Consider the following 144,179-nt stretch of genomic DNA (forward strand, 5'->3'; position numbering starts at 1 on the left):
TACTTCCTCGTTGATACTTGCATTGTGCATGACCCTACCTTCTTATGAGGGTTATGCCGGTGGGAGTAGATAGGATGCTAAAGTAGTGCTACGCAAAAAGGGACGGGAATATGCATGGTGATGGAGACAAAGTATTTTCAAAAGACTTTTCGAAAACCCCGTCGGGTGCCACTTATGCCCGAGGGAGATGATGAGATGGGTAACCACTTGATGACGAAGTGGTGTACCGAGGCAAGTGTGTGTGTTGTTTTCGAAAACGGATTAGATTTAAGATTTGCGACTGTTCCAACCTTACATGCGCAACCACTCTACCCTTATATGGGAAAGGGCATTATTGATTACCTAGACCGATACTAGCTTGGAGCCCGCATTACTAGTGACGGGGAGAGTTTGGTGCTCTCTCTCGGGACGGGGTCGTGCCAGGTAGGGCGGCCATGACTGTTTTCACAGGGCACCGGACACACCGTTGGTACCCCGTGCTTGTGGTATGTGATGAATATGGGAGCGAGGCTCCACAACTTTATGATGTGAAATGTTGGGCACGGGGGTTACTACCAATCGAGTGGACTCCATGTTAGTGTCGTCTAGGGAAAGGTAGTGATCGGGTGCTTACCCCGGGTACTTGAGGTATCGCGGGTCGTGGATGACACGGAAGTTCCCCGGATCTTGTGGGTAAAGTGTGCAACCTTTGCAGAGTGTAAAACTATTCGAATAGCCGTGTCCACGGTCAAGGACGGTTGGGCGATGCTGCTTAAACTATGTCCAGAGTTTACAAACCAGTGTGTGTGGGATAACTACTTGGGTCAAGTCAAAGGACTTGACATGATTGAGATGGTTTGGTGCCCACTCTATTTATGTTGATATCTGTAACCTGTCCTCATGGTTACTTGAATTCTCCTGATGCATGTCTTATAAGTTGTTGAACATGTCATTGCACTCAAAACTAGCTTTCTGCAAAAATTTACCTATATCATGCATTGTTGTATCTTGAACCAAACATGGGTTGCTTGCGAGTACATTCAAAGTACTCATTGGCTTGCCACTGGTTATTTTATTGGCCAGGCATGAAAGAACAGGATATGATGAAGAATACTTCGATGACGAACATGCGAGCTAGGACGCTTCCCAGTCAGAATGCCTGTAGGGTTAAGGCAGATGGCATGGGTCCAAGTTGTCGATGAAGATTTCCGCTGCGATGATATACTCAAGACTTGACCATAATGGTCCTACTTGTGTAAAACGGTATGTATGGATGTAAGACTCTTGTTATTCAGCTTCTGTGTGTTCAGTGAGCATTGATCTCTGGGATCACTGTACACGTGCATTCGGTGATCATCGACTTATGAGTCGGGGTCCCCACAGAGCTGGTATCAGAGCCATCCTGACTGTAGGAAGCCTTAGTTAGCATGGTCGTTAGTTAGGGTAAAACTATTTCCAAAACTACTACTAGTTTTCAAAACTATCTGTACTTCTCTTCCCTTCTCAGTTTTTCGAAAACTAAGGTATACTTTCCTTATTAATCTCTTCCCCTTCAAAACCTTTGGTCGCTAGAACCCTTATGCCCCTGACCACTGGATTCCTTGTAATCCTCGTGGATAATCTAGAAGGAAGATGCCTTGCCAGACATTCACCCACATCTCCTGAACACAAGATTGGCGACATCACAACAAGACGATACCAACAGAAGATACATCCTCGAGGAATGAGGACCTGAAGACCCAGGAGATGGTGACACCCTTGACACTGCCCCAAGATGATGCAACCTTAGCCTACGATGATCAGGGCATAGAATATGCAAGATCATGATATACATCGCTAATAGAGTAACCCTGTCACTACCGTTGTTGTATCGGCAACCACCGATGGATGAGAACCTAGCCATTTGGTCCGCCTCACCATAGTGAGCAGGAAAACGGTTCTCCTCATCCCCCGCTCTTGGTGTCGATGTTGTCATCAACGTAACCGACATGATGGACCTCTATTACGCCTTGATAATGTCATTGCATAAAGGATTACCTACCTGGTACCATCGACGGCTTAGAAGACAAAAAGGGATCGTCGTGATTAAGAAGACAATAGAAGACCAAGTCAATGCCAGTTACGAGGAGCCACCTTCACCCCATCACTTCAACAGGCGAGAAGTTGTTGAAGAATCTTCAGGCTCAACCCGGATTGTTTCATCGAACAACTACAAGAGACGTAGCAACACCTGAGGAAAACTCAGAAGACTGCATGAGGCACAAGGCACGACTACTGAGTCCGAGAACCCCTAGGGTAGGATGAGTCGTGTACCCCCTATGCGCAGTCGAGTCCGTATGATAGTTCGAATAGAACCATGATTGTGTGTTGCTTGTTTTTATTTGTTTGTGTTTTGATATCAGGTCGCACTTTTGCCCTAGGCGACAAGTATGCGACTATATCACCTTCCTTACCTTGTTTCTTTGTTTGGCCCTCTTTGCACCTGTTTGTTTGCACTAGCACTATAGAAGCCCCTTTAGGCATTCCCCTCGTCTATGCTACCTCTCCCTCTCATCACTCTCCTCAACTGAAGGCTAGCAAGACAAGATACACCAAGGATTCTACTTTGGCAACCAACCAGCACTGAAGACTTTTGCTACAACCTCCTCGACCAAGTGCAACCCCTTAGAGTTATGGTTGCCCCTCAAGATTAGAGACCCATTCCTAGACCCTTGGAGACTCCACGAGATACCCCAGCTCAAATCCTTAACCATGTGCTTAACCCACAGAATTGCAAAAGCATCAGTTAAGCCTCCGTAACCTTGCACAACCATGGGTCCATCATGGGACTAGTGGACATAGTGAACTAGCACATTATCATCCTGAGATAGCACCAAACTAACGATGCCATATGGAAGACCAGCTTGAGGATATAGGAATAAATGTCTAATGACTTGATGAGTTTGTGTCAGTGACTTTGAGAAATTATCTGATACTTTTGGTGGATTATGAGGCTTTCATGTTGGTAGATGAACTTGGTGGGATCATGATTATAGAGTAGCATAGCTTTTGTTAGCCCTGAGTAAATTGGATTTATAGGACAATTGTGATCGCAAGCTGGAATTCTTGGAAGTATTTGGATTTGTCTTAGGCAGGGGATATTGATAGGTGATAGTTGATATTACGATAATGACTTGAGGGAAAAGTGTGGGAATTCTCGTTGGACACAAGATTTGGATTTAAGTAGGTGATCCTAGTTGAGTATAGATGCTGAGTAAGTCTACATGGTTCGGAGTAAATTGGAATTGGACCGATAATCTTGATCATGATACCATGTTTCTCGGTGGACAATGAACTAGGAGATTGGATTGATTGCCGGAGTTGATATAAACTTGACCTTGGAGGTTACTTGATCATGATAATTGAAATTGGTGGACTTACTATAGTAGAGATAGCCCTTTCATGTATCTGGGGATTACAGGACTTTAGAAGATCATGTGGAACACCATAAACATTGGATTTGTAGAATTAATGGATTGTGTAGTGATTGATGGAAGTTAACGGGTTGTCGGGTTGATTCATAGAAAAGGAAACAAGATTTTGGAGTGGCATACGACGTGTTTCCTTAGGATAGAGATGCACTAGCATGGACCTTGGAAGAGTAGGATGAGCACTTGGATTGTCCTGTTTTTATTCCAGCTTGGAAGCTTGTATGCTCTACCCATGGATTTTTAGGGGTAGACATACATATGGGTTTGGGGATTGTAGACATATATGATTTTGTTAGACCTCCTCCTGGGGAGTCATGAGGATATGAATCACATGAGTGATGATTGGAGTTGACCTATACGAAATGATGCTATCAGTGATATGATGTGATTTGTTTAAAGGACTAGATAGCACAATTGGCATCTCGGAAACTGTGCTCAAGGATGGGATGATAAACATTCACTCGCACACTAGAATCCTTAAAACCCTTACACCCTACCAAGCCACAACATAGTCGGATCCTGACCTTGGGCTTTGGCTCTAGATCGATAAGACCTTGGCCAATACTCAACCGTGACCATCACCAATGCCTCAGCTCACTTTATGTACCCCAGCGTCTTCATGGAGTACTTAGACAAGATAGTTTTCATCATTATTTGGTGACCTACTTGTCTACCAAAGACGGAAGAAGAGTCGTTCAGCTGGTCAAGGAACATTTCAAGATCGGCATGTCAAGGAGGAAGTACACTTCTACGTCGAAGGCCATGTGTATTTGCAAGCCACTCCTCTCTAAGGAACCAAGCATTTCCATGACAAGGAGACCCACACCAAGATTCATCAGACCCCTTCGAGATCACTCCAAGATGTAACAACCCCCTCTAAGATCACTACGAGACGAAGAGAAAACAGTTACCAGCTGGAGTTGCCACCTGAGCTACCTGATGTGCACAATGCTTTCCATGCATCACAACCCCGGAAGTGTTTCCAACTTCCTAACTTGCCCGATCTCTGCGAGGGCATTGACCACCGAGCCATCGACCCCTAGCCCAATCTAACCTACCACGAGCTACCCATTAGCAACCTAGATCAAGAAGAATGTCATATACGAAGCCACACCATCAAATACTTCAAGCTCAATGGAGCACTACACGGAAGCAGAAGCAACATGAGGACTTGAAGACTACCCCAGATCCAAGTTTCTGTATCCCTTTCCGCGCCTAGTTTGGGAATCTCGGGGATGAGATTCTTGTAAGGGGGTAGGTCTGTCACACCCTGATTTTCATGGCACAACACTTAAGTTAACAATCATAATAAAATGTGGTTTGACAAAAACTTTTGAGTGTTTTGGAGCTTGCCTTAATTGGTTTTTGTCTGTTGTTTGCAAGTGCTCTAAATATCAAATAAATCGTCCAACTTCGATACTTCATTTCCTTGCCCCAAACTTCTGCCCAATGATCATGCCATGTGTATAGAGCAATATAGTATTTTCTTATAAAAATAATTTGGCCAAAAAGTATTTTCTAAAATTAGTTTTTCAAAAAACCCCTGAATTGAGGTTTGCACTGCAAGTACTTAATTAAGGGCAGTAAAAATCTTTCCAAAAATATATTTGACTCCTATTAGATATAGGATACCCAGAAACCACAAAAATATAATTTTAAAGTTATTTTCCTATTTTATTTAAAAGCTTTTTCTTAAGGCCAGAAATGGTCTTTAATAGGGAAAAATTATTTTATTGTTTCAAAAATATTTGACAAAAATCTAGGGAAACTCAGTGGACATATATTGTCCATATATAAGAGTTTCAACACATGGTCATGTTCAAAATATTGGTCAAATCCCTCAAAAACTCTTTCTGGATATTTCAAGCTTTTGAAATATTTACAAAGGAAATATTCTCCAAATATTCCAAGAAAATTCTATCATGTCACATATGACATATCTGATGATCTTGCCAAGTCTCATGACTTGGAGAACAATATAACATCATCAAATCCCCTCAAAACCATTTCTGTCCATTTTGAAGTTTGAGCAACTTTACATTGCCAAACATGTCCAAATGCTCTCAAACCTTGTGAACATGCTCAAATGGTCTAATAACTCATCTAGACCAAATGGCACAAGTTGGAGAACAAGTTAACTTGATCAAAGTGCCCCAAAACCCTTCCTGTCCAGAACCAAATTTGAACAACTCTACATTGGAAACTTTCTCCTTTTGATCTCAACTTTTGTGGGCATGTTCAGAACCTCAAATGATGACACTACACCAAGTGGTGCATCAAGGAGAATTGATTTGCATGACTAAATCTTGGTAAAGCCATTTCTGCTAATTTCTAGAGTTTACCAAAGTTGCATTGTCAACTTCCTCCAAATGAGCTCCAACTTGGTGATCAACCCCATTTCTACATGACACTTGATCCTGTTAATCTTCATATCATTTGGAATCCATTTGCTTGCCCAAACCACCATCAAACACCTTCTGGCAGAAATTTAAAATGCATGTTTTGGCCATTTTCACTAATCATCATGAGCTAAGCTTTTTCCCACAGCCCCATCTGGTCCTCCTCTAAACCCTGCATCTTTCCCTGCCCGACAAGCCATGATGAAGGGGGTGACAAGCCCTTTTTCCCCCTCTGGATAGCAGCTTTCCTCCTATTTTCTCACCTCTCTCTCACTCCAGTGGATCCCCAGGGCATCCAAAGCCATTGTCACATTGTTTACTCCCCCTGCAGCTTCCAGACACAAGTGGGCACGTGAGGACGCGAGGAAAAGCCGCGGGTGCCGGCCATTTGCAAGCTCTGGAGCATGTCAGCGTGCTCCCGACCGTTGACGCCGCGTCCCCTGACCACCTCGAGCCTCCCCCTTGCGCCAGTCGAGGTGCCTCGATGTCCGCAACACGCCACCAGGCTGGCCTCCTCCTTCCCCTCTCTGTCCCGCCCATGCCGCGCATGCCCAGAGCCGCCCGAGCCCGCCAATGCGTGTGCGAGCTCGTGTCTCCACCCGGAGCTCGCCCCGCTCCCTCTCTCCCTTCCCGGCGCCCTACACCACCCCCACGAGCACCGAAGACAACACCTCGCTCTCTCCCCTCGCCGCCCGAGCCGTTGCCGTGGCCACCCGTGCGCCACGTCCACAGTGAGCCACGGGTTGGCTACATAAGGCCACCCCCGAGCCCTCCCTCTACTCCTTTGGCTCTCTCTCCTTCCCATGCACCCCCTGGACCGACCCACTCCCCTCCTCGCGCCCTCCAACCTCGTCCATGGCCAGAGCCGAGCCGCTGGCCATCGCTTAAATCCTCGTCGTCCGAGCCCCCTCCTCTCCACCTATGGGGGTAATTGCATCACCGCAACCACCTCGAAGCTCTCCCGCTCTCCATTTACACACCCCGGAGGCCGTGGTGTCAAGTCCATCCTCGACGACGCCCCGGTCCCCCGCACCCGAAGCTCCTTCTCTTCCCGGGCTCCCCCGCGGGCGTGAAGCACCTAGATGGGTGCGCCGTGGCGTGCTGAGTCCGCCGGTGTGCCGGGCACCGCCGGTGGTGGCCTGTGCCGCCCGGGGGAAGCGCCGGCGCCCGCTCGGCCTCGCCTCCCCTGCCTCTGCTCTGTTTGAGCGGGAGGTAGGAGACGGCCTGAGCACCGGGCCCCGCTCGCCAGCGACCCGATGGGCGGGCCGCGTCCGTTTAAGTGGAAACGGCTTCGGCCGAGTCCGCCTCCCCTGCGTGAACGCGCACCCCCGCGAAGCCGCCTTCGACGTGGCCTCCCTACAGGCGCGCGCGAGAGGCTGGGCCAGGCCCAGTGCGCTGCCCCACTAAGTCTCGCCCATTGCGCGCCCTCGCCGCCCAGATCCAGCCGTTTCGGTAAATCCTTTAACTTTTTCTTTTTCCAGTCAACTTCAAAAATCCATAAATAAATCAACAGAGCTCCAAATTTGATGATTCAAATTTGTAGTAGTTCATAAATTCACGATCTATCACATGGTGCTATTTGCACATTATTCTAGAGACCTTTTCTTCACAAATATTTATCAAATCCTATCTTTCCTATTTCTGTGATGAACTTTAGAAAATCACAGAGAGCCCATTTTTGATCCAAATTCCATGATTCAAATTCCTAGATGTTTACAAGTTCAAAACTTAGTTTTTGAGCATCTTTACTAATACTTTCTTTATCACCTCAAATAATGGTCTATTTCTTTATATATAGCCAACTTTGCAAATTCATAGGAAAATCATCTCAACTCCAAATCCAATGAAACCAATTCCTAGATGCTTCTAAAATCATCCTTTGTAAATGGGTGCCTTTGCTCATTTTTCAAAAAGATATTTCTGTACACCTCTTGCAAATCCATAAACCCCTTGATTCCATCATATCAAAATGTTTAGAAATATCCATTGACCCACTTCCAATGAAATCACCTTGGTCATTCCTCATATGACCAAAGGTATCCAAGAAAAGTCCAAATCATATTTTTTAGAGCACTTTTATTTCCTGCCTTGTTGTGTTGCTTATTATGGTTGCTTTCGACGATAGTTGACGAAGTAGACGAAATGCTCAGAGTTGGACCAGAGATAATTGAAGACCTCGAAGACTGTTAAAACAGGCAAGCAACCCTTTGACCATGTCTATGAAACCCTCTTTATGCATGTCATATAGCACCATATTGTTGTTGCAACGGAATCATGATGGGGTGGTAACCACTTTGATGGTTTGCCACCGTACTTCCTCGTTGATACTTGCATTGTGCATGACCCTACCTTCTTATGAGGGTTATGCCGGTGGGAGTAGATAGTATGCTAAAGTAGATGCTACGCAAAAAGGGACGGGTATATGCATGATGAAGGAGATAGGGTATTTTCAAAAGACTTTTTGAAAACCTCATCGGGTGCCACTTATGCCCGAGAGAGATGATGAGATGGGTAACCACTTGATGACGAAGGGGTGTACCGAGGCAAGTGTGTTTGTGTTGTTTTCAAAAACGGATTAGATTTAAGATTTGTCGACTGTCCCAACATTACATGCGCAACCACTCTACCCTTATATGGGAAAGGGCATTATTGATTGCCTAGACCGATACTAGCTTGGAGCCCGCATTACTAGTGACGGGAGAGTTGTTGGCGCACTCTCTCGGGACCGGGTCGTGTCAGGTAGGGCGGCCATGACTGTTTTCACAGGGCACCGGACACACCGTTGGTACCCCGTGCTTGTGGTATGTGATGAATATGGGAGCGAGGCTCCACGACTATATGATGTGAGATATTAGGCACGGGGGTTACTACCAATCGAGTGGACTCCATGTTAGTGTCGTCTAGGGAAAGGTAGTGATCGGGTGCTTACCCCGGGTACTTGAGGTATCGCGGGTCGTGGATGACACAGAAGTTCCCTGGATCTTGTGGGTAAAGTGTGCAACCTCTGCAGAGTGTAAAACTATTCGAATAGCCGTGTCCACGGTCAAGGATAGTTGGGTGGTGCTGCTTAGACTATATCCAGAGTTTTACAACCGTGTGTGTGTGAGATGATAAAACTACCCGGGTCAAGTCAAAGGGCTTGACATGATTGAGTTGGGTTGGTGCCCACTCTATTTATGTTGATATCTGTGACCTGTCCTCATGGTTACTTGAATTCTCCTGATGCATGTCTTACAAGTTGTTGAACATGTCATTGCACTCAAAACTAGCTTTCTGCAAAAATTTACCTATATCATGCATTGATGTATCTTGGACCAAAACATGGATTGCTTGCGAGTATATTCAAAGTACTCATAGGCTTGCCACTAGTTATTTTATTGACCAGGCATGAAAGAACAGGATATGATGAAGAATACTTCGATGACGAACATGCGAGCTAGGACACTTCCCAGTCAGAATGCCTGTAGGGTTAAGGCAGATGGCATGGGTCCAAGTTGTCGTTGAGGATTTCCGCTGCGATGATATACTCAAGACTTGACCATAATGGTCCTACTTGTGTAAAACCGTATGTATGGATGTAAGACTCTTGTTATTCAGCTTCTGTGTGTTCAGTGAGCATTGATCTCTGGGATCACTGTACACGTGCATTCGGTGATCATGACTTATGAGTCGGGGTCCCCACACGTCCTATACAATAAAGAGCACATATTTCCTCATATGCGTCTGGATTCTGAAGCCATTGCTGGCCTGCCCTGCTTAGAAGAAGCACTTGAATATTTCTGAGATGCAGGCCTGCTCCAGTTTGTTACTGATAAGGAGCATTGGAATGAAGAGCTTCTGCTACAATTTTATGCATCTCCCCACATTCGCGGCTACAACAGGGATCCAACGACATGGGTCCTTGAGTGGATGACAGGAAATGTCCATCATGAAGCCAAAAACTTTGATCTCATTGAGCTTACTAGCCTTTCCACTCCGGGCAAACTGTACGAACCTGGTTGTCAGCTTCACCGTGATGCATTGGAGAGCATCTTTCAGAAGCCAGAGCCCAACATGAGCCAAATGCTAAGTATGATGAAGCCACTGCCGCAGGATGCCGAATATCCCAAGGTATTCTTTGTTGAAGACCTAGAGTATCTGCCCCGCACCATCTATCACATCATTAGGAGAACTCTATGGCCCATCAAAGGGCATTCCTCCTCAGCAAAGCTTGAAGGTGCAATGACATTGGTCTTCTATATTCTCAATGGCAAAAGCTTCAATATCCTATGATTTCTTCATTCGCCAATTTTCTGCCTCTAGATCTGACATATTTGGTCTAAAGTATTATGCTCCTTGGATTATGCGTCTGATCAAGCTTCACTCTGCCATTGAGTATCAGCCCTCTACGCGTAACCATCTCATATTTCTACCAGAGGTTGACATGTCCATTGAAGCCATTTATCCAGAGCCTGCCAAGGAAGCACTATATCTTCACAATGCAGATCGTCAGAGCTTTTCCCAGCATGTTGAAGGTGTTCAGGTTGCTTCTCGCATTTATCCTCTGGACGGCAACACTCGCCGTGCACGCACTGAAGCCACAGAAAGCACTATTGCTCCAAGGCCTCGGAAGCGATCTCGTGTGCTCAATGACTGAGAGATTCTCGCGGCCTTGCATCAGAAACATGACAAGCATCACTACTAGATGAAGCATCAAATGCAAAGCCTCTTGGTGGATGTCAATCGCATCTGCAATCTTGCCACCAAGAATGCCTTTGTCACTCATGAAACCTGTTGGAGGTCCTAGAAGAGTTTGACATTGCTAAGTGCTGAAGCAGATCTTCAAGACGATGGCTTCACTGAGACATTCAAGTTCGACTCCACTCCTCCCAGGAATGTTGTCTGACGTTGAACCCCGTCTCTTGAAGATTCAGAGTACTCCTCCTCCGCAGCAACTGTAAATGCCAGAGTCTTGGATGACGCAGATGATGCTACCTCACCACCTCCAACCTCAGTGCGTGTCGACACTGCACCAAGTTCTTCTGCACCACCAAACCTCAACGACGACCCTGCTGCTTCACCTACTCCTCATGGAAACGAGTAGAGACTATGTCTTCAAACCTTTTTGGTCCTTACTGACAAAAGGGGGAGAAGCATATGTTGATAGTCTTCAAGTGGGTCCAGATGGGTGGTTGATATACTTTTTGCCTAGTGCTTACAACTATCGCTTTTGATACATTTGGTTCTTTTAGTTGTAACACTTAAACTTGATGGTCATCTGCTATTTTTTCTGCTATTCTGTGATGCGATGATAAATTCCGCATTTGTGATGATAAATCCCGCATGAAGTCATTTCGCAGACGTCCATTTTTCATTATGCATGTCATTATCCTTGTATATCTGTTCATGCATGATGTATTGTCTTCATATGGTGAAGAGGATCTCCACAAGTACAACCTGCCATGTGCATTTGCATTCCAACGCAAAACATTTATATGCACATCTTCAAGGGGAGCCTTTCTGCCATCTATGAAGACAATATCTTAATCCTTTACAATTTCACATACTTTCATCCCCGTTGAAAACTTCAACCAGTTTGTCATCAATCACCAAAAAGGGGGAGATTGTAAGTGCATCCAGTGCCACCCCTAGTTGGTTTTGGAGTATTGACGACAAACCTGGTTGAGGGACTAATGTGTTTGTGAGAATTGCAGGATAACACAGGTAGTAGTCCCTCATTGATTCGGTTTACCTACCTTAGATGACCCCTAAAAATGTGTGAAGACATTGAAGACAATGGTGGTCTGTGAAGCCATTCATGTTGAAGACTATGACACAAGAAGACATTGAGTGAAGACTATGGAGCACGAAGACTTAGTTGTTTTGTTGTTTCCTTTTCTTCTTTGTTGAGTCATAGGAACCACCGCACTGTTCAGTGGGGTCCAAGTGAACAAAGTCAGAGTGACTGAAGTGATGCTCAACCAAATCCTATGTCTTCGAGTGAAGACAATGAGAGCAAATCTTATCCCGAGTTGGATGAGTCAGCTTTACTTGTGGCCCAAGTCAAGCTGCTGCGTGTGTTTGAAATCTAACCGTTGTGACACATGTCAGTTCCTTAGTGACCCAGGGTCATTTCGGACAAATCAGGTCAGGTTGCCCAGTGGCTATAAATAGCCCACCCCCTACACCATAAATTGGTGGCTGCTTAGAGTTAGTACACGCCTTTTGTCGTTTGAGAGCAACCCACCGCCGGAGCTTTCGAGAGAGAATCCTTGCGAGGACAAAGCCCAAACCACCCAGAGCCCAAAGAGTGTTTGGCATCACTGAAGTCTTTCTGTCTGCGTGATCTGAAGACTTGTTACACTTGAGGACTGTGAATCCTCCAGCCGGTTAGGAATCGCGTTCTCAGCATCCAAGAGACATTGTGGATTGCTGGTGAACAAAGTCTGTGAAGGTTCGGAAGTCTACCTTGAAGACTTACCAGAGTGATTGGGCCGGGACTAGGTGTCCTTAGCTCAAGGGGAATAAGGTGAAGACGCGGTCTTCTAAGTTGAATCTCAGCCTCCCTAACCAGATGTACAGTTGTCACAGAAACTGGAACTGGTTGAACAAATCCCTGTCCTTCTAAAGCCACTAGTTCTATCTCTTACTTCTCTTTACTTACAGTTTGTCTTCGTGAAGTCATTGCCTGCTTGCATTATCTGTTTGACTTCACTGTGTGACTACCTCTTCTGATTGGCTTCATACTATCTTCCATCCTGATCTTTACTACCTAGCTGCTATTAGTCCTCGTGCTTTCACTTCATTGAATAATTGACTATGGCTTGTCTAGTGTAGTCTACCTTCCGCTGCATTCAAATAGTGTTATTTATATTGTTTGTCTTCGAAACTCCCACGTTTTGAAGACTTTCATAAAAATCGCCTATTCACCCCCCTCTAGTCGATAACTTGCCCTTTCACATATACATGATTGTTTATTTAATTTAGATCCCATATTACTTTGTCTTCTCTCTTGAATTGAATGCTTGCAGATTCCAGCTTAGTCCAATGCACGTGCACTATTATTATTATACACACCGTTCGGTTGTGCAAGTGAAAGGCAATAATGACGATATATGATGGACTAATTGAGATGAGAAAAGCTGGTATGAACTCAACCTCTTTTGTTTTTGTAAATATGATGAGTTCATCGTTCCTGATTGAGCCTATTACGAAGTAAACATATTTGCAATGACATTCAGAGATTATATTTACTTATGCCATGCTTAATTAGCTATGAGTTATAATGGTTTACCTAGCGTGCCAACATGCTAGTAAAATGATTGTGATGTGGTATGATGGGATGGTATCCTCCTTTGAATGAATTGAGTGACTCGACTTGGCACATGTTCACGCATGAAGTTGAAACAAATCAACATAGCCTTCATGATATTTATGTTCATGGTGGATTATATCCTACTCATGCTTGTACTTGGTGTAAATTAATTTTAATGCATGTTCATGACTATTGTCGCTCTCTCAGTTGGTCGCTTCCCAGTCTTTTGCTAGCCTTCACCTGTACTAGGCGGGAATACTGCTTGTGCATCCAAACTCCATGAACCCCAAAGTTATTCCATATGAGTCCACCATACCTTCCTATATGCGGTATCTACCTGCCGTTCCAAGTAAATTTGTATGTGCCAAACTACAAACCTTCAAATAAAATTCTGTTTTGTATGCTCAAGTAGCTCATGTTTCAACTAGGGCTGTCTGTATCTTCCATGCTAGGTGGGTTATTCTCAAGAGGAGTGGACTCCGCTCCTCATTCACGAGAAAATGGCTGGTAACCGGGATGCCCAGTCCAATGATCTAAAAGATCAATGCAAATCAAAATAACTAAAACAAAACTCCCCCAGGGCCGTTGTTAGTTGGAGGCACTCGTTGTTTCGAGCAAGCCATGGATTGATGCTTGTTGGTGGTGGGGGAGTATAAACTTTTACCATTCTATTTGGGAACCGCCTATAATGTATGTAGCATGGAAGATATTGCCATCTCATAGTTGTTGCGTTGACATTGAAAGTATTCCGCTCAAAATGTTATTCATATCTATTTTAAAATCGAGCTCTGGCACCTCTACAAATCCCTGCTTCCCTCTGCGAAGGGCCTATCTATTTACTTTTATGATGAGTCATCACCTTCTTACTAAAAGGAACCCGCTGGAGAGCACACTGTCATTTGCATTCATGACTACTAGTTTATATTGGGTATGACTTGAATGGATCTCTTTTATCATGAATTACAATGTTTAGTCAGTCCTTGATCTTTAAAGGTGCTCTGCATTTATGTTTTGCGGTCTCAGAAAGGGCTAGCGAGATACCGTCTTGTTATATCATATTATGATTCTTTTGAGAAAGTGTTGTCATCCGAATTTTATTATTATTGCTCGCTAGCTGATTATGCCATTGATATGAGTAAATATGAGACCTAAGTGTTATCGTGAATATGGTTAGTTCATAATCTTTGCTGAAAACTTGAATGCTGGCTTTACATATTTACAACAACAAGAGAAAAGAGAGTTTGTAAAAAATTTTCTTTATCACTTTCATTTTATCAACTGAATTGCTTGAGGACAAGCAAAGGTTTAAGCTTGGGGGAGTTGATACGTCTCCAACGTATCTACTTTTCCAAACACTTTTGCCCTTGTTTTGGACTCTAACTTGCATGATTTGAATGAAACTAACCCGGACTAACGCTGTTTTCAGCAGAACTGCCATGGTGTTGTTTATTGTGCAGAAAACAAAAGTACTCGGAATGACCTGAAAATCCACGGAGATAACTTTTGGAAAAATATAAAAAATACTAGCGAAAGAATCAAGGCCAGGGGGCCCACACCCTGTCCATGAGGGTGGGAGGCGTGCCCCCTCCCCCTGGGCGCGCCCCCTATCTCATGGGCCCCCTGATGCTCCACCAACCTCAACTCCAACTCTATATATTCCGTTTCACGGAGAAACAAATCAGAGAGAAAGTTTCATCGCGTTTTACGATACGGAGCCGCCGCCAAGCCCTAATGTCTCTCGGGAGGGCTGATCTGGAGTCCGTTCGAGGCTCCAGAGAGGGGGATTCGTCGCCATCGTCATCATCAACCATCCTCCATCACCAATTTCATGATGCTCACCGTCGTGCGTGAGTAATTCCATCGTAGGCTTGCTGGACGGTGATGGGTTGGATGAGATTTACCATGTAATCAAGTTAGTTTTGTTAGGATTTGATCCCTCGTATCCACTATGTTCTGAGATTGATGTTGCTATGACTTTCCTATGCTTAATGCTTGTCACTAGGGCACGAGTGCCATGATTTCAGATCTGAACCTATTATTTTTTCATGAATATATGTGAGTTATTGATCCTATCTTGCAAGTCTATAGTCACGTATTATGTGTTATGATCCGACAACCCCGAAGTGACAATAATCGGGAGACTTCTTGGTGATGACCGTAGTTTGAGGAGTTCATGTATTCACTATGTCTTAATGCTTTGGTCCGGTACTCTATTAAAAGGAGGTCTTAATATCCCTTAGTTTCCACTAGGACCCCGCTGCCACGGGAGGGTAGGACAAAAGATGTCATGCAAGTTCTTTTCCATAAGCATGTATGACTATATTCGAAATACATGCCTACATTACATTGATGAACTGGAGCTAGTTCTGTGTCACCCTATGTTATAACTATTACATGAGGAAACACATCTAACATAATTATCCATCACTGATCCAATGCCTACGAGCTTTTCACATATTGTGCTTCGCTTATTTACTTTTCTGTTGATATGTTTACAATTACTACAAAACTGCTACCATTACCTTTGCTATTGTTACCATTACTGTCATACTACTTTGCTTCTAAATACTTTGCCGCAGATACTAAGTTATCCAGGTGTGGTTGAATTGACAACTCAACTGCTAATACTTACGAATATTCTTTGGCTCCCCTTGTGTCGAATCAATAAATTTGGGTTGAGTACTATATCCTCAAAAACTGTTGCGATCCCCTACACTTGTGGGTTATCAACAGTGGAGGCCATCCACCGGCCTTGAAGGTTGGATCTGGACATGGTTGAAGGTCCGAAGCGCTTAGCCTAAGCCTTGGGTGTTGGAACTCGAGGTGGGGGAAGGGAAGGATCGAGCATGGGAAGAAAAGGACAGGCCTTGGCCCCTTTATAAAGGGGGTGAATATCAAGCATCCTCCGCGTGGCCATTTGGAACTTGCCTAAAATCGAGGGGTCATACTAACAAGCATGGTTGGGTTACCCACACCCGTATTGATGAGAATCTCGTGATAAGGGGAACACGATCTCTGCTTCGACAAGACGTGCCAATAAACCGCCTCGCAACGCATGTAGTGGCAGGCTGGGAAAAACGGTTCATAATGACTGGGCCGCGGCGTGATGTCACGCTATGAAAAGTTGTCAGCAGATTAGATTTGTGGAATATTGTGCTGTCTACGGTGGTAAGTGGAAATTATTTTGCAGAGCCGGACACGATCCTCATATTCAAGACCTTCTATGGAGTATTCGGAGAAGGAACTAGACTTGCAATGCCGAAGACAATCTGTGCGCCGGACTCATCGTCATTGAAGCCTAGTTCAGGGGCTACCGAGGGAGTCTTGGATTAGGGGGTCCTCGGACAGCCGTACTATATACCTTGGCCGAATTGTTGGACAATGAAGATACAAGATCGAAGACTTCGTCCCGTGTCCGGATGGGACTCTCCTTTGCGTGGAAGGCAAGCTTGGCAATTCAAATATGTAGATCTCCTTCTCTGTAACTGACTCTATGTAACCCTAGCCCCCTCCGGTGCCTATATAAACCGGAGGGTTTAGTCCGTAGGACAACAACAATCGTAATCATAGGCTAGCTTCTAGGGTTTAGCCTCTACGATCTCGTGGTAGATCAACACTTGTAATACTCATATCATCAAGATCAATCAAGCAGGAAGTAGGGTATTACCTCCATCGAGAGTGCCCAAATCTAGGTAAACATCATGTCTCCCGCCTCCTGTTACCATTAGCCTTGGACGCACAGTTCGGGACCCCCGACCCGAGATCCGTCAGTTTTGACACCGACATTGGTGCTTTCATTGAGAGTTCCACTGTGCCGTCATGATAAGGTGTTATTATCTCCGGTGCCGGTATTGTTGTCTTTTTCGCGACGCGATTTTGTTTGGTGCTGCTGACGTCGATGCTTCGTAGGTACTTCAGCAGGTTCATCCTCAAGAATCTTCTCATCGTCGGCTTCATTCTCTTTGGGTGTGTCCACCATGTATACGTCGTATGAAGAAGTGGCCGTCCAGCATCCGGTAAACGGCGGGTTCTGGCCCTGCTCTTCTCCGGCATCGTCGTCCATGCTGTTGATGTCTTCGAAGGCGTAATCAAGCATGTCGGTTAAATCCTCGATAGTGGCTATGAAGTGAGTGGCGGGTGGGACACGAAATTCCCTGCTCTCAGCCCCTAGTGCGGGTTGGGCATAGTTCGGCAGCGATTCTTTTGTAATGGCGAGAGATCGCATGTAGTCCAGAGCCTCGTTTAGGGGCGAGTAAAGGAAGGCGAGAATCCGTGGAGCGGGGCGGGCAGGAGTTTCTCGGCCGAGCTTGTATAACATAGATCTCGAGAGTTTGGAGCTGGTGCATGGAGGCGAGTCCGGCTCGGTGAGGATAGAGGGAGCCAGGAGTGATTCCGGGCTGGCCGGTGAAATGATGCCCTCCGTGTCTTTGATGTTTTGCTCTATGGCTGCAAAGAGTCCAGCGGGCTCTAAGCTCCCGTCCTCAGACTCAGCGAGGAGTTCCGGATCTAAGGCCGGAGCTGTGGTTGAGGCTGCGAACCCTTGGAAGATCAAGTCTCCCCGGATATCAACGATGTAGTTTAGGTTTCCGAAACTGATCTGATGACTAGGGGCGTAGCTGTCGATCTTCTCCAGATGGCCAGTCGAATTGGCACGCAGTGCGAAGCCGTCGAATACAAAGGTTTGGCCGGGGAGAAAAGTATCCCTCAGTGCAGTATTGTTGTGGATGGTTCACGGAGCCATCGAGCCTTCTGGTGACGACACAGTGGAACTCTCAATGGAAGCACCAATGTCGGTGTCAAAACCTGCAGATCTCAGGTAGGGGGTCCCGAACTGTGCCTCTAAGGATCGAATGTAACAAGGAGGCAGGGGACACAATGTTTACCAGGTTCGGGCCCTCTTAATGGAGGTAATACCCTACTTCCTGCTTAATTGACTTTGATGAGCACAAGGGTTACAAGAGTTGATCTACCTCAAGATCATAATGGCTAAACCCTAGATGTCTACCCTATATGATTGTGTTCTTCCCTATGAATTAAACCCTCCGGTTTATATAGGCATCGGAGGGATCTAGGGTTATACAAAGTCGGTTATAGAGAACGGAAGGTACATGATCCGAATGCCAAGCTTGCCATCCACACAAAGGGGAGTCTCACCCGGACACGGGGAAGGTTCTTCTATGTTGTATATTCATGGCCCATCAGTCCGGCCCATACCACATAGCCCGGCCGCCCAAGGACCCCTTAGTCCAGGACTCCCTCAGTCGTCGACAATGATGGCTTGACACGGGTTATGTCACAGCTTAAGTTGTGCACCCCCAAACCTTTGGGTTCGACAGCCGTCTATCTCATCCATGGCCCTGCCGCTGATCTCCTGCGGCTAGTTATGAACAATTTTCCATCCTTCATCGCCATGGAGCCCATTTTGTCATTTCTGAAGGACACGTTCTGCGACGTTGGCTTGGGATCCTCAGCTGGCAAGTCAGACCTCATCAACGACGACCACGAGGAGGAGCCAATCTATGACAAATGAGGAAACCCATGATTTGTTTTCTCGAACCCCTTTTGTAGTGAGAACATGTCCAATATTTATTGCTATATTTGGTTGTTTGCATCATGCCTTGTTTATTTCTACGGTTTATGGTTGTTCGATTGTTTGTAGTTAGCATATGTCCAGTTTCAATTGCCATCTTTGGTTGTGCATAGTATGCCTTGTTTATTTCAGCTATTAATAGTGTGATGTTCTATATGTGCTAGTATGAGCTGTGCTGTTCAATTTCATCAATACCGATTTTAATAATAGCTCTATGAATGACTATATTTGGTTGCTGTTAAGCATGTTGAACTCCCTCCGAATCTTTTTAATTCGCATACAAGATTTGTCTGAAGTCAAGCCTCGTAAAGTTTGACCAACTTTATAGAAAAAAATACCAACATTCACATTATGAAATCAATATCAGTACATGTGTCATGACAATTCTTATATGCAGAGTAAAAAGGACTGGAGGGAGTATTTACCATGCCTTTCCATTTGATTTAACAATGGCACTATTTGGATACTCTAACTTAGCTAGAGGTTAGAGTTAGTTTCTAGCTCATGACAGTTAAAAGGGAGAGAGAGAGAGAGAGAGAGAGAGAGATTGGTGGAATAGTTGATTGTATTGCTTGAGCCTCGTGGGCATATATATAGGAGTACATGGTCATCTTGGAGTACAAGTCAAGGAAGAATAAATCCTACGCTATCATACATTTCCTAAATAACAATGATACTCAACAATGACTAACCTTGAACTAACTCTAGTCAAAGAGGTGTTTGGATGACAGTGTTAGATTGATAATAAATTCACTAGGAGAACTAGCCCCAATCAACACCTCTTGGGTGGGATAGTTGTTTTGGGTGGGTTAGACGCAATTAGATCAAACTAGCCCTCATGTTTGGATACTTTAGGGCTATTTGAGACCATACTAGCTCAAACTAACTCTAACCCATGGATCAATAACTAGTGTACTTGGACCTGCACAATACAAGTTTGAATGACTATGATTGCTTGTTTTAAATATTAGGCCTGTTGTAGTTAATAACAAACCTTTCCACTTCTTGTTTTTAAATATTAGGTTTTTAACAATTTGGTCTTGCACATGTAGGTCCTGCTGTGAGAGGTTTTGACCCACTGTTTGACCCTTTTTGCATATGTGGAAATGAATTGTCCATGAATATCAGTCAAGTCAAGAAACTCAACAAGATTGTTACGATAAAGAAATTAGCGACAAAAAACAACAAGATCTTTGTCTGCACAATGAAGAAGACATCAGTTCACTACATGATGGTACTAACTGTTATACCTTATCTTTTTAATTCCTCTGCGCCATTTCAAATCTAGAGAAGATATTTATGCATATCCTTGTTTTCAGGCCTTTCTGAAGTAGTTCACTGATGATGACCTCTCAAAAACCTGTATGGTCAGGAGGCGAGGAAGGTATTCATACAACACCCACGGTTCAATATTGAAGTGTTCCTGAAGAGGATGAAGGATGGTCCGGCACTGGCCTAAAGTTGCAAAGACCTTCAATATCAATGAAGGCTCAATATTTGTCTTCCGCTTTAGCAGTTTTCCAGATGAGATCCATCTGTCCATGTACTGTCTATGATGCTAATTTCGAAAGGTTATAGGCACTACAAAAAAATAGACTTCTGTGATGACATGTGTTTGTCACAGTAGGTCACGTTTTCTGTCATGCATGTACATCCATGATGATTTTATGACAGAATCAAGATAGTCATACTTGTGCTGTCGTAGAAGTGTTCCATGATATTACCAAAATTATCATCACGGAAGTGTCCACTTCCATGATGATAAATTGGCGCGTCATGGAAGTGTTTTCATCAAGGGTAACCGACACATGGCATCCACCGTAATAGGTCGCCGTTAAGCTATCGGTCCCGGTTTTGGATCCGATAACTCGTTAACAGCCCGGACCAATGGGGATTTTCCACGTGTAAAATTCTCATTGGCTGGAGGAAACATGTGTTGGCTCACCATTGGGACAGATGTCATCCACTCATTGTACATTAGGCGCCTATGATACGTTGACACGTGGCACGACCCAACAGAGGCACATTCTGGTGAAAAGGTCGACCCATTTGACATGGTCAAAGAGGTAGCGGGTCGGCCCACGGAAAGCCTATTAACGGAATGTTAGCATATAGCCCATTTATAGACTGCTAGGTCACGACCCGTTACAGCTTATCCGAATTAGGCCCAGTAGCATCATATGGGCCGTCCAGTATGATTCCAGCCCGTTGTAACTTCCGACCCATGCCCGTGATGACTTTCTGCCCATATGAGGCCCTTTGTAACTCTTGGCCCATTAACGGCCCGTGGTGAAACTGGCCCGTAATGAAATGGCACATTAATCCGTAGGCCGTTTCCAGCCCGTGTTAACTTTCGGCCTTCTAAGGGCCCATTTATTCTTGGGCTCATTTCTAGAATTCGATTACTTACGGTCTGTTACTGGCCTGTTCAGCTTGTGGGCCAAATTCAGCCCGTGGTTATAGTCGGCCTGCTTGTGGCCCGTTTACAGTTGGGCTATTTTCGTAGCATTATCAATTACGGCCTATTAACGGCCCGTTATGGTCGGGCCATAAAACAGATGATTTCCACTCTAGCCCGTTTATGGCCCATTTTGCGGTCCATCATTTGTCCACGAATAGTATGACCCATGTTTGGCAAAATGATTATACGGCCCGTAGAAGACCCCTAGATGAGACCGCCCGTAGAAGGCCCATGGATCCTACGGCCCATAGAAGGCCCATGGATCCTAAGCCCGTGGAAGGCCCATGGATCGTACAGCCCATGGAGGGCCATGGTCACTACAGCAGGTAGCAGGACCATGGTCACAACAGTCCGTGTGTTGCCATGGTTATTTTGGCCTAGTTTATTGTGGCCACTAGAAAAACGCGAAAAAAGAACTATAGTGACTACAAGCAAACAACTAAACAAGACCATAAGGAAATAAATAAGCAAGGAACTAACGCTAGGCTATTATGGCTATTACACATATTACATCCACTAGGCATCAAAGTTCACCACCAGTGCAAATATAGTGAACAAAGCAGCATATTACATACACTGGCCGTCTAAATTGGCCACCAGTGCAAATAAACGCGGCAGCAAAACAAGTCCATCACTAAAACAACTTCAGAATAGATGAAGAAACATTATCCTGGGTATCCACCATGCTGGCAATAAGCTTAGCAATCTTATTAGCTTTGTCTTGTTTGGCACTAAAATCCTCCAACACTTGTTGTTGCACTAGAAAGTATCCATCTGAATGCTCCAGGGACTTCTGCAGTCCTTCCGCTTCTTGTCGCAACACAACTGATTGATGTCTTTCAGCTTGTAGTTGAGACTAAAGAAACCAAACTGATTCAGACAGTGAGTTTGAATAGCTTGTGCAAGCGCTAGTGGCTAGTAACTCGAACACTAAACCAAGACAGGACTTTGGGGTTGTCTCACTGTCTTCAAGATAGTTTTCCTTAGCTGTTTTATCATCTTTGTTGGATACCAACAAGGATGCCTCACTATCCTGAATCTTATCTGCATTACTTCCTTTATCATTGCTTAATAAGGCACTCTTCCCCAATATTCTGTCAGCATTCTAAAAGAAGAAACAAGCAGACACATAATAGGTTTAGCATGTACGAGTATATGAAACTCATTTCGCTAAACCAGTTCATTAGTAAGGTGCACAACATTAAACTACCAAGTCTTCTATTGCCAAGTAGTACATAATAAAAGCATCAAACAAATATATATCTATGTCCTATGGTCACTGCATTGTCTTGCCAAATCAAAATAGAGACACAGTTCAAATCATATCAGTTCAAGACAAAGCAGCACTGAAAGAATACAAAGCGTGGGAAACTAAACGGCACACCAAGATTTCAGATGGGTACCACGGGTCTACATGTACAACAACATTGGCTCTGTTGTGATGCTAGTAATGTGCATGATATGAGAAGTCAACTCTACACACAATTGAAATTGAAATCAACAGAGCTATTGATAAAAGCAAACCTGTTAAAGAAACATGCGTAATTATACCTATTGTGCCATTGGAGTTTCTATTGGATTCATCAATTTAAAATAAGTTTGTATGAGTAAATGAAGTGATACAAGAGCAAAGAAGTATGCACGATAGCAATGGAATCCTAAATGAGAATAGTTGTTCTTCAGGTTTAAGCACTTGTTCTACATGAACAAAGTACAGTAAGACACAGGAATATAGTACTTAAAAATAGAAAATGAGCTCATAAACCTTACCAAATTCTTGGTTCGGGACCAGTACAGACCAAGGCGTTCCCAGTCATCGTCCAGTAAATGTGTCTCAGGAGAACGTAAGGGAATTTGATGAGTTTCTTTGCCAGTGAAGTATGTTTTCTTCAGGTAATTCTGATACTGCCACCAAGCATTCTTGAAGATAGTAGAGGGATTAGCATAGGTTACCTCATCCTGAGTTTCCAAATCGGTCCTTCTCTATAGAGAAAAATGGAAAATATTGTTGTATTATAACCATCATGGAGGTAGAATGTATGGGACAAAGCAAAGTAATTGCCATGAATAACATTAGTTACACATAACTCCTGGATAAACACCTGCAACTGGCATTTTCCTTCATCTTCAGTATAATATTTCCATGATGGGAAGATACACACATAGGATTTAACAACATCAAATGAGATAGATGCTAAACTACGACTGGTTGGTTGTGCTTCCTCCACAGGAATAGGTGCATTTTCCTTCATCTTCAGTATAATATTTCCATGATGGGAAGATACACACATAGGATTTAACAACATCAAATGCGATAGATGCTAAACTACGACTTGCTGGTTGTGCTTCCTCCACAGGAATAGGTGTACTAACTGGTGGAGTTGGGGTTCGCCATGGTAGTACTGGTGCTTTGGGCACTGCAGCTGCCTTACTAACTACTCTTGTTTGGGAGCTCTGTGGTGGAGATGGTGCTGTGTCAACAGGAACTGGGTTACTATCTGTTGGGGTTGGGGTTAGATTGGGCGAAGCTGGTGAAAGCACAAGTGCTCCCTAGGTGGTTTTGGTAATTAATGTCAACATATCTCCTGTTGGACTAACACTTTTATCTAGTATGTTTTAGATAAGTTCAACAATGGAGTGGCATGGACTAAAGGATGTGGGAACTCCTTCAAGATGCTAAGAACAAAGGATTGGCTCAAGCTTCAAGCTCAAGACTCTTCATTTTACATTTAGTGATCCAAGATCACATTGAGTCTATAGGAAAAGCCAATACTATCAAGAAGGGATGAGGTGTTGCTTAATGAGTTTCTTGCTCCAAAGTGCTTAGTGATATGCTCCAAAACCCTCAACTACTTTCCCACTTCCACACATATGACCTAAACCTAAAGTCAAAATCGGTCCCACCGATTCTTTCTATCCGGCGCCACCGGGTTCAGATGTCATAGCCACTGCCACAAACCCTAGGAAAATCGGTCTCACCGATAGGGATCTCGGTCTCACCGAGATGGGATTGTAATCTCTCTGTGTATGTCCATTACCAAAATCAGTCTCACCGAATTTGAGCAATCGGTACTACCGAGATTACAATGCAAACTTCCTGGTTAACTCATTACCAAAATCTGTCCTATCGAGTTTGTGTAATCGGTCCAACCGAGTTTGCCTGACCAACTCTCTGGAAGGCTTATTACCAAAATCGGTCTCACCAAGTTTATGTAATCGGTCTCACCGAGATTACGTTATGCCCTAACCCTAACCATATCGGTCCTACCGAGTTGCATACCGGTCCCACCGAAAATCCTAACGGTCACTAGGTTTATCAAATCGGTCTGACCGAGTGTGTTGAATCGGTCCCACCGAGTTTGGTAAATTGTGTGTAACGGTTAGATTTTGTGTGGAGGCTATATATACCCCTCCACCTCCTCTTCATTTGTGGAGAGAGCCATCAGACTGAACCTACACTTCCAGCATACATTTTCTGAGAGAGAACTACCTACTCATGTGTTGAGGCCAAGATATTCCATTCCTACCATATGAATCTTGATCTCTAGCCTTCCCCAAGTTGCTTTCCACTCAAATCTTCTTTCCACCAGATCCAAATCCTATGAGAGAGAGTTGAGTGTTGGGGAGACTATCATTTGAAGCACAAGAGCAAGGAGTTCATCATCAACGCACCATTTGTTACTTCTTGGAGAGTGGTGTCTCCTAGATTGGCTAGGTGTCACTTGGGAGCCTCCGACAAGATTGTGGAGTTGAACCAAGGAGTTTGTAAGGGCAAGGATATCGCCTACCTCGTGAAGATCTACCGCTAGTGAGGCAAGTCCTTCGTGGGCGACGACCATGGTGGGATAGACAAGGTTGCTTCTTCGTGGACCCTTCGTGGGTGGAGCCCTCCATGGACTCGCGCAACTGTTACCCTTCGTGGGTTGAAGTCTCCATCAACATGGATGTATGATAGCACCACCTATCGGAACCACGCCAAAAATATCCGTGTCTCCAATTGCGTTTGAATCCTCCAAAACCCTTCCCTTTACATTCTTGCAAGTTTCATGCTTTACTTTCCGCTGCTCATATACTCTTTGCATGCTTGCTTGATATGTATTGTGAATGTTAAACTTGTGCCTAAACTTCACTTAAACTTAAAGATTTTAAAAACTGCAACTTTGGTACTCAGTGTCTAATCACCCCCCTCGAGACACCTCTTCTCAAGGTCCTACAGCTGGTTCTCTGTCCATCACAGTAGGGGTACAATCTGCGAGAGTCTGGGTTATGTATGGTAGGCCTAGTGTGGCACCCCGGCTCAGACAAAACCGAAACGCCCCGTATTCGAGCCCAGAGATCGAGGAGAAGTCTTCTGGAATAGGACACTGCTTAGCATAGAACAAACCAGCTTTCTATTATTGCACCAATACGAATACAAGCTCTCCGATATTACAATGAATAACATCGGTACGATGACACTACGCCATCCTCAGTTGCTCTATGCAAGCAGCAGAACAACTCAAAGCAGCGGAATAACTCTAGCAGCGGAACAACGGCGACGGTGGTGAACTCCACTCCGTAGGGACTCTGGTAGGAATGCTTATCCTAGCTCGCATGAATGGAAACCACGACAAGCAAGCAATCACATCCGGCATGACCTGCAAACTGGCATGACACGCCAGGTCAGTACATTGAATGTACTTGCAAGCTCACAATAAAACAGAAGCATTCAAGGCAGACAACAGCATGGTAATTACAGGTTAAACAGGAATTAACATGATATCATCAGAATAACATGGCATGACCAACATAAACATGATATAGTTATCTCAACATGAACATATTAATCCGACAATACTAGCATGCAACATAATAACACTATATGCACCACTTACTCTGCTCTGGCTACCTCGTAACCAACTCATGCATCACTTACCAACCTCGGATATCACATGATTATCTCAATCATATCAATCAAAGCATGGCATGGCATAAACAAACTACCAATCATATCAAATGCAGACATAGCATGTTAACTGTGTGCAACCATCTCATGATCTACCATGGTTCTTTAAATGCAAACATATTACTCATGCAATGCAACCAAACTTGTGCACTGAGTCCCAAGGACTCTCTTACCAACGGTGATCATCTCATTTCCTGATCCCCAATAGGGACAAACTTGTGATCCTTACGGCGATCACAACCCGACCACTAAATGGCCCGTGATCCTTACGGCGATCACAACCCGACCAACACTTGGCCCATGACCCTTATGGCGATCACAACCCGACCAACACATGGCCCGTCTCCTTGTTATTAAACACATTATTTTTATTACTGTTGACTCATGGTGTGACCTTCTCTCGACCTGGGCCCTTATCCGCGGGCGCGGCTATCGATAGATTTAATATACACTCTGCAGAGGTTAGTACACTGTACCCACACTACGGAACCCATGGCCTCGCCCTCCCATTCGGGTGGTCCAACGGCGTTCCGACAAAACCGATCTACTGCCATGACACTCTCCCGGCCATTCCGACTCACTCCTCACTGAGCTAAGTCATGGGTGGCCCCGTGTCTACCTCCAGACACAACGACCACCGTTGTGGCCCGATCCACTCTGGGACCCTTGCGCAAAATCAAATCAAACCCGGGCACACAAGGTTATGCTCCGCCTACCTGATTAGGGTAGCACGCGCCCATAACCTTCCCTCGTTGGAGGCATCGGCGAGAGGAACGACAATAGACCTAGTTAGGACCGTCCCATACCGGTAAGCGTGGTTGCACTGGTCAGCATCGATTCAGCGGCACCATGACTCAGCCAACAGGTGTTCAGGTTCAATTTAATCCGGTTAAACTTGAATACAAATATGCTGAGCCATGATAAAATAACATGATGCCAACTATATTACATGAACATGATATCAACATCACCATGAGAGTATCACATAACTTTCCACCATATCAACAATAACTCATATCCACTGAACATCGCATACCGACTAGCATCACCATCTCCAACATCAACATGTACTACTAACAAGCATAAACATACGAACATAAATACTAGCAGGTATAACATGATCACAGCGTATAAGACAACATAGCACAAAAGTGAACATGCAAAAATGAACATCACCGGAACAACGATAACCATCTAACAAGCAAACATTCATTAAATATTCAAGTTGAAAACCATGGCTACTGTATGACTATCATGCAAGTGGTTATTGTGGCTTGCCTGGGGATGAAGAAGGCACTGGGGAGAAGTGCGGTGAAGCCACGGAAAGATTCGCCGAAAAACGTACTTTCTCGGAGGGGGCTGATTAAGGGCAAGGGCATAAAGGTCATTTTCACAGAGTCAAACCATAGTGAAAACATGACCAACAGAACGGGCTCGACGAAACAAAGAAGTAGGCTTTGGAATCACCTCAAACGGAGTTATAGATAAGAAGATATGGCAGGTTGAAGTTCAGAGACTTTTCTGTAAAAAGAATATTCACAGTCGGGTCCCTGAGTGGATAAGGCATAGGCGCAAAGTTAGAAATACGCTTTCAATCAGTGAAAACGTAAACTGGAAATGCGTCTTCACTTATCTGATGTGGCGTGGACTGGTCTAAAGGGGCAGAGGCGGGGCCGGGCGTCAGGGTCGCCGACTGGTGGGGCCGCGGGGCCCACGCGTAGGGTCAACGCCCACCTGGCTCCTGTCTTCTTCTTCGAGTGTGCCCGACGGAGTAGAGCAGGGGCACGGCTCCAGCGACGAGCCCCGGCGACTCGGGCCACCATTGTCGGTGCTCCGGGCACCGACGAGCTCGGGGAAGAGTGCCGCGTCCATCTAGGCTGGACACGGATGCCGAGGAGGACCGAAGCGACGAGGACATGGACTCCGACGGAGATGGCTTCGGGTGGGGTTGGGCATCGTGGCCAGGGTGGCTCCGGCGAGAGGGTGACGGCAGGGGAAGGATCGCCGGAGTGAGGGGGTCTCACTGGTGGTGGAAAGAACGATGAGGGAGGGCTCGGGTCGGCTAGAATCGAGGTGGACAGGGGCGGCGGCAATGAGGGGCACAGAGGGCTCCTCGAGCTCGAGCGATGGGCTGGGGAGGGCTAGCGGAGTGTGGGGAGGCTGGTGGTGAGCTCAGACGGCTCGGGGAAGGCTATATATAGCTGGGGCGAGGGGGATGCCGACCTGGCGCCACCGGTGACGCGTGCCCGGAGCCGTGGACACGTGCCCGCGCGCATGGACTCGGAGCAAACGACAGCGGAGGATCAGTGGGGACTCTCACGGGGCAGAGGAGTCCAAGGGGGGTGCTGAGAGAAAGACGACGGCGACAAAAGATCCAAGACGTCACTATTCTCTCGTGTTCACGCGGCGACGAGCGTCGGTGAGGAAGCTGCCGGAGGGGAAGAGGGGTCCAGGGGAACAACGACGACACAGGGAACGCACTGGACATGATCATGGGCGCAAAGACAACGAGAGGGGGAGGGGCCCGAGCACAAACAGTATGCCACAGCGCACAGAGCGCGCCAACTGACATGCCAGCTGCATGGTCACCACGAGACATGGCGCATTAAATGCTCTACAACACCCAAAATGGTGTCTAGTGGTAAGTCCTTCGAAGATAGGTTTGAAATGAGGTGGTAACTTGGTGAAAACGTCTCTGGTTAAAAAGAAATAACCCTCTAAAGTTTACTGCAGTAAACTTCATCAGCTCAACGATGTCAACTGGGAATTATTGGAAGCCAAATAGGTTGTCTGGGGTGTTTAGGATAGGAAGGACTACAGTCCTGGGGAGTTTGAGGGTAAAAGGATCAAGATTTACTGCAGTTGCTTCACAAATGCATACTTGGTCCAGAAATGAAGATCATGATGGTGCACTCACATGGAGTGTCCACTTGAGCTCAGACAGAGCAAAGCTTAGTCATTTGGTCACATGATGATGCTGTAAAAAGCTCATGCCAAATGGCCAAGGCAAAATGGCTCTTGCTTCACAAACACCTCTGCTGACCAGAAACTTGAAATAATTATGGTGGTCAAATGGATCAGTGAAATGATGCCAAAATGGGTGGAGGAATGTTTTATGGGTATAAGAATGATCTGGTAATTTATCAGGATTTTTGAAGCAATATAAAATATACTTGCTTCACAACCTAGGGCAATTGGAGTTATTCCTTTAATAGAAAAGGAATATTCCCAATGAAACGAATATTGGGATTTGGGCTAGGATGGAAATGACAGGGTCTAGGGAAAGATTTGGGAATGACAAGCCACTCTAGAAACAAAGAAGAGGGCATCTTCTTCAGTTTCCAGACCACAAAGCCATGGAAAAAGAAAACTCAGGCAAAAACCTCGGAAAAACAAAAGAAAAAGAAAGGGCCAAAAATCAGGCTGTGACAAACCTTACTCCCTTAAAGAAATCTCGTCCTAGAGATTTGGTTGCTCAGGGAACAAGTATGAATATTCTGACTTAAGGAAACCGTTTCCAACTCGGGTATCCTTTTTCCTTTATTGTTGTTCCAACTAAATTTGTATCCGACTGGCCCTGGGGTAGTTTGATTCACTATATCCTCCTTCTGACAGATCTTACCTGGCTTTGCTCATGCTTATATAGGCTCCAATTTCTTTTTAGATCTGCTGACTAGCTGAGTGTGATTTGATTATCATGACTGAAATATATGTCTGTCTCACAAATCCAAAAGTGATTTCCGCTGGGTGTGCCACCCGGCACTGACAACCTTTCATGTAATGATGATCAGAATTTTCTGATGAAAAATCAAGCTCTGACTCATTGCATTTGGTTTCTCCACTAAATGCAAGTCATTTGGGTTCCAAACAGTGAGTTAAAACATAACCATTTCCTGACAGATTCGGATTCATCGTAGAAGTTTCTGGATCATCTTAACTGGTTCCACTTTCATGAGTATCGGATCCGTACCAAATATTTGATCATCTCCTGATGCGGCCAACAAAAAGGGTTTGGCCTGTATGATAATATTTGCAGACTTGGCTGACAGTGGTTCTGACAGACGAAATTTTTTGTTCACGACAGGCTGTCCATGATGATTCATATAAGTGAGGACTCAGACTTCCAGACTGTTATTCCTCATGTCAATTACTCATGTTGTAGGCATATCCATGTGGATCAATACTGACTTGGACTGTCCGGGGGATCTGCACCATGGGGGTCGTGCAACAATTTTCATACCTACATCATGGGTCTTGCTCCTTCATTATTATTTTCTTGGTCTAGATCCTTGGCTGAAAGAGCTAGGTCATATTGCTTCTTCGTGTGACCATAGGCAATGTCGGTGCAATTTTTCGGCAGTCGTAGCTTATCCTCATTTTTCTGATAAGGTAACCCATTAAATGGCGGGTTCAACACCTCTCAAGTTTTGATTGTTGGGAAATGATCATCCGAAACCCTTGCAAGAAATTGACAAATAAATCAGTAGCCACCAGAACGGTCTTTACAACTCAAATCTGGGACATTACTGAAATAACTCAACCACGGCTCAAGACGGCCGGAAAACAGCTCAGAGCATGAGACCGGTTGATAAGAAGGTGGCAGCTCCCTAAAATAGCCAAAAAGTAGCTATAGGGCTACTGTCACAAAAAGAAACTCAATAGTTGTACGAGATGGTCGAAAAGCAGCTCAGACTCTCGACAGTCGTTGAAGAGAGAAACAAAAATCGGCATCCACCCCAGATAGGTAGAAATAGCTCAGATCACAGGCGTGGTGCCGTCATTGGAGAAAAGGGGACAAGGGCTCATCAGGATCATTTTCCAGGTCCACAGGTACTTGTACTGAGCTCACTGAGGTCGTCAATCCTCATAATCCTTCATCACACTGCGGTGTATACAGACTTTTTTCTCTTAATCATCATCACGTGGTTATCAGATCCTCATCCGAGTGACTTGTAAGATCTTGCTGGTATGCTCATTGCATATATGCGGACCTGATTCTGAGACAAATGTGTATTTTGACTGATTCTTGATTCTGACCAGAATGTTGCGGATCTGATTCTTGGGATCCACTGCCATATGCTGTCCATTCACAGTGTACTATCTTGTACCAATGTCTTACTGAGGAATATTTGCTGGCTTGTGCTCGACTTTCATCGGACAGCTTGCTGAAGAAGACTAAATATCGTGCTTCAAAAGCTTACCCCCTTAAAGACTTTGCTGGGGAAAGACTCAGTACCTTATGTTGGAAGCTTTTGCAGTTGCTTACTGAAGAAAACAGGGTACCTTGCGCGAGAAATCATCCATGTATCGTACTGAGGAAGATAGATCAATCTTGCCTTGGAAGCTTCTCTGGTTTTTTGCGAGGGAAAATTGGGTTGCTTACACCAAAAACTTCTTATTGTGATATGCGGACCGATTTCCACATATACAACCATCTGAATATTTTTGCTATTGATTTCTTGCATGATACGGGGTTTTGCAGGACTATACTCCTTTCTGAGTATATGCCATATTTTTGCTTGCTTCTAGGTACATCGAGTTCCAAAATCATCCTCAACAAAAAATTAAACTTGTATCTGAGTCATACCTTTGATAATATTTTGTCAACCTTGCACACACTTTATCTTCTGGCTGATTTAATCATTTTGTTGTGATGAGTGCACGCTAAAGCAAACTTGATACTGACGGCCCATCCAGGATTTCTTTTGCATCCAGTCAAGATATTCCCAATTTCACTACAGCCAGCTGATAATTCCATTCTGTTTAGCTGAGTTTCCAAATATATGCATTTCTTGCTGATTCTTCGGGTCTGGTGTCGGCTGACGAGCAACTTTAATAGGGGAAAAATTTGTAACACCGAAGGCCCAAAGAAAGGAACAACAAAAACGACAAAAGCACACAAGCATTCTACTAATATAATTAATCAAGCGATCACCACATATTACTGCTACTCACACAATAATATGCATGCACACCTAAGCACACAAATCTCGCGGAAACTCCGGTATTGCGGTCTAATATGCTGTGACGATGTGCACAAGGACGAATAAATGTGTGGAAGAGTCGGTGTAAACAGCGCTACACCAAGGGCTAGCTTAGCCAGGTGGCAATCTGAACTAGCTCGGAGGCGAGGACGTACTTGGTAATCATGCAGTAGGACATGAAGGTCGCAACCACATCATTATCAAGCGGACGGAAAAAGATCCGTACTCATCCAGGAAATAGGATAGCAGGGAAAAACTGAGGCTGCTGACATTGTCCTTCCTTGATAACTATGATCATTAAGGGTTGCCAACACGTCAAAAAGAACGATCCGGGATAGAAACATGTCCATCATCGAAACGATAGACGAGACTGAAGGAAAGACATCGGTGCGATACCTGAGCACCATTTTTGCAAACAGTGTCGGGATCACTTGGCATCACTCTGCTGGGACAGAAATGACACCAAACACCGAAAGAAAAAGGGAACTGGAGAAATGCAACCGTTGAACTGTAGTGGATCCGAATCGATGCCAGCTACACTCACCAGATAAACCGTTAGCGACTAAATAATAATCTATATGCATGCTATGCGAGAAACAAATGCAGCAATCAAGTGCAACAAACCAACTGGGGTCTATACTACCACTTTCTAACGTTCGCGCGGTCTAGGGCGTCCTACTACCAGACCTGCTCTGGTACCAAGCCTGTGGCACCCCGGCTCTGAGAAAACCGGAACGCCCGTATTCCAGCCCATAGATCGAGGAGAAGTCTTCTGGAATACGACACTGCTTAGCATAGAACAAACCATCTTTCTATTATTACATGAATACGAATACAAGGTCTCTGATATTACAATGAATAACATCGGTACAACGACACTACGCCATCCTCAGTTGCTCTATGCAAGCAGCAGAACAACTCGAAGCAGCGGAATAACTCTAGCAGCGGAACAACGGCGACGGTGGTGAACTCCACTCCACAGGGACTCTGGCTAGAACGCTTATCTTAGCTCGCACGAACAGAAACCACGACAAGCAAGCTATCACATCCGGCATGACCTGCAAACTAGCATGACACGCCAGGTCAGTACATTGAATGTACTTGCAAGCTCACAATAAACCAGAAGCATTCAAGGCAGACAACAGCATGGTAATTACAGGTTAAACACGAATTAACATGATATCATCAGAATAACATGGCATGACCAACATAAACATGATACAGTTATCTCAACACGAACATATTAATCTGACAATACTAGCATGCAACAAATAACACTATATGCACCACTTACTCTGCTCTGGCTACCTCGTAAGCAACTCACGCATCACTTACCAACCTCGGATATCACACGATTATCTCAATCATATCAATCAAAGCATGGCATGGCATAAACAAACTACCAATCATATCAAATGCAGACATAGCATGTTAACTATATGCAACCATCTCATGACCTACCATTGTTCTTTAAATGCAAACATATTACTCATACAATGCAACCTAACTTGTGCACTGAGTCCTAAGGACTCTCTTACCAACGGTGATCATCTCATTTCCTGATCCCCAACAGGGACAAACTTGTGATCCTTACGGTGATCACAACCCGACCACTAAATGGCCCGTGATCCTTACGGCGATCACAACCCGACCAACACTTGGCCCGTGACCCTTACGGCGATCACAATCCGACCAACACATGGCCCGTCTCGTTGTTATTAAACACATTATTTTTATTACTGTTGACTCATGGTGTGACCTTCTCTCCACCTAGTCCCTTATCCGCGGGCGCGGCTGTCGGTAGATTTAATATACATTCTGTAGAGGTTAGTACATTGTACCCACACTACGGAACCCATGGGCTCGCCCTCCTATTCGGGTGGACCAACGGCGTTCCGACAAAACCGATCTACTGCCATGACACTCTCCCGGCCATTCTGACTCACTCCTCACTGAGCTAAGTCATGGGTGGCCCCGTGTCTACCTCGAGACACAACGACCACCGTCGTGGCCCGATCCACTCTGGGACCCTTGCGCAAAATCAAATCAAACCCGGGCACACAAGGTTATGCTCCGCCTACCTGATCAGGGTTGCACGCGCCCATAACCTTCCCTCGTTGGAGGCTTCGGCGAGAGGCACAACAATAGACCCAGTTAGGACCATCCCATACCGGTAAGCGTGGTTGCACTGGTCAGCATCGATTCAGCGGCACCATGACTCAGCCAACAGGTGTTCAAGTTCAATTTAATCCGGTTAAACTTGAATGCAAATATGCTGAGCCATGATAAAATAACATGATGCCAACTATATTACGTGAACATGATATCAACATCACCATGAGAGTATCACATAACTTTCCACCATATCAACAATAACTCATATCCACTGAACATCGCATACCGACTAGCATGACCATATCCAACATCAACATGTACTACTAACAAGCATAAACATATGAACGTAAATACTAGCAGGTATAACATGATCATAGAGTATAATACAACATAGCACAAAAGTGAACATGCAAAACTGAACATCACCGGAACAAGGATAACCATCCTTTTAACAAGCAAACATTCATTAAATATTCAAGTTGAAAACCATGGCTACTGCATGACTATCATGCAAGTGGGTATTGTGGCTTGCCTGGGGATGAAGAAGGCACCGGGGAGAAGTGCGGTGAAGTCGCGGAAAGATTCGCTGGAAAACGTACTCTCTCGGAGGGGGCTGATTAAGGGCAAGGGCATAATGGTCATTTTCACAGTGTCAAACCATAGTGAAAACATGACCAACAGAACGGGCTCGACGAAACAAAGAAGTAGGCTTTGGAATCACCTCAAACGGAGTTACGGATAAAAAGATATGGCAGGTTGAAGTTCAGGGACTTTTCTGTAAAAAGAATATTCACAATCGGCTCCCTGAGTGGACAAGGCAGAGGCGCAAAGTTAAAAATACACTTTCAATCAGTGAAAAACATAAACTGGAAACGCGTCTTCACTTATCTGACGTGGCGTGGATTGGTCAAAAGGGGTAGAGGCGGGGCCGGGCGTCAGGGTCGCCGACAGGTGGGGCCGCGGGGGCCACGCACAGGGTCAACGCCCACCTGGCTCCTGTCTTCTTCTTTGCATGTTCCCGATAGAGCAGAGCAAGGGCGCGGCTCCGGCGACGAGCCCCGGCGACTCCGGCCACCATTGCCGGCGCTCCGGGCACCGACGAGCTCGGGGAAGAGTGTTGCATCCATCTAGGCTGGACACGGATGCCGAGGAGGACCGAAGCCACGAGGACATGGACTCAGGCGGAGATGGCTTCGGGTGGGGTTGGGCATCGTGGCCAGGGTGGCTCCGGCGAGAGGGCGAGGGCAGGGGGAGGATCGCCAGAGTGAGGGGGTCTCACTGGTGGTGGAAGAACGATGAGGGAGGGCTCGGGTCGGCCGGAATCGAGGTGGACAGGGGCGGCGGCCATGGCGGCAATGAGGGGCGCAAAGAGCTCCTCGAGCTCGAGCGAAAGGGCTGGGGAGGGCTAGAGGAGAGTGGGGAGGCTGGTGGTGAGCTCAAACGGCTCGGTGGAAGGCTATATATAGCCGGGGCGAGGGGGATGCCGAGCTGGCGCCGCCGGCGACGCGTGTCCGGCGCCGTGGACGCGTGCCCGCGCACCTGGACTCGGAGCAAACGACGGCGGAGGATCAGTGGGGACTCTCACGGGGCAGAGAAGGCCAAGGGGGGTGCAGGGAGGAAGACGACGGCGACAAAAGATCCAAGACGCCACTATTCTCTCGTGTTCATGCGGCAGCGAGCATCGATGAGGAAGATGCCGGAGGGGAAGAGGGGTCCAGGGGAACGGCGACAACGCGGGGAACACGCTGGACACGATCACGGGCGCGAAGACAGCGAGAGGGGGAGGAGCCCGAGCACAAATAGTATGCCACAGCGCACAGAGCGCACCAACTGACATGCCAGCTGCGTGGTCACCACGAGACATGGCGCATTAAATGCTCTACAGCACCCAAAACTGTGTCTAGTGGTAAGTCCTTCGAATATAGGTTTGAAATGAGGTGGTAACTTGGTGAAAACGTCTCTGGTTAAAAAGAAATAACCTTCTGAAGTTTACTGAAGTAAACTTCATCAGCTCAACGATGTCAACTGGGAATTATTGGAAGCCAAATAGGTTGTCTGGGGTGTTTAGGATAGGAAGGACTACAGTCCTGGGGAGTCTCAGGGTAAAAGGATCAAGATTTACTGCAGTTGCTTCACAAATGCATACTTGGTCCAGAAATGAAGATCATGATGGTGCACTCACATGGAGTGTCCACTTGAGCTCAGATTGGGCAAAGCTTAGTCATTTGTTCACATGATGATGCTGTAAAAAGCTCATGCCAAATGGCCAATGCAAAATGGCTCTTGCTTCACAAACACCTCTGCTGACCAGAAACTTGAAATAATTATGGTGGTGAAATGGATCAGTGAAATGATGCCAAAATGGGTGGAGGAATGTTTTATGGGTATAAGAATGATCTGGTAATTTATCAGGATTTTTGAAGCAATATAAAATATACTTGCTTCACAACCTAGGGCAATTGGAGTTATTCCTTTAATAGAAAAGGAATATTCCCAATGAAAAGTATATTGGGTTTTGGGCTAGGATGGAAATGACAGGGTCTAGGGAAAGATTTGGGAATGACAAGCCACTCTGGAAACAAAGAAGAGGGCATCTTCTTCAGTTTCCAGACCACAAAGCCACGAAAAAAGAAAACTCAGGCAAAAACCTTGGAAAAACAAAAGAAAAAGAAAGGGCCAAAAATAAGGCTGTGACAGCTGGTTCTCGTGCATGGACAACCGGGGTGCTATCTCCACCAAGCGGTAGCACTGTTTTGTTTGAAGACTGTGTTTTTACTCCGCTAGATACTGGCATCACCCACTCCAATTCAAATGGCTGATAAACAGGAAACATAGTTGAATGTACAGACATTGTATGAGAGATAGATGCAATAGATAGTGTGGAAAAGGAGGGCATGAAATAGTTGGCATGTATATTGTTTAACTAAAACGGATAGCATGACATAATTTCACATATATGATGTCTATCTAAACTGGATAGCATAGCATAACATAATTCAAAGATATGATGAATAACTAAACATGATCGCATGACATAATTCACATACATGTTATCTAAGTAATCAGGATCGCATGATTTAATTCACATATGTGATTTATGTGCTAAGCAGAGGGCATTCACATATATGATGTCTGAACTAAGAACATAGTGTTGAATATTGTGTATAGGATGTCTAAACTATGCAATGCAAGACACCATATACATGATATGAGCAGTATAACCATGCCAAGTTAGAGCATACACCTCGGTGGGGGAATATGACTGGTCATCTGTCTCTGAATCCATCTCTGAGGAGCTATCGGGACCCAACAAGAGATCTGCTTCAACAGGTAGCACTATATGCTCTGAAGGCCTTGTTTTCACTCCGGAGTTTTCCATCTCACTACAAGAAATATGTCAACTAGTGACCTTCTGTCAGTGACCCTGGAAGAATTGGTCATAGATCTATGACCATTTCAGACCAATTGGACAAAAGCTGTTCGAGGGGCTCCAAACCCTAAACCATTGCGACCATTTTGGTCAGAAAGGTCATAATTTCCTTACACGAAAAGGTCATAAAGCAAACAGCGCTAGTCCGCTGCCTTATTTCTAGTTGTTAACGACCAATATAGATGGTCATAGCCTTGTAAATTGTGGTGGGTTGCTATGACTAGGCGCCACCTCATCAGTTTTGCCTATGTGTCATGTCCATGTGGCAGTTTTTGCCCTAGGTTGTGAAGCAACCTATATTTCTGTCATTCCCAAAATTCCCAAAAAAATCTCATAAATTCTTTGGGTCATATCTTCTTCAAATATGTAAAAACATTCCTTGCCTAGTTCAAAAATAATTTGAAAATATTCATTTTCCTATTCTCTTCAGAGCAACACTTTGTGAAGGAAGTACCACTTTGGCATGTCCAAATGGTATCCATTTTCTATAGTGCTTTCCTATGCCCAAACAACCATCCTCCACCAAATGCTAGCTCAATCCATTCATTATTTTGAGCCCAGCTTCAACATTCGTATTTATGTCCAGTGTGGTAGTTTGTAAAGCAAGTACCACCTAGGATCCTCTTTTTGAGGTGAAAATTTGTGAAGACGGTCTTCTTAGTCACTGATCATCCTCAGCCAAAACTCACGCCCATTACCCATGTGCATTTCCCGTACCGCAAATCAAACACTTGGCTGCTTATTCATGTTTGAGCATCGAACGGTCTCCTTGTGAGAATCTTATGTTATGATTTTCTTCCTAGCACCTACCTGGGGAGTGCCCAACCCACTAGACATGCCTAGGCCGCCCAGAACACATGGCAACGCCACGGTCACGCGGTGACCACGCGGCGGGCATACGAGCTTAGGCGCTCTAGAGTTGGGGCACTCGGCCACCGTCCAAACCTCGATGTCTTGCCATCAAACCATGTATTTCTGATTAAATAGATACTTATTTACCTAGAAATTATTTTTGGAAAAAATAAAGAGCAAACTATGAGGCAGCTGCAGTTCAAATTTGACCCGCTTCCAACTGAATCGACGGCAATTTGTCTTTTTCACCAGAGGTGGATCAAAAATTTTGACACCCAACCATTTTGTCAATTGTGCATTATATATGGCCTAGTATTTTATAAAATTTATTTGGTCCATTACTGCAACAATTATTTGGTAGTTACTTCATAAAAAACCTCCTTTTGGGCACTCGGAAAATGAAAAATGAATTTTCCGTGCAAAAAAAAATGAAAACTTCCTTAGGCAACATTGTTTGGAATTCCAAGTTGTACCATTGTGCACAATATGAGATCATTTAAACAAACTATGCCATGAATGTGGCCATAAGATTGATCATTTGGCTTGAAAGCCATGAATCTTCATGCATGATAGCTCATTTGTGAGAACACTTTTTTAAAATAATTACTGTATTACAAGTTTATTATTTTTTCTGGAAACTTGGTCACATATAATGACACAATGCGAAGGTTTTCCAATTTTTTGATTTTTTTTGAATTTTTTATGCCCGTTTCAAAATGCGGTCTAAACGGCGGGCTTGACCGTTCCTACCTAGTGCTTGAATCCTGGAATTTTTTTGATGTTTCTCTGATTAAATAGGTACTTATGTAACTAGAAATGATTTTTGGAAAAAATAAATAGCAAACTACGAGGCAGCTCCAGTTCAAATTTGACCCGCTTCTAGCTGAATCGACGGGAATTTATCTTTTTCACCAGAGGTGGATCAAAACTTTTTACACCCAACCATTTGGTAAATTGTGCATTAAATATGGCCTAGTATTTTAGAAAAATGATTTGGTCCAATTTTTTGACAATTATATGGTAGGTCCTTCACAAAAAAACCTCATTTGGGGCACTCGAAAAATGGAAAATGAATTTTTCGTGCAAAGAAAATGAAAACTTCCTTAGGCAACATTGTTTGGAATTCCAAGATGCACCCTTGTGCACAATATGAGATCATTTGAACAAACTATTCCATGAGTGTGGCCATAAGATTGATCATTTGGCTTGAAAGCCATGAATCTTCACGCATGATAGCTCATTTCTGAGAACACTTTTTAAAAATCATTTTCGTATTACAAGTTTATTATTTCTCCTGGAAACTTGGTCACATATAATGACACAATGCGAAGGTTTTCCAATTTTTAGATTTTTTTTGAATTTTTTATGCCCGTTTCAAAATGCGGTCAAAACAGCGGGCTTGACCGTTCCTACCTAGTGGTTGAATCTTGGAAATTTTTTAATGTTTCTCTGATTAAATAGATACTTATGTACCTAGAAATGATTTTTTGGAAAAAAATAAAGAGCAAACTATGAGGTAGCTGCAGTTCAAATTTGACCCACTTCCAACTGAATCGGCGGAAATTTGTCTTTTTCATCAGAGGTGGATCAAAACTTTTTACACCCAACCATTTGGTCAATTGTGCATCAAATATGGCCTAGTATTTTAGAAAAATAATTTGGTCCAATTTTTCAATAATTATTTGGTAGATTCTTCACAAAAAAAACCTCATTTCGGGCACTCGAAAAATGGAAAATGGCTCTTTTGTGCAATGAGAGTGAAAACTCCCCAAATCAACATTGTTTGCCATTCCAATATGCACCCTTTTGCACAATGTGAGATCATTTGAACAAACTATGCCATGAATGTGGCCATAAGATTGATCATTTGGCTTGAAAACCATGAATCTTCACGCATGATAGCTCATTTCTGAGAACACTTTTTCAAAATAATTGTCGTATTACAAGTTTATTATTTTTCCTGGAAACTTCGTCATATATAATGACACAATGCGAAGGTTTTCCAATTTTTTAATTTTTTTTAATTTTTTATGCCCATTTCAAAATGCGGTCAAAACGGCGGGAATGACTGTTCCTAGCTAGTGGCTGAATCTTGTAATTTTTTTGGCGTTTCTCTGATTAAATAGATACTTAGGTACCTAGAAATGATTTTTGGAAAAAATAAAGAGCAAACTATGAGGTAGCTGCAGTTCAAATTTGACCCGCTTCCAGCTGAAACGGCGGAAATTTGTCTTTTTTATCAGAGGTGGATCAAAACTTTTGACACCCAACAATTTGGTCAATTATGCATTAAATATGACCTAGTATTTGAGAAAATTGATTTGGTCCAATTTTACAACAAATATTTAGTAGGTTATTTACAAAAAACCATTTTTGCCACAAGAAAATGATTAAAATATCTAGAAAGATAAAAAATGCATGCAAATAGATGATCATCCATAAAAATGGGGTCTAACTTGAGTGAAAAAATTAGTTCTGCCGTTTTGCAAAATATTTTTATAGTTGCTTCAAAAAATTCCCCTATTTTTAGTACTTAGAAACTATTTTAAATCACTGATTTTCCGAACCAATCAGGGCTCTTCGCACGGATCGATGACATGGCGTCCATCCATCCATCCATCCATCTCTCCATCCCACATCCATCCATCCATCCATCCATCTACAGAAAGAAAGAAACAAAAAAGAAAAAGAGATACCCCACGCACCCCCAACCCTAGATCAAACCCCTCCCCCCATCGCACCCCTCCTCCCTCCTCCCAGTCTCCTCGCCGCCGCCGCCACCTCCTCCTCTCCGTCCCCGGCCCCTCCCGATCCACCTCCTCCCACCCACCGCCGACCTCGTCGTCCTCCTTACCCACCGACACCGACCTCGTCCCTCCCTCCCGTACCCTAGTGCCGCGCCCTCCCCGCCAGCCCCATAGCTTGCCGCCGGGCCTCCCTCTCCCCTCCTCGCGGCTCCATAGCAGCCAAATCTGCCGCTTTCCGACCCCTCCGTCCTCGTGGTCGACTGGATCCGCCCCTCCCGCTATACGAAGCTCGCCGCGACCCCTAGCCCGTGGCTAGGGTTTCGGCTTCGGCGCTACGTCCATCGACGGCGCGTCTCAGGCGGCTCCTCTCCGTCGCCCACCGTGCCCCCTGGTGCCCTTTGCGCCTCTTGGATGGCGCCCCCATAGCTTGGTGCGCTCGCGCATGTTGGCTGGACAACGGCGACACCGAACTCCTCCGCCGCCCTCTGCACCAAGTACGATGACGACAGCCGCCCCGACTGCGACTGCCTCCTCTTCGGTACCACGTCTCTCTGCCCTCTGCTCTCTTGTCTCTGTTGCGGCCGAAACACAAGCTACCTCCTCTTTTAGTGTGGAACTAGGGGAAGCAGAGAAAGGAAGATTCAATTACTATTCAGTTTATTTGCCCAAATTTGATTGCATCAGCCATGTGTGCCATGAAATTAGCTCGATCTGAAGATAGTATTAGTAGGCATACTCTGTAGCTCCTAGTGTAGCTAGCTGGAGTATGCAGCTATCATGTTGGAATTCAGAACTAGCGATTTCGTAGTTCCAGCAAATCAGGGATTCAATATAAAGCTTAAAGGTGTTCTTATGCATTTGAGCTAGCTTGCTCTCCTTAGTACAGGGACAACCTTGCCTCCAAAATATATAGTGATAGCTCTACAAACTTGAGAAAAAATAGTTCTCTCAAAGTTCTTCCGTTGTCTTTCTGATTTGAAGGATTACAAGGAGTATAGAAAAAATAGATTTGCCTCCAAAATATGTATTTGAGCTTTCTGATTTTAATATCTAGATGACATGAATCCTAATCTAAGAATTCGGTTTCTAATTTTAAGGAGTATAGAAAAAACTCAAATAAACAAATGATCATCATGGTATTCACTTTGATTTGGTTTCAGCAAACCTGACCTCTCCACGGAAATATTGAGTTAGCTCTGACTGAAACAACTTGTTGGTTCAGTTTCTTGTATGAAGAACACCTTTTCTTTTCCTTTTTGTTCAAGATTCATTTCTAATTCTAAACCAAACTGAAATTGCAAATAGTCTAGAATGAATGAAGCAGAGAGTCCTTTCTTCTTTGGCAGCTGGCACAATTCCTTGTACAATTCCTTCTCAAGGTGCTGCTCTTTGTGGAGGTGATTGACCTCTTTTTTTCACTCTGTGTATCAAGGTGCAGCTGCTAAGCATTGATAGGTGTTGTTCGGTGTACCTCGACATGATTTCCAGGACATGAAATGTGAGCTATCTAAGCTGCTCCTTTGTTCCTGGACATGATATATCCTTTGATTTGATTGTAAGGACCCCGACTCAATGCCACATCGATCTAGCATGTAACACCTCATATCACTTTGCGGCCTCACGCATGGTATTCCCATGGGTGTCGCCTTACCTTTGCCCGGGACCGTTTACGCCTTTTGGCACACGTATATGATAGTGTCACTAGCATCCATATGATAAGGAGCCTGGGCTGACATGGCTAGTCGTAAACCCAAAGTGGCACAAACTTACAGGGACAGGCATCCATGACCCACCATCGAACGTGTCGGTCATCAGCAAGTGAATCCAGGCTGTAGCACTGGGCTAGCAGGACTCCGGTGAACCGGGCTGTAGCGGGCTAACAGGACTCTGGTATTCATCGCGTGACATTTCCCCGAAGGGACAGACACAGGAACGAAGAAGTGTTGGAAATATGCCCTAGAGGCAATAATAAATTGATTATTATTATATTTCTTTGTTCATCATAATAGTCTTTTATTCATGCTATAACTGTATTATCCGGAATCGTAATACACGTGTGAATACATAGACAACACCATGTCCCTAGTAAGCCTCTAGTTGACTAGCTCGTTGATCAACATATGGTTACGGTTTCCTGACCATGGACATTGGATGTCGTTGATAACGGGATCACATCATTAGGAGAATCATGTGATGGACAAGACCCAATCCTAAGCCTAGCACAAAGATCGTGTAGTTCGTATGCTAAAGCTTTGCTAATGTCAAGTATCTCTTCCTTCGACCATGAGAGCGTGTAACTCCTGGATACCGTAGGAGTGCTTTGGGTGTATCAAACGTCACAACGTAACTGGGTGACTATAAAGGTGCACTACAGGTATCTCCGAAAGTATCTATTGTTTTATGCGGATCGAGACTGGGATTTGTCACTCCGTGTAAACGGAGAGGTATCTCTGGGCCCACTCGGTAGGACATCATCATATGCGCAATGTGACCAAGGAGTTTATCACGGGATGATGTGTTACGGAACGAGTAAAGTGACTTGCCGGTAACGAGATTGAACAAGGTATTGGATACCGACGATCGAGTCTCGGGCAAGTAACATACCGATAGACAAAGGGAATTGAATACGGGATTGATTAAGTCCCTGACATTGTGGTTCATCCGATGAGATCATCGTGGAGCATGTGGGAGCCATCATGGGTATCCAGATCCCGCTGTTGGTTATTGACCAGAGAACGTCTCGGTCATGTCTGCATGTCTCCCGAACCCGTAGGGTCTACACACTTAAGGTTCGATGACGCTAGGGTTATAAAGGAAGCTTGTATGTGGTTACCGAATGTTGTTCGGAGTCCCGGATGAGATCCCGGACGTCACGAGGAGTTCCGGAATGGTCCGGAGGTAAAGATTTATATATGGGAAGTCCTATTTTGGCCACCGGAAAATGTTCGGGATTTTTCGGTATTGTACCGAGAAGGTTCTAGAAGGTTCCGGAGTGGGGCCCACCTGCATGGGGGGACCCACATGAACGTGGGTAGTGGGGGCAAGGCCCCACACCCCTGGTCAAGGCGCACCAAGATCCCCCCTTAGAAGGAATAAGATCATATCCCGAAGGGATAAGATTAAGATCCCTAAAAAAAGGGGATAACAATCGGTGGGGAAAGGAAAGGATGGGATTTCTTTCCGCCCACCTTTTCCAACGCCCCAATGGACTTGGAGGGCAAGAAATAATCCCCCTCCACCCCTATATATAGTGGGGAGGCGCATGGGAGCTAGACCCTTGCCCCTGGCGCAGCCCTCCCCCTCTCCAACTCCACCTCCTCCTGAGTAGTGCTTGGCGAAGCCCTGCAGGATTGCCACGCTCCTCCACCACCACCACGCCGTCGTGCTGCTGCTGGACGGAGTCTTCCCAACCTCTCCCTCTCTCCTTGCTGGATCAAGGCATGGGAGACGTCACCGGGCTGTACGTGTGTTGAACGCGGAGGTGCCGTCCGTTCGGCACTAGGATCTCCGGTGATTTGGATCACAACGAGTACGACTCCTTCAACCCCGTTCTCTTGAACGCTTCCACTTAGCGATCTACAAGGGTATGTAGATGCACTCTCCTTCCCCTCGTTGCTGGTCTCTCCATAGATAGATCTTGGTGACACGTAGGAAAATTTTGAATTTCTGCTATGTTCCCCAACAGTGGCATCATGAGCTAGGTCTATTGCGTTGATTCTTTGCACGAGTAGAACACAAAGTAGTTGTGGGCATTGATGTTGTTCAATATGCTTACCGTTACTAGTCCAATCTTGTTTCGACGGTATTGTGGGATGAAGCGGCCCGGACCGACCTTACACATATTCTTACGTGAGACAGGTTCCACCGATTGACATGCACTTGGTGCATAAGGTGGCTAGCGGGTGCCAGTCTCTCCCACTTTAGTCAGAACGGATTCGATGAAAAGGGTCCTTATGAAGGGTAAATAGCAATTGGCATATCACGTTGTGGTTTTGCGTAGGTAAGAAACGTTCTTGCTAGAAACCCATAGCAGCCACGTAAAACATGCAAACAACAATTAGAGGACGTCTAACTTGTTTTGCAGGGTATGCTTTGTGATGTGATATGGCCAACAAGAATGTGGTGAATAATATGTGATGTATGAGATTGATCATGTTCTTGTAATAGGATTCACGACTTGCATGTCGATGAGGTATGACAACCGGCAGGAGCCATAGGAGTTGTCTTTATTTATTGTATGACCTGCGTGTCATTGAACAACGCCATGTAAATTACTTTACTTTATTGCTAAACACGTTAGCCATAGAAGTAGAAGTAGTCGTTGGCGTGACAACTTCATGAATACACGATGATGGAGATCATGATGATGGAGATCATGGTGTCATGCCGGTGACGATGATGATCATGGAGCCCCGAAGATGAAGATCAAAAGGAGCAAAATGATATTGTCCATATCATGTCACTATTTGATTGCATGTGATGTTTATCATGTTTATGCATCTTGTTTACTTAGGACGACGGTAGTAAATAAGATGATCCCTTACAAAATTTCAAGAAGTGTTCTCCCCTAACTGTGCACCGTTGCTACAGTTCGTCGCTTCTAAGCACCACGTGATGATCGGGTGTGATGGATTCTTACGTTCACATACAACGGGTGTAAGACAGTTTTACACAGCGAAAACACTTAGGGTTAACTTGACGAGCCTAGCATGTACAGACATGGCCTCGGAATACGGAGACCGAAAGGTCGAGCATGAGTCGTATAGCAGATACGATCAACATGAAGATGTTCACCGATGATGACTAGTCCGTCTCACGTGATGATCGGACACGGCCTAGTTGACTCGGATCATGTGATCACTTAGATGACCAGAGGGATGTCTATCTGAGTGGGAGTTCATAAGATGAACTTAATTATCCTGAACATAGTCAAAAGATTTTTGCAAATTATGTCGTAAGCTTGCGCTTTAGTTCCACTTTTTAGATATGTTCCTAGAGAAAATATAGTTGAAAGTTGATAGTAGCGATTATGCGGACAGTAGAAAGCTTATGTCCTCAATGCACCGCTCAGTGTGCTGAACCCCAAACGTCGTTTGTGGATGTTGCGAACATCGGACATACACGTCTTGATAACTACGTGATAGTTCAGCTAAACGGTTTAGAGTTGAGGCACGAAAGACGTTTTCTAAATGTCGCGGAACATATGAGATGTTTCGAGGGCTGAAATTAGGATTTCAGGCTTGTGCCCACGTCAAGAGGTATAAGACCTCCGATGATTTTCTTAGCCTGCAAACTCAGGGAGAAAAGCTCAATCATTGAGCTTGTGCTCAGATTGTCTGAGTGCAACAATCACTTGAATCAAGTGGGAGTTAATCTTCCAGATGAGATAGTGATGTTCCTCCAAAGTCATTGCCACCAAGCTGCTAGAGCTTTGTGATGAACTATAACATATCAGGGATAGATATGATGATCCTTGAGGTATTTGCGATGTTTGACACCGCGAAAGTAGAAATCAAGAAGGAGCATCAATTATTGATAGTTGGTGAAACCACTAGTTTCAAGAAGGGCAAGGGCAGGAAGGGATATTTCATGAAACGGCAAATCAGTTGCTGCTCCAGTGAAGAAACCCAAGGTTGAACCCAAACCCGAGACTAAGTGCTTCTGTAATAAGGGGAACAGCTACTGGAGCAGAATTACCCTATATACTTGGTAGATAAGAAGGCTGGCAAGGTCGATAGAAGTATATTGGATATACATTATGTTAATGTGTACTTTACTAGCACTCCTAGTAGCACCAGGGTATTAGATACCGGTTCGGTTGCTAAGCATTAGTAACTCGAAATAAAAGGCTACGGAATAAACGGAGACTAGCTAAAGGAGAGCTGACGATATGTGTTGGAAGTGTTTCCAAGTTTGATGTAATCAAACATCGCACGCTCCCTCTACCATCAAGATTAGTATTAAACCTGAATAATTGTCATTTGGTGTTTGCGTTGAGCATAGACATGATTGGACTATGTCTATCGCAATACGGTTATTCATTTAAGGAGAGTAATGGTCACTCTGTTTATTTGAATAATACCTTCAATGGTCTTGCACCTGAAACGAATGGTTTATTGAATCTCGATCGTAGTGATACACATTTTCATGCCAAAAGATATAAGATAGTAATGATAGTACCACTTACTTGTGGCACTGCCATGTAAGTCATAATGGTATAAAATGCATGAAGAAGCTCCATGTTGATGGATCTTTGGACTCACTCGTTTTAGAAAAGTTTGAGACATGCGAACCATGTCTATTGGTGTATACGCATGAAGAAACTCCATGCAGATGGATCGTTTGGACTCACTTGATTTTGAATCACTTGAGATATGCAAATCATACCACATGGGCAAGATGACTGAAAAGCCTCGTTTTCAGTAAGATGGAACAAGATAGCAACTTGTTGGAAGTAACACATTTTGATGTGTGCAGTCCAATGAGTGCTGAGGCATGCAGTGAATATCGTTATGTTCTTACTTCACAGATGATTCGAGTAGATGTTGAGAATATTTACTTGATGAAACACAAGTCTGAATTATTGAATGGTTCAAATAATTTCAGAGTGAAGTAGAAGATCATTGTGACAAGAGGATAAAATGTCTATGATATGATCATAGAGATGAATATCTGAGTTACGAGTTTTGGCACACAATTAAGACATTGTGGAAATTGTTTCGCAATTAATACCGCCTGGAACACCATAGTGTGATGGTGTGTCCAAACATCATAGTTGCACCCTATTGGATGTGGTGCGTACCATGATGTCTCTTATCGAATTACCACTATTGTCCATGGGTTAGGCATTAGAGACAACCACATTCACTTTAAATAGGGCACCACGTAATTCCGTTGAGATGACACCGTATGAATTATGGTTTAGAGAAACCTAAGTTGTCGTTTCTTAAAGGTTTGGGGCTGCGACGCTTATGTGAAAAAGTTTCAGGATTGATAAGCTCGAACCCAAAGTGGATAAAATGCATCTTCATAGGACACCCAAAACAGTTGGGTATACCTCCTGTCTCAGATCCGAAAGCAATAAGGGATTGTTTCTAGAATCAGGTCCTTTCTCGAGGAAAAGTTTCTCTCGAAAAAATTGAGTGGGAGGATGGTGGAGACTTGATGAGGTTATTGAACCGTCTCTTCAACTAGTGTGTGGCAGGGCACAGGAAGTTGTTCCTGTGGCACCTACACCAATTGAAGTGGAAGCTTATGATATTGATCATGAAACTTCGGATCAAGTCACTACCAAACCTCGTGGGATGACAAGGATGCGTACTACTTCAGAGTGGTACGTAATCCTGTCTTGGAAGTCATGTTGCTGGACAACAATGAACCTACGAGCTATGGAAAAGCGATGGTGGGCCCGGATTCCGATGAATGGCTCGAGGCCATAAAATCCAAGAACGGATCCATGACTTTGGAAGAAATACTTGATGGTCGTAAGGCCATTGGGTACAGATGGATTTATAAAAGGAAGACAGACAATGATGGTAAGAATTACCATTAAGAAAGCTCGACTTGTCGTTAAGATATTTTCCGACAAGTTCAAGGAGTTGATTACGGTGAGGTTTTCTCACTCGTAGCGATGCTAAGAGTCTGTTGGAATTGGATTAGCAGTTACTGCATGATTGATGAAATCTTGCAGATAGGATGTCAAAAACATTGTTTCCTCGATGTTATACTTGAGGAAAGGTTGTATGTGATACAACCGGAAGGTTTTGTCAATCCCGAAAGATGCTAATAAATATGCAAAGCTCCACCAATCCTTCTAAGGACTGGAGTAAGCATCTCGGAGTTGGAATGTATGCTTTGATGAGATGATCAAAGATTTTGGGTTTATACAAAGTTTATGAGAAACTTGTATTTCCAAAGAAGTGAGTGGGAGCACTATAGAATTTCTGATAAGTATATGTTGTTGACATATTGTTATGGATCAGAAATGACGTAGAATTTCTAGAAAGCATATAGGGTTATTTGGAAAGTGTTTTTCAATAGAAAACCTGGATTAAGCTACTTGAACATTGAGCATCATGATCTATAAGGATAGATCAAAATGCTTAATAATACTTTCAAATGAGCACATACCTTGACATGATCTTGAAGGTGTTCAAGATGGATCAGTCAAAGAAGAAGTTCTTGCCTGAGTTGTAAGGTACGAAGTTAAGACTTAAAGCTCGACCACGGTAGAAAAGAGAGAAAGGACGAAGGTCGTCCCCTATGCTTTAGACGTAGGCTCTACAGTATGCTATGCTGTGTACCGCACCGAAAGTGTGGCTTGCCATGAGTCAGTCAAGGGGTACAAGAGTGATCCATGAATGGATCATAGGACAGCGGTCAAAGTTATCCTTAGTAACTAGTGGACTAAGGAATTTTCTCGATTATGGAGGTGGTAAAAGAGTTCGTCGTAAAGATTACGTCGATGCAAGCTTAACACCTATCCGGATAGCTCTAAGTAGAGATACCGGATACGTATAATGGAGCAACAATTTAGAATAGCTCCAAGTAGAACAGTTATTTGGAATAGCTCCAAATAGAGCGTGGTAGCTGCATCTAGGAGATGACATAAAGATTTGTAAAGCACACACGGATCTGAAAGGTTCAGACCCGTTGACTAAAACCTCTCTCACAAGCAACATGATCAAACCTAGAACTTATTGAGTGTTAATCACATAGTGATGTAAACTAGATTATTGACTCTAGTAAACTCTTTGGATGTTGGTTACATGGTGATGTGACCTGTGAGTGTTAATCACATGGCGATGTGAATTGGATTATTGACTCTAGTGCAAGTGGGAGACTGTTGGAAATATGCCCTAGAGGCAATAATAAATTGATTATTATTATATTTCTTTGTTCATGATAATAGTCTTTTATTCATGCTATAACTGTATTATCCGGAAATCGTAATACACGTGTGAATACATAGACAACACCATGTCCCTAGTAAGCCTCTAGTTGACTAGCTCGTTGATCAACATATGGTTACGGTTTCCTGACCATGGACACTGGATGTCGTTGATAACGGGATCACATCATTAGGAGAATCATGTGATGGACAAGACCCAATCCTAAGCCTAGCACAAAGATCGTGTAGTTCGTATGCTAAAGCTTTGCTAATGTCAAGTATCTCTTCCTTCGACCATGAGAGCGTGTAACTCCTGGATACCGTAGGAGTGCTTTGGGTGTATCAAACGTCACAACGTAACTGGGTGACTATAAAGGTGCACTACAGGTATCTCCGAAAGTATCTATTGTTTTATGCGGATCGAGACTGGGATTTGTCACTCCGTGTAAACGGAGAGGTATCTCTGGGCCCACTCGGTAGGACATCATCATATGCGCAATGTGACCAAGGAGTTGATCACGGGATGATGTGTTACGGAACGAGTAAAGTGACTTGCCGGTAACGAGATTGAACAAGGTATTGGATACCGACGATCGAGTCTCGGGCAAGTAACATACCGATAGACAAAGGGAATTGAATACGGGATTGATTAAGTCCTTGACATCGTGGTTCATCCGATGAGATCATCGTGGAGCATGTGGGAGCCATCATGGGTATCCAGATCCCGCTGTTGGTTATTGACCAGAGAATGTCTCGGTCATGTCTGCATGTCTCCCGAACCCGTAGGGTCTACACACTTAAGGTTCGATGACGCTAGGGTTATAAAGGAAGCTTGTATGTGGTTACCGAATGTTGCTCGGAGTCCCGGATGAGATCCCGGACGTCACGAGGAGTTCCGGAATGGTCCGGAGGTAAAGATTTATATATGGGAAGTCCTATTTTGGCCACCGGAAAATGTTCGGGATTTTTCGGTATTGTACCGAGAAGGTTCTAGAAGGTTCCGGAGTGGGGCCCACCTGCATGGGGGGACCCACATGAACGTGGGTAGTGGGGGCAAGGCCCCACACCCCTGGTCAAGGCGCACCAAGATCCCCCCTTAGAAGGAATAAGATCATATCCCGAAGGGATAAGATCAAGATCCCTAAAAAAGGGGGATAACAATCGGTGGGGAAAGGAAAGGATGGGATTTCTTTCCTCCCACCTTTTCCAACGCCCCAATGGACTTGGAGGGCAAGAAATAATCCCCCTCCACCCCTATATATAGTGGGGAGGCGCATGGGAGCTAGACCCTTGCCCCTGGCGCAGCCCTCCCCCTCTCCAACTCCACCTCCTCCTGAGTAGTGCTTGGCGAAGCCCTGCAGGATTGCCACGCTCCTCCACCACCACCACGCCGTCGTGCTGCTGCTGGACGGAGTCTTCCCAACCTCTCCCTCTCTCCTTGCTGGATCAAGGCATGGGAGACGTCACCGGGCTGTACGTGTGTTGAACGCGGAGGTGCCGTCCGTTCGGCACTAGGATCTCCGGTGATTTGGATCACGACGAGTATGACTCCTTCAACCCCGTTCTCTTGAACGCTTCCGCTTAGCGATCTACAAGGGTATGTAGATGCACTCTCCTTCCCCTCGTTGCTGGTTTCTCCATAGATAGATGCCGGCCAGCCCAAGTGTTCCGGAGTAGTAGCAAGCTACCATGGCTCAGTGGAAACACTAGGAGACTTTTCCCGGTAAGAGAGGCTACTAAGGATAAACAACTAGATAGTCAGATCCCACACATACCAAGCATTTTAGTAACATACACACAATATGCTCGATATGTGCAAATACAACATTGCATCACAACATGACTCTACAACTCAAGTAATTTATTCAATAGGCTCCGAGGAGCGATATATTACAAACATGGGTCTCATGACCCAACACTCAGAGCATACAAGTCAAAGCATAAGCGGAAGCTCAACATGTCTGGGTACATACGACTATAAATGAAAAAGGCTGGAAAGCCTAACTACCTACCAGATCTTGTCGAGGGCACAAGATCGTAGCTGAGGTAATAAGCTAAACGTCGAAGTCCAAGCGAAACTACTAATGAGACTAAAGTCTCTCTGCAAAAACATAAAATAGGCAAACGTGAGTAAAAATGTACCCAGCAAGACTTACATCAGAACTATCTACATATGCATCATTACCAACAATGGGGATGGTGGGGTTTAACTGCAGCAAGCCAGATTTGACTCGGTGGCTATCCTGATCTACGACTGCATGTAATTCTTTTAAGGTGGCGCACACGAGTCCACATATTCACCATATCAATACACCACTATGGATCCGCTCCCGTCTCCCTACGAGAACGCCATCCATAGCACTCACGCTTATCTTGTGTATTTTAGAGTATCCACTTTCACTTGTCTATGAACTGTACAGGCAACCCAGAAGTCCTTTATCGCGAACACGGCTATTCGAATAGATAATGTTAACCCTGCAGGGGTGTACTTCTTCACACACGCTCTCGCCACTTACCGCCATGTACACGTCATGTATCTCGGCAACCTTGAAGTGGAAGCCTGGCGAGGGTGTCGACCACGACCTGACTAACCACACAAGTCTCTAGTCGAGGTCTATTGCCTATTCGGGTTCCATCCGCAAGGAGATCCGGCCAGGGTGTCGCTCACGGCCCCAAACAATGTGTGCAGGGTTCCCAAGCCCACCTCGATGGGTGGATCTACGCTTGGTACACCGTGCCACGGTGCCTAGTCTGTCCCAAGCCCACCTGTACCAGGTGCCACTTGGTAGACTACTAACACTACCTACAAACACCAGAAACTAGTTGCAACTCCTGGACAGAGATCATGTTGATTAATAAGTCGAGAGGGGTCGAGTTACCGGAACCCAATGCGTGGTAGTAACTGTTCATGGATCACAAACACAGAACTCAGTTCCCGAGGACGGCTGCAATGAGATAACCCACCATGTACTCCTACATGGCCTCTCACCGCTACCTTTACCAAATCGTGTTCACACACTTAGCTCTCAACAATAGGACATGTTCACCACACCTCCAATTCATCCCTGATGAATCAGACCTGACACAACTCTAAGCAATAGCAGGCATGACAAACAAGCATGAATGAGTAGGCACATCAGGGCTCAAACAACTCCTACTCATGCTAGTGGGTTTCATCTATTTACTATGGCAATGACAGGTCATGCAGAGGATAAGGGGTTCAACTACCGCAACAAGTAACAGATGAATCGTTGTTGTCCTAATGCAGTAAAAGAGAGCAGGAGCGAGAGAGTGGGATTGTATCGGAATGAACAAGGGGGTTTTTCTTGCCTTGCACTTCTGAAGATAATATAGTTCTTCATCGGTGTCATCGAACTCATCGTCGGAACCAAGTCTATCAAGAGGGGACAAATACCGGCAACACAGAGAAAACACAATTAATGTAATGCAACAATATGATGCATGAATATGACATGGCAAAATGAGTGTGTTTTGGCTAATGCAACTTAGAACAGATTAAATGAAGTTGGTTTGAATACAAGATTCAAATTCAAACTCCATATGTGATTATTCAAATGCCATTTAGTTGATTTGACCTAAACCGTGAACAAAAGTTGTTCTAACATGCATGAAAATGGTACAGATGGATAGACTGGATTTTTCTGATCATTTTTCATATATAATTTATCTCATTTGGAGTTACGGTTGAATTTATATGAATTTTATAAGTTTTGCGCATTTCTGGAATTTTCTGAATTATTTTAAATCCAGAAAATTATTAACTGCGTCAGCATGACATCAGCACTACGTCAGCAGGTCAACGTGGCTAGTCCAGGTCAAACCTGACGTGTGGGGTCTACACATCAGTGACACATGAACTAATCCCGGTCAAACCCAGCGCTGACTGGGGTTTGACCAGGGGTAGGGCCCACAGTCAGTGTCATTTGGGGGCTTAGCTGGCAGGGTTAGCACCTAATAGCATCCATGTCGACAGTCGCCGGAGATCCTCCAGCGACGACCTAAACTGCGACGGCAACTCGCCGGACTTGAGCTGCGGGCGACGGATGGATGCGCGAAGGTCACCAGGGGGTAGCCCGCGCTCGACCGCATCTAGCAGAGCGATCGGAAGGCCTTGGAGTCGCCGGAGATGACGACGGCGAGCACAGAAGCGGCGGCCGAAGCTCGGGCGAGCTCAGGATCGAGGCCACAACGGCCTTGGCGATGCGGGGTTAACACCTACGGTGTCTACGCGGTGCGGCGAGAACGTTGGACGCATGCCCAGGACCGAATGGTCACCGGAGCGTCATCGCCGGTGAGCTTTGGCGGCGGTGCTTGTCGGGTGAGAGAGGCACGGCGGCTATGGCATGCTAGAGAGAAAACGGAGAGGGGGAGGATGATCAGGGGCTTACGGCGGTTCCAGTAGGCTTCGAAGCGGGCTCGGGGAAGGCCGGAGCTGAGCGGGGCGGTGAGGCCAATCTCCGGTGGCCGAGGAGGGAAACGGCAGCGGTGGCGGCGTTGCGGCGCGTCTGTGGCATCGTAGCTCGTTGAGGAGGTCGGGGACGTCGAGAGGGAGCTCGTAGGCACGACGAGGGGTCGAGGGGGAGACGGTGGCCGCGGCAGCAGCAAGCGGTGGCGACGGCAGCGTTCGGTGGCGCGAGAGAGAGATCCAGGAAGGGGGTGAGAGCGCGGGAGAGTGAGAGAGAGAGGCAGGGAGGTGCGTGGCGACGCGGGAGAGATCCAGGCGACGGGGACACAGGCAGGCAGGGTGGAGGTGGCCGGGGCGCGTGCCAGCGTGCGGCGGCCATGTGCTCGTCCTCCTGGCAAGGAGAAAGACGACAGGGGAGGGGCCAGGTGGGCTGGGCTGGCTTTGCCCAGCTGGCTGCTACAGTGCCAGGCCACGTGGGCCTAGCCAGGTAAGTTCCTTTCTTTTCATTAATTCATGTTTTCTATTATTTCTGTAACTTCAGGGCTTTATTAAAAATGTCAGTGAATTTCCAAAAATCATGAAACTAATCATGACTACTGTTTGGAATATATCCAACAGTAAACATTTTAGTTTATGATTATTTGAGCATTTAAAATATTTAATAGCATTTAAATGCCCAAATGCAAATACTATAAGATTTAATTCAGAGCCCAAATATGTCATGGAAAAATGTGCAACACCTCTGGTTATTGCTTCTAGCATTTTCCAGAAATGATGAACATTTTTGAAAGCCATTTGGATTCACTGAAATTATTTCAGTTGAACCTAGTGAATTCCTTTGATGCTAGGGTTTAGGCAATCCCCATTTCAAGTTCATTTCAAAACTTAAACATGATGCACACATGAAGGGCTAGCCTACTGCATACCAGGACTAGGGATGTGACAACTTGCCCCCACTAAATAAGAATCTCATCCCGAGATTCAAGACGTAGGGTAAGCAGACAGAAGGGAACACGAAGCTAGCACAATCTTCACGATCCAACTGTCTCCTCAAGGTTGTTGATTTGTTGTCTCCAATTGATCTTGACGTCTTTGCTTTCGAGATCTTCATCCAACACGAGGACAAAAAGCGAGACATGCCTACATAGATGGATCATCTTAATGATCACAAGATCAACTCGCGGAGCGAGACATAGAAACATCTCTCGAGCTGAGATACGAAGCATTCATCCAAAGGGATGGAGTGATACAGATGTCGAAGGTTCACTCGGTAGACAACAATTCCACACTTAAGCAGGTGGTAATCGGTTGTCAACGTAGCGAGGAGTTGAGTTGCCATGATACCACAACGAGACACCTTAGGGATGGTGACTCATAGATATACCCCCTTAAATGGTAAAAAGAATTACCTTGTTGAAGACAAAGCAATGGATGATTTTGCTTATTGTCGGAGATGGGTGGGACCCAAGGTAGAATGGCACAATGACGATGCGAGCTGGAAACAAAATGCAAATAATGGGAATGATTCTAGTAACTGGGGAGAATCTCAACAGTAGAGAGTGAGTCCACTGTTTCAAAAGTTTAGCATAACCGAGGAAACTGAGAGCAATCCCAATTAGTGCCAATGATAACACCTAGCGCTTGTGCGTGCTCTCAAGAACTTGAGCATTTCCATATTCATCAACGTTTTACCAACATCCGTGTCGAGGATCCTGGCAACACATCATACTACCATGATGAATAACGGTGGAGGATGCAGGTGCAGAGAAGGACATCACTTTCTCAGATTTTACCTTGACGACGCCAAGGAAACAAAATCTGGAGGATCGACCGAGAGACATTTAGCACTCCGCTTTTAATGTTCTCCTTGATGTGCTAGTGCAACCCATTTATTAAAATGGTTTGATACGTAGAACATCAAGTAAAGGTCGGACTTCAGGAGCACAAGAATCCATAAGGAATAACTATGGAGGTAGTATCCTACGAAATCCCTATGGGGAGGTGGCCAACTTCCTCAATCAAGATACTACAGTAATAGGTCTTCCAGCTGGACGTGTTGGCCACGACATCCTCTTTACCGGTTATAGAGAGACCAATATTATAGTTCTTGGAAAATGCTCCAACCATTATATCTTCCTGAGATTCAGATCTTGTTGGTATCAGAACAATCCAGACTCATCGATTCTAGAAAGAAAAATGAAAGTTTGCAACACAAATCGATGAGATGGCGTTGCGAGATTCTCGGGGAATGAACTACGGTAGTAAGCTCCAAAATATGAGCTGGTTCTGCTAAAACATGTGATCACGTTGTCCGAGACAAGCATGACCACATAGTAGTCTTATAATAAAATACTACCGAGTTCAGGTGGGGGAACCATCAAAAGGGGTATCGAGGTCTTTATGCAAGTCCATGGATTAGATCCCAAGCATAGACTTCTCTTTCTTGAACAAGTCAATCAGTGGCTTGGTGTGCTAGGGATACATATAGAATGAAGATGATCAGTCTATCAAACCATATAATACTTCACACATACATGACTGACTTGGGATGATTCCAGAGAAAACAAAACAATCTTTCTCGAACTCATGGTGGCAACTTGCACCAAATGCACGTGAATCAGAGGAAGTCACTTCTTTCATCCAACATATGCTTCATGTACGGAACATGAAGGTAATGCTTATCAAAGTTTCCAACACTAGCTGGATGTTCAACACGGATCATGGAGAAGATAACAATGTTGTTGATGGGCTCAACAACAATTCAACTATGTTTCCAAGTAAGTGGAGTTCCACAATTATGTGAACAATGTGATAGCATTGGTCATACCAAAAGATGTAATGGCGTATGCTCGAGGAATCAACCACGAGTAAGACAACATTACGAGTATTGTTGGTTCTAACTTGATTTGACGATGGCCCACACTCAAATCAAGGTTTGGGCAAGATGATAGGTTCAACAACTGATCACGAGGACCAATCAATGAAGACATCATCTTTCTACAACAAACACACATACACAAAAACATCCCTTTGGGATGAGCTAAGTCAGACAAGCTTTTATCTTCCAACTCTCCAAGTTGTTGTTTAGCTTAACCAACTACCTCAGGGTATCCGACACAGATGCTTGGAGAAAGGGTGGTTTATAGGAAACCGACTTGATCACGAGCTCAACATAGCGGTCAAGTAACAACCTGGTGATACTTCCGAGAAGATAATCGGAAAATCACGAACCACCAATATGCTATTAAGTTCGAGAACAATCTTGCTTTTCAGGGCAAGATGAGATGATCAAATAAGCAAGGGATTGGCATAGCCCTAACTCATTGATCGAAAGGTGCACTGAAAATAAGGACTAGGTAGCACAATCTATCTTAGGATGATGATTCAAGAACCAACACACTAAGAATGAAATTATTGTCCTTTAACTACCAAACAACAAGGCTGCTAGGAGTATTGATTTCACACATCACGATTCACTTGTCGACATTCCGGTTGCAACAACACAGGAACCGAGAAATGAATAATGATGGAGAGAGTATCACTACGTCAAGAATTCATGAGAGATGCTGCAATTCCTATGACAATCCTGACATAAAGGGGGTAATACTCCGAGGTAGAACAGAACAAAAGCTGGATTGGCTTTTTGATTTGCGGAATACAACTACTTTGACTAGTCCAAGAAATGGATGAGGTGCTGGAGTTTGTTTATCCTAGTCATTCCCGAATAGAATGGCTCAATGGACCACAAGAATATTACGCATCGAAGAACACGAATGCATAACTACTCCTTACTATCAATTGATAGACGGGGTCACAATACAACTAAAGAGGGACAACTCAAAAGAACATATGATCTTCTGAGTTGTGGATGCATAGATTAGTATGTCGAACCAAGTTCAACATTTCTTCCGGATAACCCATGCGGAAAGGTAGGACTGGCAGATTCACAATGCAGAATGGAGAACTCACCAAGAGCACTCTGGTTGTGATCTTTTGGTTCAAAGAACTTCTGCCATAATGGTTCATGGTATTTGGAAGAGGGAAATACCACGGACCTCGAAGACTATCGCAAAGGTTACTAATATCCTAAAGGAACTAGCAAACACTATCAACACGAGGTAAGTAGGGTGAATCTCGGGTTCAAAACCCAAGGAGTAGAATACCTACTACTAAGTGGCATCACGAGATGCTTTCGAGAATAAAGACCAGAATCATCACACTGGGAACACAAATCATGGCTAGCTTACTAGGTGGTACTCTAAGACACCTAGGGTCATAATACTAGCTCCAACATATATACCGAGGCAATGAAGTACCTCAACACACTAGTTGGTGTGGTTAATCTGGCCAAAGGAACATCGGAACGGTAAGAAGGGATTTGCAAATGCATCAGACTATTTATAAACCTGGGATGACTTGGACAGCATAACGGCTGTAAATGCTCAAAAGAATTTAGACATGCTACAAAAATGGTGGCATCGCCACTCAGAAGCACAATATCAAGGTTTCGAGATCAACAATTAACATACGGAAGTAGTAGGAACTTAACTGAGGCTTGAAACCAACAATCCTATAAGTCTACGGATTAGTAACACGTGATCCTGATAGAAAGAAGAAAAGGCCTAGTTCTTAACCCCATAGAGAAGAAGAGGGTGACTCAGATCAGAAGGACATAAGGTAAAGGAGTAAAAGAGCCTTACGTTCCATCCCACAATCAATTCCCTTATATAACTAAAGAATTTCTAGACTCAACTTCGACCAGTTTGGCTTGGTAATCCTACAGGAAGTCAAGCTCTGATACCAAAGCTGTCAGGACCCCGACTCAATGCCACATCGATCTAGCATGTAACACCTCATATCACTTTGCGGCCTCACGCACGGTATTCCCACGGGTGTCGCCTTACCTTTGCCCAGGACCGTTTGCGCCTTTTGGCACACGTATATGATAGTGTTGCTAGCATCCATATGATAAGGAGCCCGGGCTGACATGGCTAGTCGTAAACCCAAAGTGGCACAAACTTACAGGGACAGGCATCCATGACCCAGCATCAAATGTGTCGGTCATCAGCAAGTGAATCCAGGCTGTAGCACTGGGCTAGCAGGACTCCGGTGAACCGGGCTGTAGCGGGCTAACAGGACTCCGGTATTCATCGCGTGACATTTCCTCGAAGGGAAAGACACAGCAACGAAGAAGGACACATGCCGACCAGCCCAAGTGTTCTAGAGCAGTAGCAAGCTACCATGGCTCAGTGGAAACACTAGGAGACATTTCCCGGTAAGAGAGGCTACTAAGGATAAACAACTAGATAGTCAGATCCCACACATACCAAGCATTTCGGTAACATACACACAATATGCTTGATATGTGCAAATACAACATGGCATCACAACATGACTCTACAACTCAAGTAGTTTATTCAATAGGCTCCGAGGAGCGAGATATTACAAACATGGGTCTCATGACCCAATACTCAGAGCATACAAGTCAAAGCATAAGCGGAAGCTCAACATGTCTGGGTACAGACAACTATAAATGAAAAAGTCTGGAAAGCCTGACTATCTACCAGATCCTGCCGAGGGTACAAGATCGTAGCTGAGGTAACAAGCTAAACGTCGAAGTCCAAGCGGAACTACTAAAGAGACTGAAGTCTCTCTGCAAAAACATAAAATAGGCAAACATGAGTACAAATGTACCCAGCAAGACTTACATTAGAACTATCTACATATGCATCATTACCAACAAAGGGGATGGTGGGGTTTAACTGCAGCAAGCCAGCTTTGACTCGGTAGCTATCCTGATCTACGACTGCATGTAACTCTTTTAAGGTGGCGCACACGAGTCCACATATTCACCATATCAATACACCACTATGGATCCGCTCCCGTCTCCCTACGAGAACGCCATCCATAGCACTCACGGTTATCTTGTGTATTTTAGAGTATCCACTTTCACTTGTCTATGAACTGTACAGGCAACCGAGAAGTCCTTTACCGCGGACACGGCTATTCGAATAGATAATGTTAACCCTGCAGGGGTGTACTTCTTCACACACACTCTCGCCACTTACCGCCATGTACACGTCATGTATCTTGGCAAGCTTCAAGCAGAAGCCTGGCGAGGGTGTCGGCCACGACCTGACTAACCACACAAGTCTCTAGTCCAGGTTTATCGCCTATTCGGGTTCCATCCGCAAGGAGATCCGGCCGGGGTGTCGCTCATGGCCCCAAATGATGTGTGCAGGGTTCCCAAGCCCACCTTGACGGGTGGATCTACGCTTGGTACACCGTGCCATGGTGCCTAGTCTGTCCCAAGCCCACCTGTACCGGGTGCCACTTGGTAGACTACTAACACTACCTACAAACACCAGAAACTAGTTGCAACTCCTGGACAGAGATCATGTTGATTAATAAGTTGAGAGGGGTCGAGTTACCGGAACCCAATGTGTGGTAGTAATTGTTCATGGATCACAAACACAGAACTCAGTTCCTGAGGACGGCTGCAATGAGACAACCCACCATGTACTCCTACATGGCCTCTCACCACTACCTTTACCAAATCGTGTTCACACACTTAGCTCTCAACAATAGGACATGTTCACCACACCTCCAATTCATCCGTGATGAATCGGACCTGACACAACTCTAAGCAATAGCAGGCATGACAAACAAGCATGAATGAGTAGGCAATCAGGGCTCAAACAACTCCTACTCATGCTAGTGGGTTTCATCTATTTACTGTGGCAATGATAGGTCATGCAGAGGATAAATGGTTCAACTACCGCAACAAGTAACAGATGAATCGTTGTTGTCGTAATGCAGTAAAAGAGAGCAGGAGCGAGAGAGTGGGATTGTATCGTAATGAACAAGGGGGTTTTGCTTGCCTGGCACTTCTGAAGATAATATAGTTCTTCATCGGTGTCATCGAACTCATCGTCGGAACCAAGTCTATCGAGAGGGGACAAATACCGGCAACACAGAGAAAACACAATCAATGCAATGCAACAATATGATGCATGAATATGACATGGCAAAATGAGTGTGTTTTGGCTAATGCAACTTAGAACAGATTAAATGAAGTTCGTTTGAATACAAGATTCAAATTCAAACTCCATATGTGATTATTCAAATGCCATTTAGTTCATTTGACCTAAACAGTGAACAAAAGTTGTTCTAACATGCATGAAAATGGTACAGATGGATAGATTGGATTTTTCTGATCATTTTTCATACATAATTTATCTCATTTGGAGTTACGGTTGAATTTATATGAATTTTAGAAGTTTTGCGCATTTCTGGAATTTTCTGAATTATTTTAAATCCAGAAAATTATTAACTGCGTCAGCATGACATCAGCACTACGTCAGCAGGTCAACGGGGCTAGTCCAGGTCAAACCTGACGTGTGGGGTCCACACATCAGTGACACATGAACTAATCCTGGTCAAACCCAGCGCTGACTAGGGTTTGACCAGGGGTAGGGCCCACAGTCAGTGTCATTTGGGGGCTTAGCTGGCAGGGTTAGCACCTAATAGCGTCCACGTCGACAGTCGCCGGAGATCCGCCAGCGATGACCTAAACTGCGGCGGCAACTCGCCGGACTTGAGCTGCGGGCGACGGATGGATGCGCGAAGGCCACCAGGGGGAGCCCGCGCTCGACCGCGTCTAGCAGAGCAATCGGAAGGCCTTGGAGTCGCCGGAGATGACGACGGCGAGAACAGAAGCGGCGGCCGGAGCTCGGGCGAGCTTGGGGTCGAGGCCACAGCGGCCTTGGCGATGCAGGGTTAACACCTACGGTGTCTACGCGATGCGGCGAGAATGTTGGACGCATGCCCGGGACCGAATGGTCACCAGAGCGTCATCGCCGGCGAGCTTTGGCGGCGGTGCTTGTCGGGTGAGAGAGGCACGGCGGCTACGGCATGCTAGAGAGAAAATGGAGAGGGGGAGGATGATCAGGGGCTTACGCCGGTTCCAGTAGGCTTCGAAGCGGGCTCGGGGAAGGCCGGAGCTGCTCGGGGCGGCGAAGGCCGATCTCCGGCGGCCGAGGAGGGAAACGGCAGTGGTGGCGGCGTTGCGGCGCGTCTGTGGCATCGTAGCTCGTCGAGGAGGTCGGGGACGTCGAGACGGAGCTCGCAGGCACGGCGAGGGGTCGAGGGCGAGATGGTGGCCGTGGCAGCAGCAAGCGGCGGCGATGGTCGGTGGCGCGAGAGAGAGATCCAGGAAGGGGGTGAGAGCGCGGGAGAGTGAGAGAGAGAGAGAGGCAGGGAGGTGCGTGGCGACGCGGGAGAGATCCAGGCGACGGGGACACAGGCAGGCACGGTGGAGGTGGCCGGGGCGCGTGCCGGCGAGCTGCGGCCATGCGCTCGTCCTCCTGGCAAGGAGGAAGACGACAGGGGAGGGGCCAGGTGGGCTGGGCGGGCTTTGCCCAGCTGGCTGCTATAGTGCCAAGCCAGGTGGGCCTGGCCAAGTAAGTTCCTTTCTTTTCATTAATTCATGTTTTCTATTATTTCTGTAACTTCAGGGCTTATTAAAAATGTCAGGGAATTCCCAAAAATCATGAAACTAATCATGACTACTGTTTGGAATATATCCAACAGTAAACATTTTAGTTTATGATTATTTGAGCATTTAAAATATTTAATAGCATTTAAATGCCCAAATGCAAATACTATAAGATTTAATTCAGAGCCCAAATATGTCATGGAAAAATGTGCAACACCTCTGGTTATTGCGTCTAGCATTTTCCAGAAATGATGAACATTTTTGAAAGCCATTTGGATTCACTGAAATTATTTCAGTTGAACCTAGTGAATTCCTTTGATGCTAGGGTTTAGGCAATCCCCATTTCAAGTTCATTTCAAAAGTTAAACATGATGCACACATGAAGGGCTAGCCTACTGCATACCAGGACTAGGGATGTGACATTGATGAACATTATCTTGTTATGTCTCTTGTCCGTCATGTGCAGCGGCAACAGGATTTCCAAAGTACAAGGGTGGGCTCATCGAGGTGTGCCGTGGTAGGCTAGCTCGGCCCCAGCATCTTCTGTTGAACGGACATGCCGCCTCTTCGGCGTCGGCTACATGAGAGCCATTGTGAGATCTCTTCTCCCTGCCCCCGTTTGCTTGCTCTGAGCTTGTGCTTGTGAGAAACTACATGTCACCTCGCTTTAACTCCCTAGCTACACCACACCTTGTTGAATACACTAGTCATGCTCTTGCATACATGTTTTGTTGGACAAAAAAAGTACAATGATCTACTCCTTGGGATATTAATTCTTATGATATATCTTGTAATTTACTTTATTGTAAAAGTTAAACCCACTACACTTGTTGAGCAGAAATTGTTTTAGTTTGTCATACATAATTGCCTATGCTTGTTGGTAGCTATTAAGTGTATAATTCATCATGAAAGCATAGGAATATGATGGACATCATCAGATTACATTTATGTTCTAAACTTAAATATTTAAACTCAATGTTTAGATTTTGTATCTGTAATCATAAGCTTCACCTGTAGTCTGGTCGTTCTTAGACATATTATTGTTTGAGTTAACTTCACCAAACAATACTTAAAATTTCAGGATCAATGATGCCGACCTCCTTGCAGAGTTGTGCCAGATTCCAAATGATGACCTACTCGTGCAGTTGTGATAGGTAGAGATGACCTCCTCAGTCAAGTGCTTGATAGATAGCTGTCTCATATGCATTTTCCATTCCTAATGGTGCTTTTTAATTTCCTTGCCAGGCCAAATAAAAGATGTTGTTCTCGGTGGAGTTGCACTTGAGGATTAGCACAGAGAGAAATTTAATCAAATCCAAAAGTTAGGTTCTTTGTTCTTATCAGATGTTGGCAGATTCTATTTGTTGTGCATATGCCAAGTGTGTCTACCTGATTGTAAACATAATTGCAATACTGTATATATGTTGACAGTCTAGTAAAAACAAACTTGTTGTGCCTGGGTTTGTGGATCTTAAAAAAAATCATCTATGCTTTCCTTACTCATACAAAACGCCCAGTTGTTGTTCTTGTTAATACAAGCGTGCATACCATCGGCACCTTCACCAAACAGAAAAGGCTCTAGCCACATATTCCTCTTTACTGAAAACTCATTGTTCTTTTCTAAACTATTGCAAAAATCGAGCAGTGGTACTGATTATATTGTCTTGGTACTAAACATCACTCGTGTTTGCCACTGATTGGTTTTTGCTTAACCCATGTGTAGAGGGAGTACTAAACAGCAGGATTTCAATCACCTTGTATACACTAGCAGCTTGCTTACACAGTTGTCACTTTTGCTTGTGGTAGCCATTATGTGGCTGAATCATGTTTGTGTCTACTAATCATCAGTTAATAGTATTTAGCTTCTTTGTGATGGTCTGGGACTATTTTACGGTGATGAGGATATGCTTTTTGATTTATAGTTACTAATCTGTGGTCTGGTGTCATATTATGCTCTAATATTTTTTGTTTTGACTCTTTTTCTGGTGCGAGGAAAGCTGTGAGTAGACGTCAACGATGATTACTTGTTTGGCTGCTACAGTGATGCATGCGCCGGTCAAGCAAGCACACATGCATATACGTTCCTACTATATTCCTGCTATATACGTACATGTGTAAATGTATTTCTGAGAGATGTGTTATGTAAACCTGGGAGATGTGTTATGTGATGTGATATGATGGATGATTTGAATTCGACATGGAGTTTTCCTGATTTGAATATGAAACAACTTTGTCCAAACATTTCTTTCAAAATCTGAGATCTAATATTGGACAAATAATTGGGCTGGAAAAGGCAACAACCGAACAAGCATTGGACTGTTTAAAAAGCGAAACAAAAAAACCTTAGAAAATTAAAAAAAGAAATATACTGCAAAAAAGGCCGAGGCCCCCTAGTATGGAAAAACCTAACAAAAGGCCGAATTGTAGGGTATGGCCCATGCTGAAATTAATAGGAAAAAATACATTAAAAAGGCCGAATTGTTGGGCTAGGCCCATGTAGAAAATCGAATTGGACCGGGCTAAATCTTGTGCCACATCAGCTTGCCACGCTGGATGCCTACGTGGCCTGGGGAGGTTGCTAGTGACCAAAACGCCACAGTGGACATATTTTGGTCATAAACGTCTTCGACCATTCCAGAAGAAAGGTCGCTATAGTCAGTTAACGACCGCCAACTTTTGACCTTCTGTTTTTGGTCAAAAAAGGTCGCAAATGAAAAACAATGACCTTTTAGTGACCAATAGTCAAGTTCACAAGTTGACATATTTCTTGTAGTGTCTCCCACTCAAATGGCTGATTCACAGGAAGAGTAGTTTAATGTACAAACATTGTCGACAAATGGAAATGTAATGAAGAAAAGGATGGGCAAGATATCATTGAAATATATGATGCCTGGTTAAACAGGATGGCATTGCACATTTCACATATATTATGGCTAGCTAAAAGACATGAGAGTGCATAATTCCCGTATATGATGTAGAAACTAAACAGGTGGCATTATAGAACATGTTTAAACTAAGCAGAGGACATATATGTCATCGAAAGTAGGCACTTCAAGGCAACATATGCATGAAATGACTGACATCATCATGCCAAGGTAGAGCAAACACCTTGGGGGGTAAATAGGAGTGGTCAGCTGCGTCTGAATCCGCCTCAGAACAGATATTTTCCTTATTCTTGCCACGCAAAACTCTTCTCTTTTTCTCTACATGGTCAGCATGACTGTGTACAATATCTAGCTGTCACATCACTAGCTTCTGGCCATGCACAAGGCTAGCTTCATGTGTGCATCATGTATAACTTTGGAAGAAACTTGAAATGGGGATTGCTTAAGCCCTAGCATCAAAGGAATTCACTAGGTTCAACCAAAATATTTCCAGTAAATCCAAATGGCTTTCAAAAATGTTCATCATTCTTGGAAAATGCTGGAAATAGTAACCAGAGGTGATGCACATTTTTTCATGACATATTTGGGCTCTGGATTAAAGCATACTTTTTTTTGCATTTGGGCATTTAAATGCTATAAAATATTTAAAATGCCCAAATAAACATAAGCTAAAATGTTTACTGTTGGATATATTCTAAACAGTAGCCATGATTAGTTAAAGGCCTTTTGGATCTGTTTAAGTATTTTTAATAAAGCCCTAAAGACTACAGAATAATAGAAAACAGAAACTAAAATAGGAAAAGCAGAGAGAGAGAAGAAACCTACCTGGTACCCACCAAAGCCCACCTGGCCGGCCCAGTTGGCCAGCCCAGCCCACCTATCCCCCTCCCCTGTCGTCTTCCTCCTTGCCAGGAGGACGAGCGCGTGGTCGGCGCACGCCGGTGCATGCCCGGCCACCTCCTGCTTGCCGCTTCGCCCTGGCCTCTTCGGGTGACGCCATGCAGCCCCCGACCTCTCTCTCACTCTCCCCGAGCTTCCCCCCTCCTTTGCTCTCTTTCCTCCCGTGCCCGAGTGCCGTCGTCGCCGCCGCTTTCTATTGTCGTGGCCATAGCCACTGCCTTGCCTCGCCGAAGTGCTCAAAAGATCCGCCTCGACCCCCTCTTCCTCCCTACCGAGCCACGCCCCGCCGGAAGCCCTATAGTATCGTCCCCGACCTCGTCTTCAACCTCCGACCACCGGCGAACTCACCAGGGATTCGCGAGCTCTAGCCCCTCCCCAGTCTCGTCGTTGCCTCTCCTGGATTCACCGTGAGCCCCTGCCCCTTTCCCCTCTCTCCCTGTGCTCGTCCGCGCCTTCTGTCGGCGCCAAAACCGGCGGATCTCGGGTAGGGGGTCCCGAACTGGGCGTCTAAGGCTAATGGTAACAGGAGGCGGGGGACGCGATGTTTACCCAGGTTCGGCACTCTCGATGGAGGTAATACCCTACTTCCTGCTTGATTGATCTTGATGATATGAGTATTACAACAGTTGATCTACCACGAGATAGTAGTGGCTAAATCCTAGAAGCTAGCCTATGATTATGATTGTTGTTTTCCTACGGACTAAACCCTCCAGTTGATATAGACATCTGAGGGGGCTAGGGTTACATAGAGTCGGTTACAGAGAAGGAGATCTACATATCCGAATTGCTTGGCTTGCCTTCCACACAAAGGAGAGTCCCATCCAAACACGGGGCGAAGTCTTCAATCTTGTATCTTCATAGTCCAGCTGTCCGGCCAAAGTATATAGTCCCGCTGTCGGAGGACCCCTTAATCCAGGACTTCCTCAGTAGCCCCTGAACCAGGCTTCAATGACGATGAGTCCGGCGCGCAAATTGTCTTCGGCATTGCAAGGCGGGTTCCCTCTCCGAATACTTCATAGAAGATTTTGAACACAAGAATCGTGTCCGCTCTGCAAAACAAATTCCACATACCACCGTAGGGAGCACAATATGCCACAAATCTAATCTGCTGACAGCTTTTTATAGCATGACATCACGCCATGGTCCGGTCATTTTTCGAACTGTTTTTCACAACCAGCTGCTGCACGTAACGTGAGGCGGTTTCCTTGACACGTCTTGTCGAAGCAGAGATCGTGTCCCCTTATTGCGGGATTCTCATCAATACGGGCATGGGTAACCCAACCGTGCCATCAATCATGGCGCTTGGGGAATAAGCGATTTTAACGGGCAAGTGGGGAAGCGCACAGTTTCTACCGCCTATATAAAGAGATAGGGATTCTCGTTTTTCACCCACGCCTTCTTCTTCCTTCGCTTATCCATTCTCGCATGCTCGAGCTCCAGCACCCCAGTTCTCACCTTATCCGTACAGCCATTCCAAACATGTCCAGAGCAGGAGGCAAGTGGATGGCCTCCTCCATCACGGAGGAGGACATTACGAAGCTCCGGGAGGCTGGATACTTGGCTCCAGACATCGCGTACTGGCTCCCGGACATAGGGCAGATTGTTCCGACTCCGGAACCCTATGAGAGGGTTGCATTCCTCGCCCACTTCGTCCGCGGACTGGGATTCCCCCTCCACCCATTTGTCCATGGGCTCATGTTTTACTATGGGCTAGATTTTCATGATCTGGCCCCTAATTTCATCCTCAACATCTCGGTGTTTATCGTCGTGTGCGAGGCCTTCATCCGCATCAAGCCTCACTTCGGCCAGTGGCTGAAGATCTTCAACGTGAAGCCGAAGATAGTGGTTGGCCAGCAGGCACAGTGCGGAGGCGCTATGGAGGGCAAGATGCCCAACGTCACCTGGCTCGAAGGCTCCTATGTGGAGATCATGAACGGGTGGCAGTCGGGGTGGTTATACATCACCGAGCCGCGCGATGCCAACTTGGCGATGGCCCCCGAATTCCGATCTGGCATCCCCATGCGGCTCACCTCCTGGAAGAAGAAGGGCTTAGCCTGGGGTGCGCCTGTGGAGGTGATGTAATGCCTCGGTTTCGATGCACCAGGTGTCTGCCAGTTATTCATCGTTGTTGCCATGTCATTTGCTTGCGTGTTGCATTTTTTCATGTCATCATGTGCATTTCATTTTGCATACGTGTTCGTTTCATGCATCCGAGCCTTTTCCCCGTTGTCCATTTTGCAATCCGGCGCTCCTATGCCCTCCGGAGTCCCCCTCTTCTCTCTTTTCATGTGTGGGTATTAAACTTTCTCGGAATGGACCGAGCCTTGCCAAGCGGCCTTGGTATACCACCGGTAGACCGCCTGTCAAGTTTCGTGCCATTTGGAGGTCGTTTGGTACTCGGTTAACCGGGTAACCGTAAAGCCCCTTCTCTTTGCAGCCCAATACCCCTTCCAAAGTGTCCCAAAACCCATCTAACCCCCCTCCATGCTCTCGGTCGTTCGATCACGATCGTGTGGGAGAAAACCGCTCCTCATTTGGACTCTCCTAGCTCCCAGAAATCTATAAATAGCCCCTCCCCCGAAATTCCGCAGTCCAAACCCCCGAAACCCTAGCAGTTTTCCTCCTCGCGCCGCCGGACATGTCCATCCGCGCTGGACATGTCCGCCGGACACGTCGCCCCGGCCAATCCGGCCTCTCCACGTCAGCGCCGCCGCCCCCGCACCCAATCCGCCGTCGCCACGTGTCGCGCCGCCGCCCTCCTTTCTCTCCTCGCGCCGCGCCGGCCCGCTCGGCCCGCCCCCGGCCCCCGCGGGCCCGGCCGCCGCTGCCGCCAGGCCCGAGGCCCCCGCGCGCCGCCCCGCCGCTCCGCCGCCGCCTGGGACGAAGGCCGCCGCCGCCCCGCACCGGGAGCCGCGCCGCCCCGCCCCGCTCCGCCGCCGCCCGGCGCCGCCCCCCCCCCCCCGCCACCAGCCCGCGCCTCCGACGACCGGAGCCACCGCGCCCGCGCCCGGCCGGCCCCGGATCCGCGCCGCCCGTCCGCGCCCGATGCCTCCTCCGGCCGCCCTCCGCCGCCGCCGCGCCGGATCCGGCCGGTCCGGCCCGTCTCCGCCCCCCCCCCCCGAGCTCCCTCGACCCCGCCGGCGTCCTCCCCGTCCACGCCGACCGCCATCTCCCTCCTCTCAAGTGGCAACTCCGGCGAGCCGCCTCGCCTCGGAATCTGTGCCAAGAGGTTGACCCCTGATATTTCTCTAAGTCCCCGTAGTTTTTGTAATTTTCATGCCATGTTCATGCCATCATATCTCTGCATCCGTAGCTCCGTTTTGGGCGTGTAATATGTCAAATTGTTCGCCTCGACGAGTACATCATTCCATTCCATTGCATCATATTCATTTGAGCTCATATTGATGCATGAATCATCATTGTAAGAGTGCTTCATGATATTTTCTGCTGTCTGTTATCAGAACGAGCTCATTTGTCATTTTTGCCATGATTGATGTGTGCATCCTATGAGGTTGATGTCTTCATGTGTTTTGAACTATGCCATGTCTTCTTTATAGAGGTGCTTACCATGTATTTTTGTGATCAATATGGTAACTAGCACAAGCATGCAAACTAGGCATCATGATGTTGCTGATTTTAGTCCCTGTTATGCTGTTATTTTGATGCCATGTAAACTGGATGCTACAAAGAGATCCATGCATATTTAGAGATACTTCAGTAAGGGTGTTTTGAACATGTGGTTATTAGCTATCCATTCATGCCCTTTGTTGCAATTATGGAGTAGTCTAGCATGTCATTTTCGTGCTCTACTTTTGCTTCAAAATGTTTCCTGGCAGATTGTTTACATGTTATTCAATTTGGCCAAGCTTGTTGTAGTTGATCCTTACATACTATGGACTTGTTCTAGACTTCGTTTGTTTCACAAACATGTCTTCTTGATGATGCTATGCTTATCTTGTCAGGCAATGACTTGTGGTGAGTGAATCGAGCTTGTTAAGTAGGGTTCATGATGTTGCTGTTTTGCTAGGCTGAATCTGTTATTTCGTGATGCTATATAAACATGTTGGTACTAATCATTCTATGCATAATCTGGAGATGTTCTATAAACATGTTTTGATCTACATGTCATCCTCTAACCATTAATGCCCCTAGTAGCATTTATAGCTTGCTGTACCTTGTTCATATCTTGCTCCAAAGTTGCTTCATAATGTTGCTGTCAGCCTGTTAACATTATGATCAGTTGTTTCCATGTGTTTTTCTAGTGATCCATGCACCCTATGAACTTGCTATTTCCATGCTTAACTTCACAAATATGCCTTCTTACTATTGGTTGCCTTGCCATGCCATTTATTGCTCTGTAGTGAGTTGCACAAGCTCATCTACATGCCTTCATAATTATGTTCCTGCCATGTATGAATCTGTTTAATAACTTGCTATGTTTACGTGGGTGCCATCATATTTTCTGTTCCCTTTTGGCTTATGGTCAGTAAGGGACTTTTGATCTATACAATTAGAAGATCCATGCCATGCCTTTGTTTGCCATGGTAAGTTCCTGTAACATGTTGTTTGATAGCTCTAAACATTGCATCGTGATGTTATTTTCTGCAAAGTCTGTAATTGTTATAACTTGCAATCTTACCATGTGTGTTTGAGCATGTTCTAGTGATTTCTGGAGTTAGCTCAGTGTTCATGTTTTGTAATGTTTTACTAGTACATCATGCCCATGCCTTTTGTTATTATGTTGGGGTGCTGTAGCATGTTGTTTTGATGCCTGCAATATGCCTAGTTGCTGTTTTGGACAGCTTGTCCTTTAAACTTTTATAGAGTGCATGTGTTGAACCGTTGCTCCGTTTTGAGTGTGCTCTATATGAAACTTGCGTAGAATTGCATGTAGCTTCATATTATCATGTTGCATCCTTGTTTTGAGGTGTTTGCTTGATGTTTGGGTGCATTTTGCATCAATGCCATGTTTAACTTGTTTTGCTCATATCTTCTAGACCGTAGCTCCGAACTAAATGAACTTTATAAGTAACTTGACTAGAATCTCGTGTAGATCATCGTTGTGCATCTTAACTTGCTTTTTAACAACTTGAACATAAGGTTTATTCAGATCTGGACCAATTTCGAAATATGCATATGAGGACTTACCGGAATTGTTATATGTTGTTCCCGGCCTCATTTAAACTTGCCTTGATGTGTTGCTCTTGTTTGCATCATCTCTTGCCATGAGTAGCTTCATGTAGTCTTGTCATGCATCATGCTTGTTTGTGCATCATGTCATGTTCATGTGTGGTGTGTTTACTATGTTGTGTGCTTCTTCTCGATAGTTCCCGTTTCGTTGCGATCGTGAGGATTCGTTCGTCTACGCTTGGTTCATGTTCGTGGCTTCATCTTCTTCATGGACTCGTTCTTCTTCCTTGCGGGATTTCAGGCAAGATGACCGCTACCCTGGATCTCACTACTATCATTGCTATGCTAGTTGCTTCGTTCTATCGCTATGCTGCGCTACCTATCACCTGTTTATCGAGCCATCCCTTGTTGCCATGAACCTCTAACCTTTGACACCATACCTATGCAAACCATTGATTGGCTATGTTACCGCTTTGCTCAGCCCCTCTTATAGCGTTGCTAGTTGCAGGTGAAGTTGAATATTTCTCCATGGTGAACAGGATTTTGGTTGGGATATCACAATATCTCTTATATTATTAATGCATCTATATATTTGGTAAAGGGTGGAAGGCTCGGCCTTATGCCTCGTGTTTTGTTCCACTCTTGTCGCCCTAGTTTCCGTCATACCGGTGTTATGTTCCCGGATTTTGCGTTCCTTACGCGGTCGGGAGATTTATGGGACCCCCTTGACAGTTCGCTTTGAATAAAACTCCTCCAGCAAGGCCCAACCTTGGTTTTACCATTTGCCTCACCTACCCCTTTTTCCCTTGGGAGTCGCGCATCCCGAGGGTCATCTTTATTTTAGCCCCCCCCCGGGCCAGTGCTTGTCTAAGTGTTGGTCCGAACTGAGCTGCCTGCGGGGCCACCTCGAGGCAACTTGAGGGCTGGTTTTACTCGTAGCTAGTCTCATCCGGTGTTGCCCTGAGAACGAGATATGTGCAGCTCCTATCGGGATTGTCGGCGCATCGGGTGGCTTTGCTGGTCTTGTTTTACCATTGTCGAAATGTCTTGTAAACCGGGATTTCGAGTCTGATCGGGTCTTCCTGGGAGAAGGTCTATTCCTTCGTTGATCGCAAGAGCTTGTCATGGGCTAAGTTGGGACACCCCTGCAGGGTATAATCTTTTGAAAGCCGTGCCTGCGGTTATAGGAAGATGGGAATTTGTTAATGTCCGGTTGTAGATAACTTGACACCAGATCCGAATTAAAACGCATCAACCGCGTGTGTAGCCATGATGGTCTCTTTTCGGCGGAGTCCGGGAAGTGAACACGGTTTCTGGGTTATGTTTGACGTAAGTAGGAGTTCAGGATCACTTCTTGATCATTGCTAGTTTCACGACCGTTCCTTTGCTCTCTTCTCGCTCTTATTTGCGTATGTTAGCCACCATATATGCTTAGTCACTGCTGCAACCTCACCACTTTACCCCTTTCCTTTCCCATTAAGCTTTGCTAGTCTTGATACCCATGGTAATGGGATTGATGAGTCCTCGTGGCTCACAGATTACTACAACAACAGTTGCAGGTACAGGTTTATGCGATGATCATGACGCGAGAGCGATGCTTGCTTGCGTTGAGTTCTTCTTCTGCTTCTTCTTCGATCAGGGGATAGATTCAAGGTCGGCAGCTTCAAGGTCGTTTGAGTTTCTGTTTGTGATTCGTCCGTAGTCGGATGATGCTCTGATGTATTGTGATGTTGTATTCGTGCGACATTGTATGCCTTATGTATGTATCCCCATCTATTATGTAATGTTGATGTAATGATATCCACCCTGCAAAAGCGTTTCAATATGCGGGTCTATCCTTGGTGGGACCTTCGAGTTCCTTTTGGATAGGGTCGCATATTGGGCGTGACAGGTGACCGACTCCAGAACTGCGTCAAAAATATGATAAGCAAGAAGATCAAGCTTGTCAACGTGGTCCAGGTCATGCTCTTCCACCAGATCCTCCCATGTCAAAGACGGGCATTCAACATGTGGGAGTTCGATTTGGCCAAACACCAGACGCTGCAAGAGCTCTTCGACATGACACACAAAGACATCTGGAAGGTGTTGTTCAAGGCCGCCGAAGTACCCCCTCCCACCACCGAGGACTGCGGACTCAGCGCAAGGTGCCTCGCAAATCCCGTAAGCTGTATATTTCAGAAGATGTGCCTTTCCTCAATATGTTCATGGAGGAATCTAAGCCATCATACCGATTTAACAGGACTATGTGGCGACAGCGGAGCGGATCGACGGTCCAGCTCCGTTGCCCGAATATACAGCAACTGATCTCCTAACGGAGATGCTGTTTCCGGCACCCTATGAGGTGCCGGAGAAGAAGGCCAAGAAGAAGGCCACGGGGACCAGGAAAGGTCTCCGGCACAAGGTTGTGTCGGACTCATTGTCCGAAGACACCGAGGTGAACTCCTCCAACGACAATGAGGAGGAGGAAGAGGAAAACCCCCTCCCTCAAACCGAGGGGGAGAAGAAAAGGAAAGCCGCCCCATGCAGAGAGGCCGAAGGGTCCAAGAAGGGAAGGACCCTCCCTCCGGACCACTCCACAACAGCCGCCTACAGCGATGCGGAGTGGCTACCCAAGGACAAGCCCCTGGAGAAGTCGTAAGTATCCGAACACCATAATACTTCTGGCATGGTTAGCTTTATGGCTTCTTATCATGTCAAAATATGTTTGTGCAATCCGTCCAAAGCCCGCATCAACTTATCCTCCTGGGATGGGTCTTTGAGCTCGTCGGCGATGAACATCGATTCACTCTCGACGGCCTCCACTCCCTGGCCTGCGGACGACACCGAAGTGTTGTCTCAGAGGATACCAGGCTAGGGGGAGATAGTCCTGGAGGCGACTCAAGGCGAAACCCCCAATGCCGGGCTCATGGGGGGGAGATCCCCATGGATTCTGATGAGGGGTGCCGTAGCAAGCTTGGCCCCCAGCCGGATACTACGCCGGAACCTCCAGTGGTTCTGGATTCGGGCAGGCAGCCCCTCGCTAAGGGGGACGAGCCGCCTGTGCCGATGACCTCTATCCATCCAAAGGCATCGAATAACCTGGTGGAAGTGCTTTAGAGCGCTTCCCTTGGTGAAGAACACCTTACTCTTATGAGTACGGTGATTGTGATGGTTAAGTCTACCAAAAGCGGATTGACCGAAGCCTGCGCCAGCCTCCTGACAGGCTTTGAGGTAAGTAATTAACTTATGAGAAAATATCACAGTATAGATAGTAGCCCCTGATGCTCTGTTTGGTGTTCGGAAAGAAAGGCCGAACAGAGGATCAAATATTAGCCCCAGGAGTCTAATCGTATTATGTCTGTGTGAATAACCAGGTGTCGCTGCTGGCCGCTGCCGCCCTCACTACGGAGGTCTCCAAACTGAAGCGGAATCTAGGGCGGGTAGAAGAAGAGCTCGGCCTCGTGAAGAGGCAGCTCGAAGAGAACAAAGGTGAGTGATGCCTCGTTCGTGTGTTATATGAAGGAAAAAAATCATTGATGCTAATAGAAGCATGACGAATTTTAATAGGGGCCACGACCGAAGTGGCGGCCCTTAAGAAGGCACTGTCCGAGGCCGAAGACAAAGCGGCCAAGGAGCGCACCGAGCGCGAAAAACAAGAGGCTCGGGTTGATGAGGTCCAGCAAGAACTCCAGGATTTCATCAAAAAATTCGAGTCCTTGGAGCGTGACTCCAAGATGCAAGAGTCGGAGCTTGCGAAGGCCCGTCAGAGCATGCAAGACGCCAGGGCCGAAGCCCAAAAGGCCCTCCAGGAGATAGAGGCAGCCAAGAAGATAGCAGCGGGTAAGGCTTTCATTATGCAAAGCAAGTATGTGAAGGAGACTTTCCTTTTACTTACCCGAATTCGGAGCTCTCCAGGAGCATTCGCAGATCTGCCACACAACATCTATGATGCCGCAGAGTTCTACCGAGCTGAGGAAGGGAGCTCGACGGATAAGCTGTTTTGGTCCTAGTATATTGGGGCCGAACATCCGATGCCATTGAGCGACTAGTTGAAGCAACTGGTCGAACTTCACAAGGCAACCGAACTATCCATGAAGGGCCTCATAGTACGGCTGTGGCCTGGCGAGCCCCTGCCCGGCAGCTACTTCGGCCTTGTCAAGCGGATGGTAAATGCCTGTCCATGTCTTGAAGTCATTAAGCGATCCGTCTGCATTGAAGGTGCATGCAGGGCCTTGGCCCGTGCGAAAGTGCACTGGGCGAAGATGGATGCTGAGAAGCTGGTGACGGAGGGGCCGCCTAAGGGCAAGGAGCATCGCCACCCCGAACAGTACTATGACAATGTCATTAAGGGTGCCTGCCTTGTGGCGGATGAATGTGCTAAGGATGTAATATTTGAATGAATGTACATATATCATCCTGAAATATGAAAATGATTTTATGTGCGCTATATGGCGCTTGTTAATTTAAAATATTACCTTCTGTGCGGCCGTTTATAAAATCTTGAGAGTTCGCCAGTCATCGGCTTCTGCCCCCATGTAACTAGTACTGGGGTGTTCGGGATAAATATAAACACTCTTTATCCAAATTTTTCGTCCTTTTAAGGAGGTGTTTAATGCAGCGAACAAGGCAATCGGACTATACAGCTTTATCACTCTCACTTGGCCATAGAAGTCTACAATTTTAAAATTTGGCGAAGCCTCTAGTATCCGGAAGTCCGGACCCGGGGCGCTATACACGCCTAAATCGGACGAGGCCGATTCCTCGCTTGAAGCAGAAAAAATCTTTAAGGATTTGAGACCTCTCGAACAGCGACCATCTCTCGCCTTATCATGACAGTCAGTTTTCGGCTTTCTCTACTGAGGTGCTCGTCCGGAAGAATCGGGACACAATCGCAATAGTTCTCCCTGTGCTACCTTAGCCGATATAGCGGAACGTAAGGTACCAAAACATAGGAGCCGGGCAAAACCAACTATTGACCCAAGACATGATTCAGAGCTGATGCATATAATGCTATAAGTTCGGGGTGCCGCACTGTCAAAAGTGTTCGGACTTTTCTTGCCATATTATGGGGTACACTGAAGCCCCTGTCAAAACTGGGCGTACCAAAATGCACGGGTGTAATAAATAAGCAGTAAAGGAAAGGGGTAAATAAATGTAATAGTAAGCTGACACTGTACACTATTTTCCCTTGTTACTCAAATGATACGTCAAAGCGTACATATACAAGTAGTGCGATAACCAAAATAGGACTTTTTGACACATCCTGGCCAGGGGCGAGCCGTGTGCGGGTATGTAAAACAGGTATAATGATCGTTATCAGAGACCACCTGAGGATTCCTTGGACGCCCCAGCTTCTTGTATTCTTGGTGTGTCCGTCCCGCTATGTGTCCGATAGTCGGTCTATCAGAAGAGCCTCCCGAAGATGGGGACCTGAAAGAAAAAAGGGGTAAAGATCCATGGGTCCTGAGGCGGTCGAACCACATTGTGGACCGTGTCATAGCCGTGCCTCTGCCTATGCCCATGGTATTTTAAGTGCGTAATTATGTACGCGTGACACAAATTTCGCCGCTTGGCTGAGACTAGGGCGGAGGCCGAATTGCTAGTCGAGCTCTGGACGTGCCGGATGATCCTGTTGCGGGGTACTCCGGACTCGCTTGACGATGTCCAGGTTCTTTATCGCCGAATTGGCTGTTTGCCTAAGAAGGCTGTTTTGTACTTCTGCCGCGAGGGCCGCAGTGTGCTCTTCCATACGGAGCGAGCGCTCTGTGTTTCCATTAAATGTTATAACCCCACGAGGTCCTGGCATTTTGAGCTTGAGGTATGCATAATGTGGTACCGCATTGAATCTGGCAAATGCGGTTTGTTCGAGCAGCGCATGATAGCCACAGCGGAAGGGGACGATATCGAAGATTAGCTCCTCGCTTCGCAAATTGTCTGGGGATCCGAAGACCACTTCCAGTGTGATTGAGCCTGTGCAACAGGCCTTCACACCTGGTATGACACCCTTGAAGGTGGTTTTTGTGGGCTTGATCCTTGAGGGGTCGATGCCCATTTTGCGCACTGTATCCTGATAGAGTAGGTTCAGGCTGCTGCCACCGTCCATGAGGACTCGTGTGAGATGGAATCCATCGATGATGGGGTCAAGGACCAATGCGGCCGAACCGCCATGACGGATACTGGTAGGATGGTCCTTGCGATCGAAAGTGATCGGACAAGAGGACCATGGGTTGAACTTTGGGGCGACTGGCTCCATCGTGTAGACGTCCCTTAGTGCACGCTTCTGTTCCCATTTGGGAATGTGGGTTGCGTATATCATATTCACCGTTTCACCATTTTCACCTGGGGAGGGAATTTCTTCTGTCCTCCTGTGTTCGGCGGCCTGGGCTCCTCGTCGTCATCGCTATGCAACTCCTTTTCCTTGTTTTCGGCATTCATCATGCTGGCCTGTTTTAACACCCAACATTCTCTGTTGGTATGGTTGGCTGGTTTTTCGGGGGTGCCATGAATTTTACATGAGCGATCAAGTATGCGGTCCAAACTGGACGAGCCCGGATTGTTTCTTTTGAATGGCTTTTTCCGTTGTCCGGATTTAGAGCCTCTGAATCCGACATTGACTGCCATGTCTTCGGCGTTGTCACCATTGTTATGATGCTTGTGTCTATCCCGTCGTGGCTTGCCGTTGCTGTCTCTCACGTCTGAATCGCCGGAGTTTTTTGGTGTGATGTCCTCGCCGCGCAAAAGCGGGTCATAATTGTCGTAAGGGCTGCCATGGATTTTGGCTTCTCTTGGACGAGGTGTCGGGCGAGCCATTCGTCACGGATGTTATGCTTGAAGGCTGCTAAGGCTTCGGCATCCGGATAGTCGACAATTTGGTTGTTTTTAGTTAGGAACCGAGTCCAGAATTTCCCGGCTAACTCTCCGGGCTGTTGGGTTATGTGACTTAAGTCATCAGCATCCGGTGGTCGCACGTAAGTGACCTGGAAGTTGTCGAGGAATGCGTCTTCCAGGTCCTCCCAACTGCCAATTGAGCTTGATGGCAAGCTATTCAGCCAATGCCGAGCCGGTCCTTTGAGCTTAAGTGGTACGTACTTTATGGCATTTAAGTCATCGCCGCGGGCCATGTGAATGTGTAGGAGAAAATCTTCAATCCATACCGCGGGGTCTGTTGTGCCATCATATGATTCAATGTTCACGGGTTTAAACCCTTCTGGGAATTCATGATCCATTACTTCATCAGTCAAGCATAGGGGGTGTGCGGCGCCTCTATGCGAGGCTACATCCCGACGTAGTTCAAATAGTCTGGTCGGTTGTATTCGGCCCGGCCAGACTTTTGTTTATTGTAGCCGACGTGACGGTCATCGTCACGTGTTGTGGCGCGCCCCCGTGATCCGTAGATCGATCTTGGTTGTCCTGCTTTGTTTTCCAATACGTCTCGTAGGTCCTTCGTGTAGCCCCGGGCCTTAGTGTTACTATTTGATTGGCGATAGGGTGCGGTTTGGACTTCGGGCTCGTACGCCGCTCTGTCTCGGCCGGTCGCCGCATCATGCGCTGGTAGTGTGGGTTTTAACACTACCTCCTCGAGTTGAGGTAGCAATCTACGCTTTGGGTAACTTTCGGTAGGGCGCTCGAGTCCGTATTCCTCGGCAGCCAGGACCTTGGTCCATCTATCAGTTAGCAGATCTTGATCATCTTGAAGCTGTTGTTGCTTTTTCTTCAGGCTTTTTGCAGTGGATATAAGCCGGCGCTTGAAGCGCTCCTGCTCGACGGGATCCTCAGGCACGATGAATTCTTCGTCGCCAAGGTTCACTTCGTCTTCGGAGAGAGGCATGTAGTTATCATCCTATGATTCTCCATGTATTGCCTGTTATTTAGGGCTAGCTTGCCAATCTTCTTGCTCGGCCTGCTTGAAGCCTGGCTGGGCATCGTCTTCGGCACCATCCGGATTGTTATCATCTCTTGTGCCGGTATCACTGTTTTTGCTATGGCAGGGCTTGGAGCGGCGCCTATGACGCTGGTGCTTCTCCAAGGGATTATCTTCAGTTGCCTCATCGCCATTGCTTTCTTTGGGGGTGTCCACCATATATATATATATATATATATATATATCATATGATGAGGTGGCTGTCCAGCGCTCTATAGGCGGTGGTTCCTGTTCTTCTCCTACATCGTCGTTCATATCGTTGATGTCTTCGGAGTTGAAGTCAAGCACGTCGGTTAAGTCATCGAAAGTGTCTATTAAGTGGGTGGTGGGTGGGGAACGAATTTCTTCATCGTCCGCTTCCCACTCAAGTCGGACATAGTTCGGCCAAGAATCTCCCGACAAGGAAAGAGACCTTAATGAATTAAGCACATCACCCAAGGGCGAGTGCTGAAAAATATCCGCGAAGGTGAACTCCATGACCAGTGCCCAGTCAGATTCGATAGGCATGGACGTACGCGGTTCGGATCCTGTAGCCGGAGACGAGTCCGGGGGTCCAACCATACCGAGCTCGTAGGAGGTGGGGTCAGTGTTTGGCTCCAAGGCCGATGAGTGTGCGGCCTCCGTGGCAGGGTCCATCCACCCGTCCTCGAATGGCAAAATCTTCTCTGGATTGATTCCCGGGGCCGCCGCAGGTGCGATCTCCTGAACATTGTCTGATGGCAGATCTAAGTCATGCTCATCACGACTATTCGGCATACCTGATGTGGGCTCGAATCCGTCAAAGATCAAGTCTCCACGGATATCAGCAGTATAGTTCAAGCTTCCAAACCTGACCTGATAGCCAGGGGCGTAGCTATCGATCTGCTCCAGGTGACCAAGCGAGTTGGCCCGCAGTACGAAGCCGCCGAATACAAAGATCTGTCCGGGGAGGAAAACCTCCCCCTGGACCGTGTTGTTGAAGATGATTGAAGGAGCCATCAAGCCCTATCGCGACGGCACAGTGGAACTCTCAATGAAAGCACCAATGTCGGTGTCAAAAACGGCGGATCTCTGGTAGGGGATCCCAAACTGTGTGTCTAAGGCTAATGGTAACAGGAGGCGGGGGACACGATGTTTACCCAGGTTCGGGCCCTCTCGATGGAGGTAATACCCTACTTCCTGCTTGATTGATCTTGATGATATGAGTTTTACAAGAGTTGATCTACCATGAGATCATAGAGGCTAAGCCCTAGAAGCTAGCCTATGATTATGATTGTTGTTGTCCTATGGACTAAACCCTCCGGTTTATATAGACACCAGAGGGGGCTAGGGTTACACAGAGTCGGTTACGAAGAAGGAGATCTACATATCCGAATTGCTAGGCTTTCCTTCCACGCAAAGGAGAGTCCCATCCGGACACGGGACGAAGTCTTTAATCTTGTATCTTCATAGTCCAACAATCTGGCCAAAGTATACCGTCCGGCAGTCCGAGGACCCCTTAATCCAGGACTCCCTCACCTTCTAACCACCGTGGCCGTCGGAGCCGACAGCTCCTCGCCGCCGGTCATGTCGCCACCGCAACTACGACCGTGCAAGAACGTGTCCGAGCCAACCGCCTGCACTCCCGCGAGTCGATCACGACCATCCACGGCTCCAGACATGCCCCGCAACGCGCAAACCGCCATTGGCCGAACTCCGGCCGCCGTCGCGAGTTCGCTTCCGACGAGCTCGGTCCACCCTAGCTGCTACCGCTTGCCCCGTTAGATGCGCGCGAGCGCCAGCTCCCCGTAGAGCCTCTCAGCCACTCATTTGGTCGCATGAGCTGCGATTCCGAGCACCTCCTTCGTCTCTGGTGTCGCCGGCGACGAGCCGTGGACCAAGTCCGGCGAGGTTGACTCGTTTGACCTGGGGTTTGACCCCCCAGGGTCACTAATGTGCGGGCCCGTCCCTGTTAACCTTTAGCTAGATTTAGATTAGTGCTAATTAACCCTGATAGTTAGTTTAGACACTGACCAGTGGGCCCAGGCCCCAATTAACCTAGGTTAGTGCTGACGTAACACAAGCTAACCCTGTTAGTTAGTTGTTACACTGACATGTGGGTCCCAGCCGTCAAGCTTGACCTAGGCCGGCACCTTTGACCTAATGACGTCACCCCGACGTCATGCTGACGCAGTTAATCTTTTTCTGGATTTATTCTTAATCCAGAAATACCAGAAAATGCCTTAAACTTCTAAAAGTCATAGAAATTAATTTGTAACTCCAAATGCAAAGATTTATATATGAAAAATGATCAGAAAAATCCAATCTATCCATCTATACCGGTCTCATGCATGTTAGAGCAACTTAACCTTGCTGTTTAGATGAAACAAGATAATGCACTTATATGAGTTCATATTTTGGGTTTGCATTCGAATCTTTGATTCAAATGAACTCAAACCACCCTGTCCAAAGCTGCATTAGCCAAAACACACCCATTTTGCCATGTCATTGCATGCATCATATTGTTGCATATTGCCATGTAATGATTGTGTTACTGGTGTGATCTTCATGGTAGGTTCTACCTCCGAGGATATTCATGAGTATCCAGCTGAACGGTAGTACCCCTCTACCACTCTGTCTGGCAAGCAAAACCCCCTTGTTCATTCTGATACAATCCCACTCTCTCGCTTCTACTCTCTTTTACTACATTAGGACAACAACGATTCATGTGCTACCTGCTGCGGTAGTTGAACCCCTTATCCTCTGCATGACCTGTTATTGCCACAGTAAATAGATGAAACTCACTAGCATGAGTAGGAGTTGTTTGAGCCCTGATGTGCCTACTCATTCATGCTTATTTGTCATGGCCGCTATTGCTTTGAGTTGTGTCAGGTCTGATTCATCGGGGATGAATTGGAAAGTTATGAACATGTCCTACTGTGTGTGAGCTAAGTGTGTGAACACGATTTGGTAAAGGTAGCGGTGAGAGGCCATGTAGGAGTACATGGTGGGTTGTCTCATTGAAGCCGTCCTCAGGAATTGAGTTCTATGTTTGTGTTCCATGAAACAGCTACTACCATGCATTAGGCCCTGAAATATGACCCCGCTCGACTTCTTAATCACCCTAGTCTTCTGTCTAGGAGTTGCAAGTAGTTTCTGGTGTTTGTAGTATGCTGGAAGCCGTGCGCAGCGCTGACCCGAGGGGTGGGCTGTGATGCGGTAGGCACATGGCATGGTGTACCGGGTGCCCATTTGGTGTCTCAGGAATCATGCACACATCGTTCGGGGCCATATGTGGAAACTTCGGCCGGACTCCCTGCGGATGGAACTTGAATAGGCGATAAACCTGGACTAGAGACTTAGGTGTTTAGGTAGGTCGTGGTCTACACCCACGTCGGCTTTCGCTTGAAGTCTGCCGAGCACATGTTGTGTGCGGACGCTAAGTGGTGGAAACATGTATGAAGAAGTACACCCCTGTAGGGTTATAAATAATCTATTCAAATAGTCGCGTCCGCGGTAAAGCACCTCTGGGTTTCCTATACAGTTCATAGAAAAGTGAAAATGGATACTCTAAAATACGCAAGATAAGTGTGAGTGCTATGGATGGCGTTCTCGTAGGAAGACGGGAGCGGAACAATAGTGGTGTATTGATATGGTGAATATGTGGAGTCGTGTGTGCCACCTCAAAAGAGTTACTTGCAGGCGTAGTTCAGGATAGCCACCGAGTCAAAGCTGGCTTGCTGCAGTTAAACCCCACCACCCCCCCTTTGTTAATAATGATGCATATGTAGCTAGTTCTGATGTAAGTCTTGCTGGGTACATTTGTACTCATGTTTGCCTATTTTATGTTTTTGCAGAGAGACTTCAGTCTCGCTAGTAGTTCCGCGTGGACTTCGATGTTTAGCTTGTTACCTCAGCTACGATCTTGTGCCCTCGGCAGGATCTGGTAGATAGTCAGGCTTCTCAGCCTTTTGCATTTGTAGATGTCTGTACTCAGACATGTTAAGCTTCCGCATGTGCTTTGATTTGTATGCTCTGAATGTTGGGTCATGAGACCCATGTTTGTAATATCCCGCTCCTCAGAGCCTATTGAATAAAATACTTGAATCGTAGAGTTATGTTGTGATGCCATGTTGTATTTGCACATATCGAGCATATTGTGCGTATGATTTGAAATGCTTAGTATGTGTGGGATCTGACTATCTAGTTGTTTATCCTTGGTAGCCTCTCTTACTGGGAAATGTCTCCTAGTGCTTCCATTGAGCCTTGGTAGCTTGCTACTGCTCCGGAACACTTAGGCTGGCCGGCATGTGTCCTTCTTCGTTCCTGTGTCTATCCCTACGGGGAAATGTCATGCGATGACTACCGGAGTCCTGTTATCCTGCTACAGCCCGGTCTACCGGAGTCCTGCTAGCCCAGTTGCTACATCCCAGATTCACTCGCTAATGACCGACACGTTCGTTGCTGGGTCATGTATGCATGTCCCTGTAAGTTAGTGCCACTTTGGGTTCACGACTAGCCATGTCAGCCCGGGCTCCTTGTCATATGGATGCTAGCGACACTATCATATACGTGTGCCAAAAGGCACAAACGGTCTCGGGCCTGGTAAGGCGACACCCGTGGGGATACTGTGCGTGAGGCCGCAAAGTGATATGAGGTGTTACATGCTAGATCAGTGTGGCATTAAGTCGGGGTCCTGACGCCGTTGGTATCAGAGCATGACTGCCTGTAGGATTACCAAGCCAAACTGGTCGATGTTGAGTCTAGAAATGCTTTAGTTATATGTAAGGGAATTGATTGTGGGATGGAACGTAAGGATATTTTTACTCCTTTACATCATGGCATTCTGATCTGAGTCAGTCCATTCTTCCACTGGGGTTAAGGATTAGAATCTCTTTTCTCTATGAGGTTCACGTGTTACTAATCAGTAGTACCTTATAGGATTGATGGATACAAGCCTAGTTCAGTTCTACTACCCCATTATGTTGATAAGATGGACCCAGAACCTTGATATGATATTGTTGATTGTTTATGCAACCCTTTGCAAAGTCTCTCAAATCTTTTTTGAGCATTTACAGCCGTTATGCTGTCCGAGTCATCCCAGGTCTCTAAATAGTCTAACGCATTTGCAAATCCCTTCTTACCGTTCCGAAGTTCCTTTGTGCCAGATTAACCACACTAATTAGTGAGTTGAGGTACTCTATTGCCTCGACGTATATGTTGGAACTATTATTATGACCCTAGGTATCTTAGGGGATCACCTAGTAATCTAGCCATGTTTTGCGTTCTTAGTGTGATCATTCTAGCCATCACTCTCGAAAGCATCTCGTGATGCCATTTAGTTAGTAGGCATTCTACTCCTGGGTTTTGAACCCAAGACTCACCCTACTTACCTCTTGTTGATAGTCTTTGCTCGCTCCTTTAGGATATTAGTAACCTTTGCATTATTCCTCGAGGTCCGTAGTATTTCCTTCTTCCAAATACTATGAACCGCTTATGGCAGAAGTTCCTTGAACCAAGAGATCACAACAAGAGTGCTCTTGATGAGTTCTCCATTCTATATCATGACCCTGCCAGTCCTACCTCTCTGCATGAATTATCCGAAAGAAATATGTTGAACTCGTTCGACATGCTAATCCATGCATCCACAACTCGGAGAATCATATGTTCTTTTGAGTTGTCCCTCTTTAGTTGTTTTCTGGCCTCGTATATCAATTGATAGTCAAGATTAGTTGTGCAACCGTGTTCATCGATGCCTATTACTCTTGTGGTCCGCCAAGCCATTCTATTCGGAATGACTAGGAGAAACAAACTCCAGTACCTCATCCATATCCAGGATTGGGTCAAAGCAATTGTATTCCACGGATCAAATGCAATCCAGCTTTTGTTCTGTTCTACCTTGGAGTATTACCATCTTTATATCAAGACTATCATAGGAATTGCACACTATCCTATGAACTCTTGATACAATGATACTTCTTGCCGTCATTATTCATTCCTCGGTCCCCGTGTTATTGTAACCGGAACGCGGACAAGTGAATCATGGTGTGTGAAATCAATACCCCTAGCAACCATGTTGCTTAGTGGCTAATGGATGAAAATCTCATTCTTAGTGTGTTGGTTATGGAATCATCATTCTAAGATTGATCGTGCTACCTACTCCTTATTTCCGGTGCACTCTCCGATCAATAGTTAGGATAGTGTCAATCCTTGCTTATTCGATCATATCGTCTTGCCCTAAAAATAAAGATTGTTCTCGAGCTTAGTAACATATCGGTGGTTCATGATTTTCCGAATATCTTCTTGGAAGTATCACCAGGTTGTCACCTGAACGCTATGTTGAGTTTGTGATCAAGTTGGGTTCTCTATGAACCATCCCTTCTCCAAGAATCTGTGTCGGATACCCCAAGCTAGATGGTTAAGCTAAACAACAGCTTGGAGAGTTGGAAGATAAAAGCTTGCCGACTTAGTTCATTCCAAGGGATATCCTTGTGCGTGTGTGTTGAAGAAAGATGATATCTCCATTGATTCATCCTCGTGGTCAATTGTTAGATCTATTATCTTATCCAATCTTTGATTTGGGTATGGGCTAATGTCAAATCAAATCAGAACCAATGATATTCGTAATGCTGTCCTACTTGTGGTTGCTTCCTCGAGGATACACCATTATATCCTTTGGTGCGACCAATGCTATCACCTTGTTCACACAATTCTGGAATTTCACTTATATGGAAACCTGGATGAATTGTTGTTGAGCCCATCAGCAACATTGTTATCTTCTCCATGATTTGTGATGGACATCCAGCTAGTATTGGAAACTGTATAAGCATTATCTTCATGTCCCGTCATGAAGCATATGCTTGGATGAAAGAAGTGAGTACCTCAAATTCATGTGCATTTGATGCAAGTTGCCGCTGTGAATTCGAGAAAGCATGTTTTTGCCTCCTCTGGAATCATCTAAGTCAGTTATGCACGTGTGAAGTATTCTATGGTCTGATAGACTGATCATCTTCATTCTATATGTGTTCCTAGCACACCAAGTCACTGATTGACTTGTTCAAGGAGAAGAAGTTCCTTCTTAAAAGTATACCTTATGCAAGGACTTCGATATCCTCGATGATGGTTCCCCACCTGAACTCGGTAGTGTTTTATTATAAGACTACTATGTGGCCATGTTTGTTTGGGACAGCATGTTCACATGTTGTAACAGAACCAGCTCATGTTTTAGAGCCTGCTATTGTAGTTCATTCCCCGAGAATCTCGCAACGTCATCTCGTCGATTTGTGTTGCAAACTTTCATTTTACTTTCTAAACTCGATGAGTATATATTATTCCGACACCAACCAGATCCAAATCTCAGGCAGATATGATGGTTGGAACGTTTCCCAAGAACTACAATGTTGGTCTGTCTGTAACCCAGTAAAATGGATGTCGTGGCCAACACACCCAGCCAGAAGGTCCAATATTGTAGTATCTTGATTGAAGAAGTTGGCCACCTCCCCATAAGGATTCCGAAGGATTTACTTCCTAGTTGTCCCTTATGGATTTATTTTTGGTGTTCCCGAAGTCCGACCTTTTACTTGATGTTCTAGATATCAAACCATATCTATGAATGGGATACGCTAGCACATCAAGGAGAACATTAGAAGCGGAGTGCTAAATGTCTCTCGGTCGATCATCCAGATTTTGTCCCCTTGGCTTTGCTAAGGTGAAATCTGAGAAGGTGTTATCCTCTCTTGCATCTGCATCATCCATCATCATTCATCATGGTAGTAAGTTGTGTTGCCAGAATCCCTGACACGGATATTGGTAAACCTTGATGAATATGCAAATGCTCAAGTTCTTGAGAGCACATGCAAGCTCTAGGTGTTATCATCGGCACCAACTGGATTGCTTCCAGTTTCCTCGGTTATGCTATAAATTTTCAACAGTGGACTCACTCTCTACTGTTGAGCCTCTCCCCAGTTACTAGAATCATTCCCAGCATTTGCACCTTGTTCCTAGCTTGCACCGCCATTGTGCCATTCTACTATGGACCACCCTTCTCAGTAATTACTGATCGGGATCATCCTCAAAGTGGTCCTATCATGGGTTCCATCCATTTCCAATGATAAGCAAAATCATCCCTTGTGTTCTCTTCAACAAGGTAGTCCACATCATCCATTCTGGCCCGAGAATGTCATTCTTTCGGACTCCTTCAAATGATCGATTGTGATTTGCCTTAGGCTGGTATAAAGAGTTTCAATGATCTCTGAATCAAAGGTAATTCTTCTTGCCACTTAAGGGGATATATCTACGAGTCACCATCCCTAAGGTGTCTCATTGTGGTATCATGGCAACTCAACTCCTCGCTACGTTGACAACCGATCACCACCTTCTTAAGTGTGGAATTGTTGTCTACCTAGTGAACCTTGGACATCTGTTCCACTCCATCCCTTTGGATGAATGCTTCGTATCTCAGCACGAGAGATGTTCTTACCTCTCACTCCATGAGTTGATCTTGAATACTCGATCTTCGAGGAGATCATTTTATGTAGAGTCTCCTTCTATCGTCATCGTGTTGGATGAAGACCTCGAAAGCAAAGACGTCAAGATCCATTTGAATCAATGAATCAACATCTTCGAGAAGGGCAATTGTATCATGAAGATCGTGTTAGCTTGTGTCCCTCTATCTTCTTAACTCATGTCTTGAATCTCGGGACGAGATTCTTGTTTAGTGGGGGTGAGTTGTCACATCCCTAGCTTCTGGCGATGCACTAGGCTAGCTTCATGTGTGCATCATGTTTAACTTTGGAAGAAAGTTGAAATGGGGATTGCCTAAGCCCTAGCATCAAAGGAATTCACTAGGTTCAACCAAAATATTTCCAGTAAATCCAAATGGCTTTCAAAAATGTTCATCATTCTTGGAAAATGCTGGAAACAGTAACCAGAGGTGATGCACATTTTTTCATGACATATTTGTGCTCTGGATTAAATCATACTTTATTTGCATTTGGGCATTTAAATGCTATAAAATATTTAAAAGGCCAAAATAATCATAAGCTAAAATGTTAACTCTTTGATATATTCTAAACAATAGCCATGATTAGTTTCATGATTTTTGGATATGTTTAAGTATTTTTAATAAAGCCCTAAAGACTACACAATAATAGAAAACAGAAACTAAAATAGGAAAAGCAGAGAGAGAAGAAACCTACCTGGTACCCACCAAAGCCCACCTGGCCGGCCCAGTTGGCCAGCCCAGCCCACCTGTCCCCCTCCCCTGTATCTTCCTCCTTGCCAGGAGGACGAGCGCATGGCCGACGCACGCCAGCGCACGCCCGGCCACCTCCTGCTTGCCGCTTCGCCCTGGCCTCTTCGGGGACGCCACGCAGCCCCCCGACCTCTCTCTCACTCTCCCCGAGCTTCCCCCCTCCTCTGCTCTCTTTCCTCTTGTGCCCGAGCACCATCGTCGCCACCGCTCGCTGTTGCCGTGGCCACAGCCACTGCCTCGCCTCACCGAAGCGCTCAGAAGCTCCGCCTCGACCCCCTCTTCCTCCCCACCGGGCCACGCCCCGCCAGAAGCCCTGCAGCGTCGTCCCCGACCTCGTCATCAACCTCTGACCGCCGGTGAACTCACCGGGGATTCGCGAGCTCTAGCCCCTCCCCAGCCTCGCTATTGCCTCTGCTCGATTCACCGTGAGCCCCTGCCCCTTTCCCCTCTCTCCCCGTGCTCGTTCGTGCCTTCTAACCACCTGGCCGTCGGAGCCGACAACTCCTCGCCGCCAGTCATGTCACCACAGCTACTACGGCCGTGCAAGCACGCGTCCGAGCCCACCGCTGCACTCGCTGCACTCCCGCGAGTCGATCACGACCATCCACGGCTCCGGACATGCCCCGCAATGCGCAAACCACCGTTGGCCGAACTCCGGCCGCTGCCGCGAGTTTGCTTCTGACGAGCTCGGTCCACCCCAGCTGCCACCGCTTGCCCCGTTAGATGCGCGTGAGCGCCAGCTCCCCATAGAGCCTCTCCGCCGCTCGTTTGGTCGCTTGAGCTGCGATTCCGAGCACCTCCGCCGTCTCTAGCATCGCTGGCGACGAGCCGTGGACCAAGTCCGACGAGGTTGACTTGTTTGACCTAGGGTTTGACCCCCCCCCCCAGGGTCACTAACGTGCGGGCCCGTCCCTGTTAACCTTTAGTTAGATTTAGATTAGTGCTAATTAACCCTAACAGTTAGTTTAGACACTGACCAGTGGGCCTAGGCCCCAATTAACCTAGGTTAGTGCTAATGTAACGCTAACTAACTTTGCTAGTTAGTTGTTACACTGACATGTAGGTCCTAGCCGTCAGGTTTGACCTGGGTTGGCACCTTTGACCTAATGACATCACCCCAATGTCATGCTGACACAGTTAATCTTTTTCTGGATTTATTCTTAATCTAGAAATTCCAGAAAATGCCCCAAACTTCTAAAAAATCATAGAAATTAATTTGTAACTCCAAATGCAAAGATTTATATATCAAAAATGATCAGAAAAATCCAACCTATCCATCTATACCAGTTTCATGCATGTTAGAGCAACCTAACCTTGCTGTTTAGATGAAACAAGATAGTGCACTTATATGAGTTCATATTTTGGGTTTGCATTTGAATCTTTGATTCAAATGAACTCAAACCACCCTGTCCAAAGCTGCATTAGCCAAAACGCACTCATTTTGACATGTCATTGCATGCATCATATTGTTGCATATTGCCATGTAATGATTGTGTTACCGGTGCGATCTTCGTGGTAGCTTCTGCCTCCGAGGATATTCACGAGTATCTAGCTAAAGGCCAGTACCCCTCTACCACTCTGTCAGGCAAGCAAAACCCCCTTGTTCATTCCGATACAATCCCACTCTCTCGCTTCTGCTCTCTTATACTCCATTAGGACAACAGTGCTACGTCTTGAGCTTGCGTTGGTTTTCCTTGAAGAGGAACGGGTGATGCAGCAATAGTAGCTTAAGTATTTTCCTCAGTTTTTGAGAACCAAGGTATCAATCCAGTAGGAGGCTCCTCAAAAGTCCCACACACCTACACAAACAAACAAAGAACTCGCAACCAATGCAATAAAGGAGTTGTCAATCCCTCCACGACCACTTGCGAAAGTGAGATCTAATAGAGATAGTATGATAAGATAAATATATTTTTGGTATTTTATAATATAGATGCAAAAAGTAAAGATGCAAATAAAAGTAGATTGAAAGCTTATATGATAAAAGATAGACCCGGGGGCCATAGGTTTCACTAGTGGCTTCTCTCAAGATATCATAAGTATTACGGTGGGTGAACAAATTACTGTCGAGCAATTGATAGAAAAGCGAATAATTATGAGATTATCTAGGCATGATCATGTATATAGACATCACGCCCGTGACAAGTAGACCGACTCCTGCCTGCATCTACTACTATTACTCCACACATCGACCGCTATCCTACATGCATCTAGAGTATTAAGTTCATAAGAACAGAGTAACACATTAAAAAAGATGACATGATGTAGAGGGATAAACTCAAGCAATACGATATAAACCCCATCTTTTTATTCTCGATGGCAACAATACAATACGTGCCTTGCAACCCTTTCTGTCACTGGGTAAGGACACCGCAAGATTGAGCCCAAAGCTAAGCACTTCTCCCATGGCAAGAAAGATCAATCTAATAGGCCAAACCAAACTGATAATTCAAAGAGACTTGCAAAGATAACTCAATCATACAGTAAAGAATTTAGACAAGATTCAAATATTTCTCATAAATAAACTTGATCATAAACCCACAATTCATCGGATCTCGACAAACACACCGCAAAAAGAGTTTACATCGAATAGATCTCCACAAGAGAGGGGGAGAACATTGTATTGAGATCCAAAAAGAGAGAACAAGCCATCTAGCTAATAACTATGGACCCGAAGGTCTATGGTAAACTACTCACAACTCATCGGAGGGGCTATGGTGTTGATGTAGAAGCCCTTCGTGGTCGATTCCCCCTCCGGCAGCGCGCCGGCGAAGGCTCCAAGATGGGATCTCGCGGATACAGAAGGTTACGACGGTGGAAATTGTTTTTCGTTGGCTCCCTGGATGTTTTCGGGGTACGTAGGTATATATTGGAGGAAGGAGTACGTCGGTGGCCGCACATGGGGCCCAGGAGACGGGGGCACGCCCAGGAGGGGTGGGCGCGCCCTCCTATCTCCTAGCCGCCTCGTTTGCTTCTTGACTTGCACTCCAAGTTCTACGGATCACGTTCGTTCCAAAAATCACGCTCCCGAAGGTTTCATTCCATTTGGACTACGTTTGATATTCTTTTCTTCGAAATACTGAAATAGGCAAAAAAACAGCAATGCGGGCTGGGCCTCCGGTTAGTAGGATAGTCCCAAAAATGATATAAATGTGTAAAATAAATCCCATAAACATCCAAAAGGGGTAATATAATAGCATGGAACAATCAAAAATTATAGATACGTTGGAGATGTATCAAGCATCCCCAAGCTTAATTCCTGCTCGTCCTCGAGTAGGTAAATGATAAAAACAGAATTTTTGATGTGGAATGCTACCTAGCATAATTCTCAATGTAATTTTCTTTATTGTGGCATGAATGTTCAGATCCAAATGATTCAAAATGAAAGTTCATATTGATAAAAGAAATAGCAACACTTCAAGCAAACTAATCAAAGCAATCATGTCTTCTCAAAATAACATGGCTAAAGAAAGTTCAGCCCTACAAAATCATATAGTTAGGCTATGCTTCATTTTCGTCACACAAAGATGTTCCCAAATTCTACACCCCCGATGACAAGCCAAGCAATTGTTTCATACTTAAATAATCTCAAACTTTTTCAACCTTCACGCAATACATGAGCGTGAGCCATGGATATAACACTATGGGTGGAATACAATATGATAATGGGGATTGTGTGGAGAAGACAAAAAAGGATAATCAACGGGCTATGGAGATGCCCATCAATTGATGTCAACATGAGGAGTAGAGATTGCCATGCAACGGATGCACTAGAGATATAAATGAATGCTCAATAAAAGAAAACTAGTGGGTGTGCATCCAACTTGCTTGCTCACGAAGACCTAAGGCATTTTGAGGAATCCCATGGTAAGAATATACAAGCCAAGTTCCATAATGAAAACTTCTCACTAGTATAGGAAAGCGACAACATATGAGACTCACTGTTGGGGATATACCCCGCGGTATGACCCGGCCGGAGTCATAAACTGGTCGGGACTTGGTGAAAGGACATGTGGTGCCCCCATGTGTGGTTTTGGTAATTGATGACAATCTCTATGGACTAATGGTTGCCTTGAGTTATATTTGAAGGGTTTACACATAGGCTTTTCTTGGAGTCCATTTGTTGGTTTCAATGAGAGTTTGTGATGACCAAGGTGCTATTAAGGAATTATCCAAAGATTGGTCATATAAGTGTTGAGCTTATTGCAAGCATGTCTTGAAGAAGAAGGTTGTGTGATCATTCATGTTTACCTTCAAGACATCATCCAAATGAAGAGAGTTGCAAAGATTCAAGGTTGATCAAGACTAAGTCAAGAGTGAATCAAGTTGATCAACTCACAAAGCGTAGAAGATGTACCGAGAGGGATCAAGTGATCCCATGGTATGGTAAGCATTGTCCATTGCACTTTATGTACTAACACATGGTCTATGTGAGAGTTGTATGTGGGGTTAGGTATGTATCCATGGGCTTGCGTCAAGAGGAAGATATCATGCAACCCATGGAAAGGATGACATCAAGTGGTGATCGTCATCAAGATTGCCGTGTGCAAGTTCAAGTGGAGCATCACGAAGAGATCAAGTGCTTGAATCTTGTCATCCATTGTGGTGTCAATGGACTTGTGAATATGTGCCGAAGAGTGGCTCACCCATAGTGAACTATGGGGGAGCAATCATCTAGTCTTCATCGAGCCAACGCAATCAAGAAAGGTGGTCCAACTTGAGGGAGTCAATATCGTCTTCATCTAGATCAAGTGGACCATGTGCAAGGCAAAGGTTTTCCCTTGATAGGTTTTCTATTTTACCGGTCTTGTGGTGGTAGTTGGGCGACCGAGTTATAGGATCGGTTGCCGTACTATCAAGGGGGGCTCTCAAGTTGGTAGCTTGATCGTATCGTTAGTAGAGAACTCAAACCATTGCATCCTTGCATCATGTTTCTTGGTTCTTGTTTGGTTATCTTTGTGAGTCTTAGAGCTTATGGTCATCTTAATGACAAGCTTGAGTTCATCGAAAACGGAGTTCGCATGCATCTTCTATGATGTTTTCGGTGTTGGAGGTTTTACCGGTCTTATCCGATGAAGGGTTCTCACCATTTTCTTATGGGACTTTTCTCATTTGCTTATTCTTGATATTTCTATCAATATTGTGTTAGCCCATGTCGTTAGCTTTCCAACAAACTTGGTTTCGTTGAATTCGGAGTCCGTTTGCAAAAGTTGTGGCTGTTTTGGTAAAGGCTGCAGCGGTACTACCGCGACTAGACCGGATGTAATTTTTTACTACCGCTCTAGAGTGGTACTACTGCGGCTCCTGAGCGGTAGTACCACTCCAGAGCAGCACTACCGTGGCTCCTAAGCGGTAGTACCGCCCCGGACCAAAAACTCGTGTTTTCTCTCTCGATTGGGCTGTTTTGACCGTGCTAAGCGGTAGTACCGCTCCTCCAAGCGGTAGTACCGCTTGTGCACGACCTGAGCACATAACGGTTGGATTCGGGAGGTCCTACAAAAGGGGGTCTTCTTCCCCAATGAACCTAATCTTTTGAGCTCATGTTCTTCCCCCATTGTTGACCTTCTTCGAGCTTGCTAACTCTCAATCCCTTCATGGATTCTTGCTAGTTTTTGAGGGCAAAGAGAGAGGAGATCTAGATCCACATTTCCACCAATCACTTTCTCCTTTTTGTGAGGGGAACCCTTTGGATCTAGATCTTGGAGTTCTTCGTGTTCTTCTTTCGTTCTTCCTCTCATTTTCCTCCCTAGCATTAGTTGCTTTGGTGGGATTTGGGAGAGAAGGACTTGGGCACTCCGTGTGCCCTTGCCATTGCATTTGGTGCATCGGTTTGAGTTCTCCACGGTGATACGTGGGAGTGAAGTTTGAGAAGCTTATTACTCTTGGGTGCTTGGTGCCCTTGAGCTTGTTCCTCTTGGGTGCTTGGGCGCCCTAGACGGTTGATGGTGTTCGGAGCTCAATCATTGTGGTGTAAAGCTCCGGGCAAGCGTCGGGGTCTCCAATTAAGTTGTGGAGATCACCCCGAGCAATTTGACGGGTACCGGTGACCGCCCCCAAGGGTTGCCAAAGTGTATGGGTTCGGTGACCGCCCCCAAGGGTTGCCATTTGTACGGGTTCGGTGACCGCCCTCAAGGGTCCCTTAGTGGAATCACGGCATCTTGCATTGTGCGAGGGCGTGAGGAGATTACGGTGGCCCTAGTGGCTTCTTGGGGAGCATTGTGCCTCCACACCGCTCCAAACGGAGATTAGCATCCGCAAGGGTGTGAACTTCGGGATACATCATCGTCTCCGCGTGCCTCGGTTATCTCTTACCCAAGCCCTTTACTTATGCACTTTACTTTGTGATAGCCATATTGTTCTTTGTCATATATCTTGCTATCACATAGTTGCTTATCTTGCTTAGCATAAGTTGTTGGTGCACATAGGTGAGCCTAGTTGTTTTAGGTTTTGTGCTTGACAAATTAACCGCTAGGTTTATTCCGCATTTGTTCAAGCATAAACCGTAATTATTTTAAAACGCCTATTCACCCCCCCTCTAGGCGACATCCTCGATCTTTCAATTGGTATCAGAGCCTCGTCTCTCTTTGTTGGGCTTAACCGCCTAGAGAGTAAAGATGTCGACTAGAGGATTAGGATTCTCTGACACTCTTAGTTTCGATGGCACAAATTTTGATGTTTGGGTAATTCGCATGCTTAATCTCTTTAGGGTCATGAACCCAAATTTAGAGCGAATTGTAGATATGGGTTTTTCTCCTCCAAAGGACCCCCAAAGATTATCTTTAGAGGATGAGAAAAACTCTTATCTCAATCTCAAGCCTGTAATGTGCTTTTCGATGCTTTGAGCAATGTAGTTATATTTCAAGTCATGCCGTTCCGGGATGCTCATGAGTTATGGACAAAGCTTCAAGATAAATATGGTGTGTCCAAGATTTGTGGGGATGGTTGTTATCCCTCCATCTCCAGTCATATAGTCTTCTCAACTTCTTCTACTTCACCTACATGTGGTTTGCCACAAGGTAATGATATGGTGAGTAGTGTTGGTCATTGCAATGATGATAGTATGCTTATTGTGGATGATCCTTCATCACTATATTATTGCAATGCTCCCTCTTTGGGCTTTAACACTTCGAGCACTCCAAATGTTTCACATGCTTGTGTTGATAGTCCTTGCATATCATGTAGAAACTGCTTGACTAAATATCATGATGATATGCTTGCTATGTCTTGTTGCCATGATAAAAATGCATCTATTTCCTTGAATTGTTGTGCTAACAATGTAGAGGAAACCGAACACTCCATGGAACAAGATGTGGTGTTTAATGGTGCCTCAAGGGATCCTACATCATCATCTATTGCGTTTTGCCTTATGGCTAAGGCGTCAAAGGTATCTCCTACTTTGTACCCCAATATGTCTCTTGATGATGATGTTGATGCTAATGATGATGAGGATAATGATGAAGAGAATGATAATGTTGCCTCCTTAGAAAATAAGGGGGAAATGATTTTTAAAGCTCTTCATAAAAATAAAATTCCTCGTTCCAACTTCATGGAAATTATGTCCATTGCTATTGAGAGCAAGAAATATATTGATGAGTTGGAATCTCATCTTGAGGAGCATGAGGTCACCATTGATAAAATGGAAGGTCATGGGCGTGATTACGCTAATGAGATTGCGAACCTCTCTCAAGCTCTTGAACTTGAACAAACCACCAAGGAATCTCTTGAGGAGACTTTTGCTCTAGAATTGTCTAGAGTGAAGGAATCTACTGATAGAGCTCTTGAGGTGGCCAATGTTTTTGAAACTAAAAATGCTAAGCTTGAAGTTGCTCATGCTAGATGTCAGGACCCCGACTCAATGCCACATCGATCTAGCTTGTAACACCTCATATCACTTTGCGGCCTCACGCACGGTATTCCCACGGGTGTCGCCTTACCTTTGCCCGGGACCGTTTGCGCCTTTTGGCACACGTATATGACAGTGTCGCTAGCATCCATATGATAAGGAGCCCGGGCTGACATGGCTAGTCGTAAACCCAAAGTGGCACAGACTTACAGGGACAGGCATTCATGACCCAGCATCGAACGTGTCGGTCATCAGCGAGTGAATCCAGGCTGTAGCACTGGGCTAGCAGGACTCCGGTGAACCGGGCTGTAGCGGGCTAACAGGACTCCGGTATTCATCGCGTGACATTTCCCCGAAGGGACAGACACAGGAACGAAGAAGGACACATGCCGGCCAGCCTAAGTGTTCCGGAGCAGTAGCAAGCTACCATGGCTCGGTGGAAACACTAGGAGACATTTCCCCGTAAGAGAGGCTACTAAAGATAAACAACTAGATGGTCAGATCCCACACATACCAAGCATTTCAATAACATACACACAATATGCTCGATATGTGCAAATACAACATGGCATCACAACATGACTCTACGACTCAAGTATTTATTCAATAGGCTCCGAGGAGCGAGATATTACAAACATGGGTCTCATGACCCAACATCAGAGCATACAAGTCAAAGCACAAGCGGAAGCTATCATGTCTGAGTACAGACATCTATAAATGAAAAAGGCTGAGAAGCCTGACTATCTATCAGATCCTGCCGAGGGCACAAGATCGTAGCTGAGGTAACAAGCTAAACGTCGAAGACCACGCGGAACTACTAGTGAGACTGAAGTCTCTCTGCAAAAACATAAAATAGGCAAACGTGAGTACAAATGTACCCAGCAAGACTTACATCAGAACTATCTACATATGCATCATTATCAACAAAGGGATGGTGGGGTTTAACTGCAGCAAGCCAGCTTTGACTCGGTGGCTATCCTAAACTACGACTGCAAGTAACTCTTTTGAGGTGGCGCACACGAGTCCACATATTCACCATATCAATACACCACTATGGATCCGCTCCCGTCTCCCTACGAGAACGCCATCCATAGCACTCACGCTTATCTTGCGTATTTTAGAGTATCCACTTTCACTTGTCTATGAACTGATATAAGCAACCCAGAAGTCCTTTTCCGCGGACACGGCTATTCGAATAGATGATGATAACCCTGCAGGGGTGTACTTCTTCATACATGTTTCCACCACTTAGCGTCTGCACACGACATGTGCTCGGCAGACTTCAAGCGAAAGCCGACGTGGGTGTAGACCACGACCTACCTAAACACTCAAGTCTCTAGTCCAGGTTTATCGCCTATTCGGGTTCCATCCATGAGGAGATCCGGCCGGAGTTTCGCTCACAGCCCCAAACGATGTGAACAGGGTTCCCGAGATACCAAACGGGCATCCGGTACACCGTGCCACGTGCCTACCGCATCACAGCCCACCCCTACGGTCAGCGCTGTCCACGGCCTCCAGCATACTACAAACACCAGAAACTACTTGCAACTCCTGGACAGAGGACAAGGGTGAATAAGAAGTCGAGCGGGGTCATATTTCAGGGCCCAATGTATGGTAGTAGCTGAATCATGGATCACAAACACAGAACTCAGTTCCTGAGGACGGCTGCAATGAGACAACCCACCATGTACTCCTACATGGCCTCTCACCGCTACCTTTACCAAATCGTGTTCACACACTTAGCTCACACACAGTAGGACATGTTCACACACCTCTGATTCATCCCCGATGAATCAGACCTGACTCAACTCTAAGCAGTAGCAGGCATGACAAACAAGCATGAATGAGTAGGCACAACAGGGCTCAAACAACTCCTACTCATGCTAGTGGGTTTCATCTATTTACTGTGGCAATGACAGGTCATGCAAAGGATAAAGGGGTTCAGCTACCGCAGCAAGTAACAGTTGAATCGTTGTTGTCCTAATGCATTAAAAGAGAGCAGGAGCGAGAGAGTAGGATTGTATCGGAATGAACAAGGGGGTTTTGCTTGCCTGGCACTTCTGAAGATAACATTGAGTCTTCATCAGTGTCAACGATCACATCATCGGTATCGCGTCTATCGAGAGGGGACAAATACCGGCAACACAGAAAGGAACACAATCAATGCAATGCACAATATGATGCATGCTCATGACATGGCAATATGAATGTGTTTTGAGCTAATGCAACTAGCAACAGATTAAATGAAGTTGGTTTGAATATAAAATTCAAATTCAAACTCCATATGTGATTATTCAAATGCCATTCACTTCATTTGCCCTAAACAGTAGTGATAAGTTGTTCTAACATGCATGAAAATGGTACAGATGGATTCCTTGAATTTTTCTGATAATTTTTCATATATAATTTATTTAATTTGGAGTTACGGTTGAATTTCTATGAATTTTAGAAGTTTTAGGCATTTTCTGGAATTTCCTGAATATTTAGAATTAAAATAATTCCAGAAAATGAATTATGGCGTCAGCATGACCTCATGCTGACCTCAGCAGGTCAACGGGCGGTCCAGGTCAAACCTAACGTGTGGGGTCCACACGTCAGTGACACAGGGGCTAATCCCGCGTTGACCCGGGCTTTGACCCACTACGGGGCCCACTGTCAGTGGCCGTGGGGGGTGTTTAGAGCGTCATTAGTGCTAATTAGGCGTGCCACGTCGGCAGTCGCCGGAGTGTCGCCGGCGACGACCACGGCCGACAGCGGAGGTGCACCGTGCGCTCGCTACGGAGCACCATTTGACGTGCGGTTTGCTCCTACGGGTTCCTGGGAGGAAGGCGCATCTAAAGAGGTAAGTGACAGCAGCTGGGGTGGCCGGAGCTGCCGGCGGCGAGCTCCTTTGCGGCTGCCGGAGTTCGGGCAATCTCGGGGTCGGGGTTAGGGAGCACGGCAGGAGGAGCTGGGGCGTGCTACGGACTCCTGAGATCACGGTGAGCACGTCAGTGGGCTCGGATACGAGCTGGGGTGGCTGTGGCCACGGCCACGCCATGGCCGGCGGCGAGAGATTCTCGGGCAAAGTGGTGGGGCTAGCTAGAGAGGGAGGTGGGGCACGGGGAGAGGGGGAATCGGGTCGAGGGCTCACCGCGGAGCTGCAGGGAGGGTTAGTGGGCTCGGGGGCGCGCCGGAGTGGCCGAATCGACGGAGAAGATCCTCGGCGGCCGGCGAGGGGGAAAACGTCGGGGGCGGCATTCCGGGGCTCTTCTGGTCGCGTGAGACGACGAGGAGGACGAGGGAGGACCGGCGGAGCTTCCTGGGGCGTCGATGAGGCTAGGGGTGGTCGGTGACCATGGGTACGGCGACGATGGCGGCGGGCTCCGCTCGGTGGTGTGCGCGGGAGGGAAACAGAGGGAACGGGATCCAGGGAAGAGAGGGAAGGCGCAGGGGGCGAGGGGGGGAAGTGTGTGGCTTCACCAGGGCGTCGAGGGGGGGAAGCGGCAAGCAGGAGGTGACCGGGACGCGTGCCGGCGCGCTGCGGCCACACACCCTCGTGCCCACTGGCACGAGGTTGAGGATGACTGGCACATGGGCCTAGTGGGCTGGCTTCTCTGCTGGGCCAGGTAAGTAACAGGTACCCCCTCCTTCTCTGTTTCTATTTTAATTATTGTTTTCTATTTTGCAGGTTTGTTTTGAATTTGGTTTTGCAACCAATTCAATTTATTTTGCTTCTGACAATATTTTTAGGAGCTAAAAGAATTAAAACAATGCTCCACAAAAACATTTCAGAATTATTGGACCTATATTTATTTAATAGTAGATATAAATCCAATTCAAATAATTATTGATTTAATTCAGAGACCAAATAATTCCTTAAAAATATTCCAGAATTTTGGTTTGATATATAATTCTTGCCAAAATTCACAAAACTATTTTTAGGGCATTTTGGATTCACAGAATGCAATTTAAAGGGTGCTTGCCCTTCTTTTAATTAGGGTTTTGAGGCTTCTGAATTCCTCAGTTCAAATTTCATTTGAATTTAAACATGATGCAGCAACCAAGCTAGTCCAAGGCCATGGTAAAGCTAGGGATGTGACAACTCACCCCCACTAAACAAGAATCTCGTCTCGAGATTCAAGCGTAGGGTAGGATGAAGGGGAAACGCAAACTAGTATAATCTTCACGATCCAGGGTGCACTTCAGTTGAACGTTGATTCATTCACCATCATTGTCTTGATGTCTTGTTTTGAGAAATCCTGCCAACATGACATGGAGGGAAGAAGGAGACTCTAGAAGGGTCGATCTTCTTGAAGATCGAACAACTCACGGAATGAGACATAGGACCATCTCTCGGGTTGAGACACGAGATACACATCAAGAGAGGTGGAAAGAAACGGATGACGAAGGTTCACTAGGTGGACAACAATTCCACACTTAAGAAGGTGGTAATCGGTTGTCAACGTAGCGAGGAGTTGAGTTGCCATGATACCACAACGAGACACCTTCGGAACCGTGACTCGTAGATATCTCCCCTTAAGTGGCAAAAGAATTACCTTTGATTCAGAGATCATTGAAACTCTTTATACCAGCTTAAGGCAAAGCATAATCGATCATTTGGAGGGGGTCGGTAGAATGGCATACTCAAACTTGGATGATGTGGATTACCTTGTTGAAGACAACGTAATGAATGAATTTGCTTATCACCGGAAATGGAAGAGACCCATGGTAGAATGGCACAATGGCGGTGCAAGCTGGGAACAGAATGCAAATGCTGGGAATGATTCTGGTAACTGGGGAAGAACCCAACAGTAGGGAGTGAATTCACTGTTGGAGTGGTTATAGCATTGCCGAGGAAACTGAGAGGAATCCCAGTTAGAGCCGATGGTAACACGTAGCGCTTGTGCGTGCTCTCAAGAACTTGAGCAATTCCATAATCATCAAGGTTTTACCAACATCCGTGTCAAGGATCCTGGCAACACAACTTGCTACCATGATGAATGATGATGGATGATGCAGATGCAAAGGAAGATAACACCTTCTCAGATTTCACCTTAGCGAGGCCAAGGAACAAAAATCTGGATGATCGACCGAGAGACATTTAGCACTCCGCTTCTAATGTTCTCCTTGATGTGCTAGTGTAACCCATTCATAGATATGGTTTGATATCTAGAACATCAAGTAAAAGGTCGGACTTCGGAACACAGAAATCCATAGGGGCAACTAGGGAGTAAATCCTACGAAATCCCTATGGGGAGGTGGCCAACTTCTTCAATCAAGATACTACAATAATAGGTCTTCCGGCTGGGTGTGTTGGCCACGACATCCACTTTACCGGTTATCGCGAGACCAATATTATAGTTCTTGGGAAATGTTCCAACCATCATATCTGCCTGAGATTCAGATCTGGTTGGTGTCAGGATATTCCAGACTCATCGAGTCTAGGAAGAAAAACGGAAAGTTTGCAACACAAATCGACGAGATGACGTTGCGAGATTCTCGGGGAATGAACTACGATAGTAAGCTCCAAAACATGAGCTGGTTCTGCTACAACATGTGAACACGTTGTCCCAGACAAGCATGACCACAGGGTAGTCTTATAATAAAACACTACCGAGTTCAGGAGGGGAACCATCATCGAGGATATCGAAGTCCTTACATAAGTCCGGATTAGCTCTTATGAAGGAACTCCTTCTCCTTGAACAAATCAATCAGTGGCTTGGTGTGCTAGGGATACATATAGATTGAAGGTTGCAAGTCTTCAAACCACAGCATTCTTCGCACGTGTGCATGACTGATTTGGAATGATTCCAAAGAAAGCAACATTGACTTTCTCGAATCCACGGCGGCAACTTGCATCAGATGCACATGAATTAAAGGAAGTCACTACCTTCATCCAAACATATGCTTCATGAGCTAGCATGAACAAATGCTTTCAAAAGTTTCCAACACTAGCTTAATGTTCAGCAAAATTATGGAGAAGACAAGGATGTTGTCAATGGGCACAACAACAATTCATCTGGGTTTCCTTTTAAAAGGAATTCCATAGTTAAGTGAACAAGTGATAGCATTGGTCAGACCAAAGATATAATGGTGTATGCTCGAGGGATCAACCACGAATAAGACAACATTACGAGCATCGTTGGTACTGATTTGATTTGACGATAGCCCACACTCAAATCAAAGGATTGATAAGACAATAGGTCCAGCAACTGATCACAAGGACCAATCGATGAAGATATCATCTTTCTTCAACACACACTACACAAGAATATCCCTTTGGAACGAACTAAGTCAGACAAGCTTTTATCTTCCAACTCTCCAAGTTGTTGTCTAGCTTAACCAACTAGCTCAGGGATATCTAACACCGATTCTTGGAGAGAAGGGTGGTTCACAAGAAACCAACTTGATCACGAGCTCAACATAACGGTCAGGTGACAACCTGGTAATACCTTCCAAGAAGATATTTGGAAAGTCACGAACCACCGGTATGTTACTAAGCTCGAGAACAATCTTGCTTTTGAGGGCAAGACGATATGATCAAATGAGTGAGGACTTGACAAGATCCTAACTCATCAATCGAAGGGTGCACCGAAATAAGGACTAGGTAGCACGATCAGTCTTAGAAGGATGATTCGAGAACCAACATACTAAGAATGAAATTATTATCCTTTAACTACCAAGCAACAGAGTTGCTAGCAGTATTGATTTCACACATCACAATTCATTTGTCGGTATTCCGGTTGCATCAACACGAGGGCCGAGGAATGAACTAATGATGGTGAGAAGTATCACTACGTCAAAATTCATGAGAGTTGGTGCAGTTCTCATGACAATTCTGACATAAAGGGGTAATACTCCAAGGTAGAACAGAACCAAAAGCTGGATTGGCATTTGATCTGCGGAATACAACTACTTTGACCCAATCCTAGATATGGATGAGGTACTGGAGTTTGTTTCTCCAAGTCATTCAGGACAGAATGGCTTGACGGACCACAAGAGTAATAGGCATCGATAAACGAACGCACGCATACTCTTGACTATCAATTGATAGACGAGGGTCAGAATGCAACTAAAGAGAACAACTCAAAGGACATATAATTTTCTGAGTTGTGGACGCATAGATTAGTATGTCGAACCAAGTTCAACATGTTTCTTCCGGATAACCCATGCAGAAAGGTAGAACTGGCAGAGTCACGATTTATGAATGGAGAACTCCTCAAGAGTACTCTAATTGTGATCTTTTGATCCAATAAACATCTGCCATAAGCGGTTCATAGTATTTGGAAGAAGGAAATACCACGGACCTCGAGGACTATCGCAAAGTTACTAATATCCTAAAGGAACTAGCAAACACTATCAACATGAAGTAAGTAGAGTGAATCTCGGGTTCAAAGCCCAAGGAGTAGAATACCTACTACTAAGTAGCATCACGGGATGCTTTCGAGAATGATGGCCAGAATCATCACACTGGGAACACAATCATGGCTAAATTACTAGATGATCCCTAAGACACCCAGGGTCATAATAATATCTCCAACATATACGCCGAGGTAACAAAGTACCTCAACTCACCGATTAGTGTGGTTAATCTGGCCCAAAGGAACATCGGAACGGAAGGAAGGAATTTTGCAAATGCTTCAGACTATTTAGAAACCTGGGATGACTCGGACAGCATAACGGCTGTAAATGCTCAGAAAAGACTTGAGACATTCACAAAAATGGTGGCATAACCACTCAGAAGCACAATATCAAGGTTTCGAGATCAACAATTAACATACGGAAGTAGTAGGAACTGAACTGAGACTTAAATCCAACAATCTTATAAGTCTACTGATTAGTAACACGTGATCCTAATAGAAAGAAGAGATAGCCTAGTTCTTAATCCCCGCAGGAAAGATAAGATGACTCAGATCAGAAGGGCATGAGGTATAAGGAGTAAAAAGAGCCTTACGTTCCATCCCACAATCAATTCCCTTATATAACTAAAGAATTTCTAGACTCAACTTCGACCAGTTTGGCTTGGTAATCCTACAGGCAGTCAAGCTCTGATACCAACGCTGTCAGGACCCCGACTCAATGCCACATCGATCTAGCATGTAACACCTCATATCACTTTGCGGCCTCACGCACGGTATTCCCACGGGTGTCGCCTTACCTTTGCCCGGGACCGTTTGCGCCTTTTGGCACACGTATATGACAGTGTCGCTAGCATCCATATGATAAGGAGCCCGGGCTGACATGGCTAGTCGTAAACCCAAAGTGGCACAGACTTACAGGGACAGGCATCCATGACCCAGCATCGAACGTGTCGGTCATCAGCGAGTGAATCCAGGCTGTAGCACTGGGCTAGCAGGACTCCGGTGAACCGGGCTGTAGCGGGCTAACAGGACTCCGGTATTCATCGCGTGACATTTCCCCGAAGGGACAGACACAGGAACGAAGAAGGACACATGCCGGCCAGCCTAAGTGTTCCGGAGCAGTAGCAAGCTACCATGGCTCAGTGGAAACACTAGGAGACATTTCCCCGTAAGAGAGGCTACTAAAGATAAACAACTAGATGGTCAGATCCCACACATACCAAGCATTTCAATAACATACACACAATATGCTCGATATGTGCAAATACAACATGGCATCACAACATGACTCTACGACTCAAGTATTTATTCAATAGGCTCCGAGGAGCGAGATATTACAAACATGGGTCTCATGACCCAACATCAGAGCATACAAGTCAAAGCACAAGCGGAAGCTATCATGTCTGAGTACAGACATCTATAAATGAAAAAGGCTGAGAAGCCTGACTATCTACCAGATCCTGCCGAGGGCACAAGATCGTAGCTGAGGTAACAAGCTAAACGTCGAAGACCACGCGGAAATTACTAGTGAGACTGAAGTCTCTCTGCAAAAACATAAAATAGGCAAACGTGAGTACAAATGTACCCAGCAAGACTTACATCAGAACTATCTACATATGCATCATTATCAACAAAGGGATGGTGGGGTTTAACTGCAGCAAGCCAGCTTTGACTCGGTGGCTATCCTGAACTACGACTGCAAGTAACTCTTTTGAGGTGGCGCACACGAGTCCACATATTCACCATATCAATACACCACTATGGATCCGCTCCCGTCTCCCTACGAGAACGCCATCCATAGCACTCACGCTTATCTTGCGTATTTTAGAGTATCCACTTTCACTTGTCTATGAACTGATATAAGCAACCCAGAAGTCCTTTTCCACGGACACGGCTATTCGAATAGATGATGATAACCCTGCAGGGGTGTACTTCTTCATACATGTTTCCACCACTTAGCGTCTGCACACGACATGTGCTCGGCAGACTTCAAGCGAAAGCCGACGTGGGTGTAGACCACGACCTACCTAAACACTCAAGTCTCTAGTCCAGGTTTATCGCCTATTCGGGTTCCATCCATGAGGAGATCCGGCCGGAGTTTCGCTCACAGCCCCAAACGATGTGAACAGGGTTCCCGAGATACCAAACGGGCATCCGGTACACCGTGCCACGTGCCTACCGCATCACCGCCCACCCCTACGGTCAGCGCTGTCCACGGCCTCCAGCATACTACAAACACCAGAAACTACTTGCAACTCCTGGACAGAGGACAAGGGTGAATAAGAAGTCGAGCGGGGTCATATTTCAGGGCCCAATGTATGGTAGTAGCTGAATCATGGATCACAAACACAGAACTCAGTTCCTGAGGACGGCTGCAATGAGACAACCCACCATGTACTCCTACATGGCCTCTCACCGCTACCTTTACCAAATCGTGTTCACACACTTAGCTCACACACAGTAGGACATGTTCACGCACCTCTGATTCATCCCCGATGAATCAGACCTGACTCAACTCTAAGCAGTAGCAGGCATGACAAACAAGCATGAATGAGTAGGCACAACAGGGCTCAAACAACTCCTACTCATGCTAGTGGGTTTCATCTATTTACTGTGGCAATGACAGGTCATGCAAAGGATAAAGGGGTTCAGCTACCGCAGCAAGTAACAGTTGAATCGTTGTTGTCCTAATGCATTAAAAGAGAGCAGGAGCGAGAGAGTAGGATTGTATCGGAATGAACAAGGGGGTTTTGCTTGCCTGGCACTTCTGAAGATAACATTGAGTCTTCATCAGTGTCAACGATCACATCATCGGTATCGCGTCTATCGAGAGGGGACAAATACCGGCAACACAGAAAGGAACACAATCAATGCAATGCACAATATGATGCATGCTCATGACATGGCAATATGAATGTGTTTTGAGCTAATGCAACTAGCAACAGATTAAATGAAGTTGGTTTGAATATAAAATTCAAATTCAAACTCCATATGTGATTATTCAAATGCCATTCACTTCATTTGCCCTAAACAGTAGTGATAAGTTGTTCTAACATGCATGAAAATGGTACAGATGGATTCCTTGAATTTTTCTGATAATTTTTCATATATAATTTATTTAATTTGGAGTTACGGTTGAATTTCTATGAATTTTAGAAGTTTTAGGCATTTTCTGGAATTTCCTGAATATTTAGAATTAAAATAATTCCAGAAAATGAATTATGGCGTCAGCATGACCTCATGCTGACCTCAGCAGGTCAACGGGCGGTCCAGGTCAAACCTGACGTGTGGGGTCCACACGTCAGTGACACAGGGGCTAATCCCGCGTTGACCCGGGCTTTGACCCACTACGGGGCCCACTGTCAGTGCCCGTGGGGGGGTGTTTAGAGCGTCATTAGTGCTAATTAGGCGTGCCACGTCGGCAGTCGCCGGAGTGTCGCCGGCGACGACCACGGCCGACAGCGGAGGTGCACCGTGCGCTCGCTACGGAGCACCATTTGACGTGCGGTTTGCTCCTACGGGTTCCTGGGAGGAAGGCGCATCTAAAGAGGTAAGTGACAGCAGCTGGGGTGGCCGGAGCTGCCGGCGGCGAGCTCCTTTGCGGCTGCCGGAGTTCGGGCAATCTCGGGGTCGGGGTTAGGGAGCACGGCAGGAGGAGCTGGGGCGTGCTACGGACTCCTGAGATCACGGTGAGCACGTCAGTGGGCTCGGATACGAGCTGGGGTGGCTGTGGCCACGGCCACGCCATGGCCGGCGGCGAGAGATTCTCGGGCAAAGTGGTGGGGCTAGCTAGAGAGGGAGGTGGGGCACGGGGAGAGGGGGAATCGGGTCGAGGGCTCACCGCGGAGCTGCAGGGAGGGTTAGTGGGCTCGGGGGCGCGCCGGAGTGGCCGAATCGACGGAGAAGATCCTCGGCGGCCAGCGAGGGGAAAAACGTCGGGGGCGGCGTTCCGGGGCTCTTCTGGTCGCGTGAGACGACGAGGAGGACGAGGGAGGACCGGCGGAGCTTCCTGGGGCGTCGATGAGGCTAGGGGTGGTCGGTGACCATGGGTACGGCGACGATGGCGGCGGGCTCCGCTCGGTGGTGTGCGCGGGAGGGAAACAGAGGGAACGGGATCCAGGGAAGAGAGGGAAGGCGCAGGGGGCGAGGGGGGGAAGTGTGTGGCTTCACCAGGGCATCGAGGGGGGGAAGCGGCAAGCAGGAGGTGGCCGGGACGCGTGCCGGCGCGCTGCGGCCACACACCCTCGTGCCCACTGGCACGAGGTTGAGGATGACTGGCACATGGGCCTGGTGGGCTGGCTTCTCTGCTGGGCCAGGTAAGTAACAGGTACCCCCTCCTTCTCTGTTTCTATTTTAATTATTGTTTTCTATTTTGCAGGTTTGTTTTGAATTTGGTTTTGCAACCAATTCAATTTATTTTGCTTCTGACAATATTTTTATGAGCTAAAAGAATTAAAACAATGCTCCACAAAAACATTTCAGAATTATTGGACCTATATTTATTTAATAGTAGATATAAATCCAATTCAAATAATTATTGATTTAATTCAGAGACCAAATAATTCCTTAAAAATATTCCAGAATTTTGGTTTGATATATAATTCTTGCCAAAATTCACAAAACTATTTTTAGGGCATTTTGGATTCACAGAATGCAATTTAAAGGGTGCTTGCCCTTCTTTTAATTAGGGTTTTGAGGCTTCTGAATTCCTCAGTTCAAATTTCATTTGAATTTAAACATGATGCAGCAACCAAGCTAGTCCAAGGCCAGGGTAAAGCTAGGGATGTGACACTAGACTCCTTGAGGATTTTGAGCACCTCGAAAATGGCTCAAGGGTCATCAAGGGTGAGCTCATCAAACTCACCGAGTCTCATGCTCAACTTGAAGCTTCTTATTTAAAAGAGCTTTCCAAGTTGCCTTGTCCTCTTGTTGTTAATGATGATGTTTGTGCTACTAATTCTATTACTTGTGAAGCATCCATTTTGAAGGAGAATGTTGAGCTACGGGCTCAACTTGAGGTGCTATCTTGCAATTATGGGAAATTGGAAGAAAGTCTGAAAATCTCTCAAGCTCTCATGATGATCTTCTAGTATCCCATAGTGTGCTAAAGATATCTCATGAGGCCATGATTGCTAAGGTAACATCTAGTGAGCCTCATGTGGATACTAGCACTACTTCTAGTCAAAATAATATATTTCCATGTGCTAGTCCTTGTAATTCATCTACTCACAATGTTGGTACATCTTGTGATGAATTGCTTTCCTTACCTTGTTGCTCTAACGACGAAGCTTATACTTCCTCTAGTACCTGTGTTGAGACTAACCATGTAGAGGAAATCAATGAGCTCAAGGCCCAAGTCACTTCTTTGAAGAAAGACTTGGAAAAGTGTCATGAAGGGAAATCCACACTCAACAATATCTTGAGTGTGCAAAAATCCCCCAATGACAAAGGTGGACTTGGATTCAACTCCAATAAGAAGAAGAAGTCCAAAATGAACAAAAAGAAGGGCCAAGAACAAGTCAAGAATTCGGCCAAGATTGTTTGCTTCAAGTGCAAAGTAGAAGGGCATCATGTTAGATCTTGCCCATTGAAGAAGAAGGCCATTAGTGTCAAGCAACAAGGGAAGAGGGCACAAGTTCAATCACATGCTCAACCTCAAGTTGAAGAAAGGCCTCTTCGCAAGAAGACTCAAGTTAATGCTTCTCAAGTTGAGAAATCAAGTGGGAAGAAAGTGAAGAGTAGACGTTGCTACCTATGCCGTGAGAAAGGTCACCTCGCTTCTTCATGCACTAGTGGTAACTTATCCAACCCAATTATTATTGATGATGTCTATTCTCTTGGGAAGGATAAGGTTGGCAATGTGGTTGCCAAGTTTGTTGGTACTCAAAGTGGTTTGAAGCAAAGAACCATTTGGGTAGCCAAGCCTATTGTGACTAACCTCTTAGGACCCAACTTGGTTGGGGACCAACTAGCTCAAACTTGATCAATAGGTGTTGTTGGAGGGCATTGGAGACTTGGCTACATTATGAAGAATTAATGGGACTTCATCACTCTTATTGTCTCAAGCCAAGTCAATTGAATCATCAAGTTTATATCTTATATCCAATGTGCCTCCTTGCAGTAACTTGTACTTAACTTTGCTTACATTGAAAGTTACTTTCCCCCTTGAATGTTTTGGTTTTGTTCCTTGCATGTGTTTGTATATGGTGTGATTCCAACTTGCCTATCTTGAGCAATCAAGTATGTGTGTGTTGGTTTGCACATCATGTACGTGTGTGTCGTGCGTTGAGCCTTTATGCTTCTTGTTTGTATCCTAGTTGGCTCGTGTGAGAGATTAATGGAACATCCCATTTTGGGGGAGTGATGTGCTTTGTGCACCTCACAATCCTATAAATGTGTGTACATGAGGAATACCATCTTGTATTGATATTACAAGATTATCTAGTCACTAGGTGGTATATCTCTCATGAGAAATTCAAATTCTAAATGGTCCATTAATTATCTCTTGTGTGTTCCTCTTATTGCCTCTTGTTAAGTTTTCTTCATTGGTATCACATTATGGGGGAGTAATATGCTATGTATATTACTATCCTAGAAAATGTGTACATTTGAGATGTTGTCACCTAGTGTTGATATTGTAGATTATCTTGTTCCTAGGTGGCATGTTAGCTCTACAAGTTGCAATTTGCTTGTGTTTGTTGTGAAGATGATGTTGGATGTCCTTGTTATCTACCACCAAGAATTATTTCCAAATACTTCTTGTCTTTTGACAATTGGTAGTCACTTATGTGTGGTAGAATTTGTTGATCATCTTTACTTTGGCTTTTGTTTTTCCTTTTCTCTTGCCAAGGTTTGTGTCAACTCCCGGTGTCTTCCCTACCACTTGTGGATCTTGTTTATTTCTTGTTCTTGTCTAGTGTTTTCTAGATATAGTGAAAGTAGTGATCCCACCTTGTGCATTTTGTATTCAAATGCAAATCCTATATAATGCACAACTCGTGGGGGAGCTATCCTATTTTCTTTAGAACACTCTTCTTGTGATCCTTATCAAGTGTGTTTTGGTGGAAGGCAAGCCATTTCTTTTTGGTACTTTGTGCCATCATGAAACTTTGTTGAGAGCTTGGTTTGTTTGGAATCATCCTCTCTTTGGGAGTTTGACATCTTTAGTTTAGTGTGTATCAATGGATATCTCATTCCTTGATGTATCTTTAATGATATCTTCCAAGTGATGATTTCTCCATTTGGTATCCTTTTCACTTGGCATTTCTTTATCTTTAGGTTTCGGGTTTTGAAAGTCTTGAGCATGCATGTTTAGTTCATGTATTTTATTTGGCATGCTTTCTTTCTTTGACTCAATATATAGGGGGATCTCCACCAAGTCTCAAATCCGATGAGATGTGTATGAAATTCATTTTCATATCTATATGCACATATTTATGTGGAGTTTGTCCTATGTATTGGTTTTTCTAACTATTTGGTCCCAATGAGTTTGGGTACCATTTAGTTTGTGTTGTTCTTCTAGGAACATTTGGAGATGCATTGGATGCTCGGCTCACTCACAAGGAAGGTGTTGTCACCATGTGCATATTGGAGTCAAGCTAGGATGATCAATGAACTACTATCTACCTTCAGTTGGTATCTACTACATCCTTCCAATGATATCTCGGTAACAAGTATCTATTCATGCTTTCTCCTCTTGAATTCAACCTTGTGTAGGTTGCATCTTGGCATGATATTCATTTCATATCTTGTGATACTTGTTTCCTTTCTCAAAGCATCCCAACGATGATCTCTTGTTGCTAGTTGTGATGCCTTTGATGGATGTGTGTTTGGACTTCATTTATATACAATAAGACCATATCTAGCCAAGTGATATGCTTTCAAGCAAATATCTTATTGGTATATTTATGACTTCCTTGTGGATATCTTGTTCCTTCGTGTTGTAACTATTTCGGGTGTACATCCTTCGCTGTAGATATATATATCATCATGATTTCGTCTACATAGAACCTTATACACTTGAGAGAAATTACATCTCTAGTTGATATCCTTTCTTTCATGTCCACCTTGTCTTTCTTATGTTATTTCTTTGGTGGCTCCGTGAAAGCTTGTAGCTTGAGTGCGTGTCCTCTATCGTTGCATCTTGATGCACTCTTGTGTGGTGAAGGTTATTTTCCTCTTGCTTATCTTTACAAGGTTTTTGCCATCTTAATTGGTATCCCTCGTCTTGATGAGCCTCCCCTCGTCTATCTTCACCAAGGGTTGTCACAAGCATAGGTTCTCTTTTGCTTATTAGTAAGCTTGTGAACCCTTTTGCCAGTTGTGTGTGGGAATGATAGGCCTTGCACCGTGTGCCTCATTCTTTCAAGACTATGTTGATGCTTTATGCTCATCCTAATTTTAGTCTTCTCAACTGCTTCGCCATGACTCACACACATCATTTTGGTTGAGCCTATTCTTAAGTTGCCTCTTTTACATGTTGCTCAACCATGTGCTTGTTGCAAGCGCTAGGCTTTGTTTCCTATAGGCTCACTTGCACTGGATGTAAGTTTATATTTATTTTGGGGGAGCTACGATCCTATTTTGTGCACTTTGTATTCAAATACAAAAATTCTCACTAGTATATGAAAGTGACAACATATCAGACTCACTGTCGGGGATATACCCCGAGGTATGACCCGGCCGGAGTCGTAAACCGGCCGGGACTTGGTGAAAGGACATGTGGTGCCCCCATGTGTGGTTTTGGTAATTGATGACAATCTCTATGGACTAATGGTTGCCTTGAGTTATATTTGAAGGGTTTGCACATAGGCTTTTCTTGGAGTCCATTTGTTGGTTTCAATGAGAGTTTGTGATGACCAAGGTGCTATTAAGGAATTATTCAAAGATTGGTCATATAAGTGTTGAGCTTATTGCAAGCATGTCTTGAAGAAGAAGGTTGTGTGATCATTCATGTTTACCTTCAAGACATCATCCAAATGAAGAGAGTTGCAAAGATTCAAGGTTGATCAAGACTAAGTCAAGAGTGAATCAAGTTGATCAACTCACAAAGCGTAGAAGATGTACCGAGAGGGATCAAGTGATCCCATGGTATGGTAAGCATTGTCCATTGCACTTTATGTACTAACCCATGGTCTATGTGAGAGTTGTATGTGAGGTTAGGTACGTATCCATGGGCTTGCATCAAGAGGAAGATATCATGCAACCCATGGAAAGGATGACATCAAGTGGTGATCGTCATCAAGATTGCCGTGTGCAAGTTCAAGTGGAGCATCACGAAGAGATCAAGTGCTTGAATCTTGTCATCCATTATGGTGTCAATGGACTTGTGAAGATGTGCCGAAGAGTGGCTCACCCATAGTGAACTATGGGGGAGCAATCATCTAGTCTTCATCGAGCCAACGCAATCAAGAAAGGTGGTCTAACTTGAGGGAGTCAAGATCGTCTTCATCTAGCTCAAGTGGACCATGTGCAAGGCAAAGGTTTTCCCTTGATAGGTTTTCTATTTTACCGGTCTTGTGGTGGTAGTTGGGAGACCGAGTTATAGGATCAGTTGTCGTACTATCAAGGGGGGCTCTCAAGTTTGTAGCTTGATCGTATCGTTAGTAGAGAGCTCAAACCATTGCATCCTTGCATCATGTTTCTTGGTTCTTGTTTGGTTATCTTTGTGAGTCTTAGAGCTTATGGTCATCTTAACGACAAGCTTGAGTTCACCAAAAACGGAGTTCGCATGCATCTTCTATGATGTTTTCGGTGTTGGAGGTTTTACCGGTCTTATACGATGAAGGGTTCTCACCATTTTCTTATGGGACTTTTCTCATTTGCTTATTCTTGATATTTCTATCAATATTGTGTTAGCCCATGTCTTTAGCTTTCCAACAAACTTGGTTTCGTTGAATTCGGAGTCCGTTTGCAAAAGTTGTGGCTGTTTTGGTAAAGGCTGCAGCGGTACTACCGCGACTAGAGCGGATGTAATTTTTTACTACCGCTCTAGAGCGGTACTACCGCGGCTCCTGAGCGGTAGTAACGCTCCAGAGCAGTACTACCATGGCTCCTAAGCGGTAGTACCGCCCCGGACCAAAAACTCGTGTTTTCTCTCTCGATTGGGCTGTTTTGACCGTGCTAAGCGGTAGTACCGCTCCTCCAAGCGGTAGTACCGCTTGTGCACGACCTGAGCACATAACGGTTGGATTCGGGAGGTCCTATAAAAGGGGGTCTTCTTCCCCAATGAACCTAATCTTTTGAGCTCGTGTTCTTCCCCCATTGTTGACCTTCTTCGAGCTTGCTAACTCTCAATCCCTCCATGGATTCTTGCTAGTTTTTGAGGGAAAAGAGAGAGGAGATCTAGATCCACATTTCCACCAATCACTTTCTCCTTTTTGTGAGGGGAACCATTTGGATCTAGATCTTGGAGTTCTTCATGTTCTTCTTTCGTTCTTCCTCTCATTTTCCTCCCTAGCATTAGTTGCTTTGGTGGGATTTGGGAGAGAAGGACTTGGGCACTCCGTGTGCCCTTGCCGTTGCATTTGGTGCGTCGGTTTGAGTTCTCCACGGTGATACATGGAAGTGAAGTTTGAGAAGCTTATTACTCTTGGGTGCTTGGTGCCCTTGAGCTTGTTCCTCTTGGGTGCTTGGGCGCCCTAGACGGTTGGTGGTGTTCGGAGCTCAATCATTGTGGTGTAAAGCTCCGGGCAAGCGTCGGGGTCTCCAATTAAGTTGTGGAGATCGCCCCGAGCAATTTGACGGGTATCGGTGACCGCCCCCAAGGATTGCCAAAGTGTACGGGTTCGGTGACCGCCCCCAAGGGTTGCCATTTGTACGGGTTCGGTGACCGCCCTCAAGGGTCCCTTAGTGGAATCACGACATCTTGCATTGTGCGAGGGCGTGAGGAGATTACGGTGGCCCTAGGGGCTTCTTGGGGAGCATTGTGCCTCCACACCGCTCCAAACGGAGATTAGCATCCGCAAGGGTGTGAACTTTGGGATACATCATCGTCTCCGCGTGCCTCGGTTATCTCTTACCCGAGCCCTTTACTTATGCACTTTACTTTGTGATAGCCATATTGTTCTTTGTCATATATCTTGCTATCACATAGTTGCTTATCTTGCTTAGCATAAGTTATTGGTGCACATAGGTGAGCCTAGTTGTTTTAGGTTTTGTGCTTGACAAATTAACCGCTAGGTTTATTCCACATTTGTTCAAGCATAAACTGTAATTATTTAAAACGCCTATTCACCCCCCCCCCCCTCTAGGCGACATCCTCGATCTTTCACTTGGTAAACCGGCAGATGGTAAACCGGCAGACAGTTAAGATAGATGGCTAAGTCAGACGGTAAACCGGCGGGTGTTAAACCGGTAGATGGCTAAGACACACGGTAAACCGGCAAGTGTTAAATCGGCAGAGTTAAGACAGATGGTAGCACCGGCAGACAATGTTAAACCGGCAGAGTTAAGACAATGTTAAACCGGCAGACAATGTTAAACCGGCAGACGTTAAGAAGCCCAGGAAGGGAAGTCAAAATAGTTTAAGTTAAAGTCCGAGTTGGACTCCACATGTAACCCGCCCCTTCAACATATATAAGGAGGGGCAGGGCTCCTCAAAGGGGGACAAGCAAGAAACAATCTCTAGGGCTAGACACAAGTAAAGGAGAGCCAGTTTACGGCGACTCCCTCGTGATGATAATGAGATCTAGCCTCAAACAGTATGTAGGGTTTTTACCGGATGATGTTTGCCGGGGCCCGAAGCTGTCTAAACCCTTGTCTTGTGTTGCGTCTCTCGACTCCGCTCAACCCCTCTCAAGCTACCACATAGATGCGTTGGCCTCACGACTAAGTCCTCTCACTAAGGACATCTGACGTGTTAATTTCACGACAGTTGGCGCCCACCGTGGGGCCTGCGCACGGTGGTGTTAAGTTCTTGGAGGGATCTTTTCCAGGGTTTGAGAAGATCGTGCTTGGTCTGGTGACAAAAAAAAGACGCGGAAGAATTCACATCAGCTATGAATTTCATCAGTCAAAGATTGAAGAAGGTTTTCGCAACAGTATATACAAGATTGAGATCGAGGAAGATTTAGGGTTGCATCTATGCATCGCCACGTCCTACAGCCGGTCGAAAGCTGGCAGGAGATGTTTTTGGTTGTGCGCCATTCGTACCATCGATCCGCTGAGAACCGCCGAGGGATCAGTTTTGCCGAGATAAACCGCCACTTTATGGTAATCTGCAAGTCGCTGTGGCTAGTTCAAATACAAACCAAATTCGAGTTGATTGGAGACCGCGATCACGTGTCACGCGCGGCGGCGGTTTACGGCCTCGCGAGGTCTCCCGAATCGATCAGGCAAACGTGGATGATGAATCAAGTGTCCTTACTGCGGGGTCACACACGTAAAAAATATCCATAGCGCTTGATGGATGCCCACCCACGTGAACATCCCATGTGCAACTGCAGCGCTTGTGTGGATTCCAGGAAGAGATTTATAAAAGGACAGTGCTAACTTCCAGACGTCATGATTATAGCGATAGATCCGGACGATCCACATGCAGCCCGTTTCTATCTCGCGATTGCATCTGTTTTTCTCCACATGCATGTGATACTTAATGCTTTTTTCTCCATAATGTACGATGCATTGCATTTGTTAGAAAGCTTAATTACATGCATGCATGTGAGACAAAATTGATGACATCACTATAGATTTCCTCATGATTCAAGAAATGCTAAATGTTTCGTAGGCCAAACCATCGCTCCGATCGAAAAATTGTTTTCACATAAAAGAACCGTCGCGGCGAGAACTTCGAAACTAGATCCCATATTGATATGTTTCGACGACTTTTTTCCCCAGGTAAAGTTACCACGCATAGGGTATACCAGTTATCATGTATATGACACATCGGTTACCATGATGTTTAGATAGGCAAATTTCGGGCATAAAAATGTCTTCTTTCAACTTTCTCCCCACATGCAAATGCACTAAAAGTGCAGAAAAGCTAATGTCATCGGGGATTCTTTTTGTTTTGAAATTTCAAAATGTCTCACCTATCTCATCCACAATCTGTTTTCACACAAAAAAATCCACCGCGGCGTGACCTTCGAAACTAGATACCATTTGGCATGTTTCAAATTTTTTTTGTGTGTCAAAAGATAGCATATCTGGGGTAAATATGGTATCAGCTCTGGTGTGCATATATTACCATGTTATTTACACAGATCCTACCGAGTGTGTTTTCAACAACTTTTTCTCACGGGTCAAAAGTTATCGAGGTGTTTGTACCTAACTTACCATGTCCGGGAGCCTATATTACCATGTTATTATACATATGTTATCGAAGTATGTTTCCAAACAACTATTTTACACGGGTCAAAAGTTATCGAGGTGTTTGTGCCTAAGTTATCAGGTCCGGGAGCCTATATTACCATGTTATTTTACACAGATATTACCGGAGTATATTTTCAATATTTTTTTTTCAAGGGTCAACGTTAACGTGGTCTTTGTACCTAAGTTATCTGGTCTGCAATGTGTATATTACCACGTGATGTACAAATAAGTTACCAAGGTGTTTTTCAACAACTTATTCCCCGGATTAAAGTTACCCCTGGGTATTTATATGCAAGTTATCGACTTCATGGAGCCGAACATGCTATTACATAGAAGTTATTGGGGTGGTTCAGATTTTAGTGTTTTCATAAATATAATAGGACATCTACATGACACAAACTGCATCTACTATCCCTCCGATTTATCTCTTGAAACTGAATTTAATTCTTAATTTATCCAAGCAGTACTTCACAGAGAGAAAATGGAAAAATGAAAGCCCGGGCGCTTGAGGGCGGTTTGAGGCACCAGACTGTATATGCTCTTACCATGTCTTTTAGAAAAACGTCGTATGTTTCAACAGCTATTTTTTCCGGGTCAAAAAGTTACCACAAATGTTTTATGTAAGTTATCAGGCTTACGACGTAAAAATTATCATGCTATTAGTATTTAGAATGAAGTTACCATGTGCATGTTTCTACACCTCCCTCCCCCTCCACGTGCCAAAGTTATCAAGGTGTTGCACATGAGTAATCAGGTCTATGATGCCTAAAATTCTCATACTATTTACACCCAAAATATCGGTGGTGTATTTCAACATTTATTTTGTTAGTCAAAGCTATCACAATGTAGTAAAAAAATACTAACAGAGTAGCTGAGCCATTTGACTATTAAACGAAGAAAAAATAGTAGGAAAAATCGGTGTAAAAAAGGAAAAAAAAGTTTATTATTCACGTCATGGGTTTTACAAGTACAAAAACAACGTAACCTAGATTAGGTCACAACCTGAATATAGTCCGTGTGGTTACGGAGCACTGCCAGAAACCAAGAGGTGCTGGGTTTGATACCATGTTTTGCAAGTTTTTTTACCAACGAGGGAAAAACAAGTCCCGAGCGGGAATCACGTTAAAATCGGGACGTAGATCCGAATCTAACGGCAACCGAGTCGTTCGGATATGTTGCAAAAATCCTGCCGGCAGGATTTTAGCTTTTCCGTTTATAAAAAAAAAGAAAAAGGGAGAGCCGCCAGTGTACAGAAGATGTCGATTCAACATGAAAAAAAAGGGAGGAAAAGGGGGCTACGACCCGGAGAAGGACTTGGGCGTTGACCCGGATTCCTCTTCTACCGCTGTGATCCATGCCTTGCCAGGCCAGTCCGCCCTGTTCGCTCCGGATCGCTGGTACCCCGCCGATGAGTCGCCGCTCCGTTTTGAATCGACCTCGAGGAGTGGCTGGATTGGTTGCCGGGCGCTGCTTCTGCTTACTCCGGGTTACTGGCATGTGGCATCCCGCCGATGAGTTTCCGCTGAGCTGCGTCCGGACCAGGCTCACTTTTCTATCGCTCAAGTCACCAGAGATTCAACTCCGCTTCAAGTTGCCTACGTCGACCCGCCATCAATTTGAGTTGCCGTCAAAGGCACATCCGCCCCGGCGGTCGACCAGGTTGTAGCCACTGGCCTTGCTACGCGAGTCGCCTGCTTCTGCTGGTCAGGTTCGCCTCGATCCGGCAACCGTCATCTCCGCCATCCCGTGCGACCCGGCTGTGATCCTTACCTAAACCGACGCAACCCCGCAAACCGCCGGCGTTTCAGGAATTTGCTGCTCCGCCTCACCGCGGCGCCCTGCCGGGTCTCCCATGCCTGAGTTGCCTCCGCCTCCGTGGAACAGCAGTCCCAGTGTTGAACCGCCGCCGGACCAAGTCGACCCGGCCTCACCACCGCCCCCGCGGCTGTCTGAGTCACCATCGCTGGGTGACCCGCCTTACCAAGACGCTGGACTTCCACTGCGTCCTCGAGACGCCGCTCACACAACCACCGCAAGCCGGCCCATCTTCCGTCTGCGGCGCCCTGTTGCACCATGTGAAATTCGCTCTTATGGTGCTAACCCGGCTTGACGCCAAGCTTCTTCTGCCACGACGAAGTCAGCAGAACACTTCTACACCGAACCGCTGTCGTTCTTCGCCGGGGTCCGTATGCCCTCGACTTGAACCGGAATCTTCAGAGCAACAACATCAAGCATTCGCGGTCCGGCAACCGCGTAGACTGAGGAAACTGGTTGGAAGACATAATTTAGTGGGAAGGGATTGGATCAACTACTGGTTTGAAACAGGCAGTCTGAGTGGTGTTTGTTGGCTTGCTGTCGAGTTCGTGGGGTTTGCTGAGGATTCTTGTAAAACGGAAGCTAGCCTTGTCTACAACCAACAGTCGTCAGCATCCGGTCGCTGCAAAACACACGTCAAAACAACACTGGATTATGGACGGTTCAGGGTGAAATTTTCTGTATATTTCTGTAAAAGACGAGCTGCCTCTTCCAAGTCGCCGTGCCTCTGTTCTGAACCGCCGCCTCGCCTCTGGGTCGTTGTCACCGAGCCGCGGCAGCGCCTCTCCAACCCGCCGCTGTGGCAGACGCGCTTCAAACGACTCCCCGGAGCGCCCTCGTCGCAAAGCGAACGAACCTCCCTCGTCAAAGCGGCCTTACCTCCAAGTCGCCGTTCCATGACCATGAGCCGGTCCTTGGCAGCAGCCGACCTGCGCCATCGCCTCCGAGCCACAGCCGCTTTCCGCCTCTACGCAATTATTCCAGTGGCCGGATCAAGTTGCCTTGCCTTCATCGTACTTTGGGCCGGACTCCACCTCAAACCGCCGTCAACGCCGCGGCTCTCCAGCCCCGCCAAATCGCCGCCGGATCACCGCGGAGCGGCCTCGCTGAATCGCCGCTGGGTCACCGCTGAGCGCCTCGCCAAATCGCCACCGGACGCTCTGCTGCCTTCGCTATTGCGCTACACGCAATCGGGCCGCCCTGATCCGTCCCCCGCCGGTCCGACCTTGCTTTGCCTCTCCGCCTGCCGCTGCACCTAGCCAAGGGTACCTCCGCGGCCATCCGAGCTACAGCTGCTGCCGCCGGTTTGCCGCGCCCAGCCAGTTCAACACCCCTGTATGTGAGTCGCCGTTGCTCACTTGCATTATTGCTGAGCCGGCCCTACTGTCGTGACGCAGGCTCATCAGCTCCTCTTGCGCCTGCGCCTCGTCTCATCTTCAGCTACGACCCGCCTACCATGTCTCGCTTCAGTCTTGAGTCGCCTGCGGCTGCTGCGAGCCGTAGTCGAGCAACCCTGCTCCGCGCTTCAAAACTTTGCCAAGGTTAAAATCGTGCCTGATCGAGACCAGGATCAATCCTAAGGCTGTAGACTGCATTATCACTACGTCGTTGTTATTCAGTCTGCTACACATGCAAGTGGAGACAAGGAAAACAATGGGGCAGAGACAAGTTACATCAAACACTTCTGCCACTGTTCACATGAAAGATGTCACGGACAAGTACTGATTGAGTACTTTTTGCTCACGTGACCATCTAGTACAAGTTGGTACTATTATTGAAAAACCATTGCTGCATCCGCTCAAAGGCAGCCCTATAGAATCACTTGGTTGCAGGCGAAGCTGGAAAAAGAAATCATCAGCCATGGAGTGTGTGGAGCTACTAACTCGGAGGTGTGAGAGCCGTCGGGGCCGCGAGCCGCCTCTAAACGTGTTGAGCCGCTGGGAGTTGTCGGTCTGGCCAAACCGCCTCTGTCGCGATGAACGGATCATCCGTCGTCCGGATAAATCAAGTGATATTCATCTAAGTTTTGATTCATTAGCACATATTGTTTTTGTTAAAAGAACAATTTATCTTTGCCGTCGTCTGCAATGTTTTTATGCAGGATAATTATTTATGACAAGGGTATTGTTATACCACGGACATGGAGTGCGTGCCAGCATAATTTTGCATTGGCGTTCCTCCGGGCCATGCTGCTCGACGGATACACGTGCAAATCGCCGCCCCCGCTGTTCGGTTTACATCCGGCCGCACCGACTCATTATCCGCGCCGGCTTACAAAACGTCACGGACGATTCACCCGTCCGCACCGGCTTACCACACTGCGGCCAGCTCACCTGTGATTGATTTCAGCTTCATCCGGTGATCATCAAGTCCATGACGGATAATTTCCGGCCTAACATATCAGGTGAAATCCATCTAAATCTAGTTTGGACACATATTATTTTTGTCAAAGAACAATTACGTTGGTTTGTACGCAGGACAATTATTTCAAAATGGCGTTATATCGCGGATGATTGTTCTTGCCGTGCTGCTCAATAGAAGCGCCTAAATTGCTGCTCTTGTGGACCAATCTATATCAGCATATCAGGGTGACACCCGTTCATGCAAGCTGTCCAATGGACGTATACAAACCGCCACAATGTGGTCCGGTTTATATTATCAACCGCCGTCCACACCTGTCTGCATGAGTTGTTTATTGAGTATGAACAAGTCTCAGCTTGGATAGCCCGGTTTTTCTTTCAACAAAATGGAGGCAAATTATCATATACTATCAATCGCCGTCTGCACTAGGTGGCTCAATGGGAAGGCGCACAAGCCGCCGCCACTACAGTTTGGTTCACTTCAAATAGCCAGTTGGAATGAACTATTGGCCGAGTTGCTGACACGGCTCATACGGGATCATTTATAACCCGCCGCAATCACCTTCAACCTTCTATGGATTCACATCGTGCTATCAATGCCAATGATATACAAGTTATGCCGGTTTATATCACGGTCACACATGGAGAATCTCAAGCCAACTCCTCGATTCACCTTGAGACTCGGGGGATACGATGACATGACTAGCAAATCTTGCCAGTTTCAGCAAATTCAAGAACCCTAGGACGATGGAGGGAAAGATAACCCGGTCCCGGAGATTATTGCTATATTGATCAAAAAATAAAGGCCGTCAAAGAATTTCCGGCTCAGACAGTATATGACAAAATCCCGGCTCAATGAAGAAGTTCCGGATCATCAGAAAGGATTTCGGTTTAAAATCCGGTTCAAGACACATCTCTCTCTCTCATAAATATCCGGTTGAAAAATCCGGCTCAAGGGAAGTTAGTCTCACTGAAGCTCTCCAAATATCAGGTTTACAATCCGGTTCAAAGGAAATTTATCTATCATGAAGCTTTGAAGCTCTCAAATCCGGTTCAAAATCCGGTTCAAGGGGAAATCTATCTCCCACAAATCTCTGAAGCTGTCAATATCCGGTTCAAAATCACGGTTCAAGAAGAATTTATCTCTTGCAAAAAGTTAAAGGTTGCCAAAGAGGATCTGTTGCCATGATGCACGGTTCAAACATGGGTATCCCGCCTTATTGGTTTATCATATTATTGGTTACATGGGGGCTTCAGCTGACAAAGCGGAGTACTACCTATTAAACCGGCTATCACGCCACAACATAGCTTTGGAGCTTCACACCCAAGGGGCCAAAGAGAGTCTAGATGCTATGCACAGCTCAAACATAGGCACCCAATGAGCACAGCTCATCACGTTACTTGGGGGCTCCTTGTGTCAAATACCAAGGAGTTTGAAAGGACCCTTGTAGCTGGGTATCGACCCACGGCTTGGAAGCCTGGTATATTTACCTAAAACCCCGGGTTAACCTGCCTTCATCAAGTAAGGCACTCCTATCCAGGTAATCCTGGCATGACCCTCCGAACGTTTGGCACTTACTCTCATTGAGACCCTAAACTTGTCAAAGTTAAAATGGTGATTGGTTAGTTGGAGGTCCATCTTAAAAGGCTTTGTAAAATGGTTTAACTCAGCGGCCTGGCAGCCCATGAAAAGCCTCGAATTTGGGCCTGGCAGCCCTCGAAAAGCCACGACTACAAGTTTTATTTGCTTTTGTTTTTACAAGTTTTATCTTTATTGATCAACTTTTAAAGTAAACCGGCGTCTCTCGACCCGGCCAGACTATATGTCTTCATCTCAACCCGGTGTTTCTTAACCCGGTGTGGCTTACAGTTATCATCTGTGAAGCATATAATCAATGGTGAACCAGCATCTTTCAGTCCGGCCTGGCTTTGGACTATAAGTCACCAATATATATATGGATTGCTCCATTGGAATCATGCGCTTATAAATCATTGGGTATATTATTCAAATAGCCAACATGGCTGGATTTTTATTATGGTTATCAATAACCAATATTATGATTGAGGTTTTCAAAGTCGCTTCAGCGCAATGACTATTATTTTTATCAATGGGTATGATTTATTCTACAATGGAGGGAATAGTCCCGAGTCGCTGCAGGCTTACGACCCGACACTTGGGGCTACATTATTTAAGTTAAGATTACATCAAATACACAAGTCTCATGTCGCTGCAAGCATGCACCATGACACTTGGGGGCTAATGCAAAGTCATTGTTTGCTCACCTTATTGAACACCTGACTCATCACATCGTAATGAGCCGGCCCTTGGGGGCTACCAATTGCTCCTGTCAATAATTCTAGGTACAAAGCTTTTTATTCATTATATTGAAGGGTCCACTGCTCAGTTGGTAAAGCACAAGGCTCTTAACCTTGCGGACGTGGATTCAAGTCCCATGATGGGGGTTACATCATATGATGTTATTTTCATTGAAGTATATATCAAGTCCCAGCTCAATATTATCTTACTGAGCCGGCCCTTGGGGGCTACACATCATTGCTCAAATCTACATGATTATACCTACAAAGTCCCTGCTCATTATTGCATAATGACCCGGCCCTTGGGGGCTACACGGTTGAAGTTTTTATGAGTATAAGACAATTACAAGTCCCAGGTTGCTGCAAGCATGACAACCCGACACTTGGGTGCTACATAATATGGAGTATTCAGTTTTTACTAAGTGACTGGGATGAACAACATGGATTTCTTCTTAAGTGGCAGTATTTATATTGAAGCAAGTCTTAAGCCATCACTTTGTTCTGCTCAAGACTTGGGGGCTACAGGTATTATATTATTATCGAAGAACTATTTTCAAATTCTCTGTTTTGAGCAAACCGGATTGACCCAGCGTCACCAATCATTATGACCCTGTGTCTGCAACCTGGCGTCATCAATAATCATGAACCGGCGTTGGCAACAATCATGAACCAGCGTTGGTAACAATCATGACCCGGAATTATCAGTTTTTTATAACCCGACAATGGTGGTAATCATAAACCGGCAAGTTCTACGTCCTTAAACCGGCTGAAGATCACATGAGTATTTCAAGGACCAATATTGTTTTTAAGCATTGGGAGCTGAATCAAAGGAGTTATTCTTCACAATATATTTTCTATGAGAAACCAGTGTCAACAAGTTGATTAAGAAGCTGGCCTATTAAACCGGATTTTCTATAAGAAGGAAGTGACAAGGACTTAAGGCTGATCAGGATCAGTTTAACATGGATAAATCCAAATTAAACTGGGGGCTAATGTCGGCGATATACCCCGCGGTATGACCCGGCCGGAGTCGTAAACCGGTCGGGACTTGGTAAACCGGCGGATGGTAAACCGGCAGACAGTTAAGACAGATGGCTAAGTCAGACGGTAAACCGGCGGGTGTTATACCGACAGATGGCTAAGACAGACGGTAAACCGGCAAGTGTTAAACCGGTAGAGTTAAGACAGATGGTAGCACCGGCAGACAATGTTAAACCGGTAGAGTTAAGACAATGTTAAACCGGCAGACAATGTTAAACCGGCAGACGTTAAGAAGCCCAGGAAGGGAAGTCAAAATAGTTTAAGTTAAAGTCCGAGTTGGACTCCACATGTAACCCGCCCCTTCAACATATATAAGGAGGGGCAGGGATCCTCAAAGGGGGACAAGCAAGAAACAATCTCTAGGGCTAGACACAACTAAAGGAGAGCAGGTTTACGGCGATTCCGTCGTGATGATAATGAGATCTAGCCTCAAACAACATGTAGGGTTTTTACCGGATGATGTTTCCCGGGGCCCGAAGCTGTCTAAACCGTTGTCTTGTGTTGCGTCTCTCAACTCCGCTCAACCCCTCTCAAGCTACCACATAGATGTGTTGGCCTCGCGACTAAGTCCTCTCACTAAGGACATCTGACGTGTTAATTCCACGACACTCACTATATGAAAAACATGGTGCTACTTTTAAGCACAAGATATGAGACTCACTACATGAAAAACAAGGTGCTACTTTGAAGCACAAGTGTGGAAAAAGAGATAGTAACATTGCCCCTTTTATTTTTTTTATTTTTCTTTTTTTTCTTTTTTTTCTTTGGCCTTTCTTTTTTTTCTTTTTTTCTTTTTTTGCACAATGCTATAATAATGATGATCATCACACTTTTATTGATTACAACATATGAATTACAACTCGAAACTAGAATAAGATATGACTCTATATGAATGTCTCCGGCGGTGTACCGGGATGGTGCAATGAATCAAGAGTGACATGTATGAAAGATTATGCATGGTGGCTTTGCCACAAATACGATGTCAACTACATGGTCATGCAATGGCAATATGACAAAAGTAATGTATGTCATAATGATGATGAATGGAACGATGGAAAGTTGCATGGCAATATATCTCGGAATGGCTATGGAAATGCCATAATAGATAGGTATGGTGGCTGTTTTGAGGAAGATATAAGGAGGTGTATGTGTGATAGGGCGTATCATATCACGGGGTTTGGATGCACCGGCGAAGTTTACACCAACTCTCAAGGTGAGAAAGGGAATGCACGGTACCGAAGAGGCTAGCAATGATGGAAAGGTAAAAGTGTGTATAATCCATGGACTCAACATTAGTCAAAAGAACTCATATACTTATTGCAAAAATTTAGAAGTCATCAAAAATCAAGCACTACGCGCAAGGTCCTAGAGGGATAGATTGGTAGGAAAAGACCATCGCTCGTCCCCGATCGCCACTCATAAGGATGCACAAGCCAGGTACACTTCATGTTTCAAATTTGTTACACAACTTTAACCATACGTGCATGCTACGGGACTTGTTAACTTCAACACAAGCATTCTTTAAATTCATAATCACCCTACTAGCATGACTTTAATATCACTACCTCCATATCTCAAAAAATTATCAAGTATCAAATTGATCATAGCATCCAATTCACTTTCTATGATAGTTTTTATTATACCCAACTTGGATGCCTACCATTCTAGGACCAATTTTATAACCATAGAAAATACCATGCTGTTGTAGAAGTCTCTCAAAATAATATAAGTGAAGCATGAGAGACTAGCAATTTCTACAAAATTAAGCCACCGCCGTGCTCTAAAAGATATAAGTCAAGCACTAGAGCAAAAACTATCAAGCTCAAAATATATAAGTGAAGCACATAGAGTATTCTAATAAATTCTAATCAAGTAGGCTTCTCCCAAAAGGTGTGTACAGAAAGGATGATTGTGGAAAACTAAAAAGCAAAGACTAATATAATACACGACGCTCCAAGCAAAACACATATCATGTGGCGAATAAAAATATAGCTCCAAATAAAGTTACCAATGAACGAAGACGAAAGAGGGGATGCCTTCCCGGGGCATCCCCAAGCTTAGGATTTTGGCTATTCTTGAATATATTGGGGTGCCATGGGCATCCCCAAGCTTAGGCTTTTGCCACTCCTTATTCCATAGTCCATCAAAGCTTTACCCAAAACTTGAAAACTTCACAACACAAAACTCAAAGAAAATCTTATAAGCTCCGTTAGTGAAAGAAAACAAAACCACCACATAAGTGTCAGGACCCCGACTCAATGCCACATCGATCTAGCATGTAACACCTCATATCACTTTGCGGCCTCACGCACGGTATTCCCACGGGTGTCGCCTTACCTTTGCCCAGGGCCGTTTGCGCCTTTTGGCACACATATATGATAGTGTCGCTAGCATCCATATGATAAGGAGCCCGGGCTAACATGGCTAGTCATAAACCCAAAGTGGCACAGACTTACAGGGACAGGCATCCATGACCCAGCATCGAACATGTCGGTCATCAGCGAGTGAATCCGGGCTGTAGCACTGGGCTAGCAGGACTCCGGTAAACCGGGCTGTAGCGGGCTAACAAGACTCCGGTATTCATCGCGTGACATTTCCCCGAAGGGACAGACACAGGAACGAAGAAGGACACATGCCGGTCAGCCTAAGTGTTTCGGAGTAGTAGCAAGCTACCATGGCTCAGTGGAAGCACTAGGAGATATTTCCCGGTTAGAGAGGCTACTAAAGATAAACAACTAGATAGTCAGATCCCACACATACCAAGCATTTCAATCATACACACAATATGCTCGATATGTGCAAATACAACAAGGCATCACAACATGACTCTACAACACAAGTACTTTATTTAAAGGCTCGGAGAGCCATACATATCATACACACAAGCACGGGTCACACGACCCACATTCAAGTCATACAAGCATACAAGCCAACAACGGAAGTAACTTGTCTAAGTACAGACAACTAGTAAAATAAAAGAGGCTTGGGTAAGCCTGACTATACTACATGGTCCTTCATGAGCTCAGGATCACCACCTGGGCTTTAGCCTACTCATCGATATCAACATCTATGAAGAACCTGTCAGAAGGGGTTGCAGCGTCTTCTGTAAAACGTAAATTAAAGCAACATGAGTACAAAGGTACTCAGCAAGACTTACATCAGATCCTACATACATGCACATTATCAAGAAGGGCTGGTGGGGTTATTGCAGCAAGCCAGCTTTGACTCTTGGCTAGGCTATCCTACGAGACTCCAAATTGAAATGGTTTTGCGCACTCGAGTCCACTACTCACCACTTTAATACACTACCGAGGATCCACCTCTGTCTTCCTACGGAAGAGCCATCCTCGGCAGTCATGCTTATCTTGAGGCTTTTAGTAGTTCCCATTTACTTGTCTATGAACTGTATAGGCAACCAAGTAGTCCTTTACCGCGGACGCGGCTATTCGAATAGATGATGTTAACCCTGCAGGGGTGTACTTCTTCATACATGTTTCCACCACTTAGCGTCTACACATGACATGTGCTCGGCAGACTTCAAGCGAAAGCCAAGGTGGGTGTAGACCAGGACCTACCTAAACACTTAAGTCTCTAGTCCAGGTTTATCGCCTATTCAGGTTCCATCCGCAGGGAGCCCGGCCAAGGTTTCCACATATGGCCCCGAACGATGTGTGCAGGGTTCCCGAGATACCTAACGGGCATCCGGTACACCATACCACGTACCTACCGCATCACAGCCCACCCCGCGGTCAGCGCTGTCCACGGCCTCCAGTAAGCTACAAACACCAGAAACTACTTGCAACTCCTGGACGAAGGACTAGGGTGGATAAGAAGTCGAGCGGGGTCATATTTCAGGGCCCAATGTATGGTAGTAGTTGAATCTTAAATCACACATACAGATCTCAGTGCTTAAGGACGGCTTCAATGAACAACCCACTATGTACTCCTACATGGCCTCTCATCGATACCTTTACCAAATCGTGTTCAACACATCACTCTCATACTGACATGATCGTTTCACTCCAGCCCATCACCTAGATGAACCAGACCTGACATGACTCTAAGCATAGTAGGCACAACAAGGTAGGAACAACACATGCACATGGCTCAATCAACTCCTACACATGCTAGTGGGTTTCATCTAGTTACTGTGGCAATGACAGGTCATGCAGAGGAAATGGGTTCAACTATCGCAGCACACAGCAGTTTGAATCGCGTTGTCTTAATGTAGCAAAAGAGAGCAGAAGCGAGAACATGGGGTTGTATCGATATGATCAAATGGTTGGTTGCTTGCCTGATGGGTTAGTGCACTGGTATTGTTCTTCGTTGGGGTATTCACGGTACTCCTCGGGGGCAGAACCTGCCGCAGAGAGCACTGATACACAATCATCACCAAACAATATGCAACAATATGATGCATGCATGAGACATGGCAAAATGAGTGTATTGGGCTAATGCAACTAAGACCAGATGGGTTTGAACCATTTTGAACCAAAGATTCAAGTTTCAAGCTCGTAAGTGGCCCTTTTAAGTGTTTTATCTTGTTCTGCACTAAACAGCAGGTTAACTTGTTTAAACATGCATGAAACCAGTGCAGATGGATAGATTGAATTTTTCTGATCATTTTTCATATATAACACTTTGCATTTGGAGCTACAGATTAATTTCTATGATTTTTTGAAGTTTGTAGTATTTTCTGGAATTTCCTATGTAAAAATAATTACAGTAAATAATTTACTGCGTCAGCATTACGTCAGGATGACGTCAGTTCAACGGGACAGTCCAGGTCAAACCTGACAGTGGGTCCCGCGTGTCAGTATAATTAGTTTAACTGAATATTAGTTAATACTAATCCTAATTAGTTAACAGGGCTGGGCCCCACCTGTCATTGACCTAGGGGGGGTCAAACTGGGCCCACCCATGGTCAAACGGGGGTCAGCGGGGTCAACTCGCCGGCGTTTAGCCGCCGGCGAGGCCAAACGCGGCGGTGCAGGTGCGGGTTTCGCTTACAGGGCATCATTCGAGGTGCCGTTGGGCTCTATGGACAGCTGGGAGCGAGCCGCTGCGGGTGGTGGAGGTAGTTGGGCTCGGGGTCGCCGGAAACGGCGCCGACGACGTGTTTAGCGGTGGCCGGAGCTCGGGTGAGCTCGAACTCGTCGCTAGGAAGCACGGCGAGGCACGTGAGTTAGAGCGTTGGGCTCCTAGGGGTGTGGTGAGGCTAGTGGACAGGGTGACGCGGCCGTTGGGTGGCCGGAGCCTCGTCGGCGACGAGCTCCGTGACGGCGCATGCGGGTGAGCTTGTGTGCTCGCTGTGGTGCACGAGAACGGGAAAGGGAAGGGGGAGGAGGTAGCTAGGCTCACGGCGGTCAGGTAGGAGCAGACGACATGGCTGGGGACGAACTGGTGCGACGGCGACGGCGAAGGGGATCTCCGGCGGTGGCGGAGTCGGGCGAGGTCGGTGCAGAGGCCTCGGGGCAAGCGAGCGCTCGGGACTCGGCTTGCTCGAAGGAGGGGAGGGCGGTGGAGCTTCTGGACACGGTGGCGCGGCGCGGGGACGACGGAGAACGCGAGCTTCACGGTGGCGCAGGCGCGGCAGCGTCGGCCACGGTGGTGGAGAGCGAGGGAGAGAGGCAGGGGGAGAATGGGCGTGTCCAGAGGGATCGGGGCGCGACGTGGAGGTCGTCCAGGCCAGCAGGGTGGCGAGGGGAGGAAGCAGGGCGGCGGGCAGCTGCGTGGCGCGCGCTGGAGCCGACATCGAGCACCTGCCTGCCTGCCTGGCCAAGTCAAGCAGCTCGCTGGAGCAGCTGCTGGGCTGGGCCGGCTAGGTGGGTCGGCTGGTGGGCTGCCAGGTAAGTCCCTCTCTCTCTTTTATCTCGGTTTGCTTTTCTATTTTTCTGTAAGTGTTGGGCTTTTCTAGAAATACCTAGATACTTTCAAAAATCCTGTAAATAATCATAGGCTTTGTTCAGATTATTTCCAACAGCCCACACTTATTTCCAAAATTATTTGGGCATTTAAAATATTTTATAGGTTTTGAATGTCCAAATTCAAATATGTATGATTTAATTCAAAGACCTTAGGATGACCTAGAAAATTGTGCACCATTTTTGGCAGAGGTTCTGAACCAAGACAAAAATGATGGACATTTTAGAAGGGTATTTCAGGTTCATTGAAAATAATTTTAGTAAACCCTAGTTGGTTTCAGAGGGGGCTGGGGTGTTCTGTCATCCCCATTTCAAGTTTCTGTTGAATGGAATAGACATGATGCAAGACTCTAATGCATGAACTAGCTAGGGTGTGACAACTCAGTACTGTAATAAACTCATTATTTTTTTTTTTAATGTTAAACCTACTATATTCCAACTTCTTTATGGTTTATAAACTATTTTACTAGCCATAGATGCATCAAAATAAGCAAACAACACACGAAAGGCAGAATCTGTCAAAAACAGAACAGTCTGTATCAATCTGTAACTAACGTAAACTTCTGGAAATTCTAAACATCCTACAAAAATAGGAAGTGGGACTGGCCTCAGCTCAATGGTACTGGGCTCGTCGCTATGTGTTTAAATTTTTTTAATCAAGTGGAACAGACATGATTCGAACCGTGCACATTGCGGTCGATGGTGCAAGCACCAGCCAACCGACCTACCGATTGCTTTGTGCTTTCTAATAGATAAAACTTGTAAAATCTGTACGCAACACATTATGCCTTTTGGGCCGGCCCATCTATACATAGAAGTACAGTTTTCATGTGGCATGTTTTAGAGGTTTCCCAGCCGGGTTTTACTGGTTTTGGGAACCTTCTAGAAGGTTTTCTACCAGTGTTATATTTTCCTTTTTCTTTTTTTGTTCTTATTTTCTAATTATTTTTATTTCCAATAAAATGTTTGGAATTTTATAAAAATCCATATATTAAAATAACACATTTTTCATAAAATGTTTCCAGTTCTGACATCAAAATTATTGTTGAGAATTTTTAATTCATTCACAATATTATATTTTATTATTATATTAAAGTAGGTATATATAAATTTCTTGCATCAAATATTATCGTCCGTCACCCTTGCTGGCGCCTAGGCCGGAAAAAATAAATTCGCTAGGCTTTGACGCGAATCGAACACAGGCCTAATAGATTAGAGCAAAATATACCAGCCAAAACACCAGTCATTTGTTCTGCTCACAAATTAAAGAAAGACTAATTATATACGCGATGATTGGATGGACAGAGACGCACGTGATGGGTCAACCGGGCCAAAAAGTATTGCTCCTGTGGGGAAACAGCGTACACATGCTGTTTTGCTTGTCAAAAATTGAGAACTCACCTTTGAATTAATAGTCCCACATTGATGCTTCTTATAGAATCCAATCAAATTGCCTTAAAAAAAGAATCCAATCAATTTATATATGTCAGCAGTACACAATTGATGTGCCCGTTTGATAATAAAAAAATATAAATGATGAGGTGCGGGATTGTAGGAGAGCTGAAGATAAACATAATGAAGGCATGAGTTATACGACCAGATGCCGAATCAAGCAGCGTCGAAATTCCTTGCATGATACGTGCATGTAGGAGAAGGCCAAGGATTAGATAATGTTCTTGTATCAACGGTGTACTGCTTTTACAAAAGGTTTGCTTGGTATGTACAAACTCGAAAACCTGATCCAGGCTGCTTAACCAAAATCATCCCAACTTGATTATAAGTTATAGCACCCAAAGGTGATTTCTTTTCTGTGAAAGCTTTTTACATTAGTATGGGGTTTGAAAAAAATATAGTTTAAACAATGGTTATGAAATTAGTTACGCCTTAGCATTCTTATTTATGACGTACAACTTTTGTATCGAGTAAAAGTCAACATTTCGGTTCATTAGATGATTCTCTAATGTGGGATGTATGCTTGTTAATTTGCAAACGTAAATTTTTAGGTTTGGTTTATTTTAAACATGGATGCAAGATGAATCTTCGTGTCTTTATCTAATAATAAAGAATCGATTGCTTCTTACCACCATAATTTCATCTGTTTTGGTCCATCCACCTCTTGCTCTCATAATTTTTGTACGGTTCTGCATATAGCTTGATAAGTCAATGTGCCAAAATTTTATGGGCCGCTTAAAACGTTCAACATCACGACCTGCCCTCCCCTCCCTTAAGGAGGCAGCAAACAAAAAAAGGTTTCCTTATGCCTTTGCTAGAATTCCAGATTTTAATTAATAGTCCGACCCTGCCTTTTTACATTAAATTCTAGCAACTTATATACGTTTCGAGTTGCCAGAATCAACAAGCCAGCAAAAAGAGGATGAGATATGTATGCCATGTATCACCAATCGAAAACTGCTGAGTCTGTAGCCCCGAATTGAAGAACATGACCGATCAAAGATGTGAGAGAGGCAGATCAAATCCAAAAAAACAGCCTACTACTACCCTAAAGGGAGGCGATCTGAGAAATCCAAAAAAAGCATCATGGATGATGCCCGGCCTAATATCCTTAATGGACCAGTAAATTTCTTTGAGTCCTATCCGCAAAAAAGAAAAATATCTTTGAGTCCGTCACGCGGGCGTGTTAGTGTGTACACATGAGTTTATTCTCCGAACTATGCACACTTTTTTTAACACAAATGCAGATAGTCTTCAAGCAGTATTAATCCGGTTTCACACGAGTGCACAATAAATCATCGGTGACAAAGTACAGACGTTTATGTTTCATGGCAATTGAGTGTTTAATTGATCTCAGTGAAGTTATAGTTCTGGATCACGAAAATGATGCTATAACTGACGTCCCTGAAATGGACATGTTGGGCGTGGTATGGAGGAACTTGGCAGCTAACCTATACACACTTTTGCCCCAAACATTGATGCTATGGACGAACAACAACAATTGCATCCAGGTAAAATTATTTTGGAAGTGTTGCATGCATAGTATTTGTATTATCTGATGGTAGTACAATGAGTAATATGTTGATGTGATATGCTTTTTCACTAAGCATCGATGATTTGCCCTACAACGTCATAACTCTGCCCCAAAGAATCATATTTGTTAATTGATCTATCATCTTTGTCATCATCAATCTTGCCCTCTATCTGTCCAGCCTGATTAATGATAACTTTGCAATGAAGCATGTAAACTTTTTTTCTCCCGTTGCAACGCACGGGCATGTTTGCTAGTTTATTACTAAACGGAAGCAAAAACAAAAAACACAAATAAAATTGGGTTGCCTCCCAACTAGCGCTATCGTTTAATGCCCCTATCTAGGTATAAAAGCGAAGATAGATCTAAGTAGTGCCATCTTTGGCACTCAATTCATAAGTAGCCCGCATGATAGATTCATAAGGTAATTTGACTTTCTTTCTTGGACAGTGTTCCATGCCTTTCTTTAATGGAAATTGGAATCTAATATTCCCTTCCTTCATATTAATAATCGCGCCAATCGTTCTAAGGAAAGGTCTACCAAGAATAATAGGGCAAGAAAGATTGCAATCAATATCAAGAACGATAAAATCTACGGGCACCAAATTTCTATTTGCAACAATGAGAACATCATTGATCCTTCCCATTGGCTTTTTAATGGTGGAATCCGCAAGGTGCAAATTTAAAGAGGAATCATCAAGATCATGGAAACCTAGAATATCACATAAAGTTTTTGGAATCGTGGAAACACTAGCACCCAAATCACACAAAGCAAAACACTCATGATCTTTAATTTTAATCTTTATAGTAGGTTCCCAATCATCATTAAGTTTTCTAGGTATAGAAACTTCCAAATTAAGTTTTTCATCATAAGATTGCATCAAGGCATCAATGATATGTTTAGTAAAAGCTTTATTTTTACTATAAGCATGAGGAGAATTAACAACGGATTGCAACAAGGAAATACAACCTTCTAAAGAATAATTATCATAATCAAATTCCTTGAAATCCGAGATAGTGGGTTTAATACTATTTAAAGTCATGACCTCTCCAATCCCACTTTTACTAAATTTAGCATCAAGATCTAAAAACTCTGAATTATTGGGACGCATTTGGTACATCCATTTTGCATCATGCTTTTATATCAATATTTATTGCATTATGGGCTGCTATTACACATTATATCTCAATACTTATGGCTATTCTCTCTTATTTTACAAGGTTTACCATGAAGAGGGGGAATGCCGGCAGCCGGAATTCTGGCTGGAAAAGGAGCAAACGTTGGAAACCCATTCTGCACAACTCCAAAAGACCTGAGACTCCACGAAACAACTTTTTGGGATTTATAAGAATTTCTGGGTAAAAGAAATAGGCCAAGGGCCCACACCCTATCCAGGAGACAGGGGGGTGCCCCCCCTGTAGGGCGCGCCCCCTATCTCCTGGGCCCCCTGGTGGGCCTCCGGCGTCCATCTTCTGCTATATGAAGGGTTTTGTCCTGGAAAAAATCATGGGCAAGCTTACGGGACGAAACTCCGCCGCCACGAGGCGGAACCTTGGTGGAATCAATCTAGGGATCTGGCGAAGCTGTTCTGTCGGGGACACTTCCCTCCGGGAGGGGGAAATCATCGCCAGCCTCATCACCAACGATCCTCTCATCGGGAGGGGGTCAATCTCCATCAACATCTTCACCAGCACCATCTCCTCTCAAAACCCTAGTTCATCTCTTGTATCCAACCTTGTATCAAAACCATAAATTGGTACCTGTGGGTTGCTAGTAGTGTTGATTACTCCTTGTAGTTGATGCTATTTGGTTTGCTTGGTGGAAGATCATATGTTCGGATCCTTTATGCATATTATTACCCCTCTGATTATGAACATGAATATGCTTTGTGAGTAGTTACGTTTGTTCCTGAGAACATGGGTGAAGTCTTGCTATTAGTAATCATGTGAATTTGGTATTCGTTCGATATTTTGATGAGATGTATGTTGTCTTTCCTCTAGTGGTGTTATGTGAACGTCGACTACATGACACTTCACCATTATTTGGGCCTAGAGGAAGGCATAGGGAAGTAATAAGTAGATGATGGGTTGCTAGAGTGACAGAAGCTTAAACCCTAGTTTATGCGTTGCTTCGTTAGGGGTTGATATGGACCCATGTGTTTAATGCTGTGGTTAGGTTTACCTTAATACTCCTTTTTGTAGTTGCGGATGCTTGCAATAGGGGTTAATCATAAGTGGAATGCTTGTCCATGTTAGGGCAGTAACCAAGTGTCTGTCCACCCACATATCAAATTATCAAAGTACAGAACGCGAATCTTATGAACGTGATGAAAACTAGCTTGACGATAATTCCCAATGTGTCCTCGGGAGCTCCTTCTTCATTATTAGAATTTGTCTAGGCTTATCCTTTGCTACATAAAGGATTGGGCCACCTTGCTGAATTTTATTTACTTTTTGCTCGTTACTATTTATCTTATCACAAAACTATCTATCACCTACTATTTCAGTGCTTGCGGAGAAAACCTTACTGAAAACCACTTATCATTTCCTTCTGCTCCTCGTTGGGTTCGACACTCTTACTTATCGAAAGGACTACGATAGATCCCCTATACTTGTGGGTCATCATCAGCCCGGGCTCCTTGTCATATGGATGCTAGTGACACTATCATATACGTGTTCCAAAAGGCGCAAATGGTCCCGGGCCTGGTAAGGCGACACCCATGGGGATACCGTGCGTGAGGCCGCAAAGTGATATGAGGTGTTACATGCTAGATTAGTGTGGCATTGAGTCGGGGTCCTGACACTAACATGCATATGAAAAAAATATGGTGAGATTATGTAAGGAGAGCATGCAGAAATCTAGAGTGATGGTAACAATGAGTGGATGGATCCAAAAATAATGATAACTGGCTGATGATTGCTTTAATTTAATAAAAAGACAGATGATGATTGCTTTACTATTTGTTTTCCACCCAAGATGAACAACATAGGCATACCCTAGGTGAACCAGATATTAGACAGAGATACTATTCATTGTTGCCTCGATATGTGCCCCACAACTAATTTAGAACTCAAGTTTGAAAATTAATTTGGACCTGACTTGGAGTCTAAGAGGTCAATAGGATGATAAAGTAGCAGGTAATTTTAAGCAATGCATAACATAAGCAGAAACAAAAGAGTGCGACCTCTCTTGTGGACCCGTGTACTCCTCAGGTTCATCTGCTGAGTCGATGATGGAGATGCCGTTGTGGTGGGTGCCGGTGGCAGGGAAGGAGATCTGAGGCGATGAAAGACGGTCAGGAGTCGTGATGTCTGGTTTGGTGGATGCTTCTGTCGATGGAGCAGCTCAGATGAGGTGGACGACGTTGCGGCAGGAGTAGGACAAACCACACAAAGTTTTCTTCGAAACCTACGTGTAAATGAAGTAATTCTGTAAGGGCTCATTTGGCTTGCATGATTCTAAAAACGCAGCAATAGGAAAAGCACCGGAATAGGACAGGAATGCACATGGTAAACAGAGCATTTGTAAACTTAGGATTTCTGTCAACTTGGTGCTTGGTTCACAGGAATTTGAAGAGCAGATGTATGCAAAGAAACATGGCCAAAATAAAGTGAAACCATATGAAAGCGTGTACTGTTAGAATGTTATTCTGCCACTAATGCACTTGGTCTTGTTTTCATGCATAGGATTTTGAAAAGTAGGTCCAGGTGGATGTTTTGCTCCATTCCTTTCATCAAAATGCATGAATAATTGAATAGTAGAGTGCCATAGGAAAATTTCCTATTGCTATGTTTTTCCGTTGAACCAAAATAGCCCTAATGGATCGACATGAGTGTAGAGTAATAAGTGATGCGACAAGTGTACAACCTCTTTGCTGTAGCTGTGTCGACCTCAGCATCATTGGGTTGATCATTGAAGAAGTTGAGGCAGAGGTGGATGTCGGAGGTGTGGAGGAAGATCTGAGGAATCTGTAGACGGCGTCCAGGGCACTGCTCTGTTGTGATGGATTGTTCCGTCATCGGAGTAGCTCCGGTGAGCCGTAAGACGTCGAGGCTGAAGCAGCACAAGACAGACATCGTTAATCTCAAGTGGGATTCTAATAGCATCTCCAATATATGATATAACATACATTACCAAAAAGTGATAGATGTAAAATTTACATCACCAAAAACCACCTGACTACAACAGACGAGGTAAAAAACTATAGACTCTGAACTTAACTGTCGAAACTGTATGGAATCTGAATGTTTCTATCAAAACTGAACGCAATGGTAGTAGAGAGGCACTTCACATGTAGTTTAGGGAGGGCCTGCAGTTCATCTTCAATCTGCACACCCTAAGCCGCCAGCTACCATCGGCCGAACCGCCAGCCCCCGCGCCGCCTCGCCGCCCCGAGACAACTCCCCACCGCCGATTCGCCGCCGGCCCGGCAAGCCCTCTAGCCCCCCCCCCTGCACCAAGCTTTTGCTCTAGCGATCCCAACGCCACCGCCCCACCACCGTGCCCCATCACCGGCGACCACCGCCTCACCCTGAACCCTAAGATTACATAGTGGGGTACCTCTCTGGCGAGCCCCCTCCCCGCTGCGTTGACTGAAGTGTAGCTAAAGTGGACCAGAGAAGCAGCACGAGCGAGGAGGAGAGCAGCAGCAGCAGCGTGAGCGTAAGCCGGAGCAGCAGCAACAGCAGATCCTGCTGGTATGGCCGCTGCCGCCGAAGGGGCCTCGCACTGGGGGAGAGCCGTCGTGGAGATGTCGCTCGTGGCGCCGGCTTCGAGGTAGCCGCGCCATGGGGGTGCGGGATGGACCATCGTCGGCGCCGGGTGTTGGTGTCCAAACCGGCGGATCTCGGGTAGGGCGTCCCAAACTGTGCATCTAAGGTTGACGGTAACAGGAGGCGGGGGACATAATTAGGGATGGCAATGGGGACAATCCCCTATGGGGATACCTACAACATCTCCATCCCCATCTATTCCCTATCATCCCATCCCCATCCCCGTTTACATGACTGGGGATGAAATTTCCCCATACCCATGCCCCACTGGGGAATGGGGCCGCATTACTGTCCCCATCCCAATAAGCAAATACTCATATACATAATATGACACCCTATGATCAACATACATACATGGTGTTGTCCTTGTCCTGCTAATGCCTATCTAGGTCGTATTGACTTCTTGGTCATGGTGGCAGCTGAGGTGAGGATGTGAGATAGGTTTAAGGTTTTTTCAGAGCTTTTTTTGTTTTCGCAAATTTGTTTGTGAATATTTTAATGTTGACCACAGTGTCACAGTTACTAACCGTGTCCCCGATGGGTATTGGGTCTGGGGAATAGGATATCGTCCCCATCCCTGTTGTACCCTATGGGGAATAAATTAGTTTGGTAAATATCCCCATGGGGATGTTTTTCGCCCATCCCCACCCGCTAATAGATGAAATCCCCACGGGTTTGGCGGGTATGGGGCCCTGTTGCCATCCCTAGACATGATGTTTACCCAGGTTCGGGCCCTCTCTATGGAGGTAATACCCTACTTCCTGCTTGATTGATCTTGATTAATATGAGTATTACAAGAGTTGATCTACCACGAGATCGTAATGGCTAAAACCCTAGAAGTCTAGCCTATATGATTATGGTTGCCCTTATGGACTAAACCCTCCGGTTTATATAGATACCAGAGGGGACTAGGGTTGTACAAAGTCAGTTAAAGAGAAAGGAATCTACATATCCGAATGCCAAGCTTGCCATCCACGCAAAGGAGAGTCCCATCTGGACATGGGAAGAAGTCTTCTGTTTTGTATCTTCATAGCCCATCAGCCCGACCCATGTCAACAGTCCGGACGGCCGAGGACCCCTTAATCCAGGACTCCCTCAGTAGCCCCCGAACCAGTCTTTCAATGACGATGTGTCCGGCGCGCAGATTGTCTTCGACATTGTAAGGCGGGTTCCTCCTCCGATGACTTCAAAGTACCTGACTTAAAGAGCTGTATTCGACTTTCCATTTAATGTTGCACCCATCGGCTTCCGCACCTTCATGACTTCAGCTTCCATGTGTCGAGCGAATACGAGAGGTCGGGGTATTTTTGCACATACCACCCTGACCATGTAAGAAAGGCGTCTATTTAAAGAGATTGGGATTTTTAGATCCATTCTACACCAATCAAGGAATCCCCAGAGCTTGCTAGGAGAAACCATTCCAACGGCCAGCGCTCCCAGCTCTCCCTCCCGTCCCCACTACCCCGGGAAAGGCTATTGGGAGAAATGTACCGTATCCCACAGTCAGCTAGTGAAGCTGCAGACACAGGGATTTCTTCCCCCCGTAGATCTAGTCCCTGTTCGATCAGGATTGATTTCCTTCAATGGCGGGACTCAGGTGGAGAATCGCCCCAATCCATCCAGGGGGAACGAGTGTGCTTTGTTCCCTATTTGTTGAGAGGCGTTGGATTTCCAATCCACCCATTCCTCCGGGGTCTTCTGGAGCATTATGGCCTCCAACTGCACAATTTCACTCCTGCCTCCATCCTGCACATTGCGGATTACGTTGCTCTTTGTGAGTTATTCTTGGGTTGTGAGGTCCATTTTGATTTATGGAGGAAACTATTCTTCCTTGTCCCTCGTAGCCAAGGGGATCAATATTCGAAGTGGGCGGAGCCGAGATATGGCGTATCCCCGGGACCGGATACCTGTCCGGTACACCGAAGAAGGCATCTGAAGAGTGGACTTCCGAATGGTTCTATATCGAGGACGCCGCTCTTCCCGACCCAGTCCGAATGGGGCTTCCCAAATTTTCAAGTACCCGTTGAAGAAACGCCATAGCTGGCGCCCTCGGAGCCTCGAGGAGGAAGATAGCACGGAAGTCCGTCAATTGATGAGCAAGATAAAGATGCTCGCTCAGTCCGGATTATCAATAGTCGAGGTAATGGTGACTTCCATAGTGCGAGGGGTTCAGCCACTCCAATACAGAAGGTTTCCCATGTGGCACTATAATGGGGAAGATGACGCCTCCTGCTGCGGTCAGAAGGGTCTGGATACCCCCGCCGCTTTGGCCAAAATACTGGCCAAACTATACAAGGGGGAGAAAGAGGAGTTCACTCGTATTAAGTGCCGAGATGGATTTTCCATGTACAGTCCTCCCAGTTGGGTGAGTTCCAATCCCATTACTCTACTCAAATTACTCCCTCAATTACTTTCAATGGATCCATTTGTAACAGGAATGGCGTAAGATCACCAAGGGGCTACATAGCCCCGCCCCACAGCCAGAGGATCACAATTGGGACCTTGACCCCGGATTCAAAGAGGATCCAGATATATACGTGGAGCTCGAGGATGGGGTGTTCTACCAGGCAAGCGAGGACGACACGGAAGTAGCCATCACTGCCGACTATCCCGGTCTTCTCCCTGCCTCACATGTAAGTAATCAGGAGGCATGTCCTCCGAAAGAACCTCCTCATTCTGCCTCACCCACCGCACTGTCTCGTGCTCTAAAGGGGAGGTGCTCGGCGTGCCATCCTGCACCAGAGGCGACTCCGAAGAGAGCGGCGCCCGCATTGAGCAAGCTTTCAAAGAGGAAGGCAAGCGAAGACACACCGGAGTCGTCATCAAAGAGGTATGGCTTTTTAAATATGCCCTTTGGTAGTCACATCCAACTGTGACATTATCCATCTGTGTGTTATCAGGAAGAGTGTTCGCCGGTCTATGTCCGGGAGTTATGCCCGTCATACTCCCAACGGCCAGGTTCCAGAACCTGCCGTAATGATGGGAGTGCCGCCAGATTGTCCTTTGGCAGAGGATTCAAATGATGTGTCCGTCACAAACTCGGAAGTGGAGAGCGCCATGAATCATCGGTGCCAGAGGGTCGCTCTCCAAGACCCCGGATTTCAACCGAGGCCTTTAACGCCTTCAGCTCGGGTGATGCTTGCATCCGAGTTACTTGAGATGGGCTTGCCAGAGCCATAGACCAATATTTGAAAGATATGCGGGTAAGCTCACATTATATACCACTAGCCCCGAGACTTGAAGTAGGTGATTCAGCTGATTTAAGGATCATTGTAAAACCAGGTGCTTACGGAGAAGAACAACCTGTTATGTCAAGAGCTGGAAAAGTGTCAGACCCAGCTAGCTTCTACGACAGCCGAGCTGGAGAAATCCAGGAAGGCATCGCCTGGTAATGTGTCCATCCATCGAGAAAAACGTGAATATATGATAACCCACAAGTATAAGGGATCGCAACAGTTTTCAAGAGTAGAGTATTCAACCCAAATTTATTAATTCGACACAAGGGGAGCCAAAGAATATTCTCAAGTATTAGTAGTCGAGTTGTCAATTCAACCACACCTGGATAACTTAATATCTGCGGCAAAGTGATTAGTAGCAAAGTAGTATGGAAGTAACGGTAACGGTGGCAAAAGTAACAGTAGCAGTTTTGTAGTAATTGTAACAGTGCCAACGGTAAAGTAACTAAGCAAAGATCAATATGTGAAAAGCTCTTAGGCACTGGATCAGTGATGGATAATTATGCCAGATGCGATTCCTCATGCAACAGTTATAACATAGGGTGACACAGAACTAGCTCCAGTTCATCAATATAATGTAGGCATGTATTCCAAATATAGTCATACGTGCTTATGGAAAAGAACTTGCATGACATCTTTTGTCCTACCCTCCCGTGGCAGCGGGGTCCTATTGAAAACAAAGGGATATTAAGGCCTCCTTTTAATAGAGTACCGGACCAAAGCATTAACACTTAGTGAATACATGAACTCCTCAAACTACGGTCATCAGCGGGAGTGGTCCCGATTATTGTCACTTCGGGGTTGCTGGATCATAACACATAGTAGGTGACTATAGACTTGCAAGATAGGATCAAGAACTCACATATATTCATGAAAACATAATAGGTTTAGATCTGAAATCATGGCACTCGGGCCCTAGTGACAAGCATTAAGCATAGCAAAGTCATAGCAACATTATTCTCAAAACATAGTGGATACTAGGGATCAAACCCTAACAAAACTAACTCGATTACATGGTAAATCTCATCCAACCCATCACCGTCCAACAAGCCTAGGATGGAATTACTCAAGCACAGCGGAGAGCATCATGAAATTGGTGATGGAGGATGGTTGATGATGACGATGACGACGGATTCCCCTCTCCGGAGCCCCGAATGGACTCCAGATCAGCCCTCCCAAGAGAGATTAGGGGTTGGCAGTGCCTCCGTATCGTAAAACGCGATGAATCCTTCTCCCTGATTTTTTTCTCCTCGAACGTGAATATATGGAGTTGGAGTTGAGGTCGGTGGAGCACCAGGGGGCCCACGAGGCAGGGGGCGCGCCTAGGGGGGTATGGCGCGCCCCACCCTCGTGGAGAGGGTGTGGGCCCCCTGGCCTTGATTCTTTTGCCAATATTTTTTATTAATTCCAAAAATATTCTCCGTGGAGTTTTAGGTCATTCTGAGAACTTTTATTTCTGCACAAAAATAACACCATGGCAATTCTGCTGAATACAGCGTCAGTCCAGGTTAGTTCCATTCAAATCATGCAAGTTAGAGTCCAAAACAAGGGCTAAAGTGTTTAGAAAAGTAGATACGATGGAGACGTATCAACTCCCCCAAGCTTAAACCGTTGCTTGTCCTCAAGCAATTCGGTTGATAAACTGAAAGTGATAAAGAAAAACTTTTACAAACTCTGTTTGCTCTTGTTGTTGCAAATATGTAAAGCCAGCATTCAAGTTTTCAGCAGAGATTATGAACTAACCATATGCACAATAGCACTTAGGTCTCATGTTTACTCATATCAATGGCATAATCAACTAGAGAGCAATAATAATAAATCTCGGATGACAACACTTTCTTAAAACAATCATGATATGATATAACAAGATGGTATCTCGCTAGCCCTTTCTGAGACCGCAAAACATAAATGCAGAGCACCCCTGAAGATCAAGGACTGACTAGACATTGTAATTCATGGTAAAAGAGATCCAGACATAGTCATACTCAATATAAATTAATAGTAATGCATGCAAATGACAGCGGTGCTCTCCAACTGGTGCTTTTTAATAAGAGGATGATGACTCAACATAAAAGTAAATAGATAGGCCCTTCGCAGAGGGAAGTAGGGATTTGTAGAGGTGCCAGAGC

The sequence above is a fragment of the Triticum aestivum genome, chromosome 3B, assembly GCF_018294505.1.
Source record: "Triticum aestivum cultivar Chinese Spring chromosome 3B, IWGSC CS RefSeq v2.1, whole genome shotgun sequence".
In the NCBI taxonomy this organism is placed as follows: domain Eukaryota; kingdom Viridiplantae; phylum Streptophyta; class Magnoliopsida; order Poales; family Poaceae; genus Triticum; species Triticum aestivum.